This window comes from Diplotaxodon limnothrissa, linkage group LG15 (assembly GCF_057381915.1).
Source record: "Diplotaxodon limnothrissa isolate DT_005_m linkage group LG15, D_limnothrissa_male_GT1.1, whole genome shotgun sequence".
Lineage (NCBI taxonomy): Eukaryota > Metazoa > Chordata > Actinopteri > Cichliformes > Cichlidae > Diplotaxodon > Diplotaxodon limnothrissa.
In genome coordinates this window covers 35,697,838-35,842,016 of record NC_140610.1, presented here as the reverse complement: position 1 = coordinate 35,842,016, position 144,179 = coordinate 35,697,838, and the positions used below count along the sequence as shown (strand labels likewise).

The window sequence follows — 144,179 nt, the reverse complement described above, 5'->3', positions numbered from 1 at the left end:
GAAAGAGCGCATCACCACCAAGCTCAAGTCTATTTCAGAAGTGTTTGCGGTTGATGATCTGTCTTATGGTCACACCACTGTGGTAAAACACCACATTCGGCTGAACGATGACACGCCGTTTAAGGAACGGTCGAGGCCCATCCACCCAAGTGACAGAGAAGCTGTCAAGCAACACCTCAAAGAACTGCTTAATGCAGGGGTTATTAGGGAGTCAGAGAGCCCCTACGCATCTCCAATAGTAGTTGTGCGTAAAAAGGATGGTTCAATCAGGTTGTGTGTTGATTACCGCAAGTTGAACGCACGGACCATTAGGGATGCTTATGCCCTCCCAAACATTGAGGAGACCTTCACGGCCCTTAGTGGTGCCAAGTGGTTCTCGGTCATGGACCTCAAATCAGGCTATTATCAGGTTGAGATGGCTGAGGAAGATAAAGCTAAAACTGCTTTTGTCTGTCCTCTTGGGTTTTACGAGTTTAATCGCTTGCCTCAGGGCGTTACAAATGCCCCAAGTACGTTTCAACGACTGATGGAGAAGTGTGTTGGGGATTTGAACTTGAGTGAGGTACTTGTGTTTTTGGATGATCTGATTGTGTTTTCAGACACCCTGGAGGAACATGAGGTGAGACTCATGAGGGTGCTGAACCGGTTGAGGGACTTTGGGTTGAAGCTGTCCCCAGAAAAATGTCATTTCTTTAGGCCCTCGGTGAAGTACCTTGGCCATGTGGTTGATGCCCAAGGAGTTCACACAGATCCTGATAAGATCTCAGCTTTGAAAACATGGCCTCGTCCTACAAACAAGAGAGAGTTAAAATGTTTCCTAGGCTTTGCCGGTTATTACCGGAGATTTATTGATGGATACTCAAAGATCGCAAAGCCTTTAAATAGTCTCACAGCTGGTTACTACTCACCCAAAAAGAGGGGTAAAGTGTATCTTGGAGAACATTTCAGACAACCATCAAACATTAACTTACCTTTTGGAGAGGAGTGGACACCTGAATGTGAAAATGCGTTTAAGACTTTGATTGAGAGACTGACATCGGCACCTGTCCTTGCTTTTGCCAACCCACAGCTACCATATGTCCTGCACACTGATGCCAGTCGTGAAGGCTTGGGTGCAGCGCTCTACCAAGAGCAGGACGGGAAGCTGAGAGCTGTGGCTTATGCAAGCAGGGGACTTTCCAAAAGTGAGAGAAACTATCCCACTCACAAGCTTGAATTTCTAGCTTTGAAGTGGGCAGTTTGTGAGAAGTTTAACAGCTACCTTTATGGCGCTAACTTCACCATTGTGACGGATAACAATCCTCTCACGTATGTACTGACATCTGCAAAGTTAGATGCTGCTGGTCATCGCTGGTTAGCTGCGCTGTCTACTTATCAGTTCACCGTTAAGTACAGGGCCGGTCATGCCAATCGCGATGCAGATGGGCTGTCCCGACGACCACAAGCTCCTCCTTTTGAAGATGAGGATTTCATCAAAGAAAGGGAGAGAGTTGATGACATGAAAAACCGTCTTCTAGAGGTGAGCAACGAGATGAGTCACGAGGTGGTATCTGCCTTATGTCAACGCCATCTTGTGGTGTCAAAGATCGAGCACTGTTCAAATCTAGAACAACCCTTGGCTGTAGAGTCTCTTGCTGTTGATCCCTCAACAGTTGCGGATGTATTTGGAGAAGACACATTACCATCTATGACAAGCTCTGACTGGTATAAAGCTCAGAGGGATGACCCGGTTGTCTCACGTGTCATTACCTTCGTTGAAAGAGCTCAAAAGCCCAGCTTCAGAGAAAAAAACCTTGAAGCTCCTGATGTTAGGCTCCTTCTCAAGGAGTGGAGAAGACTCGAAATGAGAGATGGAGTATTGTACAGGAAATGGACAAATAGAGACAACACTGTATGGCAGTTAGTCCTACCTGAACAGTTCAGAGGGAAAGCGTTGCGTGGAGTGCATGATGAAGTTGGTCATCTTGGTTTTGAACGAGCACTGCATCTTGCCCGTTCCAGATTCTATTGGCCAATGATGACAAAGTCTGTAGAAGAGAAGTGCAGACAGTGTCCACGCTGTGTCAGGAGGAAAGCAGTGCCTCAGAAGGCAGCGCCTCTTGAAAATATTATAGCAACTTACCCGCTTGAACTCGTCTGTATGGACTATTTGTCAGTTGAGCCAGACAACAGAGACACCCGGAACATATTAGTTATCACTGACCATTTTACAAAGTTTGCTGTGGCAGTGCCAACTAAAGATCAGAAGTCCAGGACCATTGCAAAAGCTCTGTGGGAGAACTTCATAGTTCATTATGGGTTTCCCAGTCGTCTACTCAGTGATCAGGGTAGAGACTTTGAATCTCACACAATCAAAGAGCTATGTGCTTTGATAGGAGCAGACAAAATCCGCACTACACCTTATCATCCTCGCGGAAACCCGGTGGAAAGGTTTAACCGGACGCTTCTTGATATGTTGGGTACGTTGGAAGAGGAAGACAAATCTCACTGGAGGGACTTTGTTAAACCTTTAGTTCATGCGTATAACTGCACGAGGAACGACACAACTGGTTTCTCTCCTTATGAACTGATGTTTGGCAGACAACCCCGACTACCCATTGATTTAGTCTTAGGTATCCAACCTGAAAATGTCAACCATAAGTCTCATTCAGAGTATGTGAACAACCTTCGTCAACGTCTGGAGGAGAGCTACACCCTAGCTGCAAAAAACTCCCAGAAGATCGGAGAAAGGAATAAAGTTAGGTTTGACAAGAGGATTAGAGTGGCCGAGCTCTGTGCAGGTGACAGGGTTTTGGTTAGAAACATGAGTGTCAGAGGTAAACACAAAATCTCAGACAGGTGGGAACAGAAAGTACATGTTGTGGTTAAACGAATCAATGATGGCCCTGTCTATGTTGTGGAACCCGAGTTGGGAGACGGACCAAAACGCACCTTACACAGGGATCTCCTTCTACCGTGTGGGTTCTTACCTGTGGAAGAAATAGCAGGGAGCAGATCTCATGGGTCCTCTAAAGGGAAGAAACTGAGAAACAAAGCCGAAAGAGAAGTACAATCTTCTGATGATCCTGATGGTCAGGAAGATGAGGTATACAGTGATGAGGACGAAGTGTGTCCAGCTTTTGCGGTTCCAGAAATAATAACCAGAGGTCCTTTTATCCAGACTGAAAGGCAGGTTATCACACCTCAGCTGTCCACTGGGGATGTGCATTCTAGTTTGCCCCGTGCAGAGCCACAAGACGAGTCACACGCACGAGAAACACCCAGTCATGTTTCTGAACCTGAGCCTTTGTTACACTCAGAAAGCAATGAGGTGACCACATCTCCCATTCCATCTGATGAAGGTCCAGGTTGGGTTGTTATTGACATTCCTGAACAAACAGAACCTGTTGAAATGAATCAAGAAAGCAGCGACACTGCTGAGCAGAGTTCAGAGCCAGAGACAGTAGAGTTGCGGCGTTCTGGGAGAGAGAGACGCCAACCTCGTAAACTAACTTATGATGAGTTAGGTGAGCCTTTAATTTTGGCTCTCAGTTCCTTTTTGTCAGAGTTTCGCAATTGTATTCTCTCAGAGCACTTTCCTTCACACACCTGTTAAGTCAAGTGTGCATGCAGAGACTCATGCACTTTAGAGGGGGAGAGTGTAACCCAGATCATTGGTTGAGTATGGGATTTCTGATTATTTGTGGTCACTGAACGCACCACTGTGCTGTGCGCATAGCCACTCTCTAGTCCAGCTACAGAGTTTTTCCTTCCGTTCGTCCGATGAGGCGCATGCTGCTCTCGTGCCCTCTACGAGCTGGAAATTCGGGAAAAAGTCTTGTAGCAGTTACAAACGTGAAGCGGAGCTGAGTCCGACAGCATTCGCCATTACACGAACTCCTCTGGCTGGTTTGTTTGCCCTTTTGGTGCCCTGGATCCTACTGGATGAACTGCCTTGTGGAAGTCCTCATCTGATGACTCTGCCGAACCGTCCTGGCAAATAGATGGTCGTTGCTGCTTGCTGGATGCTATTATTGGATGCTACACCGTTCCAACAGAGCGGTAGGAACAATTCAAAGGGCCCCAACGATGCGCTTTATTTTTCCCTGAGCTCAGGTGATTTTCTTTTGGCCAAAGGACCTTAAAGGATACATATTTGTTTTTATTTATTTATTTTATTTTTCTTATGACACTGAGTGGAAAGACACTACAAAAAAAAGGGGTTTATTATTTAAAATTGTGTCTAATAAATGTGTTTATGTTAAGTAAGTGTGGTGTCCATTGTGTGCTGGAAGCCTTATTGTTCCTGTGGTGGAGCAGCTACTACCAATCTCCTTTACGAAACTAGCTTCTGACAGGATACAGGTATTTGGGATACATTTGATTTCTTGTAACCTATTTTTAGAGAAACTGTGATTCTGGGTTAAACATCGGGGTGAAATTGATGACACTGACACCTAGTGAACTGCCCAAGGTCAACAGTCCTGATTTCCACGCATTAAAGGTTTGGCGTAAGTACAGATTGCGTTACAAAAGCAAGAGAGACAGAAAGAAGGAAAGGAAGATCTGTGTGAAAATGAGGAAGACGCTCTGAGTGTCTGTGCGGGGGTCACACAGAGAGAGTGAAGGAAGCAGATATGGAGGAAGGAAGGAGATAGAAGTAGAAGGAGGGAACATTCCTTGTGGCTTTGCTGGGGAAGATGAATTATTCAGAAAGTTTAACGCACACAGTTGAAACTACCCCTCGAACTGCTTAATAAATCCTGCCGTTCAAAGTATTATTGACATGTAATAGAGCAGAACTATACCACTACAACAGAATCTTGTCATGATTACATGGAAGAACATCCATGGAAACATTTATGGAGTAGACGGTTTTTTATGTTTGATTTTGTTTGTTTGCTTTTTTTTACACAATGACTATTATTGGAAGTAGGTGAGTGTGTTATATATGATCAGATGTGACGTTACTTTCTTTATGATCGCTCTGAAATCAATGCTGAGTATCTGGGCAGGGTTCTGATCGCCACCGCAAGAGTGTGAAAAGGAAACTGGTGCTCTTCTAAATGTCCTCTCTCATGAGAAAACTGTCCGCGCTGAAGTCTTTAACGTCGGGTTACTCCGTTAAAAAGCTGTTTAGGAGTTACCCATCTGAGCGCATCTGAGGTGCAGGTTACAGTTAGTCTGGAAGTTAAAGTCTTATTTCACACTCACCGCAGCGACCCGCCGTCTTGTCTCGTCTGCCTTTACAGTGAAGTACTGCTCGAACTTGCTCAGGTAACACTACTGCATTTATCCATTTTTATTGCTGCAAATTAGTCACTTACTTTTAGACTTCAAACTCTGCTGCATGCAGAGGTCCGTGCCCTTCCGTCACTGCGACGTCAGCCAGCGGATCACATGGCAGGAAGCGAAGCCGCGAGACGTAAACAAGCTCACTACGCCGGCCACGAGGTCTGTGGCAGGCCAGCTTCACGCCCGGTGCAGCTGAGTGCACCTGGCTGCTGAAGCGCCTTTGTACCTTTTTACTATTCGATTGATCTGGCACGTACACCTGATTCCGTTTGTTTTGTTTATCTGTCATTTATTTAGGTCACTTAAACTTATCGGCGGTGATATGGTTCTGTTTTTTCCTCCACGTTTTTGGTTAAAATTACGTTTTATGGACTGTCAGTCTGCGCTCACCTTGCTAGTACTGGATAAGACTATCTTTTGCATTAACACGTGTTCATAATTCACTTAATACGTGGCATAGATTTATTTAGATTTATGAATATTTAATAATGTGATGGAGTCATTCCTGTGAGATTTTTGGTCCGTATTGACACGAGAGCGTCACACACGGTTGCTGCAGAACTGTCGGCTGCACGATCGAACCCTGTAGATGACTGCGTGGGAAAATCCCTGCAGATCAGCAGTTTCTGAAATACTGGGACCAGCCCATCTGACACCACCAACCATGTTCAAAGTCACTTAAATCACTTCTTTTTTCTTTTTTTTTTTTACCTCATTCTTATGCTTAGTTTGAACTTCTGCAGGTTGTCATGAGCATGTACACATGCTTAAATGTTGCTGCCATGTGATTGGCTAAATAGATATTTGTGGGGTACCTTACAAAGTGGCCAGTGAGTGTATGCTACAGACCATCAGCCATCGTTGTGAATTTGTCTATGTTTGAGTCCGGTATTGAAAAAAAGTGGAAGATTTTACAAGAAAAAGAACAAAGTTTTAAATACTTGTTTGCGTTAAGACTACTAAGTTTGTTTTGCGTTCCTTTTGAGTAATGATTGTGCCCGTTCTCAGAATATTAGAGGAAATTTATTTTCACAAAGTAACTTCATCAGCAGATTTGGATCATTATAACAAAAGATCAAAGTTTAAGAGATGCTCAAATAGTTCTTTCCCTGATATGCCATCTGACCTGATTGCAGTGCTTCTTTCCCTGTACTTATCTCAGCATTAACAATAAAACAAGAGCAGTGCAGTGGTATCTGAGGAATTTTACGAGATCGATCTTTTAGCCAGTCCTAATTTGCCCTGTTTGTTTCCTTGCACGAGTTGCACACATAGTCTTTTTTCACTGAGTGTGTCTTTCTCTCTGGAATTTAAACCTCTCTTTTACTTTCCACTGTCAGCTTGTGCAACTCTTTAGATCCAAAAAAGTTCAGTTACACTCATAAAAGGTCTTGTGCTTTAACCAAACAAGGCTTTCATGTTAATGCCTCACATCTGAGATTCCCACAGCTTGTTTTTGTGTCTCTCTTAAAGGGTTAAAGGGTTTCCTCACAAAATATGAATCATTTACAGTTCTAATACAAACAAAACCGCTTGAGTGGTCACACTTTCATGTAGCCCATTTATATTTTCATTGGCAGGATGTCTTGGTAATGAGGTCCCAGTCACATTCTTATCCAGACGCTCATTTGGTTTAGCCTCAATCGCCAGTCCTCTTAAATAGTCATGGCCTTTTTGGGTAATCCTCACCTTCGAGCCCTGGAGATGTTTCTCTTTATCTTTGGAGTGTGAGTCATGTGTCTGAGGAGCTCTGGCATGTTGGTACATAGCTGAAGACGTAGGTTAAAGGAAGTTGCTGGTGGGGTTTTCCAGATAACTGGCTGGGTAAAAGGTTTACGTAATCTTAACCTGAGGTAGCAACAAGGGACACATTACAGGAAAGTGAAAAACACCACATCAATGTTTTTATTTTCATTAAAACATCACAATTATGTAGTTGGTACACAGCATGTCATCGTCCCGATTTACAAAACACTGACTTATTAAATCATTTTGTTGAAATGGCAGGAAAGCATTCAAGTCACTGCAAAATTGAGTGTAGGATAGCAGATTTGCCACACAGACTCAGTGTGACAGCATTTCATGAAAAAAGTTACTTTGAGCCACAATTAAAATGTCTAGAAATATGACTTTTATCATTTTTGTGCAGGCTAGCTCAGGGATATTAATTATTAAGGCATTTAAAGCAGAAAGGATCCAATTCTATATTTGAATCTGTTTATAAGCATAAGCAAATCTGTTTACATTCATCAAGATTAGCAAGACAAAGTAGAATTGCACGTGTTTTTGTTGGAAATGAGTCCCGAGATTTTCCTGAACCTGGAAACATTTCTGATGTGACTAATGTGAATGGCCTGATATTAATTTTAGAGTGAACATAGAAATAATTAGCGGTACCTGTTTTAGTGCATACAAATACACAAGTATTTTTTCTATCAGTAATAAGAACATGAGCCTATTGTTTAGTGTTTTAACCATAAAGATTCTGTCAGTGGCCCCACAGTTTTTCTGATATTTCCAGTGCATAACACATTTATTAGACTACCTGCTATTAGAAAAACAAAAGAAAAATATTTTTGAACTGTGCCAAAAAGCTCATTTAAAACAAGTTTAAAACACTGAGGATGTCTGTAGGAAGTCAGAAATTAATCAAGCATGACGTTCAAGCAGTAATTGTTCTGTTCAAGAATGCAAGTAAGTAGGTTTTAATCAAAGTTAATTTAATCATAAACTAATGATGCCTTTACTCTTTTTATTCTATTTTTATAACAACAATATTTATATTTTAGCATTAAAAATATGATCTTAATTTAAGAGCACACTGGTGGTTTAACTATTACAGAATCATTAAAAAATGATTTTGGTAAGTACCAGAATTGTTAATTTATAACAGCTATGGCATAAACCTTACACTGGCCGGTGGTCTAAAACATGTGCTCAGCACTGTGACTTTTTGCGTCTGAGCTTTGCTTGCACAGAAGACCTCAGACCCCACAATTCATACATCATATATGCCACTCCAGATAAGATCACATTTGTACACTTGTACATTCCAGTTATGACTTTGTTAAAGCGTTATGTAAAATCGAAATCTGCACTCTTATTAAATCACCAGTGTAATTCTGAGTTGTAGTGCTTACAAGATTATACATGTCACCAGTTTAGCAAGCGTTATGTATGAAGGTTTACCTTTCAGGCTGATTTTCAGATTTTACTATGGAGGAAGCGACAGTTGTAGTTAGCTGATTACACTTAATTAAAACCAAAATGAATGAGGCCAAAATATTTCACTGGCATTGAATAAAGTGCTACGTAAAGCCGAGCCTGATGATGTCAGAGTCGTTCGGCAGGTTGGACCCGTCCCGGGCCTTCGGCGTCCACAAGCGCATTCTGTCATTTCGAGTAGTGGGCGAACGGAGACTCCTCATTCACTTTGCCCTGAGAGTTCACAGAAAACAAACAACCCATTCACAGTTAACCAGCAGTCAGCGTGGTGATAAAGTGCCTGCACTGAATGTCCAGTACCTGCTTTACCATCTGAACTAAAGTGGTTCTTTTACAGTACAATGTGTTCTGTTGTTTTTCTTTTATCCGATTACAGTGATAGGCATTCTTTTCCCCGTTCAGATTAACAATAGGTGAAGTCTTTGCGGTCCCGCTTTAGGCATATTAATGTAATTAACGTTAAGGACTGACAATCAGCTGACGGAGACAAGCCTCTGAAAAAACCGTCTTTTTACCCGTTTTAAATGTTAAATTAGTGAATGTGAGAAGGGATTACCATGTGAAGATGAGGTTGAGAAACTCCTGGGAAGGGAAGCTTAAATGTTTCATACTTATCTTATTCTCTTTTCTCATAATGTCAGGAATAATCAAAAGGAAATTGCTAAGAATGTGTGAAGAAAAAAAGCGTCATGGATGTGGTCATACATGGACATTATCTAGATCATATTATCCGATTTCTACAGGGGATTGTTTGTCATTTATTAACCCTGCAAGTTATCATTAAGTCCCGACCTGCTCATATTGGAGGATCAGTTGTTTTTCAGCTCATGTTGTCGGATATGTAGCTCGTACGGTATAAAGTACACTCCAGCACAATGCCCAGTCATGCAGCAATAAAGATTTACACTCGTAGAACACCTTATAAAGAACACTGGTCCGTACAGCGCTGCAGGTCTTGTTTTGCAGCGGTTACCAGAATAGCAGTATTTTATTCTATTTCACACATATTGGCAGCCTCATTGTGGGTCATCTGAAAAGTCTTTGTGATATTGTCTCTGCACACTAGATACATACATGAACTTGTAAGTGCTCCGTAAGTGTGAGAGAGAAGGTTTGCTTTTCAGAAATCCCATTCTTGATTAGACCCTTGCTGCTGAGATTGAGATATGCCAACAGTTTAAAACTATCTGGCGACGCGCTGATGCGGCTCTAATGATAAGCTTCTCTTGAGAAATAGTCACCACACTTTTCACACACAGACAATCCACTCACACTTCCTGTTCGTGTAAATGAGAAACCACTGTCCTCATTACTAAGGAGACAGGAACAAGAAGAAGACGACATTTAATGCTGGGAAACTTTTACGTGTTACTCATGGTGGGGGGCTGACAGTTAACATCCCCGTGAAGCAAAATCCTGGAACGTGTTGGCCTTGCTCCAAATCCATGTTACGGGCAAATCCATGTTTTCTACGTGTTAACCAGCACCTGCCTCCCCCTGCTGGGATGAGTAACCTACAGCAGGCAGAGCCTCATACTAAAACTCATGAATTATATTCTTGAAACAATATTCAAGAAGTTTGTCATTTTGTGTGTTTCAGTGCTGATTTTTAAGATGTATACCAGACCTACAGTAAGATTAAGATTAGGATTCACCCTCTGGAACTGTGAATATCTGTCACGTTTTCTATCTCACCATCGGCATATCTTCGAGCCTCTCAAAATTGGATCTCGGCGATCGGATACATTTCACTGTGAGTACCACGAGAACGAGGGCGAGGACGATACAGAAGATGCAAATGATAGCGACTAGGCCGGGGTTTGACGCCAGGTCATCTTTTTCCCAGTCGGGTGAAAAACCTGAGGGGGAGACAAACAGAGAAACGATGAGATAAACAAATGCAATATTTGCTGGACACAGCTGAAATTATACTAATGTAAGAAGAAATCATATTTGCTTTGCACAAGTCACACCATTGGTTTTATGCCTCATTTATTAATTGACTTAAACAAACAACTGCCCAGGGGAATTTATTTGTCATGACAAATAAATTCCCCTGGGCAGTTGTTTGTCACTTATGGATATAGTTGTTTTTCTCATCACAATGCTTATCCAGTTTATCACAAGCCAGTATTCTTTGTGTTATTGTTCTTTTCAATAGATGCAGCCTTCCAAAAACTTATGATCATGATAACAGAGCTGATCAGAGAAGTCAGGGACCTCCGTGAGAAGTTCAGAGCCTTCCGTTAATCCTGCAGCACTGACCCTGTTCATGCTAGGGTATTGCCTCTGGATTAGCCATTTAACAACATAGACGAAATGAACTGCAATGACCGGAGGCAAATAAAGCAATGGTAAGTTCTTAAAGTTTGCTGATTTCTGCCTTGTGACTTTCATATTAATCAGCCTGGTAGTTTAGATGCTTTCTCCCTGCTGAAGACAATAGACAATAGGTTATTCATATTTAAGCTCTAATTTGGCTTTTTTTTTTTCTTCTTTTTGTGTTTGTTTGTGTCCTAGATGGTCTGACTCAGCGGGTGGGGGTAAACGCTGTTTCTGAGTTTGCCTTCGCCCAAGCAGTGCAGAAATGTCTCCGCTACCCTTCAGAAAACATGGGTGGTGCAGGATGCCTGATATCCAGTTTGATCCCAGAGTAAACTAAAAAAAATAAGTGACCTGTATCCAATACATGTAACAAAGAAACTTTTTCAAAAATATAATAAATTACTTTGTAATTGATACAGAGATGTCTGTCATTTTTATTACATAATGCCAGATGCTTCATTTTATAGGGATATTATTATGGACATGACAAATTGTAAGACAATGTCCAGTATTTTATGGGTTTCCTATTTGGGGATCATATACAATTGTCTTTTTTGCAGGTTTAAGTATTGCTGGTAATTTGCAGCGGTTTTTTATTAATACAAATACCTTTTAAGTACTGATTTTTAATCATGACTTTATTGTTTCAATAGTAACCAAGGGTGCAAAAGTGATGGAAAATCAACATCAGAGTTCAACAGTGATTCAATATCAGAATCTGAGATTGTTTCAACATTAACAGTGTTTGAAAATTTGACGTTGAATCAATGTCAGCGTTCAACATTGATTCAATATCAAAACATGACGTTGTTTCAATATTAGAAAAGGGTGCAAAAGTGACATTGGGTCAACGTCAGATTTCAACGTTGATTCAATAGAAGCACCTGATATTGAAACAATGTTTAGTCAATGTCTCCTTGCTATCTGGGTCTTGTCATCAAAATTTCATTGAAACCTGAGAAGAAATCCACCATAACATGCAAATGAATTTAATCTGTGCACGCAAAAGCATTTTGTTTGTTTTAGGTCATAAAGTATGGCACTGCTATGTATAAATTTGTCCATCTGTATTGTTTCTCACTGTCCTTGAACCCCCAAAAGTGCATTAATTTCTTTTAAAATGGCAAAAAAAGAGCGGACTGGATGTTTTTTGACCTGTGTCGGTTGTGTTCACAGTGGTGGTTGCAGTGATGTTTGGTGATGCTGATGCAGATGGGAGCGTTGTTTCAGTTGGCAAAGCTGTCTCATTTGATGTCTGGTTGTTTGCTGTGGTTTGAGGAGGTGGGCTGGGGGTGGTGTCGTCTGTCTGCTGCGTTTTTGGTGAAGCCGAAGTGATGATGGTCGTGGACTGCACTGTCGTTTCAGCTGTAGTTAGATGTGTTGTCGTTTCAGCTGTAGTTGGATGTGTTGTCGTTTCAGCTGTAGTTGGATGTGTTGTCGTTTCAGCTGTAGTTGGATGTGTTGTCGTTTCAGCTGTAGTTGGATGTGTTGTCGTTTCAGCTGTGGTTGGATGTGTTGTTCTTTCAGTGGTAGTCTGGAGTATTGTTGTTTGTGAGTATGGTTTGTTAGTGGTTGTTTGTGCAGTGGATGAGCTGGAGGAAGTGGTGGTTTCTGCAGAGCAGCAAACAGCACATAAATATAAGATGCTGCATTCACACCTTATTGAGATAATGATCAAGTGGTTTGTTGGCATCTTAAAGGTGCCAACAAACCACAAAGAAAGTTTTATTTACATTTTTTCCATACTTGCACTGGATGTTTTTAATGCATGAGAGCACTAATGCAGACAAGCATGGCTTAATGCTGTGCACTAACCCTAGCCCTTCCTATTGACAGAGCATGGTGTTGTTGTAATCATCAAAAAGTTCTGACACAAAATAATTGCTTTGTATGATTTTTTTCTATAACCAACTTTTAGATCATTGAATATCCCAGAGTTTGAATAGCAAAATACATATCTGATGTCTGACACAGACTAACAGAACGTTGCTGGTACTTAAATTTTTGGTAAACTCTATAATAAGGATATATTTCAGCTGCATTTTACTCAAAATTATTGCTGAAAAATCGTTTTATTGAGTGCAAAATATAGTACAAAAATAAATCCCAGGTGATTCTGAAGTGGTCATGTAGGCTCTTATTTCACATTTGATTCGTTTTAATCAAGTAACCCTACCTTAACCTAAATATAAGCTTTATTATCACAGATTAGAAATTTTGAATGCTACACCTTTAAATTCACTATTCTGGAGTTTTGCCACTATTACTTAAGTCACATGTAATTAACATGATAGTAATGATGCATTACGCAAAGCTCACTTTCATCATGGAACTCTGTAAGTTTCATCTTCTAGTCACCGCCCACACCCACTCACACCACGTTTATCATAAAATCATGTTAAGGAAGCTACGTATGTTAGATTCACATCCCTGAGACAATAACAATCTATATGTGCATCATCTTTGTGGCCTCGGACTGTTTATGAAGACGGTTTTAGATTTCTTTACGGAGCCGTGTGGGATTGAAGTTTGGCAGGTGTTTGAGTGTAGGCACTTTAGGGTTCAGGTTGGGGTCCTCATCAACACTGTAGCTGCTCTACCTGTTACTGTTTTACCCCTAAAATCCGCTTTGTGTACAAAGAAAACACACCGGAAAACCTTCAAACTATGACGAAGCTGAGATTTTAAGTGGTAAATACATGAGCGTTTAGGAGCTTTAAATCACATAACTGTACTTGTACAGTTATGCGATGTGGGCAAAGATCCAGAGGAGCTTAAGGTAAGAATGCTGTGACAACTTTCTGAGGCAAGAAACGACTTTAAACTTGACAAAAGAACAAAAACAAAGTAAATTTCAGAAAACTACGACATGCTGCAAGTGTCTAAAAGCAGATTGTGTTGGCGCATAGCAGTGGGTCAGGTAATATTAAAGCAATTGCAACGTGTGTTCAGTAAAGTGTTTGCCACAGGAGGCTCGACTTCAGCTCACTATCACTGATTAAATATTAGCCCCAGTCTACACCCAGGTGTGAACTTCCCCTTATGTTTTACAGATACACGCTTTACTTATGATATGAATTTTGTAGTAATGAACAGCAACAGAATGAATACAAATGTGTCTGTGACAACACACGGTTGCTTCTTATTACACTTAAAACAAGAGCCAGTGCCGCGCTGCCACAGGCAAACCGGCCGACTGTCTCTCACTGCACGAAGCTTCCTGTTTGCATAAATTTGCACTTCTACAAGACTTCAGCCTAACGTTCAAACATATAGAACACAAAATTTTGAGAAGTGAAAACTTGTTGAAAAATGCTGACTTACCACTGATGACTGTCGCTGTTAACAGGGACACCAGCAGAGTGAGGTGCATCGTTGCGGGCATGTTGAGAGGGGAAGTGGCTGGCAGTCATATCAGTGACATTCACAGACAAACGCACATGCACACACATGCGGTAACTACATCCTTGACAGCAGGATGTGCTCCAAACACGGGCTGTTGCATATCAAGCATTAAACCCTTCACACTATCAGTCAATATTTAAACAAGGTTGTGTGTGTTTGCTTTTGCTTCTATTCCTGCTGCAGGCAGCTGCAGATTAGTTTTTACTTCTAAAATAGATTTTAAACATGAAAGTTGTCTCATGCTGCCAGCTGCAATGACCTATGCTATCCCAGGTCTTTTACTCTGCACTGTGCAGGCTGCTTATGCTGCAGCACAGAGCTGGACACTTTATTTTTGATGAAACAAGAAAATCATTTTGTCCACTGCACGTTTGACACTTTTGTTGAATCAGGTGCAGTGGAGCTTATTTCTGCCTCGCATGTTATTCTTTTTAAGTTGAGTCTTCAACTTTACTTTCTTTCATTTTTATGCTGTTTTAAGGTTTTTGATATTGTGTACATCACTGAAACTTTATACATACAGACCAGTCGTTGTGTAAATTTGACTTCTTGGCATCCATCCTTCCCCTGAGACCATTTCTGATGAGGCCTCAGTGAACAGTAGTGAACAGTAGCTGAAGGGTCAGGTGTGTCTCTCAGGTCACGTTTCGGGTCTTTTCTGGATGTTTTCATTTTTCAAAACGACGTGACTTTCAGACATCGTTCATCTGCTGTAGATATTCAGTTGTCTCTTTGTTTTTCTTAGGTCACACTGCCATCCAGAGGTTCCCAGCTTAGAGCTCTTTAGGAACCTCCATGCTGGCACAACACAACACGCGGTGTTATCGTTGGCATATTTCAGACTCGGCCAAATAAATGGGAACAAATTATGCATTGTTGTGATGGGCTGCTAGCAACAACATGCCCTGCTAATGTTTCCTCTGAAAATGGTACAGAACAAGGACTGGAGTGAAAATGAGTAAAAAGGCAGTCAATGTCCAAAGGAAACAACTGAAAGAGATCTAGGGAACTATTGCTTAAAGCCACTTTAAAAATCCAAGAAAGTCTGGTTATTGTGAAGGAGAATATTTGAAAATGAGGGGTGGCTCAAGAATTTTGCACAGTATTAAAGAATACATTTATATAAATGTCATTCATATGAGAATAACTGTAACATTGTCCCTAATATCTCCTGTTAAAACACTAACACAGTGATGGTAATAGCCTCCTCCATTATAAGGAGGGCAAATATAACCATATTTACTTTTGGGTTATAAAAATAAGGGGGGGGGGGGGGGGGGGGCGCTTTATCCCATTTAATTCTCAATTGCTTCAATATTGATAACATGTTGTAACATAATGTGTCCAAACTAAAGTATATGGATAATTAGGATAGAACCACAAAAGTGCCAAAAGAAAGGTTTTTTTTTTATTTGATTTGAATTTATGTGAAAATAAATTCTTCAGCATTCAGAAATCTTAGACTTCTGATACATGGCTTCTCAGTTCTTTTACACAGGTAGTACACCAATGATGCATTTTATGTGGAGAACTCTGGGAAAATATTTCATATAATAAATACATTATACGAACGCAGCAGCAGCACCGAAGATGGTGTCGCTCCCCACCCTCACAGTGTTTATGCTAACACCATTTATACTGGTTTTTCTCCCCCCATCATCACATAAACTAAATCATCACTGGACCAGCCAAAGCTAAAAAATAAAAATCATCAATAAATTAAACTGGTAGAAATATACAGTCAGTTTTACAGTAACTAGTGAAAAACTACTGCACAGTTAAAAATTACTTATTTTCAACGGTTATTCTATGTGATATGACAAAATACAAATAGATCCATAATCATGCTTCATTTGACCTCAGAGGGTCAAGTTAAATGGAGTGATTGACATTAAAACAAACGCAGCACTGGATGATATATTAAGGCAATGTTCAAAGACGCGGTTTGCTGCTGAAGCAGTTATGTAGTAGAGCTCTCTCACATCAATATTGATTGTTTTTTTTGTTTTTTTAATAAAGCATATTAAAAAAAATAAAGTAAAAGCATTACTAGAATCAGATTTAAAATTTGGGTCCAATGACTTTTGGGACTTTTTAAACCTTCCCCTTAACAGCCGCTCAATTCACTCTGACAGTAAATGCTGTACCTGAGGGCAGTGAAACAGCTTCTCATCCATGCGCACATCATTCACACATAAACAGACACATTTAAACTCTTTGGGAGTTAAGAAGAAGTGTACCAGCACTTTAACTTCAAACTTCCCAGAGACGCATCAGTTTAAATCTGAGTGACCAACACAGGAACACACACTGTTGCATGAACACAACAGTCCGACAGCAGTTCCAAAGGGAGGAAGAGTATAAATGCATAAAAACAGCAACACGTATCATCTCTACTGAGCTTCTTTAAGCCTTCTCCTCCAACGGTTTGGACTGTGGCAGCACTTCCTTCTGTACATCCGCAACGTTGCTGTCTAATGCCAGCTCAGCATGGGGGTCGTCTTTCTGTCAAGACAATACAAATCAGTGGATGCATTGACATGATCAACATCACTTCACTTTTGTACATAAGTGATTAGAAAAGTCAGAGATGCAATGAACCTCATGGGCAGCGCTGGTGAGTAAGAGTCCCAATATACCGTATTAATCCTTTTGAGCTCATACTGAGCCTTTGTAGAGCCCCTCAGTTCACCCACTGTCAGCCTCCTGCTTAAAGCAGCTTTCCTCCGACTGGCTGCCTGTATACTGGAACCTATGGTTCAGCAGGGATGGCGTTGGCAGTACAGGGATGGCCTGTCTATCTGCAGGGAGCTCTGCTGTATGATGGAGGCAGCATACAAAGTATGTGGTGCAACCCATCTGTAGATCATTCCCTCTTGTGCTGTTGTTGGTCAACCAGCCGTGGAGAGAGAGTTCATTTGACATTCAAAGAGCTGAAGTGAAACTGTTACAAACAATGAATAGTGTCCACTGTAGCTGCCTGCGCTTTCCATGCTGCTTTTCTTAATCTTTGAAATTTTCTTCATACACAGCAAAATCTCCAGTGTTAAATTAACACTGGAGAGTGTCTATATGGGTCCACACCTCTGAGTGTTAAATACAACACCGTTGAGTGTTAAATTAACACTTTTGACAGTGTTATATGTTTGGAAAATAACTCAAAATGTTAGAAATATTCCAGTGTTAGAAAATCAGCACTGCTCAGTGTTAGCCATTGTTAATCTTCAAAACTGACTAGGTTACTTTTAAACATATAACACTGTCAAAAGTGTTAATTTAACACTCAACAGTGTTGTATTTAACACTCAGAGGTGTGGACCCATATAGACACTCTCCAGTGTTAATTTAACACTGGAGATTTTGCTGTGTAGTTCTTCCATTTCTGGTGAACTCCACTGTCACACTCTTCCCTATTTCCGCCCACTTGTCAGTCAATCAGCATAGAGCAGAAACATACCATCTGCTTCCAGTGACACACAGTTTCAGCTCCATTCGCCATCCCAGAGGAAATGTGTATGCAGACAGAACACACACAGCTGGGAGGAGCTGCACACAGCACCGTACAGCTGTTAATTGGTAAAATAAGAGGTAACAAAACCAAAAACTTCCTGTGTGGTTGACTTACTCTGTGTTTGAGGTAAGAGAGGTAGGTGTCCCACCCTAAGGTGACAAAGTTGATGTACACGACGCGGAACTTGGGCGAGAGAAAGTAGAAGTTGATCATCTGAGCAGCGGGCCAAACACAGCAGTCTACCTGTCAGCAAGAACAACACACATAAGATAAACAAGCAGGTACTAATTACTCAGAGAAACAGACAAGAGGGGGGAAGTGTGCTCCGTCTGCTCAGCAGGTTACCAGCTGAGACTGGGAGGTTTTATCTGCTCTGCTGGGTTGGGTTTTTTTTTTTTTTTAACCTTCTGAGTAACAACAACAACCTCAAGATTTAAGACAGAAGAGCACAGAGCTAAATTACTACATGTAACTTATAGTCGTAACTCGTAAAGTTCCTCTGTTTGCCGTGTAGAGCACAGTTATATTTTATATTACTTAATGTTCAGCTACAGTTTAAACGCTAAATTCTCATCTTCTGTTAAAGACAAAGAAGAATTTCAGTTGGGATGAATGAAGAACAATTAATGTTCAACCTCCAGGTTTACTTACCTTGTAAAATTCCCAGAACTTGCCTCTAAACTCTGCCCATCCTTCGGATAAACTGCGCCCCTCCATGAGATCCATACCTGTGATAAACAGTTTTCTGTCAGACATGCGTCAACGCCACACTTTATTAAAACCACCCTCAGATAAGCGCTCTTATAAACATGAACTGCTAAATTTGAGCCTACTCGAAACAGATACCCTTTGAACCCCATATATGTCTTATACGCGGGGGTTTTCCTTACCCACATCTTTATGCGCAACCTTTGCCTCTGTACATGATCTCTCAAGTGTGCGCGTCACTGACAAACTGTTCATGTGCTCACACCCTGAACAACGTGTGAGAAGCAGGACTTAGTACCAGTAAAATCCTTCTCACCTAAAAAATACCACACGCCCAGGGTCGGGGAAGCAACCAGCTGGTCCACCACAACCTTCTTGACCAAGGTTTTGAGAGCTTTGCCCGCGTACACTCTGTCCAGCCAGACGTACCAGTAGTGCAGGAGAGGACCCATGGAGCAGCCCACGGCAAACATGCGAGCTTTGAAGCCAAACAGAGAACAGCCGTGCATGAAATAAATCATGATAGCCCAACATGAGATTATTACAAAATAGTAGGAGTTCCTTTTTATTTTGTAAGAATTGTTTTTTAAAAAGTGTTTAAGCATAATCCTGTTGGCAGAATCTTTACTGCTGACAACTACATTTGTTTTTGCATATGTTCTTTGGCATGCTCTCCTCTGTATCCCCAAATCAAATGATAATTCTAACAACAATGCAGATGCTTTTGTCCAAAATTACTTGAGTTCATTATATTTTTATTTTAGAAACTGTACAGATCTGGAGCTCTCCTGCATATCAGCCAAAATAAGAAAATGGTGTATGACATTAAATGCATAAAACTCTGTGTCACCTGTTCGGCTCCAGTCTCTGATTTTGCCAGGATCCCTGTGTTTCTCCCGAGTCTGCTGTAGGATGTCTCCCAGAGACAGCATCACCCCTCCACTCATGATATTGGTGACCAGCAGGTAGCGGCCTTGGAAGAACGGCCTCCAGGAGAACCGTATCCGGACCAGAAACTCTTTACCCGCACGGGGAAGCATGATGTTCAGACAGGAGAAAGTACAGTCATCTGTGGAGAAGAAGGAAAAAGACAAACATTTAGGGTTCATGCACGGAAAGCCAGCGGATAGGTAGATTCATTGTACTAAACAAATTGTAATAAAAGGAGTAAAACAAATGACACAACTTGATCTTCCAACACAGGGAGAGAGGAAATATAATGCTAGCTGACACGTGGAGGCATGTTTGTTCACCTGTGAGTGTAAATGCACGTGCCTGTGTAAATTACCAGTCAAATACTAAAATATCGTGAGATTTAGCGAGAACACTACTTGGTCCCTATTATTTGTTGATTTTGCGCCGCACTGTTTTCTCACTTAAAACCTAAAAGCAATTTTATGTGCACAACGTATATTATATATACACAAACTGCGAACCTCTGTGAGAAGAATACCACATATGTAGTTTAAACACCACTACAGACTTTATTAATCTCCGAAAGTGCTGAAAAAGCTGTAAAGCTCCGAGTTCAAAGTTCAACTATCCAGCTGCTGCTCGTTAGCTAGTTTCTGGTCTAACAGCTCAGAGACGAACACTTTATGTTTTCTGTTTAAAACAATCCAGTCCCGGTCGGCACTGACGTTTACATGAAATTTTACATTCGGTTTTACAATGATACCAGTGAACGCGACATGCAACAGAGAGACAGATGAGGCGAACCTGAGCCGGTATGTGCGTTTCCGCGTAGATGATGCGTTTCCCTGACTTAACAACGCAACATTAATAAACACACTAATCCACCAGCAATGAAGAGCGAAACGACGATAAAAACCTTACAGGAAAAAGAAGTTTTTTTCTTGTATCCGCAGACTGCATCCACGACCTGACGTGCTCTTGGACGGGTGAGCAAATGACTGATTAGCGCAGTGATGTGATGGCGACACCTGCTGGTCGGGAGGAACAACGAAAACTCGTTGTACAAAGAACACCCACCACCCACGTTCTTGGACACCCCACATTTCTTTATATTTTGCTTCCAAGAAGCCAGACTCTCGTGTAATTTTTTTAAAGTGGTTGTGAGTAAACGTTTTCCAGACTTCATGATAGTCTTTAAAAGCTTTTCTTGGATATTGGCCGTGTTTTCACCCATTTTGAGTCTAGTCCTTGTTCCTGACCATTTTGAGAGGGATGCTGTTTGTTTGTTAAGCCAGTTAACACTGACATATAAATCACTGAGGCATAGAAGTTACTAGATTCTATATCTATCTATCTATACATACATACATACATACATACATACATACATACATATACATATACATATATATGTATAGATAGATAGATAGATAGATAGATAGATAGATAGATAGATATACTGTATTTCTATTTAAGATTGCACATGTTTAAAATTCCAAAATAAATCAATTTTCCGTAAAGCAACTGCCCTGACACATGCCTTACAATTTACAGACAACAGTGGAAAAGCCTATACAGAAACAACAGTAGTATTTTATGTTTTTGTTTATTGAAAATGCTTTTAACTTTCCACATATTTTACATCTTGTGAAAAAATAGTTTAAGCACCACAATAAAAAAAACAAATGTGTTGTTAATATTCACACTTTGCAAAGCCATAGAGAACGGGAACCTTCTGGCCCTTATGTCTGACTCCACTGCTTTAGATAGCTTATATTTTATTATATGGTCTGATAGTGTTAGTAAAACACTTTATCAGCCTCTCCTTTACAACATACTACTGTTGCCCAGGCCGAATAAGCTGTGAAGAGTAAAACGTGTCTCTCAAGCTGCTCCCAGTTCTAAACAGCAGTGAATGGTTCTTGCATCACCTTATTCAAATGTCTGTGAGCCTCCACACAGGACAATGGCCCCATTAAGTAAAGACACAACACCAACAAAGCCTTTTATTACACCATTATGCAAACATTTAAATCGCTATAATTCAACACTTGCAGGTGCAAACAGTAGCGATAAAAAACACATTAATATTTCACTCAGTCGTTACCAAGGATAGGACACTGTTTGAGTTCTCCAATTATGTTTATATAAATAAAGAAAAATTGTGAAATGAAAGCCATATTTTGATCGCTGATGTAAACTACTTATTACTATTGTATTATTATATTACTATTATATAGACTACATGCTATATATATGATATTACTATTATATAGATTACATACAATAGCAAATAGATAAGTAAAGTGCAGGTTTTTTTTATAAAGCATTTTTCACAGACAAGCAGTCAGTTGACAACAAAATACAGTAAAATAAATGAGAACATTAGGTGTTAGGTTTAGATGAGGACGTGTAGCTTGTTGGGAAAAAACTGATTTGATGGTTGTGTCTAAATACAAAAACATGAAAATTACATACAATACATGAAGCATTGAAACTTGACGATTAACCGCATTTTCACTTTGCTGAAAATCGTTTATGCAGTTGTTGCACAGCTGTCACTTAAAAGACGCGTTTGTCCGCTCAGGAACACTTGCAGTGTGTTTGTGGAATTTAATAAGGAAGAAAATAACAGCAACATAAGTGCATTAATACATGCTCATAAAAAGACACTGACCATAACACTGAATCGACTTTACAGCTGACCATGTTTCAGGCAGCAGGTCATCTCTAAACAGAATGTGGATACAAGCTGTTACTCCTCTCCAGCAAACAGGTTTTCCCAGTAAAATGATGTCACCTGCTGACATAGTAACAGCACAGCAGAAACTGTGGCAGAAGAAACTGACAGCCGCAAGAATACTAACACGGTGCCTACAACTGTATTTTCTCTTGCCTTGGACACAGATAAAGGGCTGTTGGGACTAAAACACAATTAGGTGACTATGTGGCATGCTATATGTACATATGCCTATTTTCATGACTAAAGGAAAGCAACATTTCTATTTTTTTTATCCTTATTATCCTTTTAAAAATGTTATTGTGTCTCATTTCAGCTCACTGGCTCATAAATGTAAACAGTTAAACACTAAGATAAAGAACGTTGCTCTTTCTGTGGATACTAAGCATAATTAACAAGTTAAAAAACAAAACAAAAAATAATACTGAATGGCAATTGTTTAATTCCAGTGACATCATCATCACGCGCAATTTTCTACTAAATGTAGGCTATTCTTTAATAATCAGTGACATGCTTTCAGTATAAAAGATCCAGCTGTGCTTAAAATCAGTTTCTTGTTACTTTATAAAATCCGCTCTGCAGCGCTTACAGCTGCCTTATGAAACAGGCGTTGTACCTTACAACGCATCCGTATGAAACGTATATGAGTGTGATGGTTTTGCAGTGCATTATGGGACCGGTGTCTTTTATTGGGTGGGAATGGACTCAGTGGTTACTGCTGACCCCGTAATCAATAATTCAGCCTCTCCGGCAGCTTTCATCAATAATAAAAGACCGCTTCAGTGTTTGAGGTGGAATATTTCAGGACGCTGATTACGGATCCGGATTCGTTAGACAGGACGTCAATCCTTCTCGTACCCCTAAACCACGCCCATTTGTCATTCATTTATGTCGCCTTCACAACCCGAGTTACAAAACGACTGGAACTCGTTCTTTCCCTTTTCAAAATAAAAGCCAAGCTCAAAGACGTTGTTTATTCAAAAAGACCCTAGATATCCGTTATTTATTTACCAATCGCTGGGATAACAACTGCGTGTATGAAACAGTTTTTTCAACCGATGGACGCAGTTAAATGAGATAAGTTGGTTTTTGAGGCATGTCACTCGACTAAATAGTAAGTAACTGTTTTCATAATCACGTGAGATATAGGAATAAAAAAAAAAAAGTACGATTTTAAAACCAGCGCTGTGGCTTCTCATTTCTGTCAATTAATTTCGTTGTTTCATTATTATTTTCCTGCATCCTGACCTTTACTACTACAAATACACGTACCTCATAACGCATACACACTTATGTAACAGTCTTAATGCAGAAAGCTGAGGTATTTGCCTGTGTAAAGGGTCTGAGTACTTTCCAACCCTGTTTAAAAAGTTCACCGGGTACCAGGTCTTGCAAAGGAAGAAAAGCATGTCGGTTCTGATGTAGGATTGTGCGTTTTTTCTCTTCACATTACAAAGAATTGTCCATGTTGTTGTAAATTTTGATCTTTACAAACACTTCTGTATATATATATATATATATATATATATATATATATATATATATATATATATATATATAGTAAAAAAAATACAGTCGGATCAGTTACTCAGTCAATCAGAATCGTCTTTATCTTTCAAGCACTTTGTACCGTTTAAACCAATCTGCTTTTATTTTGAAAAAGCCAACAGGATGTTGTGTCGCGCAACCATTCCGACTTGACAGTGAGTGGTGGTGTTTCTGCGGGTGCTGGACGTGGAGGATAGCAGCCAGATAGAAATAAAGGTGGGTTTTCTTTCTTTATTAATTTTGGAGTTAATGGAGATAAAATCGTACGTTAAATTTAGCGCATTTAGTGTCTCAGCTGCAGTTTATTTTAATCATCCAGCAGCATATTTCAGATGACAGAAGCCTTGACGTGAGATGCCTGCCTTAACAGCTGTTTCCATTGTGAAAACCATAAACCGGCTTCAGAATAACCCGTAAAAACAGGCTGATTGTTGTTATCTGTGTGGATGGATGAGGGCTGCTGCTGCTGCTGCTGTCCTGGATCTCTGGCTTGACTCACGGCCTGTCCTGCGGGAAAAGGCGTTTCACACTGTCCGATGGGTTAAATGAAGAAAACAGGTTTGAATGGATCTGAGGCAGGATCAGTGGAATACATTACAAACACACGTAGAGCACACTGCACGAGAGTAAACATATGAAACATGTGGGGGGGTTTAAACCTTTTTTTAATAGGTTACACATTTAATAGGTTAATATTCAAATAAGCATCATGACATAACTAAAGGTCGGCACAGAGAATCATTCAACAATCCGAATACCAGGATTACAGGAGTATTTAATCCGTGAAACGCGGCAGCCATATGGAGGACTGTTGTGTTCCAATGCTGAGGTAAAACACTGAGTCAGATCTCTGGGAGTAAGTACTGAATGATATGTTCATTCATTCACAAGAAAAAAAACAGACTAAATCATAAATATCGTTTTTATATATTTTAATTATGTGCAGCTAATGAAGGATATGGATGAAAGCACATATGAAACACATATGAAAAATGCATAGAGTTTCATCTGGTTTAGCTGCTGTTTCAAATCTTATACAGGAGCCTACTGAAAACTGTGCAGTGCAGTTGCATTGTGTCAGCCTATCAGCCTGCATTTTGGCTTTTAAGCTTAATCAATAAGTATAATACAATAAGACCGCAAGCATGTTCTTAGGCTTTTTTTAAAGAGTCTCAAAGTGAGCTCACAGCCTGCAGACCACATCTGAATGTCCTCGCTGACGGTAAACTTACTGGCTGAAGGCAGAAGTGACGCATCTGCTGCTTCACATGGCAAAACACACACTAATGTTGCCTGGGAGAGATGCCACTGATATGCAGGGTGGATGCCTTTTTTATTATATTTCAGTCAGTTTGTCAGCAGTAGTCTGAGATGTGCCTGTCTGAACACATGTGCAGAAAAACAGACTTAAAGATTGGATTTCTTGAGCTAATCTGTGATTATGATGCTTTAAACTATGATTATAGATGCTTTTGAACATTACACACACCCACATAAACACAATGTCTGAGAACAAAAGCTCTACATAAGCAGAGTACAGCTCAGCAGATTTAGGGGGGCGAGACTATTTTAATGACTGTAACAAGCTCTCAAAGATGTATCCAAATACAGCATCTTTCAGCATGAAGTGGGAAGAAGCATTTTCAATCAACATTATAAATTAAGCAATGCACTTGTGTACAAACACACATGACTACTTTTTAATGTCCCGGATTCACCTGCAGACTCTAGCCTCAAAGAGCATCTCTCACATCCTGGCTGCTCTCATTGCTGCTTTCTGTTTTCTGTGCACGGGGGGTTGGGGTGGGGTGGAGAATGAAGTGATGATATTTTTAGCTTCCCCTCCTCTCATCTGCATCTCCACGCTTCCTAGAGAAAGGAGGCACGTGATTGGAGGAAAAAGGGGGGAGAAATGCTGTCTCAGGAAAACTAGGAGAGCCACAGCAGCAGAGTAACGCCACTGCTGTCCAGTTTCAGTAGGTTGTTAGTTATTGTTTCACACGTAAGGCTGGTTAGTAGCTGTAAATGTTGCATCACATTGGTTTTAGTAAACATCAGTGTTTCTAGGCTGAGAAACACTGACAAGACACTTGATTTTTCTTTAACTTCCACTGCATCAAAAGCACCGCACAGAAAGACGGCGGTGCAGGAGGAAAGATGCAGACAGCAGCGTTTTGCTAAAGAGGTCAGAGGTGAAAAGGCTGCTGACTTCACTTTTAAATGGTGATCATCCAGCCAGATCACGCAGATTTGAGTTAAACAAGCCTCTTGGCCAGTGTGAACCGAGTCAGTGAAAGAAAAGAGTTCTGCTGCAGCATCCACACACCCATCGCACTGCATTCAGTCTAGTGCTGGATAAACACTGGAGCCATTTAATGCTTCTGCTCCTAGTTGTGAGTCTGGGGTGAAGATTATGGGTAAAAGTAGTAATGCTACATTAAAACAAGATCTTCTTTTATCAGTCAGTTTATAGATTTGACTTGATTTGACTATTGGGTCTATACGGAGTTGATTATGTGACTGTTTGTTGGATTCACAGCAATGTGTCCGTTTATAAATGCGTCATGCATTGTAATCTGAAAAGTAAGTAATGGAGAAATGTAGCTAAGTCATTAAGTGCAGCACTTGAGTAAATGTAATTCATTATTTTCCATCACTGTCTGTTTGTTCTAATAAAGGAAGGAAGGAAGGAGTTGCATTAGCTTGCCGTATTGCAGATATGGGGATCTCACCACTTTCATCAGGTTAAAGAGGAAGGTGGCATTGACCCCTCGATTAAGAAGTATTGATGGTGCCTTTTCAGGGTAATGTACTAGGACAAGAAGGAGAAGGATGCTGCAAGGTGGGGACTGCAGAGCAGGAGAGCAGATAAGAGTTTGATTTGAAGATTTGTTAAACATCGTCCCCACTATTGAAGTACCAGTCCAAACACAAAATGATCCAAATAACTGATTTATGAAGGAAAGCACCGTGAACCCTTAAACGAGACAATATTTTTACCCACCTGAGAAAATGTCCTCAATGAAAAAAGGTCAAAACCTTTAGCTTCATGGAGAAGTGACACGTATCCACTTCCTCGTCCTCATCTGCACAGCAGACGAAGATTGGAAAAACTCCAACAAAAACTGACATTTATGCTTCTGCCAAAGCCACAAATCAGAAACTGAATGGCATCCTTACAAGAACAATCACTCTGTGACACTCACAAAAATGTTCTAAACAAATGCAGCTTGATTCAGTTTGATGGAACAGAAATAAAACAAAGCAGGCGGCTATCAGTCAGAGCAGTGACACGTGGCTTCTTCATTGAGCGCTTGACAACCTTTGAAAAATGGAAGCCGTTTTTATAACAGATAGAACCTGTCCTGGTACAGGGACCTGCAGGGAGGACGACTTTTTTATTCTGTAAAAATCACAGACGCTCTAAGTTTCTGATTTAGTTATTTGTAATATAATCGACTGGGGATGTTAGGTTCACATAACCGTCCTCTGATGTTGTTAAGAGATGTGAAAAACCTCTGAGTGAGTCATCTCAGTAACCATCTTAAAGCAAGAATGTGTTTAGGTGATCTGGGATCAGCTGTGGATTAGCTGTCCGTCTGCACTAAGCCAGCCAATCCTGATTAGATGAACCTGACTGGCTGGCTGCAGGAGCACTTAGCTCCTGCAGGGACATCAATCTCCTTTAGGTGGCAGGTTTAGAGGGGGAGCTCAGTGATGTCATTGTCCAGCAGTGAAACCTATAACTGTCCTGATTGGATTAGTGTGGGAAAAAAATGGAAAAGACTTTGCCTGTGGCGTTAAGGTGTAACTATTGACAAAGTGCTATTGAGCAAAACAGAAAGACTCAGAAAACCAAGCTTCCCAGAGCTGTGACTTATAAAGATAGCTTATCCTCTTCCTTTATATCACAGTTTTCTTAGTGACTCATCCTGATCTTACATGTATATATATATACAAACAGAGACTTGAGCAGCCAATCTAATATTAAAACCAGAAGTCGCTGCGATAACAGATTTGGTTATTATTAGCCATCTCTGCCTGATAAAGCGTGCTTCCCTTCCTCCATCTTCCCTGCACTCTCCGCGATGGAAGGAGTTATCTTTGAACTCTGAAATCTTTTTTTCCTCCTGGCGTTTAGTCTCATCTCCTTTTTATTCGAGACCGAATGCCATTGCTACTTTTCGGATTGTGAGGGAAGATTTGGAAATTTCAGAGCCACTTTGATGGGACCCTAAATGTGCAAATGTACTGACCGTGTGGATCGGCATGCTATTGTAGTTTTCCATCAAAAACACACTGTGTGAAGCCTTGACTTAGACTCAGATATTATTATATCCTACTTGATGCCATTTAGCTTCAAATTTCTGTTGATAATTATATATATGTCTATATTATTTAACAGATGATGCAGATGATGACTGTCATGTTAGACTGGATTGATCCCTGTGGGGAAATAGGGATGTGAGTCAGCATAATCAGCAGCTCAAAGAACATGCTCAAAAATTCAATATGAAATATTATTATACCAGGAAAAAAAAGGAAAGGGAACAGGAAGAGGGAAGGGATGCATGCGCTTAACAGATGTTGTCACCATCTTTCATCTCAATAACCTACATAAAGGTCAAAGTGAAGTTTGATTATTATTTATAGCTTTGTTTTTTTTAATCAAAAGTGGCAGAAAAAAAGTTCCCGGTTCTCCAGCGTCTCCTATTTCTTTTAGTTTTCAGGCTGTTGCTGGATTGTTGGTCAAGACATGGATGACACTCTGGGCTGTAGAAGATATTGATTTCCTAAACAGGCGCAACAGATAATTGATGGTTCAGTATTAGGAGAAACTACAGCTGCAATAACAACAGGGGTCCCGGCATGGGCTTGTGAACCTTCAAGGGTTGAAATCCAAATATCCAGGCAGCTCTTACAGTGCACATACACCTGACTTGCTTGGAAGTTTGCTAGCAAAGCCAAAAGAAAGCAGCGGCATTCTGGAAGCTGAAAGGAATTTGCATAATGAGAATTTGTTAATTACTTTGAGATTAAACACAAAGGCCTCTCTCTATAAGCTTCTGTATCGAATTAGTGAAGGTTAAACCAACTCTCTTCTCTGCAGCTAATCTCAGAGACGCAGAGGAAAAGCAGCAGAAAAGAAGCAAAAAGCCTGCAGTAGTGTTTGGCAAGACCTACACTTCCAGCATTGGTTGGTCATTTTTAAACTCCTGGAATCCTTGCTGTGAATACTGGAAACAACAACACCGCAAAAGAATCAATAAGAATTTAGGAGCCCAGATTTTATGAAAAGGTTCTAAAACAGGTTGCGAATCACAGCACTAGGATAAATGCAGCAAATGTTCCAGAGGGGGTTAAAAGAAATATGAGCGAATGTGGGTTTTCACAGTACAGAAAGTAGAAGGAGATATAGTAATGCATCTAAACTGACTCCAAGACCTGGATTCGAATGTTTTTAAGAGCAAAACTTTGTGTAATTGCCTGACGTGCTGTCACTGTAACACTGCTGACTCGGCTCGGAGAAGCTCATCGATAACGAACACGTGGGCAGAAATATCTGCAGAGCTGAGCAGACCCTGTCGTGCAGCGGTAACAAGAGCAGATACATTTTTAATAAGGCTCGCCAAAGAGGAAATCAAACACCAAACCCTGACTGTGATCAAGTGCCATCTCACCTCCGGCTGGTTCACCGGAGCTTAGCCTAAAGATAACTGTTAAGTTATAGGTGTCAAATCTTAGACTCTTCCAACCTGACGCTGATATCATACAGCTCTGATCGGATGTGTCGGTAAGCATGCTAGTAGCAAGCTTTTCTTTTTTTTGAGATAAAAAAATATATATACATGTAAAATGTAATGTTTTAAACCAGGAAGTCAATCAGTTTAGTTGGGGATGGTTAGTGTCAGTGCCAAATCATAATAAATACCATCTACTGTACCATAGTAAGAGTAAGATGAAATATATGCTGGATTGTAAAGACAAAAACTACCAAAAAAAGTCCACTTGTTGTCTCCGGGGAGTAAAAACTCAGGAATCAGGAAGAAAACCTCACACAGGTCCAGGATGGGGTCTTAATGCAAACTAGGCCACATAACAAAAAAGATCAAAGTAGTGACATATGGGCCAATCCTGAGGCGGAGCTTTGACTTAAGCCTGCAAATAATACCCAGTTTCCTCAAGAGCTAAGCAGAATTGCGTGCATAGCAAACAATATGAGCATGCAATTGTATGACAGATAAATAAATTAGATTTTTGGGGCTTTTGTCGCTCAGAGAAATTCACCGACACCACTCCGTAGAATGAAGTGCTGTTAGTTGTAGGTGTGTCTTCATTTAAATACTTTTGCAAGGAATTCTGAGATGGAAGCGTCTCCTGTTGTTTAGGTTGGACCTCCGTTTGTCAGGAAGGGACAGGAAAAGCAACACTAAACCAAACTGATTGCAGATCAGTTAATCCAACACGCTGTTCATCCTCTTCAGCTGCACGTTTACTTTTTATTTTCTAATGTTTGTGTAGATTATGCTCATCACACTCAGTGAGTCACACTGCAGTGCCTTTGCTGTGACTGAAACTCCAACTATTGACCGTCAGCTGAGTGGGGTAGAGTTGAGCGGTATATGGTACAACTGCGCAGCATCAATCTCACCTGAAGTCAGTTGATCCCAGATTGAGTGAACAGGGTTGATTAAGCTGTAATAGTGATGATATCAGTGAACCCTAAACTACTTATTAGCTGTGAGCTTTTACAGAATAGAGTCCAAATGAAGAAATAGCTCTGAGTTCAATGTGCTTATGTGTCTATTTCAGTTTGAAAACAAACCTTTTTACGCAATTTTAAGGGGCAAAAATCAGTTTGACAAGTGAACTGAAGTGTTTACCTCTTTTGCTCCATATTCTTTGCAGTTTGTTTATTCAGTTAAATTGTCACCTTGTCTTTCCTGACTGCCATCTTTGTGTTTGTTTGTTTGGTGGCTTTTTGCCTTTTGTCTGATGTTCAGTAAGTGGGACTTTCATCGGATGATGGGCTTGTCAGTTGTTTGGAAAAGAAAAATATTCACTTTATTATGTTTTTGTGACTGTTTCTGGATATAGTCAGTCTGGATAAGATTTCTGGAGAAGTCTGACCATTTTGGCATTTTTTAAAGTTGTCTTGAGCTACAGGGCTTCAGGCTTTCTGAAGGTCTGTCTTTGGACACTGGCTGCTTTTTCACAGATTTTCAGTCCAGTCCTTGTACCTGACCAATTTCCAGTGAGTGTCTGGATCCTGGACTCATGCATATTAATATAAATACAAGCAAATGAAAACAATTGCATGCAGAGGTAAATAAAAAGAATGTAGAACTGATAAATATTGCACATTAAAAACACAGTCTATATGTTAGAGTTTTTTGAGTTCATTGTTCAGTATGGTTATGGTTGTAGGGTAAAAACATGGAGAAGGATCAGGAGAAAGGTAAAACACGGTGGAGGTTCTGTTATGGTTTGGGGCTGTTTCAGCCAGTACTGATTTTTCACTATGATAGTCAACCTAGAAATGCAGTAAAAGCAAACATGAATAGAGAAAACACACACAATGGAACCGCGTCAGTCATGGATTGGCCTTCCCAGAGCCCAGATCTCAACATTTTGTTGAGGCCAAAATCCAAAGTAGAGCTTTGAATGTCTTCAAAAAGCCCGGAGAACTATTACTGAAGACTATTTAAGGAAATTAAAAGAAAGCTGACTAAGTTTGTGAAAATGTACAAAATCTTTTTTGCCATATGTTCTATATTTTCATGTGTTTCAATAAATCTCTGCACCCATTTCCTGTATCCCCAGCAAAATAGAAAGAAATGGTTGGCTGCTTCATGGTTTTGCACAATACTGTATGTTTTTAAAAGAAACCTTTAATATCTAAAGTAGTATTTTCAAAATATATACTGTAAGGTAAAAGTTTAGATTTCTTTACTTGTTACTCAGTAAGTCTAAGTTAATCCTGCACATCCATAATTCTTATTGATTAGGTTCGGCTCTTTTGAAGAGTATGCATGTCTTATTTTTGCACACTCTTGAAGTATTCACAGATCCTCCGAGCTGTGAGGAACTGTTGACGTCACAGGCAGAACAGAAGCCATCAACTAAAAAGATACTGGCAGCCATGTGGCTGCTGCATTTTCCGATGCTCTCAATTTAGCAACCTGACTAAATCCTATTTACATGAAACAGCTTTATGAATGTTTATGAATGTTTTCTGTGATCCTCTGTGCAGCGTTCTCACAGTAGGTTTATCACATCTCGACCCACCTGCTTAGCGCTCGTTTGCATAACAGAATGTGCTGAGGAAGGGTCGGGGCTTCTCCATTATTTAACAAGCATCTCTGTGTTCCTGCGTGTAAGCCGATAGGCCCGAGCTGTGAGGACTGAGCACTTGTTTTCTTTGTTCTTTATTCTGTCTGAGTTCTAGTGTTCCGCTGCAGCCGAGTCGAGATAACAGTCTAAATATAGAGGCGGGTGAAGGGACTGAGTCCTGTGGGCTACAGTCATCGTGCTCTGAAGTGTCACTCACTCTGTTTTCTAAATCCTTTTAGGTCTCGTAGGTTTGAATCTTTGTAGTCCTGGACAGCGAATGCAGTAACGTAACGGCAGTGTAAGTTTCAGTGAAGCTGCTGTTGTTCTTTGGCTGACTGTTAGAGCAGATCTGCAGCCCAATTTAAAACACAGCAGTAGTTTGACCTTGCTGAATAAATATGTAGAACTAGCTAATGCAGTGCATAAGATTCATAAAAAGGTTCAATGTATAATAAGGAACTTTGAGGAAATTTTGGATTTTAAAGTAAGTGCTAGTCTTATATTTTTATGAGATTGTGTTCCTCAAAAGAAATATGGTCTCATTAATAACTGCATGTTACACCTTTAGATGGGTTTGAACCTAACACCTTATACTGGAAACCAAGAGAGTGGAGGTGTCTACAGTTCCTTAGGTTAGGCGCTAACTTAAACTGTGAGCTAACTATGATAGTAACCAGAATCATAGTTAGACCCCAATCTAAGGACTAGAGTAGGTTATTTTCTTAATTAGGAATATCTGTGTCTAAACCCAACTAAACTTTGAGTGAAAAAGGAGGCAAACAGTGAATCAAAGTCTAAAAGTTGTCAGACACATCTGTCCCTGCATCCTTCGCCTGTCTGCATCCTAATGTGGACTTTTTTTTAATGCCTCTGTTAGTCATTTAAAAGAAGCTCGCACGGGCTCTTTCAGACAAAAGGAACAAAGGACCATTATGACTACATTTTTTTCATCCATCGTTTAAAGTAAAACACGGTATTTCAGTATTAGCAAATGCACCATACCAGATCCTATATTGGCTTTACAATGAAGTCAGGATGCTGAACAAGACTCGTTACAAGTGAGCTCGGTGCTCACTCGAGCTCACACCCTGCTACAGCTTTCCAAGAAATTAATTAAATCTGAAGTTTATCCCTTTGAACGTAAAGGTTTCATGCTGTACATAGTTCATGGTTAACATAGACGTAGAGTCCCCCAGAAATCTGTTTGAGGAAAATGGCTAACCATTCAATTCAATTCAATTCAATTTTATTTATATAGCGCCAAATCACAACAAAAGTCGCCTCAAGGCGCTTCATAGATACAGAGAAAACCCAACAATCATATGACCCCCTATGAGCAAGCACTTTGGCGACAGTGGGAAGGAAAAACTCCCTTTTAACAGGAAGAAACCTCCGGCAGAACCATGCTCAGGGAGGGGCGGGGCCATCTGCTGCGACCGGTTGGGGTGAGAGAAGGAAGACAGGATAAAAGACATGCTGTGGAAGAGAGACAGAGGTTAATAACAGATATGATTCAATGCAGAGAGGTCTATTAATGCATAGTGAGTGAGAAAGGTGACTGGAAAGGAAAAACTCAATGCATCATGGGAATCCCCCGGCAGCCTACGTCTAATGCAGCATAACTAAGGGAGGATTCAGGGTCACCTGGTCCAGCCCTAACTATATGCTTTAGCAAAAAGGAAAGTTTTAAGCCTAATCTTAAAAGTAGAGATAGTGTCTGTCTCCCGAATCCAAACTGGAAGCTGGTTCCACAGAAGAGGGCCTGAAAACTGAAGGCTCTCCCTCCCATTCTACTTTTAAATACTCTAGGAACAACAAGTAGGCCTGCAGAGCGAGAGCGAAGTGCTCTAACAGGGTGATATGGTACTACAAGGTCATTAAGATAAGATGGGGCCCGATTATTTATGACCTTGTATGTGAGGAGCAGGATTTTGAATTCAATTCTGGATTTAACAGGAAGCCAATGAACAGAAGCCAAAACAGGAGAAATATGCTCTCTCTTTCTAGTCCCTGTCAGGACTCTTGCTGCAGCATTTTGGATTAGCTGAAGGCTTTTCAGTGAGTTTTTTGGACATCCTGATAATAATGAATTACAGTCGTCCAGCCTGGAAGTAATAAATGCATGAACTAGTTTTTCAGCGTCACTCTGAGACAGGATATTTCTAATTTTAGAGATGTTGCGCAAATGGAAGAACGCAGTCTTACATATTTGTTTAATATGTGCGTTGAAGGACATGTCCTGGTCAAAAATGACTCCAAGGTTCCTCAGCGTTACTGGAGGCCAAGGTAATGCCATCCAGAGTAAGAATCTGGTTAGATACCATATTTATAAGCTTTTCAGGGCCGAGTACAATAACCTCAGTTTTATCTGAATTAAGAAGCAGAAAGTTAGCGGCCATCCAGGTCTTTATGTCTTTAAGACATTCCTGCAGTTTAACTAATTGGTGTGTGTTATCTGGCTTCATGGACAGATAGAGCTGGGTGTCATCTGCATAGCAGTGAAAATGTATTCTATGTCTTCTAATGATGCTGCCTAAGGGAAGCATGTATAATGTAAACAGAATTGGTCCTAGCACTGAACCCTGTGGAACTCCATAATTAACCTCAGTGTGTGAAGAAGACTCTCCATTTACATGTACAAATTGGAGTCTATTAGATAGATATGATACAAACCACTGCAGTGCAGTACCTGTAATACCTACAGCATGTTCTAATCGCTCTAATAGGATATTATGGACAACAGTATTGAACGCTGCACTAAGGTCTAGCAGGACAAGCACAGAGATGAGTACACTGTCAGAGGATATAAGAAGATCATTTCATTCTTGTGCAGTGTGCTGTCATATGCTTACTCCTTAATGGTGTTGCTGTTGGTGTAAATGTTAGGCTGGATTTTTAATAGAGTGTAACTTTGATCAAACATGTTTTACATAAATAATTAAAATAGAAAATTGTGGACGGGACTGGCTTTAAACTACATGGCTAGCTAGTGGGTACAAAACTCTATGCTAGCATGAAGTTCATCCTCATATACCTCCATCCACCGATGAGAATATTGCAATATGTGGTTGTGATTAATGCCCATGAAGCAAATGTGCATTGTGTAAAGCATACCAGTTAATCACTATCCTCTGTTATGCTGAGTCTAACAGATGCTGACAACGTCGTTTGTCTTAACATGCATTAAACGTACGATCTCTTCTGTGTTAAACAGCTCCTCTGCTGTTGTTTCAGCAGCCTCTTCTGTGTGTGTTTAATGAAATCGATGCTCATTAATTTAGCGTAATGTCCTGGCTGACAGTAGAAGCTGCTAATGCGTCTTAATGAATGCCTGCATTTTTATTTACTAGTCTGTGTATCTTTCGGACCCAGAATGTAGCATTTAGAGCCTTCGCTAATTGGCAGTGCCCATCCTTGTTCTTATTGTCACTGTGGTTCTTTGCACTTTGTACTGTGCAGATGGATGCCCCACAGTTTGGGGGTCCATCTGCCATCACCAAGAAGGATGGCCACCCCGTTCCACATCTTACATGCAACTATTTTTAACGTGTCATATATGGTTTTCTTATTAAAATGCTGGTAAAGGGAGAAATTCAAACTGGGGCTTTTGAGGTTTTGCCAGCAGCCCATTATCCTTTGGAAATAATAACTCTTTGGCATTTTTGCTTGAAACATTATTAAAGTCATTAAAGCTGATTAATTCCTTGTTAATTACCTAATCGCTGCATTTTCCTACTTCAAAGACGATACGCATTGTTTTCCCTAAAGCTTTATCAGATCTTCTACGCTGGTTTTCTAGTAACCCCAAGAAAATCTTATATTGGGTATTATCCTGACTGCTGATATCCATCTTCTATTTTCATATCTACACCTACTTCATATCAATTTGTGCTCTTTCTTGTTCTGTTGCTCATGATTTGTGCACCATATCTGAACAGTGTGAATCTCTCTTACTCAGAAAGCTCAGTTTGTCACTCTACAGAGTATTTTAGAAATGGAAGAAACAGAAAAATGTCATTTCTATTTCAGAGAACATTTACTGTGATCTTACAGTGAGGCCACTGCAGGAGTTTGGTTAAAGACTTTCTCTGTTGTCTTTGTCCACAGATGGCTTCAGCAACAGCAACCTACGGGCAGAAGGAGTCCTCTGACCAAAACTTTGATTATATGTTCAAGATCCTCATCATCGGCAACAGCAGCGTTGGAAAAACCTCCTTCTTGTTCCGCTACGCCGACGACTCCTTCACGCCGGCCTTTGTCAGCACAGTTGGCATCGACTTTAAGGTGAAGACTATCTACAGGAATGACAAGAGGATTAAATTACAGATCTGGGTAAGATGACAAGAAAAGAAAAAAAGTGCTATGAACCAAAAAGTATACCTACTTTGCTTACTAGTATCTGGTTAGTTTATATTATACTGGTTGACAGGTGTAAAGAAAAAACTGAGGTTCACACATACACACTTATGAGGGAAAACAAGACAACAGACACAGGGAGACAATATATATGCACCCAGATAACATGGGGAGACGTAAGTGATGAGACCCCAGCTAAAGCCAGGAGGAAGTTAAACCTAACATAAGACACAGTGAGCAACTTCTGTCAAAATAAAACAGGAAGTAACTAAACATGGAATCGTTAGCAGAGAGGAATTTTCACTTCATTTTAATTCAAACAGTCACAAACAGTCACCTCGAGGCCCTTTATATTGTAAGGTAAAGAAAGTACAATGATACACAGAAAGTCCCAACAATCAGATGTTCGCTTAACAGCAAGCGCTTGGCGACAGTGGGAAGGAAAAACTCCCTTTTAGCAGGAAGAAATCTCCTATAGGACAAGGCTCATGGAGGAGCAGCCATCATGGGGATGAAGCCATAGAGAAGGCTAGATTAACGGAACTCAGAACATAAACAGTACTAAATACTGACAGAAGCCAGATAACAAAGGTAACAAGAACTAAAGACTATATCAAGTTTTTTTAAAGATATAAAATATCTCTAAAAACAAACAAGGATTCAGAGCCCAGACACACCAAAGCCCAGGATGATGACAGATAATTTCTTTTACGTTGTTTTCAAAGTCTGCCCATAATTAGTACGACTATATGAATTTTTGAAAGTCAATGCATCTGGTTTGCTTTTGGTATTTGGTATATTTGGTGGTGTTGATTTGATCACTTCCTTGAGTTATTTCAAACTAGGACACACAGATGCTGTCCAATGAGAGGTTAACTTAGCAACACCAAGGAAATGCACCTGAAGTGTGTGTGTTTGTGGTGAGGAATGAGCTAATGCAAGAAGCACTGCACTTCATCACACGTTTCACACACATTTGTTGGTCAAAGCATTTATGCTTCCTTTTCTCCGCTTAGCTTTTCTGCACAGCAAATGCCCAGATGGGCTTACAGACAAGCATGAAATGTTTCCTCTGCACTGACATGTGAAATACATAAACAGGGTGTGTGGATGTGAGAAATAAAGCTGGGTTTCAGTTCCTTGTAAGTCTTTTTTTTCTCCATTCTCCAACTATTTTTGAAAGCAAGTGCAATGCCACAAATACCTTCCAGGAAGGATCGTCCTGCACGCACACACTTTTCAGACCATTTCGCCCCTGTCTATGACGTCAGGATTTTAACCTTGCCTTTAAAAATATTGTCATTGTCAGATTAAGGAATGTAGATATTCATGTTTTCCAATGGATTCTCATAATTGAGCAAATAAAAAAAAAAAACAGGAGTTGTAAGACCCTGCCCCGTGGTGCTGTTTTATTATGCAAAGTCAGATTCCAGTGAACACACAGATTTGCACACACCGGTGCCTTCGCTGCAGCCTGCACGTGCAGATGAACACCAACAGAGCAGAATACATTAGACGGTTACGGTGACACGTCCCCGGGAGCAAACAATAAGGTGTTTCCTCAGATGTGCGTTTGCTTCTACGGGCGCGAGGGTTAAAGACAGCTGAAGCTCTAAACTGCTCTAAACTCTTTGGTTTGAGCTGCAGGAAACTGGTGTTTAGGTGCCATGCTGTAGACAATTACATCATTTCCACCTTCACACCAAAGTTCTGCAGCAACCAGAGCTGTGATGGTGAGCAGAGCATTGAATTTGTGTGGCTGTGCACACGTGGATCTGTTTTGTGTGTAAGGCTGCCTCTGTTGTCAGCCTTTCCCAGGTCTTGCCTCTGGTAAGAAAGATACAATCGGCCAATCGGAGAAGAATAAACCTAAGACTGGGTGATGCTCTCCCCTCCCCCATTACTACACATCTCAGAAGATGCCCCCCTCCCTTTCGTTTCTGTCTCACGCACACAGACACACACACACGCACACACACTTCCTCCCCCACTGCTCAGCTAGCAGAGTAAAAATGAAAATGTTGGCATGAGCGCACAGTGCGTATATTTGTGCCACAGTGTGCAGTTATTCCAGTGTATGTTGATTTGTGCAGACCCGTGACATATACTTAGATGTCATACATGTTGTTTAAATGGCCACGTTTGAGAACGCGTCACGTTGCAGATAAAACTGAAGGCCTGAGAGGCCGTGTGGAGCTGCTTTCACAGCGCTCATGACAGCTGCAGTCCAAAGTAAAGACTTCTGGTATAGGCTACATTATCTCTTGCCAGTTGGAAAGATTATCATTTTATATTCCGTGGTAAGCCCTTAACTCTAAATTTGATGCTTAGCTCAAATATGAATAGTCCAGTGTTCATTATATAACACCACTCAGTGCTACCTACACTGACATTTTAGGTATAGAGCTGATGCACTTATCCAGAACAACTTGCAGCACACACTTAGTGGGTGAGCAAAAATAGGGTGCAAGCTGCAGTTGCAGAACATTATACAGTAACCATCAGTTTGGAAAGCATAGATCAAAGCGACAGCTCTCTGAAAATGCAATTTTCTAGTGACCCAAGTGTGATAATGTATGACTGAGTGAATAGATATATTCATGTCACGCACACACACACACACACATGTACTCATCAGTTTTTTGTGCACATGATGCTTTTTTTGTGTGTATTTATCTGGTTATCAGGACTTTTATTAAAAATGTGTTCTTGAAATTGAATTTTTCAACAGATTATTGAAAGGTAGGCATTTAGTTTATAGGAGCGTGTGTGATAAAATGTACCTATAGCAGTAATGATTTAGCTAAAAGTACGAGTTCTTTTGACACAATTTCAGCTTTTTCCATAGCTGATTGTTGAGATTATCTTTGTCTTTCCTTCAAGTAAACCCTTAAAATGACTTAATAAGGATTATAAGGGTTTACTTAAAAGATTAATTCACTTTTTTCTTTCACTCTCTAATTAAATCTTAGCTGAGAAGTCTGACACTACTATCATATCTTTAGCTGAAGCTTCAGGTAGCAGCTGGTTAGCTTAGCATAGTGAGAAAAAACAGATGAAAACAGCTAGCTCTGCTCTGTTTGAAGGTAACTGTTGCAGGTTTGACAGCTCTTTTTGGATTGGCTGAGGCTCAGGAAGAAAGGTTGGTGGTTTGAGCCCTGTCATCTCCAGTCAGCATGCCAAATGTCCTTTGGCCAAATGTCCAAACTCCACTCTTCGATGCATCCATCAGAGTATGATTGTGTGTTAATGTTAGAAAGAAAACACTTAAATCGGAAAAAGCTCACCTGTTAGCATGATTTAAGTTATTCTATCTACAAACTTATAAAACCTTTGAGATATGATTTATATCTGTGCTAAGTTATCAGCTACAGCTAGCAAACGTAACATAGGTAACACATGTACCTGAATATCAGTACTAACTAACAGACAGGTGTAAGGACTCAAAGCAGACTCTACAGGCTGTTCAACAAACAGCTCATGTTTAATAGTGTAAGAAACAACAATTCAAGATAGAATAGAAAAAAATCCAAATTTGTCAAATACATAGGGAGGAACAACAGGAAGATAAACAGTCATCACAACAAAGACAAGCTGAAGCCATTAAATACACAGGTGGAATAATCAGAGACAAAGGAAGTACAACTAAATACAAGGAAGAAAAGACAAACCAAAACAGGAAGTAACATAAGAACCACTTAGAAACTTGACAATGAGACACAGGAGGCAGGAAAACCAAAGTCTAAGAAATTTACGTATGTGACAATACAGCGTTAACTATAGCTACAAAGAAAACTGGATCTGAAAACTAAAAGAGATTGTAGGCAAAGCTAACAATACAATCATAAAGAAACCAAATATATACTTTGTTAAATAGAACACAAAACCCAAAGAACACTGTAAATATGAGAAATCAATAAGTAAGTACAAAAACTCAGGGTCCATGACACTGTGCCACATGTTATTTGTCAGATAATTAAAAATGTCCATAAGGAACAATACTACAAACACAGTTTGGTCATTTTTACTGGGAGTGGCGCCTGGCAGATAGTGACCAGCTACAGCCTGCAGTGACAGCCCGAAATTTAAGCCTTAGGTTGAACTTCTGGTTGAGCCATAAAAAATGTGCCCATAGTACAACTGTTACCCAGAGAGAAACTACCCATAAAGGCCAAAGCCGACAGGGGGAAAGAAAAACTCCTATTTAGCAGGAAGAAATCTCCTGTAGAACCAGACTCATGGTCAATAGGCCAAATATGTCTTCATTTAAGTGTGTAATGGTTAAGCTCACAGAGGGAACTTTTAATTTTTGGGTTGAGTCAGTGTTTAGTTAGTGAAGTTGTAACCTGACCAAATACAGCATTTGTCTGGCTAATAACCCTTCACCATAACCCAACAGGCAAGAGAGAGGCATTGGTCACCTTAACTGACTCTTGGCAAGAAACTAAATAAGCACATTTCCCAAAATGCCATATGTGTGCTTGCAGAAGAAAAAAAACCCACACACATCTCTGATTGTGTGCACTGGCTGTATGACTATCCAAATGGTTTTGAATGCCAGTGTCAAACAAAGAGTTCATCCTGTGAAGTGTAAACCAGCATGAGACTTTTTTTTAATCTCTGCACCGACAGCTGAGGGATGCTGTTGGAACAGAAGCCGCTCAGCTTACAAGGTGAGGCAGGGTGTTGGCTAGCTGTAACACTGTGCTTTAATTCCCTGAGCAATAATCAGGGTAATGCTTGTATTACCTGCAAAAGTGACTGATTACATTAAATTAAACCTTTAAAACACAGTTATGTACTTGCCCGATGTGTCAAAGCTGTAAGTAAAGATAGGTTTTCTAATACTTTCTGCTCTGAATCGTCAGCACCTTTCCAACAGCAGTGAGGGCTGTAGATAAACTCCCCAATTACACCAACACACACGGAGCTGCTGTTTGCTTTTTCTACTGCTTTTTCTACTTGTACTCACAGTGCTGTGGGAGCGCACTGTGACATTAAAACACACACCTGAGCGATACACTGTGTCACATTGTCAGCAGGATTCTGGCACTGCTTATTCAGCAATATAGATGATGTAATTGTATTGCATGTTATCAGCTTTTCATTACCTGATTTAAACTGCTGTGTGAAGTATGAGGAAATATAATTCACATTTCTGCTCCTGGGTAACCAAATTGTTTCTTTAATTCTTCTTTTTTCAGCTGCCACAGTGGATCCTCTGTCTCCATTGTACCCTATCTATCGTACCCTGCCATCTTCTTCAGTCACACCAACCTTCTGCATGTCCTCCTTTATTACATCCCTAAATTTCCTCTGTAGCGTTCCTCTTTTTTCTCCTGTCTAGCAGCTCCGTCTTTAACACCGATTGCCCAATATGTCCACTATCTGTCCTCTCCACATGTCTAAAACCAATCTTAATCTCCAGACTCTCTTTGTTTGAGCCACTCTGCAGTAACATGATAAAAACAATCACTGTAATTAAATTGCTCTTTTCTTTCCTCAGGACACGGCTGGCCAGGAACGTTACCGCACCATTACCACAGCTTACTACCGAGGAGCCATGGGCTTCATTCTCATGTATGACATTACCAATGAGGATTCCTTCAACGCTGTCCAGGACTGGTATGTCATTGGCTGGGGTAGTGCTGATGATAAGGGGGACTACAACATATAAGCAAGTAGGATAAACACCACTAAAAAAATTATTATTTGGATGCTGTATCCTGTGTAAAACAGTGCTGTTATGTTCTTTTTAAGTTTCTGTTTGGTGCTTTTTAGGCACCAAAAATCACCCTCTATCGCTCTTTTTCTGGTGAGACAAAGAGTTGTGCGGATGATGAATGAAACTGCATCTAGAGATTTAGTATCTCTCTAGAAATAGATGCAGGGATACAGGGGGATAGAAGAACAGAGCCACTGATCCGGTTCAGGTTTCTGTCTATTTTAATAGACCACAGTATGAGCTTTCTGTCTCTGCAGAGTAATGAGATGCGATCGTGATATCTTTTCCTTTTTGTTGTGCTATATAACCTGACCAGCACATCACAGAGGACCATTCCATTTATTTTCCACCTACTCGGTCATACCTTGTTGTTGATATTGCCTGTGTTTATGGGCAATTCAGTCTTTAAGTTTCAGTACGGACTTACAGTAAAATCAAATAAATCACACTGATCCTTTGATTTTTATTGTGTGCGTGCACAATTTGAGAGTTTTTAGATTCAGATTCATTTTTTTACCTCTTCAATCAGTGCGATCCTGAATTTTGGGGGAAAAAAACCCTTTAATGTTGCATTCAGACGTCCCAGCCTTTGACTTTCCTCTCTGACCCCGCCCTCAGGTCGACTCAGATTAAGACGTACTCATGGGACAATGCCCAGGTGCTGCTGGTAGGAAACAAGTGTGACATGGAGGATGAGCGAGTGGTGAACTCAGAGAGAGGTCGTCAGCTGTCCGAACACCTCGGTGAGTTCATGCTGAACACACACACGCACAAAATTCAACCTTGCGAGTTTACAAGATATGTAACTTTTTATATTCAAATGGCTCTTTTGCAGACTAATAGTGCTTGTGATGTTTTAGGAACATGAGTGGAGTCTTCTCTGAGGCTGGTACCGCCTGATAAGCCAGGAAGGAGTTTGCAGTTTGCACTTTATCTGCCCCTTTGGGTTCAAACCTATCGGCCAGCTGTTGCTTTTCTGTGCAGAGTTTGCATGTTACTCCCTGTTCCCGTGTTGGTTTTCTCTGGCTGTTCTGGCTTCCTCCCGCAGTCCAAAGGCAAATACGCTAGGTCAAATTGTTGTAAAAGGTTATCTGTCTCTGTGTGTTAACTTTGTGAGTCACTGGAATGATCTGCAACCGCACCACCAAATGTAATCTGCCCGGCAGATAGCAAGGTGTATCCCTTGTTGACTGACAGACCGAACACAGCTCGGCGACCTCTCTCATGCTCTGTTTCTCCTCCAGGTTTCGAGTTCTTCGAGGCCAGTGCCAAGGACAACATCAATGTGAAGCAGACCTTTGAGCGCCTGGTCGACATCATCTGTGAAAAGATGTCTGAGAGTCTGGACGCCGGCGATCCCGCTGTCACAGGGGCCAAACAGGGGCCCCAGCTGACAGAGCAGCCCGCTCCTCCTCACCAGGACTGTGCATGTTAAAGCTGACTCCTTTCCAAAACCCTTTTCCACTGTCTTTCTCCTTGTCCTCCTTTCAGCTGGACCCCAGGTCCTTGGGTCTGTACTTCATCACCCGTTTCACTCCTTTTCCTGCTCGTCTCTGTAGGAAGATTGGCTAAAGGTCACAAGAATCAAGCTGAAAAGTGTCTGAAAAGTGTCTGAATTGGTGTTTTTACTGTGGTTGCTCCTGGTTTCTCTGCACAAATGAGCTAAAAGGTCATTCAAAAAGTGCAGGTGCTGGTATGATGCCAAAGCACCTTAAATCAAGCTGCAGTTTCAGACTCTTTGCAGCCTGGTTCTTGAAGCTTTTCAACCCGTCCTATGTTGTTTCCCTGATCCTCGGTGTGGTTTTACAAGAAGGATTTGACGGCGTAACGTACACCCTCAGAGTGCCATTAAAATCCTTCCCATGTTTACAGTTCTTTGTTTCATGTCAGTTGAATATCTTGGAAAAGATGCCAGCCTTGGATTTGGTGACCAAGAGGGCCACACTGCTCAGTTCGGTAGGAGTGGTGATCCAGCTGAGATCTGCTCGGTATCAATGTAATGCATTTCATATATGTCATTAAATGTCTCTTTTGTTGTCTCACCAAGTTTCAGAACAGATAGCAAGCGTTCTGTCTTTCCGTTGTTCATCTGACTATTTCGCCTTTTTTCATTTTTTACATTTCTTTTTGTACTTTGGCGCCCCCCTTTTTTTCCCCTACAGCAAAACACTTAGGGGGGTGAGAGGGATGCGAACAAATTATAACTAAGTGAAAAAATAGCAAAAAATGAAGAGACACATTTTATTTAATTATATTTATTTCAAATGTACATATAAATGTTGTGCAATATATATATCTATATACATAACATCTACAGGTATGCATTTCTGGATAGGTATAAAGACGGTACGAAGCTCTGTGAGGACAGTATCTGGTATAAAAGGCCTGTTTGTTTGGAGGTTGTGTCGAAGCGTGTCTCCTGCGAGCCGCTGAATTTCACTCTTGTTTATGTCTCGTGCTACTTTCAGAAATAATGCACCATCATAAATCGAAACTTTCTGCTAAATTACTAACAAGTCTAAATCCGTCTGGTGTGGTTTTCACTGCTGTGACACGTAGCATCGTTGCGTAAGTTCTATTTTAGAGGAAGGAGATGCATTTCTTTTTCAGAATAGTCTTAAAGCCATTTAGGTTCTCAGTGTTTGTATAATAGAAAAGGTTTTAATGTGTCTTTGTCTTTGTCACTGGAAGATAAAGGGAAAAATAGGAGGCTGTCTAAAAAGCATCTTTGTGCGACACAGTTGAAAGTATTTTCCATCAGGTGGAAAAAATTCTGCAGATACCTTTTTTTGTAAAATACTGAAGTTGAGGTCATGTAACAGCTAAAACCTTCAGACTTCAGGCTTTCATCTCTTTGATTGCTGTCCTCAAATATAAAGACACTGAAACATTTCATCAATCTTTGAAGGACAAGAGCGATGTTACTTCTTTGATATTCCAGGGTATTTTGCTTTCTGTTGGTAGCTTGCCTGCAGGCAGTGAAAGAAACATCAGGATAGATTAGGATGATTCCCAAAACGGCCAGATTGGAGTTTGTTGTGGTTACTTGGCAGATCTACTGATCTTTGACCTCTAGGTGAGTACAGTATGCTGGCTTGCTTTCAAAATCATTCAACAACTACAGTCCTGAGCTTCTGTCTTGCTGGTTGAGACTTACAGAGAGTAGAGATCATGCTGACACATGGTACAGCACCGTAGCGAGATTCAAGACAGGAAAAACATGTATGGCAACATGTGTGGGGTGTAATCCGTATATATGTGTTTGATTGCATTATTCTGAAAGAGAACTCGTTTCTTTTCTGGACGGAGACAGCGTATCAAATAACATGTTGACTCCTCGTGTTTATCTGCTTAATAAAAAAACACTACGCGATTAATACCACTAACACCTCAGTATTACGGATAAATGTGGGCTCTTGTGTGGGCGTCGGTTTATTTGTGTGTTTGCGTTTGATCTCAGTCTTCAGGTAAATTATGGACCGCACTGTTTAAATACGAAGCAAGCGTAAAGCAGCTGAAGGCTCGAGCCAATGCAGGAGTTAAATATTCAGTACTGGGAAAGTATTTGCACTTTGGTTTTATTACAGTTTTAACGGTTAAAACTGGCTTACTGGGTATTCCTTCTTTATACTTCACCAAAGATTGCTTAAGAAGCAGCTCGCTGTTTTTGCTGTGGGGTGCCAGGTCGAGGAGTGTAACCAATTTTAAACGTTTAAACAAGTAATAAAACAAGTTCCTCACAGGGAAATATTGTGAGTCCTGTTCATATCAAAAGGATTTCATATCAAAAGGATTTCATATCAGCGTTAACCCATATTGATGAATGGGATGACATCTATGGACTGAAAGGGCAAAGCGCTACTGGATGAAAATCAGTAATGAATGACTTTGTAAAGCTCGTGTCTCATGTTTGGCAGGAACTTCAATACTATAAAAAACTGAGTCTCCATTCAGAGTGGTGTTATTAGAACAGGAAGTGATTTGGCCAGTAAATATGACTATAAACTGCGGAGATGATTTTGATCCTGCATACATTTTACTTCTTACTGGTTGTGACTGTTTCCTTTCTGGTAAAATCCAAAACTTTGAACTGTTCTCCTTTCTAATATGTCTTCCTCTCCATATAAACCCTGTCTGTAAATACTCTACCTTTGAGTCATATGTGTGGATTGTGTTGTATTGACTCAGGCTTGCATTGAAAAAAGAAGAAGAAAAAAAAAGACCTGAAATCCCCCAAAGAGCCATGTTGTACTGTACCCTGCATTCATTTCTAGGCCTGCTTGTGAATGAATGTGTCACTCAGCTACGAAGCAATACAAACTACAGTATGTACACAAAAACAAACGCCATCCAGCTTGGTAGAGGTTGCCGACTGTAGAGCTTCTACTAGCACGCAGAAATAACATGTGACTTGATTTGGTCTTGTATCACTGCCTCTTCAGTTCCCTCTCAGCCATTTAAAGTGAGAGAATATGCTGTGGATGTTTTTATCTGTACTTTGTGGTAAAACAATAATTAAAAAAAAGTTGCTAACATTCAGTTTACTGTGGTTTTTGAAGTGTTTCTGCCCTCAGTGAATGCTTTTACCTGGCGCTTCTTCAACATCCAGTGAGGTTTTTACTCTGAACTTAAGATTCAGATTAGTTTAAAATAATAACATATGACAGACGCTTGAGTCACCAGGATTTAGCATGAAATTGTCATTTTGGTGGCAAATATCTGGCTGCTAGTAGCTTCAACATCCTCAGGATGTCACTCTTTCACTTTTCATTTTTGAAAGAAATTTGAAGAAAATCTCAGAAACTAGTCAGTGTCCGTCAAAGACCCAGAGACAGAGAGAAGGGCATTTAAATTTTAAACAACTCACCTGCCACTTTATTAGGTACATTTGTTCAATTGTTTGGTAACATATATGTGCAATCATCCAGTCACATAGAACCAACTCAATGCATTTTAGGCATACAGTTCAAACCAGACATCTGAACGGGGAGGAAAGGTAATATAAGTCACTGTAAATGCAGCTGATAGGCGGGCCTGATGTATTTCAGAGACTGTTGAGCTGTTGAGATTTTGCCATGCAGCCTTCTTTTGGAGAATGGTCTCCAAAAGAGCAGCAGTTCTCTTATCAAAAAGCCTTAATGATAACTGAGATGAGAGGGCGTCAGCAATTAAAATGATTACATCTTAAACAACCAAGGTATGCAGAGGAGCATCTCTGAGTGCACAACACACTGAGTCCTGAAGCAGATGGGCTACAGCATCAGAAGATCGCAGTTCAGTCAGCTAGAAACATTAAACTGAAGCTATAATTCACCCAGGCTCACAAAAACTGGACAGCAGAAGATTACAAAAAATGTTCTCTGGTCTACTGAGACTCAGTTTCTGCTGCAAGATTGAGAGGATTATACTGATGGCTCATTTAAACACCACAGCCTACCTGAGCATTGTTTCTGACCATCTATCCCCTTATCACCACAGTGAACTCATCTTCTGATGGCTGCTTTTAGCAGGATAACACATCGTGTCACAAAGGTCAAATCATCTTAAGCTGCTTTCTTGAACACTACAGAACATGGCCTCATAACAGTCACTGGAAGCATCTGTGGGCGTGGGAGATTCTTATAATTTCAGAATAAAATATTGGTACAAATATCTACAAAACAGCTGGTTGAGTTCTGCTCGGAGTTGACAACATCCAAATAAGTGATTCAGGCAGCTGTCATGATTTGGAGCTATCAAAATAAAACTGAATTAAACTGAACTGAATAGATGTGCTGGATGAATCTCGTCCACTGCCACGAAGGTCAGAAACATTTTGTCCTAAAATGCTCTTGTTTCATTTGTAATTGCACAAATAACCAGCAGAGGGGGAAATCCTCCAGCCTGATGCTTTTATACAGAAATCTAAACAACAGATGAAATTATACTGCCAAAATGTGTTAATGCAACACTGAATCACTAATTCTGAACAGCAAGATAAAATTACACTCCTTAAAGGGATCATTTCCATAAAGTGGCAGAGAAAAAAAATAACAGGTAAACAACAGGTAGTTTCACAATCATTCGAAAACTAATCTTAATGTAACTGCCCTTCATGAAACTGACCATGAAGCCTGACCTGTTTAACACCTTATTTACTGTAGACTACATGTGACCTTCATTACGTGCAGGTAAAAAACCCCCCAATAAAAAACAGCGAGGCTGGCTAAAATATGGAGGAAACAGTGTTTATTGCCCAGCAGCATTTATTTCAAACACAACCGCATAAAGCCGAATAACTGTAGGCTAGAGGTGATCGCAACAGTCAGCGCGAACAGAAAGATTACACTCTTCTTCACATTTAAAACAAGAACACATTTGCAGTAAAGACTCGGTAGAGTATTAAAAAAAGAAAGAAAGAAAGAGAAATACACAAGTGTGCAGGTTACAGATAATAAACACTGATTAATTCCTCATGTGAACCCAGCAGCGAGCGACATTCGAGTTTGTCAGCAACATGCAAATTGTTCCCTACAGAAATCCACAGCATGTAGGCTATAAGTGTAGATCAGATCTCATGTATCAAATATGGGTGTGGTTGGCGTTTTCCCTTCTTCTTTTTACAACCAAATCCCTCATATTTTAAGAATATCAGAATCATAAATGTGTATATTATCGTAGAAACACTGTCTGTCTGTTTGGTCCAGCTGACGACTGCATATAAGCAGTCAGTAAACACGTATACGCGACTCTTTCTCCCATTAGGAAAGCCCATGGCATCATTTCATTGAAAATACTGGCAGTTTAAAGCTGCCTTGTTCAATAGTAAACATACATAGAATTAGTTATGTAGAATATATTAGAGGCAAATGCCCTTCATTTCGGCACCAAAATAAATACACCAATTTGACTTAAAAATCAAATACATCATATTGATTTGTTCTATCCGCCAAGTGGGGGCGAGTTTGAACAAATGGTCGAGGAACGCAAACACAGTTTGACTTGCTGCTGGCTGGTATCCGCGCTGAGGTCCATGTGTTGATGTATTTTGTGCCAGGTGTGTTTTACGTTTGATCAATCATAAAAGTTCAGTTTTCTTTTCGATTTTTTTTTTTGTTAAACAGACGAACATGAATGTACAGTTTTGGCCAACGTGGCCTGGCATTCATCCCCTGCGCGTAACGGCACACATCTGGGCTACGAGACACACGGAAACCCCAACATTAACAAAGTCCAAGGAGCTTATAAGCTGGTCAGTGGCCCAACAGCAGGTTAGTCCCTCCGACTAGTGCACTTGAACCTCGTGTGGCAGCAGCTGGCAACCGCTGTTCACATGGGTGAGCACCTTCTGCTTCAGCTGGGCCACTTGCTCCCTCAGCAGGCTAGCTGTCGAGGCCAGGTCGGTGTTTTGGGTTTTCAGCGATTTGACCTTGTCCTCCAGCCTGGAGATGCGCTCCAGTTTGCGCCTCCGACACTTGGAGGCTGCGATTCGGTTCCTGAGCCTCTTCCTCTCGGCTTTGATGCGCTCCTGAGAGTCCATGTCGATCGGAGACAGCGGCGGGCTCTCTCCGAAGCTCTGAACGTCGGGGACCGTCTGAGGCTCCTCCTTCAGCGGCTGGACCCGAGACAGCTCTGGCTGCGGCGGGGCTGCCCCTAAATGATGTGACGGAGGAGGCGGGAAAGGGACCGTGTCCGTGGTGTAGTTGACAGTGGTTCCCAGCGGCCCACTGCCGTAACTGTTCAGGTTCGTGTACACCGGTAGATCCGGCTGCACGGTGACTGGGGCGATGTTAGCCCCGAGATCCAGGGTGCTGCTGGGCGGCGCGCCTCCGTTCAGCTGGTTCTGCTTGTGTAAATCCTCCAGCGCCTTCACGAAGCCCTCGGCGAACTCCTGCTCGTCCGTCACCGTCTTCGGGTAGAGGAACTGGGAGCTGGTCGGAGTCGTGGTGACCATTCCGTTGGACTGGATGATTAGCCTTTCCAGCTCTGGAGAGGCCAGCTTGAGCAGCCCAAGGTCCGGGGAGCTGAGGATGCTCTCAGCGTCGCGGAGGTGCGGTTTCAGGTCTGCGTCGTCCGCCAAGCTCAAGTTAATATCCTTCTTCATCATTATTTCCGTGGGTACAATGACAAGTGGCGCTGCTCGACACTCCCTCAGAACTGTGTCCTGCCCATAACCTCACAGAGACGAACCGCGCCGGGAATGATCTGCTCTTAAAATGAATACAACACTTGCAACACTTGTGTGAACACCCCGTGTCGCTCTTCTCCTCTCCTACAGGATCTGAATACACGCCCGCGCGCACCGCCCCGAGCTTTTCTAGCCTGGCACGTTCCATTATGTCACGCCGGAGCGCGCGTATTGGGTAGAAATTACGTTTTCCAGTCTTATATTTGAATAAAAGGACGGGCCGAGCAGAGGATGCAGACAGAGGTCTCACTCAGCGTTGGTTTCAATAGTTTCTCTCCCACCCTGGTTATTTAGTCTCCACTTTGATTTATGAGTCATCCAGTTTAAATCGAGCATTACGCACACCTAAAAGCAGATCACTAACAAAAGTGGCTCAGAAATGTGTGCCGTGGACAGACTGAGTCACCCTGTTAAAAGTGAAGTAGTTTGTAATTACAGTTAGATCGATAAGATAAAGGCACACTCTTTTATAGTTGTGCACTTGTCCACCACCACAGTGGATTATTAAATCAAATGATCAATATAAGACTGAAGAGCAGACTTTCAGCTCTAACTTGAGGGATTAAAAAATCTTACTTTAACTGCATTTTATAGCTTTTTGTTGATTGTAATTTTAGATATGACGACCAAAGTCAGAAAAGTCTGGATGAGGCTTAAAAACAAATAAACTAACAAACTATTTGGTTTATTATTGTCAAAAAGGAATGCACTGACCAACCTGGCTTTATATATATATATATGTGTGTGTGTGTGTGTGTGTGTGTGTGTGTGTGTGTGTGTGTGTGTGTGTGTGTGTGTGTGTGTGTGTGTGTGTGTGTGTGTGTGTGTGTGTGTATATGTATATATATAAATAAACCAGCGGTTGTAACGAACAGGAAGGCCAGATCAAACCAAACTTTTTAGACAAAGAGCCTGCACAGTTCTATAAACATGACAGATGAAACCAGAGTTAAGTTGGACAAAAATGATGGGAAGAGAAAAGAAACAGCTCATGATCAGGGGAGTAACACATTATCTGTCAAACACTGGGGACATAGTATTAAGGATATCAAATGGTTAATGCCTCAAAGCATACTGCAAGAGCAACCCAAGAGTTGCTCAAGGAAAAGAAATGAGATATTCTTCGATGGCCAAGTCAGTCACCTGATCACAACCCAACATGCTTTTCAGTTATTAAATACAAAACTGAAAGTACAAAAACCCACAACCAATCAGCAAAAAAGTGGCTGCAATGAAGGCCTGACAGAGCACCTCAAGGGAGGACAGAATTTTTATCCAAGCACTGAAAACAATCCTTATATTTAAAATCATGTTAAGTTGTTGAATGAATGGTGAGCCTGTGATAACGAGGGACCTGTGTGTAAAAATGGCTTTAATTCCAAAACAGTATTTTTTTTGTAAAACTTCTCAAACAGCTGAAAGTCTACAAACTGTAAACGTTGATTGATTTGTCTTTTTTTGTTGTTTTCTGTTTTTTAACTCAGTCTTCAAGAGAAACAGTAGAATATGTTAAGCCTTATATAATATTCCAGATTTTCTGTATGCTGTTAAACATGTAGTGCTTTTACTCTCATTCTACCACAAACTCCAGTCACAGCGAGGGACAAAGTCAACTTATGTGATTAAACATGTGAACCATGAGTTTGTTGGGGTTTTACAGAAACCCTGCTGTCCACAAGTGATCATGCCACATTATTTTTTAACACTTGGATTAAATGTTATTGCAATTGTTGCTGTTTATTGCTGTAGAAAGGAAGCTGGACAGGCCTTTAAACCACTCACTGAGAAAAGGGGTTTAGTGGGTTTTCCCAAAACACAGCAACAGTGGCAATAACAGAGTGCACGTCATTCCTCTTGCATGTGAAACGAAGTCAACAAAAACACAACATGTACCATGGTAAATAACAAATATTGTAACTTGACGATAGCTGCACTTCAAGCTTAATATGATTTAAACTTTAATCAAATGTAAAACAAACCCAGTAATGATTAAAGATCGTGTTGTACCAGGTTCATTTTCTATCAAATATATTTTTAAAAAATGATAACAGCAACACTGCACATTAAAATGGAAATGTCCCTTTGCACAATTCTGGATACAAGTTGTGGTGACCCATTGGTGAATCTGTGTGCTCAGACTTAATACTTTTCTCAGAAAAGAGCGTTCACTTCTGTTTTGTGCTCTCAGTCAGCGATTTTAGGACATATCAATTAGGGGAAGTTGAATCTGAAACTGGTTCAATTTCAACATTTCCTCTGGTCAGTGAACAGTTTCCCGCTTTTGGTTTTGGTCTCGCATTTTGCTCATTTCTTCTCTACTTTGGAGTTTCCATTTTCTGACACACATTCCCCAATTTTCTTTTTTTTTTCATTTGTAAAGATATTTTTAAAGTCAGACAGTTTTTAAACATCTCCATAAAATCAATGTTGTATACAGCAACAACACTTCAAACAACAGTGCTGCCACTTCAACAGCAACTGAAAACGACGCAATAAATTAGTTTGAGTAATCATGGCTTGAAGAAGCCTGTATTGTTTGCCCTCCTTTTCATGTGGTAGATGTGATTATTTCTGCTTTGTACATAAAAACACGGAGGGGTGGCTGAACCGACCATGATTTAGTCAGCTGATGAAGAAACCCTGGTTTCACTCATCGGCAGTTGTCTGGCTTTTAAAGGGTTACAGAAAGTGGGTATGTGCGTCACCGGTAGGCCCCATCCATCACTGCAACGCTCTGTGCGGGTGGATCACATGATGGACTCTGTGATGTCAGATCTCTTAACTTGGCGGAAATGGAGGTGGGGGGGAGTAAACCAACAGAGGAGAGATATTTTTGTGTATGAAAGAAGTGAGTGGGGGTGTTGAGACTGGAGGCTCTAGCTGGGAAAGGATGTACCTCTCTCTCTCTAGCTTGCTCTCTCTTTCACACACACACACACACACACACACACACACACACACACACACACACACACACACACACACACACACACACACACTTGTTTTCATATCTCAGTGAGGACAAAAATGAATGCCTAACCCTCACTCTCAGCCTAGGAGTAACCCTGACAATAAAACCACATTTTGAGTCTCGAAAATGCCTTCAAACCCATGGGGATGGGCATCAGTGTGTTTAGCTATTCTCTGGTGAACAATGGGCTTGGACGTCAGTTCCTTAATCATTAATATGCAAATCCTCATGACCATAAATCAACAACCCCTGATCAAAGCTCACTGATCAAAAACCACTGATCAATGGCCATGAGTACCATTCACAGAGAGTTGGGGAATGGCTGCAATCACAGGATTGTAAGATGGTGAAAGATGTACCCTTAGGCCCCCTCCTCAATTCAGAGATGGTCTTTCCCTTTTCATGTAAATGGCCTCCTTGATTCCCTGCTCAAACCGGCATTCCTCCCTGTCCAGGATGTGTACATCCTCATCCTTGAAAGAGTGTCCACTGGCCTGTAGGTGTAAATAGACTGTGGAGTCCTGGCCTGAAGAGGTAGCTCTTCTGTGTTGTGCCAGCCGCTTCGCCAGAGGTTGTTTGGTTTCCCTGATGTATAAATCATGGCAATCCTCCTGGCACTGAACTGCATACACTATATTACTCTGTTTGTGTCGGGGGATCCGATCCTTGGGGCGGCATTGTGCGCAATAATTACTAAAATCTCACCTGTATTATAGGAGGAGCACCGTCTGTCCTCAAGTTGTCCTGGACATACGGATTGGCGTCGGCTACCTGGTTTGATAAAACTGGTTTAATAATTGTTGAGCTCAAAGTCACTTGGTTTCTCCTGCTGAAAACAGTACGTCCAGATAAGGAGCATCGACTTTCTGCCATGTGGAAGTCAGTAGGTAAGAAATTGATCTGAAAAAAATTAAAAATTAGAAAAAAAAAAAATATATAGTGTCGACTAAACCATAAACGAGTAGATAAATACATGCAGGATCCAGGATCCAATCTCATATTGATTTACACACTAACCGCATTCTGATACAGATTCCTCACATCTCATTGGAAAGTATTCCAGTAAACAGAACTTGGCTAAGAGCCTTTTTACTGTAATACATGCTTGTCATGTGATTTCTGAATGCTCTGGAGTGTTTCAGCATGAGTCAACAAAGACGCTGTGGAGCAAACTCAGGTCTCCAAGAATAATTTTCAAGGCTGCATGTTAAGGCAAACCACTATTAGCAGTCAGGAATGCTTGGTATTATTTATTGTAATGATTCCTCTGTGCTCCAAAGAGCTCATTGGTGCATTGAGCAAAATTGATGTGTGGTTTGCACTTTAAATATTAAATGTGAATAAAGGAGTAGAGTAGCATGGATATGAGCCCTTTGAAGGTCTTACAAGAAATCTGTGTTGACCTCCTGTTTTCAACAACTCCTTCATTTAAGTGCTGTAAAGTTTGAATAAATGAAAACATATGTGATTCTGCTGGAAAAACTTAACTGAAATGTTATTAAACGATGCACACGTTTGTATTTGTAGTTGCTCGTGCTGATCTCTGTAAGTGAGACACTGCCTGCGTTGCATCGTTGCATGTGACACTGTGGGCATCTGTGTTCAAAAATAAAACAGATGTTTTAAAAAAAACATATCTCAGATCTCATTTCCTTTTGTAGCACTTATCTTTCATGCGTAATCATTCTGGTTTCATAGAAATATACTGTACTAGTATCTGTGGTACTGTGACAGCATTTGCCTTCCTCCTACATAAATGTCAGAATTGGCAGGCATTTTAATTTCCAGCAACCATCAAATATACCGTTCCCCTTCATACGGCAGTGAGCCAGGCATGTGGAGGTGAACAGTTAGCAGGATTCAAGCTTATCACATACGCTTTGTTTCATTTTTTTAAATCATAGATTTGAAGCATTTTACACTTAAACAGAAACAAAGGTTCAGTGTGTTGGGAAGCGGTTAGCACTAATGCATAACAACACCAAGGTTCCTGGTATAAACCTCCAGATTAACTAGAACTTTTCTGTGTGGAGTTTGCATGTTTTCACAGTACCCGTGTTAGTTTCCTCCCCCAGTCCAATAATCTGTTACGTATGCAATATAAACATCACGTTTTCCCCTACAAACACGGCGATAAGCTCCAGCGCTCCATGACCCAAAGTTAGAGAAGTGGTTAAGAATTGTATATTGACTTTTTTCTGTTCCCTACTGAAGTGCCTGGGATTTTAAATGTGATTAAAAGCATCTTAAAGATTCGCTTCCAGTATTTCCTGAAATAAACTCATCTATTTAGTGTCTAATTAGTATTCATTCAGCATTAGATGGAGTTCAGTAACAATCCTTAATAATACAGACACGCATGCAAGTTCCACTAAGCTGCTCCTCTGAACCTACTGACGTAGTTTCAAAGTGTAGGTGAAGTTCCACACTCACGGGGGATGTAGGAACTGTGTGCGTGCGTCTGTAACGCTGCTCGGCATAAAACACACCGGCATCCACAAAAACACGCTCTGACAATTTCAAGCAGGTAACCACAAAACCTCACGGGCCCACACCTTTTCATAGTTATGCATTAGGTGATGAAGAAAAAGGTAGCATTTGATATTTGATTATTATTATTTTCCACTACATGCTACTGTTTTCCACTGGATGTTTTTTCTGCTATGAGGGAACAAAACATTTAACCCCAAAACCAGTCATATTTTTCAGTTCTTATTGGGTTCAACCTTTTAGTTTAATGGTCCAATCTGATACCTATTACATTATGTTTCTGGTACAGCATTACTGTTTTTCTCGATGATGCTTCCCTTAGTAGCGGTAAGGTGTTCACAAAGAGTCTCAGTGATCTCAGACAGAGATTTCCATCCATTTTCCAGATCAGCTTTGAAACTGAAAAATGTAAATTGCATTCTGTGAAAAAAATAATCTAAGGCTGAGGCTTTTAATCAAAACTTTTATGCTGAATGTCAGCCCAAAGACATTTAGCGCTTTCTAAAAATAACAGCCACAGGTTTTGCTCCACACGTCTTTATCGTGATTGCCTTTAAAGATCATTAAAGCCTCGAGAACAACAGTAGGACGATAACAGGTTGTCTCTCACGTGTGAACAGAAACTCAACTGCTCAGTGGTAGTGGCTCAGTGGTTGATACTGCCACCTCACAACAAGAAAGCATTGGGTTTGAGAATCGGTCCAGATGGTTTCTGTGTTTCGGCATCTCATGTGGGTTTCCTTCACAATCCACAGACATGCAGGTCAGGTGATATGACTACTTTAAGTCGCCCACAGGCTGGCACATATAGGTTCACATCACAGTGCATCACGAAAGTAGTTACATCCTCCCACTCTCTGCCAGAATCAGCCTACAATAAATTTCCCGGTCCATGTTCTTCTTTTGTCAATAAACTCAACCTGAAGTGACGATTTGCTGTGTGTTTTGCTTTTTTTTTTTTTTTTTTAAATCTGTTGATTCAGTATGTCACTCCTCAATATACACAGCTTCTTAAAAATAATGCCTATTATTTCCAATATGTAGCCTATCTATGCCTTTAGTTATCTTTACAGACAGTATAACCGGCCCGATCCATTTAGCATAGGCCTTTCATAAGAGTCTATTGTAGCAGTTTAGCAAACCCCCCAAGGCCCACCATCCATCCTCCAGTTGGCTAACTGTTATTCATTGAAACTGATAATATATTACGAGTTATTTGCTGTGATGCTATAGGGCTGCAGGCTTGCCTTGGCACATTTCTGTTCAATCATAACGTGGTATTAGCATGACAATAGCTTTAATCAATCAGTTTTCTCTCATTACTGTACGGCAGCTCTGCCAGACATGATAACAACCTGTAGTGGGAGTGGACTGCTGTTCATCAGGTGTGACAACATCATGACATTTAGGGGGTGTTGTTTCAACTCTTGGATTTTAAAGTCAAGTTCTCAGCAATAAATGAGAGCGATAACAGTAAAGCTTCCCTCTGGCAGAAGTTGCATGTTTTTTCTGTTTATATTAATTATATCTTAGTTTCATGTTGTTTGTGGTTTTGACAAATTTTCCTTTTAGTATTGTGATAAAACGGTCTGGAATTGACTTGATCAGAGGAGCTGACTTGAGGTCCCTGATATTTGTTGCAAACAGTAAATTTGATTTAACTTTAACTCAAATATCTAAAAATGCAGAAAAGCAAATCCTCAAAAATTTTATCAGTGATATTTTCGTTCACTTGTATGTATTTATTTCTGTTATTGAAGGTCACGTTTTTATGCTCAGATGTTTGGCAGGATTCAGTGAGTGAATCTAATCAGCATCATTACAAATATTAAGTAATGTCAACTGTACCCTCATACACACAATAATAACATGGACTGAACCACCACTCACAACCACTAGCACTTTATATAGCCTCTGTAGAAATTATCCACATATCTCACTTATCTTAACTGCACTACTGTATAATTCTGTGTAATTAATTAATTCATTCTACAACTGTTTATAACCTGCATAGTTCCCATGTCTGTATAGCTGTATATCTCATATTTCTGTATAGTTTTTCATATTTGTATCCTGTTCATAGCCTGTACACACTTATAGTTATAGCATATTGATAACATACCTTCATACCGTGTACATTATAACATACCATTATAGACCCATTTCTGTAATATACTTACATATCTATATTATTGCTAATATATATTGTAATATATCTATATCATGCCTAAAGTACTTCTGGATGGATGGAAACTGCATTTCGTTGCCTTGTACCTGTGACATGTGCAATGACAATAAAGTTGAATTCAATTCTATTCTATTCTAATGTCTGCTATTACGTATGTCTAACATACTGGATGACTGTAAACTTACTATCTTCATGGAGACTTTGGTATACTTTAATTTTTTTTTCTTCACAAAAACAACGTCAGACAGGAAAATGGCATGTATAGATCCAAAATCAGATTTAAAAAAACTAAAGTGAATGTGAACCTTAGGTTTAATATTTTAATTTCCATTTTATAAAAGTTTCTTCCGAAGTAGTGTGAACATTCTCGAGCATCTGCCACCTCTCTCTCTTTCAGTCCCACATTATTAAAATGTGTAACTAAAAAAATTAGTCAAAAACAGCAGCTGTACATTTTGCTTTTAACATTTTGTGACAAACTGCACAGAAGCAGCTTCTGTGCTGGGTGATGTTTGTTAGGCTGTTTATTTACTGCATTTATGCTCACTCCCTTTAAGTAGTTCGCTAAGTACTACAACAACCACAAATTTACATCTGCACTGTGAACAAATCACAGGGATGAGAAGTGCAAAGGAATGTGGTGAAGTCAGCTATGAGCAGTGTTGGGTAAGTTACTTTAAATTAGTAACTTAGTTACATTACTAGTTACTTCTATCAAAAGTAACTCAGTTACTTCAAGTTACTCGTTACTTTCAAAGTAATTAGTTACTAGGCAAAGTAACTTTGGATTTACTCTGAATTCTCTTGTTAATGTGTTGCTTCCCTAACTGGATACCCAGCAAGATTGCCAGTCTTCGAGCTTGCTTACACGTTAGCACTATCCTGCCACAAGTGCACTGTGCCACCTACCAACAGAAAGGAAAAAATAATGTGCATATTTCCACAAGAGAAATCCCACGCCTGGACCGTCGTCGACTGCCGGCATGATTCTAGCCTACGTCACAGCATCATGTGCGCTTTTTACATCCAACACAAAAACTGCAGTTGTGGTGCTTTCGATTGTACTCAGAACTCGGAAATTCTGCCTTTCGAGTAGGAAGATGTAGGTAACACCAGACTGCCAATAAGCTTGTGTCTTTTTTTTTCATTGTAGCTGAAGTGCAGTTCCTTTTCAGCTCAATACAAAACGCGTAATATTTTCTCTGAGACGATTCCGTTTTTTACAGCACAGCTGGCAACTCTAATAACTAACCTTATGAACAAAATAAAGTTCAATATCAGTAACATCATAGCACCCGCCCAGCAGTATAGAAAGTCCGTCATGCTAGCTAGTAGACAGTACGAGTTATTGTAACTGACTGTAAAAAGTCAGCACAACGAAAATAAACTCCACCTAAACTTGGTTTATATCTGACCCAGATAGACTGCAGGTCATAACATCTTACCTGAAGTTCAGTTCACCTGACACTCGGACCGGTGGCCGCCTTGGCTCTCTCCTCCTCCCCACCATCGGCCCACTGAATCCAGCTATGGCTGCATATGTGTTAAGCAGTAATTTCTTTTTATAGAGGGCTAGCAAAACAACCGTTTTCGAGGGCATTGCCATATTGGAATCCCGACTTCTCTGACGAGGCTAACCAGAATGCGTTTACTTGAGGGTCTGTGTTCCGATTCCTGAGGTAGGTCGAACGAAACACACAAAGTAACGAATAATGACCCTATTGAAATCCCAGTAACGATTAACGCGTTCCTGATTTTGGCATAATAACTAGTTACCGTGCTCGTTATCACAATAATAACGTAGTTACTGTAACGCGTTAGTCCCTACACTGGCTATGAGATTCCATTATTTTCTTGTTATTGAGCAAGTAGATTTCAGTAATAATGAAAACAACACCAGACAGGAGCATATTATGAAATAAAGCCCCGATCAAAAGTTTAAGACCGCTTTTTGCATGGCTGGATCTTAACAAGGTTCCAAGTAGAGCTTCAACATGCAATAAGAAGAACTGTGAGTAAGACAAAACATTTTTTTGAGCATGCAGTTTATTGAAAGCAACGCTTAAACTAAAACAGGCTGTTTTACAGCTGATCAAAAGTTTAGGACCACACCTCCAAAAAACCCCATAAATCCCCAAAATATAAATCAAAGTTCCAAACATGAACTCAATAATGAGCAGCGCCACCATTATTGTTGATCACTTCAAAAATAGGTTTCCATGAGGTGAGTTTGAACTTTTCCCTAAGTGGTGAAGATGCCTGCACGAAGGGCATCTACTGTCTGGACTGTTGTCCATTTTTGTATACTTCCCTTGCCATCCATCTCCAAAGGTTCTCAATTGGATTTAAACAGGGGAACACGCAGGATGGTCCTAAAGAGTGATGTTATTCTCCTGGAAGAAGTTCCTTGTCCTGCAGGTATTGTGTACTGCAGTATTGTCCTGTTGAAAAACCCAGTCGGTACCACAAAGATGAGGCCCCTCAGTCATGAGTGATGCTCTCTGCAACATCTGGACATATCCAGCGGCCGTTTGACGCCCATGCACCTCCTGAAGCTCCATTGTTCCAATGAAGGAAAAAACACCCCAGACCATTATGGCCCCCGCATAGAAAACATCCCAGGTGGGATCTGCTTGCCATGCCCGTAACGTTGGAAACCATCAGGACCATCATGGTTAAAGTTTTTCTCATCAGAGAATAAAACTTTCTTCCACCTTTCAATGTCCCAAGTTTGGTGCTCTCTTGCAAAGTCCAAATGGTCAGTTCTGTGGCGTTCAAGGACACGAGGCCTTTGCAGACGTTTTTTGTTTTTGAAGCTCTTCAGTCTCAGATGCCGTCGGATGGTTATGGAGTTAATGCTTATGCATTTCAACAACCCAACCATGTTCAAGGAAAAGTTGTATTTTTTTTGCCTTTGCCATCAGAACATCATGACAGTGTGACTACCTGACAGAAGATGACAATGAATTCACATTTTTTGCACAGATTTGGCCTTTTAAAGGCATGTGGTACTAAACTCAGGACTGTAAATCATTCAGTAGTAATTTGTACAAAACCTACCTATCAGATTTAACAATTTATTAACTGGAGTTACTTGAATGCTGTGCCAGATCTTTCCAGCTGACTTTGACCCCTGTATGTGTAAATATGTATATTTATCAGAAGGGAAAGAACCATTGAAAGAGGAACATAACTGCTCTGATCTGTGGGGCATACAGCACTAGGTTATTAAAGTTTATCCTACAGATGCTTACAATTTGTTTATTTCTTGTATTTTAATTCTAAACATGTACACAGGATAGCTTTTACCTGACCAGCATGTGCAGTATGGATGATCGTGGCTGTGGCAGATGCTTCAGGCCCATCCAAAAATGTCACAACAGTATAGGACACTGATAGCACAGTAGGTAGAGTGGAAGCCCTGTAATCAGAAGGTTGGGGGTTCAAATCCACTGAATAGTCACCTTGAGGTACCCCGGGCACTAGATTGGTGACTGCCTACTGCTTCCCTGTGTGAAAGGGGTAAATCCAGTAAGGCATTTCCCCATGGGGATCAACAAAGTATACATTATTACAGTGCCCCCTCAGATTTTTCTGGTGTACTTTTACAAATATCAATTCAATTTAAGTCACGCAACTTAATAATTAAAATATTAAATAGCCAAAACGATACTGTAGGAACAGCCAAGCATGTATTAATTATTCAGTTAATAATAGCTTACCGATTATACCAACATGACTGATTTTAGTGCACAGTGGACTTTAGTGGGAAGTTAGCTACTGAAAAAGGTCATCATTAGCTCATGAGGCAGACTTAAAAGCATTTCACTTGAAATTTGCAAAACAAATTTGCTATAATTATTTCGTACATTTGAATACCGGTTCTCTTGGTTTCCCATGAGCTTCTTTACACTTGGATTTTTTTGTGTAGGCTGTAGAGATAGTAGCATTGATTTGGCTTGGGTGGGTTGACCTTATCTAAATTTAGTAACCAACATTTGTTAGCAACCCACTGATGTAGGTAGGTAGTTAGCTATAAAACGTAAATAAATAAAGAAAGACTTTACACGGGCCTATGCTGGTTTAAACTTATCATTTTGAAGGAGTTAAAGGAATCATCTAAAAATACTGATGAAGTCCTTACATGTGGATTGCCTTTGAAGCAGTGTAGATCTTGTCCAGACCAAGACCAGGTTATCACAGAAAGACCACAGCAGGCGAGCAGGATCAAAGGACACAATTACAATACACAAATAAATTAGACAGTCTGAGGTGATACATATTCTCTGTACTGATACACACCAAAGATACACACATTAATACTTTCCATTTTCCTTTTCTGTTATTTGTAGATTTGACATCACCTTAATTTAAAATATTCTGTAACATATTTTTTATCATCCAATACCTGCTCATTGTTTTCTTCTTAAATTTGCCAGCATAGCATAACGATAACTAAATTATGCTGTGAGTATATAACAGTATAAGCTAGTATAGTATAGTATATTCTTCAGTTTAAGCAGTGCTTAGCTTTTCAACTATTAAACCACACAGGAGAAAATGGAGCAAACACAGACTCATTATTTTGTAGTAAAATCAAAGGAACTCTGCATAAACATGATGCTAGGGTTCCTCTTTCAGGTGTTCGCCTACTTTGGAAACTATTGCTCATAAAAGCGTTACTTGTCATTTGCGAAGAATGTCAGGGTGTGTCTTTTATAACAAGAATCATGTCTATACCATAATCAGAGCGACCACAATTGATAACATTTGCCAGTTACTGTTGTTGGGAGACTAAACAAATAAAAGTGTTAAATGATTAACTTCGCCCTGGGTTTAGGGTGTGCACACTAGCTATTGTTGCTACATAAGATAAACAGAAAGATGCGGTATGTGGCTGTGTCAGGGACCAAGCAGTAAAGCATAAAGGACACAGGTGGTTTTAATTCAAAAAAGGGGTTTTATTGACCCAAAAATATGAAAATATATTTAACAAAGCCAAAATTTAAACAGGCAGAACAATAAAAGAGGTCAACTCAATAGACTAAACTCAAGATAATAATTAACAATACAAAATACAAAACAATTAAACAAACATGAAACACCCCCCAGGCAATGAAGCATGTGGTGCTATCCAATTAGGCTGTCAGTGGTACTTCAGGTCTCCCAGCCCTTTGCCACACCTTTTGCCAGACAGGAGGAGAAGCCAACCCCCAGGTAACTCAAACAAAGAAAGATGTATTAATATAACATAAAACAGAACTTTGACCTTGCAAGGTTAATATGTGTGCACGCCATATAAACATTGGAAGGTGTGATGGAAAAATAAACACATTTAATAAAGAAAAAATATTGAACAATAAGTAGAATATTTTAAAGTAGTGACTGTAAATTAAACTAAGGTGAATCAACTGGTGGTGAGGTGTGGAGCTTACCATGTGTGGCATGCCATCACAGGCTGCTTTGACTTTTTTCATTTTTGCATCCATCATGTCCTTGATTTGTGGTATTTTTGTAACATTTTCTAATCCCACTCACCTTTATCTCCTCACATCATTATTTCAGTTCTTCCACTAAAACTAACCGCATAAACTGCCTCCTGGTTTCAAAATGACTTCTAGGTTTCCTTCACAGTTATCCTTCCTATCACAACAAATAGGAAGTTATTAAGCTAAAGTGACCTTGAGCAAAACAGAAGATTGGAGCTCTACTGACCCCTGATTTTCATCACATCTCAGTCTCATAGATAAAGAACAGATATTCGAACAAGATCACTCAAAACCTTCACAGGTACTGTCACCTCAGCTCAAGGGGAAAACTGTGCCTTGAAAGGAACAGCTTTTCTGAGAGATGAATGGAGCGAGAGAGAGAGCGTGGGGAGAGATGTTTCCTGGCAGGCTGGGATTAGATGCACTTCCATAAATATGCTGGGCAGCTTGGTATACTTTGTGCCCACTGGTAAAAATAGGCCTTCTTCCCAAGGGAAGTGATGACGTTTGCAGCCTGCCTGCATCACCAGCCACGAGTCGGCTTCATCTTCATACTGGAACAGCACAGACACATTTGTGGGGGGGAGGGAGCATCAGTGATCACCATGGCAACACATGCAGAGTGACGCAGGTAAAGGCAATAGAAAGGAAAAGAGGTAGTGATTGGCTAGCAACTGCTGTGGTGTGTTTATGTGTGTATGTGTGGGTGGTAAAGAAGAGGAGGAGGACTCAGTAGCCCAGAATTGAGATTAGCATACACACACACACACACACACACACACACACTCAGTGTCCAAGTCTGTTAGCACGGTCAACAATTCAGCCTAGGAATGAGATGATGTGATTTAGCACGCTGCTTGAGCAGTGACTTCAGAGGCAGAGGAAAATTGTGTTATTTGCCTCCCTCACAAACACCATCCTGGATATTATGCATGCATACATTTAGGAAGAAATATTCCCCACACTCTGATTAAATGCTCTCAAACTATGCAGATGTTCTATTTCAGTCCTCCTAAATTACACCTTGTTGGCAATATGGTTAGTTTTACAAAGCTTTGTGTCACATTCTTTACTGTCCTTTCTTGTAGAATAGCCTCATTTTTGTCATTTTCATTACAGTCTAATATAAATATGCTTTTAATGTTAATGTGTTAGACATATAACTGAATTTACAAATTATCAACACTGTTGCCAAAAAGCTGAACATTGTGACATTTGCAGTGATGTGTCATTTTTGTTTTTATATTCTTAGCATTTAATATAACGAAGAAGGTAACAAGTCACTCCAGAATACTCTGCAGTAGTTTGGTACTGTGTTGGAAAAGAGTTTTAGCTTGCAAATAAAAAATGAAATGTTGAAATGTTTGAAAATGAGGTAAGTGATCATTTCTGGGGGGTTTTTTGTTTTGTTTTGTTTAGCTGAAATTGCAGTTCTTAATCAGCTGCAGTTAGTATGTATGTATATTCAACTATTTGTGCAATGTAACTTTAACTTCTCATGACTCCTGAATATGAACGCTTTTATGTTTTACATAGTTGAGGGGGATTTTAGATTGATCAATACTGTCACCTAATGGCCACAGTTGAAAATATCTGCAGATAGTTGGAGATTTTTTTTTTTAAATGCATGAAACAAAACCATTACTGTAATTGATGTCCATCTAATTTCAGTAGTAAACACAAAAAAGTATTATTTCCAAAGATAGATTTGTTATAGACATTGAAGCTATTTTCCTGAAATGAATATGGATGTAAGAACGTTCTCTTTTCGTGCTATCAAGTATAATCATTTTCTGCTAGTATGTGAGGGAAAATATTTTTGTGTTTTAAACAAAAACAAGTTGAGATGATGTTAGTTTTTGTTATGTCGAAATTCAGGGCTATTCAAGTCTGGCCTAAGTCTTATGTCTGAAAGACTGCAGCAGTCCTGCAGTTGGTTTAATGTCTTACTGAATTATTGCTTACATCAAATTGCTTGTCAATCTTAATACAAATTCAGCGCAGCCATGACTGAACACATGTGTTATAGTATACAGGTAAGTATGAGTGTAATTCTCTGGAAGACAGAAACAGGCAATTCTCAACTAGTAGAGTCATAGATAACTATAAAAACAATCACAATAACGTCACCTTATCAGCACAAGAGGTCACTACACACCATAAATTTGCTTCCATAGCACATGCCTTACAAGTTTGCTAAAAGTAAGGCTCAAACACAATCCTACCAACATAGCATCAGGAGTACTATAAATAATCTATTCATTATTTATAATAGTATAACAGTTATGACAACAGCAATAACATAACAACATTATGCTACTTATCCTGACAAAGAAAGAAAAGTAAAGCACAATTCAATCACAAGAAATTGCGTTACAGCTGCAGCACTCTAACACTGCTCCATTCAAACTGATTTCACTGTGTCTATTTCCCGCTTTGCCTCTCCAAACCATGAAGACACCAGGCAGAAGCTGCTGTAAGACGCAGTAACAGCAGAGGGAGATATTTCATTTCAATTCAACTAAACTAAAAACTTAAAACTTTTTAGGATGTAATCCAGTATACATAAAGTGTAGCGCTATTTGATTTGATATATTTCATTAAAAAAAAAACCTGACAGCTGATCAATTACTCCAGATTAATCAGTATCGTCACCTAGCCACCTAATACCCACAACTGAAAATGTCTGCATGTGTTGTTGCTTTAATTCTTAATATTGACTGAAATAATCTTCAATTATTTTACAGGTGACAATGAATTAGCAGTTATGTTAATGAAAGATTAATAGTTTAGGAACAAGAACTGAACAATATCCTGCCTTCTAAAGTGTTTTGTTAGGGTTTAAGGCATGCAATTGCAGCATGCCTGGACAAGGCTGTTGTGGAAAACAACCAACCGTTTACTGTAAAGGAAAATGAAAGTAAATATGTGACTGAGTAAAGGACAAACACACATAGCAGTTCAAATATTCAAAGCCAGCTATGTAAGGAAGAAGCACAAACGAGGTAGGTTATATACCAATCATCTTTACTAACAATAATAGTCCATTAGGCTGCTTTTAAGATTCGAGTATGTAATATTAAATATTAGGTTACTCATAATCTTTAATAGCATTAAACTTAACATTACACTACTAACTGAAACATAATGTATTCCCTTTCATCCTGTCCTGTATTCTAGTTGACAAATAAACAGGAATATGTTATTAATAAATTTATATAAATCAGTCATGTTAACTGTTACAGTGCTTCTACACACAAAATGTTGGATGACTTTAATTCATATGTAAAATATAAAAAAATACAAATGTAAATAAACAAGATAAATAGCTAATGAATTTGATGGAACACAGTGTAAAAAAGAATTCTGCAAGTACATTTTCTGTTTTTTTTTCTTATGTTGACAGACTTTCCATAAATAGTAAAATAGAAAATTCTGTAGCTTTACAGTATATTCTCTGTACTATTTAGGATATTTGCACATTTAACAATATCCAGAGTACCTTTAAGGCAGAATCACTGCTGTAGTTGTTTTGGCTCAGCCAAACAGTTAAGGTGTGTCTGTGAAGGTTCTCAGTCATCCAGGTCATCGTAGTCAAAGGAACTTGCAAAGAAAAGCGTCTGGACTTCTTTAAGTTGCTTGAAGACGTTTCACCTCTCATCCGAGAAGCTTCTTCAGTTCTAAGGTCAAATGGTGGAGAGTCCCAGATATAAACCTAGTGGGAGTGACCCCCCACAGAGGGACAAAAGGACCCCCTGATGATCCTCTAATCGCCTGAGCCAAGGTGGGAAACTGGGCGTGGGTCCCAATCAGCCAGAGTTTCGGGTGTGTTCATTGTGAAACCTGGCCCCACCTTGTCATGCGAATTCCTGAGGTCAGATGGCCCAGGATGTGAGTGGGCGTTAAGGCGTCTGGGAAGGGATCTCAAAACTGGATTATAGATGGCAGAGAGTTGGTGTCGTAAACCCCCGCCTCTGTTCAAAGATGGTCGCTCACAGTGGACATAGATGGCTTCTTTCACTCCTCTTTCAAACCATCTGTCCTCTCTGTCCAAAATGTGAACATTGGCATCCTCGAAAGAGTGTCCTTTATCCTTAAGATGCAGATGGACTGCTGAGTCTTGTCCTGTGGAGGTGGCTCTTCTGTGTTGTGCCATGCGCTTGTGAAGTGGCTGTTTGGTCTCTCCAATGTAGAGGTCTGAGCATTCCTCGCTGCACTGTACAGCATACACCACATTGTTAAGTCTGTGTTTTGGCGTTTTGTCTTTCGGGTGAACCAGTTTTTGTCTGAGCGTGTTGCTGGGTCTGAAATGCACTGGGATGTCATGCTTGGAGAAAACTCTCCTGAGTTTTTCTGATACACCGGCTACATAGGGGATGACAATGTTGTTGCGTCTGTCCTTCTTATCCTCCCTCGCTGGTGTCTGGTCTTCTTTTCTGTGCCTCTTTGCTGACTTTAAGAACGCCCATTTAGGATAGCCGCACGTTTTGAGTGCTTCCTTTACATGTGTGTGTTCCTTCTTTTTTCCTTCAGGCTTAGAGGGAAAATGTTCTGCCCGGTGGTGTAGGGTCCTAATTACTCCAAGTTTGTGTTCCAAAGGGTGATGGGAGTCAAATGGTAAATGGTAAATGGCCTGTATTTATATAGCGCTTTTCTAGTCCCTAAGGACCCCAAAGCGCTTTACATATCCAGTCATCCACCCATTCACACACACATTCACACACTGGTGATGGTAAGCTACATTGTAGCCACAGCCACCCTGGGGCGCACTGACAGAGGCGAGGCTGCCGGACACTGGCGCCACCAGGCCCTCTGAGTCAAAGAGGAGGTACTGGTCCGTGTGTGTGGGCTTCCGGTAAACTTCGATGTTGAGTTTGCCGTTCTCTTCAATGTGCACAGTGCAGTCCAGGAAAGGCAAACAGTCGTCCTTTGTGTCTTCCCTGGTGAACTTGATGTTTTTATCCACAGCGTTAATGTGCGTAGTGAAGGATTCCACTTCTCGTGTCTTGATTTTGACCCAGGTGTCGTCCACATATCTGTACCAGTGGCTGGGTACTCTTCCTTTGAAAGAGCCTAGAGCCTTCCTTTCCACTTCCTCCATGTAAAGGTTGGCTACAATAGGTGACACGGGGGAGCCCATGGCACAGCCATGTTTTTGTCTGTAAAAGCCTTCGTTGTATTTGAAGTATGTGGTGGTGAGGCAGAGGTCTAACAGTGTGCAAATCTGATCGGGTGTGAAGTTGGTCCTGTCCTTCAAGGAGCTGTCTTCTTGTAGTCGTTTTCTTACAGTCTCCACGGCCTCCGTGGTGGGTATGCAAGTGAAGAGAGAGACTACATCAAAGGACACCATGGTTTCATCTGGATCCAGGGTAAGTTTCTGGACCTTGTCGGTGAAGTCGGTGGAGTTCTTGATGTGGTGTGGGGTGTTCCCCACTAGAGGAGCAAGGATGGTAGCAAGGTGTTTAGCAATGTTATAAGTGGCTGAGTTTATGCTACTGACTATGGGTCTGAGTGGGACAGCTTCCTTGTGGATTTTAGGAAGTCCATAGATGCAGGGTATGGCATCCCCTGGGTAAAGGCGGTGATATGTAAGGCGGTCAATAATTTTGTCCTTTTCAAAGTCTTGAAGGCAAGCTATAACTTTCTTTTTGTAGCTGCTTGTGGGGTCTCGCTTTAGGGCTTCGTAGGTATTGTTGTCACTGAGGAGAGTAGTGATCTTTGTATGGTAATCTGTAGTGTTTAGGACCACGGTGCATCTTCCCTTATCAGCTGGTAAAACAGTGATGTTGTGGTCTTTGCTCAGGGAAGCGACGGCCTTCTTTTCCTGTATTGTGAGGTTGGATGGAGGGACTTTGGCAAGAAGAAGCTTCTCGGATGAGAGGTGAAACGTCTTCAAGCAACTTAAAGAAGTCCAGACGCTTTTCTCTGCAAGCTCCTTTGACTAGTTAAGGTGTGGTTTACACCCATGTCTGTCCACTTATGATATACTTTACATATGCAGTCCTTTATTGCCTCACCTTTGATTAGTGATGTCATGTATTTAATATATATTCTTAGTGCTTATTTGCTTAGTGTCCTTTCACCCAGTTAAGAAAAAGTAAACAGTCCTACAGCCGACACAAGTGGCCTTGAAGGGTATAGCTCAAAGAGTCAAAACACAGTCTCATTATCAAGGAGAGGAATTTGTTGTTTTCAGCCAGCCTCGGCCTTGGGAGCCTTCCAGCAAGATCATTTCCATATAGCTTTCAATAAGGACAATCGGGCTCTCTCGAACCCAGGCTTGTTCTTGAGAAAAGGGTGTCAATTGAGGGACCAGTTGATCATATCCACATGCTTTAGGTTTTAGAGAACAAGACTGAGCGACTCTCTGAGGGTTAAAGTTAGATTAGACTAGATGAGGACATGAAAACCCAAGCAGGAAAGATAAGATGAGGGAGTGGGAGAAAAGATACAACTGCCTCCATTAATACTACTGTATTAAAGGTGATAATGTATCAGAAGCTATTTTGATGATAAATTAATAATTCAAAGACAGCACGGTGGCATGGTGGTGAGCACTGTTGCCTAACAGCAAGAAGGTCCTAAGATCTGCTGCTTTTCTATAAGAGTAAAGGCATTTTTTCCAAAGACAAACACAGTCCCGCTGTGTTTGATGCTGTTTTTGAACATTTTAGCTTGAAACACAGCTAACATAAGGTGTAGGATAATTTGAAGATGAGGGAGTTGGCTATCCCTGCTCTATAAGCAGGTATGGTCAGTTCCAGTATTGTCACCTAATGACCACAACTGAGGATGTCTGTATGAGTTGGTGCCTCAATTTTCTATTAAGAGCGCTAAAAACCCCCATTGAATTCCATCCCATTTTTTATGTTACTACTTTATTCCAGGTGACAATAAATTAGCAGTTAAAATGATGAAATTAATATTTCACTAACAAGGACGATACTCCTTTTTCCCAGCTCCTCGAATGTGAATGTTAGCTGCTGTTTGCTGTGTGTGAGTAAATATAATAGGTTTTCTCAGTAGGTAGGGTGGAAAAAGCCAAAGCAGTCAAACCTGTTACTTCAACTGTGACAGCTTAACTTTATAGAATCAGTCATTACTTTGGCTATACAGTGTTAACGATGTAAGGAGAAGAGCAAAAATGCTAGGTTATCCAATCATTATTCTTACAGGCTATAGTGCATTAGGTTATGTGCAAGATTCAAGTGTTGTTTCTGTAATATTAAAGGAGGTTAGCCATAGTCAAAGGTGTTTTTGTAGTTATATTTTATGATAATATAATTTATAATCTAACTTTACTCTTCCTAGTAAATTTGAGTGGGTCTCCAGTATATCTGGTAATGTGTTATAATTAACAGAGTAATATAAAATTACTTGAAATTAATCTTTTTGTTTGTTTGGGGGTTTTTTTGTTTTGTTTATTTTATTTACAGTGTTACTACACACATAACGCAGGATAACCTAAATGATTTGGTAGAAATTTGCATAACATCAGAATATAACTATAAATAAAAACTAATTTGCAAATAATCTTTCTTTGGGAAAAGTCTGGAAAAACTTTTGTGTACACAAAAGGGAAGTAAAAGTTTTAATGCAGACGTACAGTGGGGCAAAAAAGTATTTAGTCAGCCACCGATTGTGCAAGTTCCCCCACTTAAAATGATGACAGAGGTCAGTAATTTGCACCAGAGGTACACTTCAACTGTGAGAGACAGAATGTGAAAAAAAAATCCATGAATCCACATGGTAGGATTTGTAAAGAATTTATTCATAAATTAGGGTGGAAAATAAGTATTTGGTCACCTCAAACATGGAAAATCTCTGGCTCTCACAGACCTGTAACGTCTTCTGTAAGAAGCTTTTCTGTCCCCCACTCGTTACCTGTATGAATGGCACCTGTTTGAACTCATCATCTGTATAAAAGACACCTGTCCACAGCCTCAAACAGTCAGACTCCAAACTCCGCCATGGCCAAGACCAAAGAGCTTTCGAAGGACACCAGGAAAAGTATTGTAGACCTGCACCAGACTGGGAAGAGTGAATCTACAATAGGCAAGCAGCTTGGTGTGAAAAAATCAACTGTGGGAGCAATCATCAGAAAATGGAAGACATACAAGACCACTGATAATCTCCCTCGATCTGGGGCTCCACGCAAGATCTCATCCCGTGGGGTCAAAATGATCATGAGAACGGTGAGCAAAGATCCCAGAACCACACGGGGGGACCTGGTGAATGACCTGCAGAGAGCTGGGACCAAAGTAACAAAGGTCACCATCAGTAACACACTACAACGGCAGGGAATCAAATCCCGCAGTGCCAGACGTGTTCCGCTGCTGAAGCCAGTGCATGTCCAGGCCCGTCTGAAGTTTGCCAGAGAGCACATCGATGATACAGCAGAGGATTGGGAGAATGTCATGTGGTCAGATGAAACCAAAGTAGAACTTTTTGGTATAAACTCAACTCGTCGTGTTTGGAGGAAGAAGAATACTGAGTTGCATCCCAAGAACACCATACCTACTGTGAAGCATGGGGGTGGAAACATCATGCTATGGGGCTGTTTTTCTGCCAAGGGGACAGGACGACTGATCCGTGTTAAGGACAGAATGAATGGGGCCATGTATCGTGAGATTTTGAGCCAAAACCTCCTTCCATCAGTGAGAACTTTGAAGATGAAACGAGGCTGGGTCTTCCAACATGACAATGATCTAAAACACACCGCCCGGGCAACAAAGGAGTGGCTCCGTAAGAAGCATTTGAAAGTCCTGGAGTGGCCTAGCCAGTCTCCAGACCTCAACCCCATAGAAAATCTGTGGCGGGAGTTGAAAGTCCGTGTTGCTCGGCGACAGCCCCAAAACATCACTGCTCTCGAGAAGATCTGCATGGAGGAATGGGCCAAAATACCAGCTACTGTGTGTGCAAACCTGGTAAAGACCTATAGTAAACGTTTGACCTCTGTTATTGCCAACAAAGGTTATGTTACAAAGTATTGAGTTGTATTTTTGTTATTGACCAAATACTTATTTTCCACCCTGATTTACGAATAAATTCTTTACAAATCCTACCATGTGGATTCATGGATTTTTCTTTCACATTCTGTCTCTCACAGTTGAAGTGTACCTCTGGTGCAAATTACTGACCTCTGTCATCATTTTAGGTGGGGGAACTTGTGCAATTGGTGGCTGACTAAATACTTTTTTGCCCCACTGTACCTGTTACTGTACTGTTTGTGAACCCAGTTATTTAGATAACATCAGCTGTTGACGAATCTGCTAGGTTTGCAAAGTGTTATTGTCGTCTGGTCACATTCTTTACAACAGGTTTCTTCAGGTTTCACTCCCTCTATAGCAGCATTAGGGAACAGCCAGTACAAACACCACTTTTAACCATGACCTCAGTAATAAATGCATATTCTGTGGTATTCATTTCATTTCTGTAATCCCCTATATTTTCTGTATATAAGATTTAGATTGGTATTATATGGTTGGTTTATACACCTTTGTTTGTGTGTGTGTGTGTGTGTGCGCGTGTGTGTGTGTGTGTGTGTGTGTGTTTACTTTAAACACACAGGAACGAAAAAAATACCTTTTGTTGTATTTCTTCTTTCTTCTTCCCCTAACTTTTCAGCTTTTGTCTTTTACACTCTATATATACTAGATATACAGATAGATATTTTAAGACAGGGTTGGAATTGTAATCTGGCATACCGTGATGCACTGGCTGTACAAGCACTGGTGGCAGCCCATTCATTCAGTTTCATTTCATTACATATCATTTTCATGACAGTGTATTGCCCAATCAAATCTCTTAATGTAACCATACTTTTGCTGTGCACTCATGTGGCTTGTAGAAAAAAGGTTTACTGATCACACAATGGAAAAAGGGGTAAACCTGAAAGAAAACAATAATAAGAAACTAATGACAGATCTCCATTCCCACTGGTCTGCCAGCTTGCTCCACCAGCTGTCTGCTGACCAGGAAGGTGAGGTTTACTCCCAGCATAACATTTTCAAAACCACTGGCTTTCGCCACTCAGTGGAAGTTAATCATGGAATATAATTAACTGAGATGATACCTAACTGGTTTGTTTCAGTGTTTACCTAAGCAAATTTGTTTGGCTAAGACTGAAGTTAGGTATATCACTGGATACTTTTATTTAACTTTGTTTTTGAACTTATCTCACTGGAGTGCTGTCAGTATATTCGAAATAATTATTTAATTATTGTATGTTGCATGTGGGGCTCCTGATGCTCAGATTAAATGGTTGTTGTTGTTGTTGTTTTTTTAACTTTTATTCAGCTCTATTCTAAACACCAGCTGTCTGTAAGTTTTGTCAGTCTACTTGAATAAAAATTTAAATCATTCTAACATCTGACCTGTTTGTTTTTGTTCAATAAGCAGAACAAGCTGTGGATACATGTAGAATGTAAGCACAGAGACAAGCAACACCTAATGAAAAAACAAAACAGATACCACATGCCTCCTTAGCAAGCTGTGTTGTCAGGTTTCCTAACTATATTTCTTCCCACAGTTTGCCATATTTTTTCTTGACAAGCTGACATTGTTAAGTTTATTTTTAATCAGGTGTGTCCTGAACAAAAACAGGCTTTTAGGTAAGTTAAACAGGCTGATCAGTTATGTGAATTATGAAGTGTAGACTTGAGGACCCTCAGTCTTCTTGACTTCAAAATCACCACTTCAGAAAAAATGCTTAGGAGCTCTGATTTCTTCAACTACAATAAAACTTGCGTTCAGTGCTGCAACATTTTGTACTAAAGCTCTGGCTATCATAGTCTGCTGAGATTGCAAACTATATTTTAATTCTTGGGCCTTCTGTTTATTTTCTTGATGCCTAAGATTAGCATACTTGGATCTATGCTTGTAAAACTAAAGGTTTCAAAGTGCTGGCATGAACTGTATTCCCCAAGCACCAGCATGGGCTCATAGCAAAGAAGACATACCAGCATGTTTCCCTGTAGCACAAACAAGCATTTGCATTTGCTCTGTCTTAAATTACTTTTCCAATGCATCAACATTTTGGTGTTGCTGATATTCCTTTTTCTTTTTTAAACTCAATGACTTGACTGAAAACTATAGAAGCTATTGTTTCTGCCACTGGGGGAAAAAAAAAAAAAAAAAAAAAAAAAATTCCTGATTGGGAGAGAGCCAATTTCAGGTTAGTATCTCAAAAGTTATTTGACTTATTTTCTCAGACGTTTGAGTTAGTAAGTTGACATTTTGAGATACTAAAATCAAAGCGTTGAGACACTGACCTGAAATTTTGGCTTCTGGGTGGCAAGATTTTCTCCTTTGTCTTTTTTTTTTCTTTCTTCAAATTCAGAGGTGGAAACAAGCTTCCACAGAAAACCGCTCTAAAACGCACTGCTGTTGAAATACTGCCATCGGGAGGCAGATGTTGTCATTACGTAGGATGCAAAAGATTCATTGTGGGACATGTAGTTTTGCACACAAACTATGGTCATTTTATTGCTTTTAACTTCCTGTGGGCCACATGAAATAATTTGGCAGGTGGGATTCACCTTGTATTTGGGTGGGTTGTAAGGTGTAGAATATCTGAAGAGGAGTGAGTTGGCAATTCCTGTGTTATTAGCAGGCAGCACTTAGACACTTAGGCACGCTGTTAACTTACATGGACCCCTACAAACTTTTTGTTACTACACTGAATGTGTCAAACAATAAAGCTACGTTTTCTTCTTGCTATGCATATTATTTTAATAATGCATATGGTGTTGTTTAAATAACTTTAACTTAAGTCTAACTCTACTCCTGTTGACTGGGTTTGTTTTTATTTATTTATTTTTATTTTTTTGTCATATCTGATAAAAATATTACCCCAAAAATATTTTGGGGGTATGACTGAAAAAAGTGTCAAGACAGATCTTTTGAGTCTGTGTGATTATTTATCTGTCGATTGCATGATTTGAAAAACAGCCACACCTTTCACTGTAAATGAAAATGAAAGTAAATATGGGAACGGTTAAGCTATATTCTTTAGCACCAATGCTCACACAGAGCTGACTGCTGACAATGTAAGGAAGAAGAACAAACACGGTAGGACATCTAACAACTATCCTTACAGATAATAATAATGCACTGGGACATGCCCGAGGTTCAAGTATTGTGTCTGTAATACTAAATATTATCAGATGTGTTTTATTCATCTTTTATTACAATATAAATTGGTAATCTGTAACAGCATTTGACCTAACTGTATACTTCCTTCTTAACTTCTGCATATCCCTAATCACCATGTCCTGTATTGTAATTTAAAGATAAAAAGACAAACATTATGAATCTAAATAAGTATTTTTAACTGTTAAATGCTACTACATAATACAAGATGGCCTAAATTAATTTCATAAAATAAAACACTGTACAAGATTTTTTTGCAGCTATATTTTTTTTATAAAGCAATTTCTAATTTCTTTTGCAAAGAGAAAAGGATCAAGCTTTGAGTATAAGAAAGGCAAGTTAAAATTATGAATCAGCCCCACCATTACTGTAAATGAAAGTGAAAATAACTCTGTGACCCCAGTAAGCTATATAAAGTCTATTGTTGATAACAAAACACATTTCTTACTACTCAGGCTTTTACAATAGTACTCAAAAGTACACCTTCGACTATGACTTCAACAAATAATATGTAACACATTTCCAATGCTTTCACTAAAACCTGAACGTTATAAGATTTGCAAATGTATTGACTGTTTAAATAAATATACACACTCACATCTTCTATTATCACATTAAATATGTCAAAATATAGAAATGCATTATTTTCAATAATGTGTGCAGTGTAGCAGTATTTAAAGTCTGACATTAAAATCATGTCACTGTAAATTGTTGACAGACAACAACGTTAACACAGATTCAATGTTTTAAATTCCTCAACACTGCCGCCTATTTAACTTATTATAACATACAGAAGATAAGATGATATCAATCAGTTTGGTAAAACAGTTTTTGAAAGAGCTTGAATTATACGTACGATGCTCAAGGGCATTACAATGTTTCTGTCATTTATAATGTTATTTTTTTCAGGCAATCATGTTTTGCACCGAATGTGGAACTCAAGTGGACAGGACATTTAAATTCTGCCCTGAATGTGGCAACAAGTTATTTCTTTTGTCTCAAAAAAAGGCTCAAGGTAAGTTTCCTGTTGTAATAGTACAACTTATATTAACCCTAGTTCAAGGAGTTCATTTGCAACCATAAAACAGTACGGTAGGTGGATGTTTAACTAGAATGAAAATGACACAGTGTTCTGATAATCGTCTGAAACACAAGTATCGTCATTTCCATTGGTCTTCCCCCAAAGGGAGGGTGTATGTAATCAGTTTTGTTTGTTTGTCTGTTTGTTAACAGTATACCGTCCACAGTTTTCATTATTTAAAATTTGGTGAGAACTTCATAATACCCCCAATTTTTTATGGATTGTCTTCCAACTTCACAGCAATATACTAGGTCTTAAAGAACCTAGGTTGGCCAAGCATTTGATCTTAACTTTCCTTGTTGTCAAAATTGACTCTGAAAAAAAAATCAAGAAACCATATCAAGTAATATATCATACGATAGGGCATGGAGAGCTGTACAAGACACTTTTATTTTTCAGTACAACACCCTATGACATCCCAATGATGCCAGAAAGTTTCACAAAATAACACACCACAGGAATACATCTTAAAATCTTAAAAAGTTTTACAGCTTATACAAGCCAAAGATATCAGTCCAATTTGCTCGATTCAGTTAATCACTGGGTAAAGATAACAAATTATAGCATTTGAAAATGTAATGCTTCGTGGTCATAGGTCAAAGGTCATGGTCATATGAATAAGGAAAAAAACTGGATCATCTCCAATGCCATGTTCACTCTGAATAGATATATATAAAACTTACATAAAATTAATTGTTAAACAGATGGTGCCACATCGACACATATAATTTCAACCACAGCCAAGGAGAAAAGCCAAAAGGAGGATCAAGACCAGGCTCCAAAAGAAGATAAAGGTATAAAGGAAAACACCACCCAAATACAGGTAAAAAAAAAAATACTGTTTTACACCAAGATTATCCAGAGCAGTAAACACCCTATTAAAAATACAAGAAAATCCTTTTGCAAACCTTCCAAGTTTAGCTTTGACTGGTGTTTGTACTTTGAGCACAAGAACCCAGGTTTGCTCCTATTTAAGGGTTTTCTGAATTTTATAATTGTAATTGGTGGTGTTTCTTTTTCCCTCTGCCATGGTTATTTTATTGTACCAAGATCTAATTGGATTAACTCTAATTACTGTACAGTCATTCCAGAGTTATAAGTTTGACTTTTGTTTGAATTTCTTTTGAGTTATGTACTTGTAGGCATTTTTTGATTGGTTTTATTTTGACTCAGTATTACGTTTAGTCTTTTAGGATCCTTAATCCTTAGTTTTTGCTACTTTCTGTTAGTGTTTAGAATTTACATGTTATTCTTGCCTTCCCTAGTGTTCCCCTGTATTGTGTTAAGTGTGTGTTTCTTGCTTCTGTGTTTAGTTCTATGTTACTTCCTGTATTACTTTGCAAGTTCTTGTCTCTTGTGTCCTGCTTTGAGCTTTATTCGTCTACGCTGATTACTTTCAGCTGTGTCTTATTACCCCTGTGTCCTCTCTTCCCCTGATTAAATTGTTTGTGTCTTTGTACCCTGTATTTGACTGTTTGCTTTGTTTTGTCACACAACACAGCATGTGCTTATTTCCACCTGTTCTTTTTTAACGTTGTAACATGAAAAGCCACATTAAAGACCTGCTTTTTGTTAACTTCAAATGTGTCTCTGCTGTTTGCATTAGCCTCCCATCTCTCTACCCTTTTATAGCACAGTAATACAAAAAGTGTTTAATTTCTGCTTCTAGAAATTATCAATTTGAAATGGTATTTCCTTAACTAACTGTGTAGTTTTTTTCAGGGACAGTTGGCTACTGATGATTCTGAGCTGGACAGCAAAGGTGCTGCATCATCACATAGCAATGCAGACCCAGCCACAGTGGAAAATGAGAGTGCATCTTCATCTCTTCACCAGACACAGTTTGACAGTGAACTAGCAGCTTGTGAGGAGAAACAGAAGCAAAATGCTGTGGCTGCTGAAATTAACTCTGACTCATGCAGTGGGGCAACACCTGAAACAAACCTGTCTGTTCCTAAAACAACACCCTCCGCTACATCTGCCCACAGCAAAATAGCAGCACATCAAACAAGGGATTCATCAGATATAGACAAAGATCACACCCCGGATCCATATCAAATTCCTTCTGACAAGCAAAGTGATGTTCATTCTGGACCCTTGTCTAACTCCAAAGATTCCCCAATAACCAAAGAAGCTGAGTCTACTGTCCCTGAATCATCTGAGGACATATTAAAAGAAGCCAAGGCAGCAACACAGCCTGCCCCACACCAAGATGCAAACAAGACAACATCTCATGAGATTCAAAATCTCTCTCGGAAGTCAGCTGATACTAAAAACTCCATGAACACAGATCAAAATACGTTCACAAAACAGGCTGACAGGAAAAAAGACCAAGTAGGAGTTGAGACGTGTTATTCAGATGATCAAAATACCACAAATTCAGAGAAGTCTTCAAGACCCAGCCCAGTAACAAAGGACACCAGCAAAGACACTGAGGTATTATGAAGTCAAATACAGAGTTTTAACCTAAAACCGAATTTTATACAGAAATGCAAAACCATAGTATGAGGAGAAAATATTGAATTTTATAACAAAACAAATCATTTATTAAGGAATATATTTATCTAGCAATAGTTAAACAGGAAACCACAGATTTTTCTTTCTGGAAGTAAAACATTGTTTTGTCTGCTTGTTTCAACTTCAACTGCAGTAAAAAAAAAAAAAAAGTCTCAAAAATACAAGAACCAGTTTCTCCGGACCTTCAAGTTCAGCTTCCACAATGTCCTGTTTGTCTTGTTCAGACAGTGGACTAACTTACTGGTTCCCTTTAGTTATGAGTTTGCAAAGACAAACATCATGTTTGAACTAAAAAGTGGCACAACTCTGTGTGTATTAGAGATAACATGTTATTAGGATTAATTACAAAAACAGTGTAGGCTCTGCTTCCAGAGAAACCCTATCTCAATAAATACTTAAAAATTTTAATAGGTATTTAGTGAACTAACTCTGTAGCTATTCTTTAGGTACAATTGGCTGCTGCTGAATCACAGCCAGACAGAGAGCATTCTACAACACCAGACAACATTGCAACCCAAGTTGAAGCAGAAAATGGAAGCAGATCCACATCCCTTCTGCAGACACAGCTAGAAAGTAAATTAGCTGCTTTCCCTCAAGGTATAGAGTCTTGTAATAAGAAAGAGGGACATCTTGCTGTGACTGCTGAAAGTGACTCTGAATTACGCAGTAAGGCAACACCTGAAACAAACCTATCTGTTTCCACAACGCCGGTAACAAAGGACACCACCAAAAACACTGAGGTATTCAGAAGTGAAATACAGAGTTTTAACTGACAAACTGAATTTTATTCAGAAATGTAAAATCATAGTATGAAGAGAAAATATTCAATTTTATAACAACAAAAATTATATAAAAATCATAGCCCAGTAACAAAGGACATCATCAAAGCAGTGAGGTATTATGAAGTCAAATACAGAGTTTTAATTGACAAACTGAATTTAATACAAAAATGCAAAATTATAACATGAGGACAAAGATTTTTAAATTGTAACATTTATGAAATGTTTTTTTCCAATCTGAAACCAATTTAAGTAATATTAATTACTTATCAATTTTCATAAGTAGAAGGACTTAAGGAGTTTTATTTTTATTTTATTCATACATTAAGAAATAATTATTGTTGGGGGGTTTTTAACTTTTTTTTTTTTTTTTACATTTATAAGGCTACTTCCACTAACTCAAATAAGGACACAGGTGCATATCTGGCAAAAGAACAGCAACCAGGCAAAAAATATGTAGTTGGCTCTAGGCCACCAACTTCATCCTGCCCTCCCCATCATAGTGATGTCCAAGTGGGCCATCAGAGACCACAAAAGTAAGTAACAGGATGTAGAATATACATATTTGAGTTAATATTTTTAACCATGAAATTATTTACTTGCTTCTTTCCTTTTATTCCAGTTCATCAGTCAGTGAAGGAATATCTATATATTTTCACGTTGTCGTTTCTAATGACTTTCATTTGGATCCAGAGAAAGACGTTGTTGTGTTAAAATCTGCAGCACTGTTAGGAAACTGGGATGCTTACATCGAAATGTTCCCCAGGTATTTTGTTTGTTTATTTGTTTTTTCCACAACTGTTGCAAACCAATAGTTTTATATATTCTCCACCGGAAACCAACGAGAGTGAATTTAGATGTGATCAAATATTCCTATTTTTGCCAGTATAGAAACTATATTAGCTTTTATCGAATTATTACATTATTTGTCATCTGTATGTCCCATCTCTAACAATAACTTTCTGTTTAATAGGTCTCGTGGAGATAAGGGATATCTTGTTGAAAGACATGTTAAAATTCCCAAGGAAAAACTTCATGAGCGTATACCCTACAAATATGCAGTTTACAAGCACAGTAAAAAGGAGTTCATTTATGAGGCCATCTACCAGGAAGAGAAAAATGACTTCATCAACAGATGCCTGTCAATCAAACAAGAACTTTTAACAAGAGAAGGTGAATTCATCTTATTAATACAGATTTAGCAAATATTAGATTTAATTACTTTATTTAATAAATGGAAAAAACAGAGAAAAACAAAAAACCCTCTTCCACCTTAATCCAGTGCTAATCTCCAAGTAAGGATGGAGGCAACCTTTGGTCTACTTGGTCAAACAGCAGACATTTTCACTGGAGAGATGTTTATACTATTTTTACTCTGTGAGAGTATGGTTTTATTGTAACGAACCCTCCTCTGCAGTCAGTTGTTGACACCAGAACCACAATTTGCACATATTCTCTCCTCTGATACCACAATAGTTGAACTTTTGAAATACCTCAGTAAAGTATTTCTTGATAGTTTGCTAACTATTCATATGTACAATTTTCATTAGATTGAGAATTTGGTGAATTTTAGTACTGAAAGCGCTTTATCTACATGCCTCATTCACCCATTGACACCCATTCATACAGGCACCTTTTTTCTAAATTTAAGAGCTTTGTGTCTAACATTCACACATATTAACACTCTGAACACTTCGGGGAGCAACTTGGAGTTCAGTGTCTTGCCCAAGGATATTTAGGCATGCTGACTGAAGGTGGGAGAAGCCAGGGACTGAACCATCTTAGTAGATGACCTGCTTTACCGCGTACTCCCTATTTTTTAAGCAGGAGCAAAAATAACTTCAGTGATCCTTTATTCGTTGTTTCATTAATTTTTCATTCACAAAAAAACAGCTCACCACAGTGACTTCATTGGTGTCACTGGAACACAGCTGTAGCAGCAAATGTACATCCTCAAATTAAAAGCCTGAGACCCAACCTTTCTGATAGCAACAGCGAAACAAGAAAGTAAGAATCACAAAAAAATCTGAAAATAAGTGTAATATGTTTTACATTGTCATGGACCACCAGATCTAACTTGTGATTCAATCAGTGAATGAAAATCAGGTTAGGACCGATTTTATCATGTAGGACTGTGGCTTATTCTCTCTATCAACTTAGATCTAAACCTGTCATGCAACTTGCTGTGGCAGGCAGTAGGGTTGTGCAATATGACGAAATATATCAGATGATGAAATTAAAACATCTATTGTTTCATATCATACGCTATCGTTTGTTTTGTGGTGTCACAAAATACACTGTTTACAGCAATAAATTTGTTCTCTTCTACCACCTACGCAAGAATCATGTGAAAGAGTATGGAGAGAGTTTACGGATGGCAAGCAAAAAAGAGCCGTCAAGTGCTCAAAATAAACCTTAGACCTACAGTGGGGCAAAAAAGTGTTTAGTCAGCCACCGATTGTGCAAGTTCCCCCACTTAAAATGATGACAGAGGTCAGTAATTTGCACCAGAGGTACACTTCAACTGTGAGAGACAGAATGTGAAAAAAAAAATCCATGAATCCACATGGTAGGATTTGTAAAGAATTTATTCGTAAATTAGGGTGGAAAATAAGTATTTGGTCACCTCAAACAAGGAAAATCTCTGGCTCTCACAGACCTGTAACGTCTTCTGTAAGAAGCTTTTCTGTCCCCCACTCGTTACCTGTATGAATGGCACCTGTTTGAACTCATCATCTGTATAAAAGACACCTGTCCACAGCCTCAAACAGTCAGACTCCAAACTCCGCCATGGCCAAGACCAAAGAGCTTTCGAAGGACACCAGGAAAAGTATTGTAGACCTGCACCAGACTGGGAAGAGTGAATCTACAATAGGCAAGCAGCTTGGTGTGAAAAAATCAACTGTGGGAGCAATCATCAGAAAATGGAAGACATACAAGACCACTGATAATCTCCCTCGATCTGGGGCTCCACGCAAGATCTCATCCCGTGGGGTCAAAATGATCATGAGAACGGTGAGCAAAGATCCCAGAACCACACGGGGGGACCTGGTGAATGACCTGCAGAGAGCTGGGACCAAAGTAACAAAGGTCACCATCAGTAACACACTACAACGGCAGGGAATCAAATCCCGCAGTGCCAGACGTGTTCCGCTGCTGAAGCCAGTGCATGTCCAGGCCCGTCTGAAGTTTGCCAGAGAGCACATGGATGACACAGCAGAGGATTGGGGGAATGTCATGTGGTCAGATGAAACCAAAGTAGAACCTTTTGGTATAAACTCAACTCGTCGTGTTTGGAGGAAGAAGAATACTGAGTTGCATCCCAAGAACACCATACCTACTGTGAAGCATGGGGGTGGAAACATCATGCTATGGGGCTGTTTTTCTGCCAAGGGGACAGGACGACTGATCCGTGTTAAGGACAGAATGAATGGGGCCATGTATCGTGAGATTTTGAGCCAAAACCTCCTTCCATCAGTGAGAACTTTGAAGATGAAACGAGGCTGGGTCTTCCAACATGACAATGATCCAAAACACACCGCCCGGGCAACAAAGGAGTGGCTCCGTAAGAAGCATTTGAAAGTCCTGGAGTGGCCTAGCCAGTCTCCAGACCTCAACCCCATAGAAAATCTGTGGCGGGAGTTGAAAGTCCGTGTTGCTCGGCGACAGCCCCAAAACATCACTGCTCTCGAGAAGATCTGCATGGAGGAATGGGCCAAAATACCAGCTACTGTGTGTGCAAACCTGGTAAAGACCTATAGTAAACGTTTGCCCGTTGTTATTGCCAACAAAGGTTATGTTACAAAGTATTGAGTTGTATTTTTGTTATTGACCAAATACTTATTTTCCACCCTGATTTACGAATAAATTCTTTACAAATCCTACCATGTGGGTTCATGGATTTTTTTTTCACATTCTGTCTCTCACAGTTGAAGTGTACCTCTGGTGCAAATTACTGACCTCTGTCATCATTTTAGGTGGGGGAACTTGCACAATCGGTGGCTGACTAAATACTTTTTTGCCCCACTGTAAATGTTAGAACAGGCTTTTTCCCACAGCACACCATGTAATAAATACTCCCAAAGAAAATGGCAGCCGTTACAACTTAAAAATATATAGTTTCATGCATGGGTCAAAACACTCGACTCCAGGTACACAACGCCCAGCTGGAAACACTTCACACAAGTCAAGTCAAGAAGAGTCACAGAATTTACAGAAAATGCACTATTTTGTGATATGTATCGCTGTTGGGATGAGAAATGTCTTATATCAAGATATGAGATTTTGGTCATATCGCACAGCCCTAGCAGGCAGGAAGAGGACCCAAATGCAGGACTAACGAACACAAAGAAGTAAACTAAAAGGGGCAGCTTTTATTAGGCTGTGACAAAACTCAAATACCAGAAATAAGAAAACATAGCCTAAAATGGAAAACTAACAACAAAACACTGGGAAACTAGAAACCTGGGACCTAGAAGCTCGGACCTGGAAAATATGACGGAACACACAACACATGGGACAACACGACAACAGGCAGAGGAAAACACAGGGCTTAAATACACCAAGGATAACAAGGGAATGAAACACATGAGGGAAACGTAGCTGAGACTAATCTGACAAAACAAGACAGGGAGGATGCAAAACTGAATACAGTAAACATAGGACGAGGGACTGTCGAAGTAAAACAGGAAACATGAGACCAACAAAGAGACATGGTCTTGACCAATGACTGTAGAAAGTCATTGGTCTTGACACTGAGACAAGTAGACGTGACTGACTGGGGACACAGGAGATGCACGAACATAGAGACAAGAGAGACTAGACATAAACGCGGAATACAGGGGAGGCACAATAACAGAAACCTAGGGACTAGAAACTAAAGAAAGTATATAAAGTTCTGTGGTTATTAAAATTCAATATGCACAAGCCTAAATGTTCTAATCTTATATGCCCCCAAAAGTATGAATGGACCAACTGAATAATACATTTAACCATTACTAAACTTGGCATATTTTGTGCTTCAAAGGTGAATGGCATCAATATGATGATATGATCCATCCCAAATTAAACACTGCCTGGTACTGGAATACTGCAAAAAAAACTGTGATGGAAGGGAGAGACCAAGCTGGCTGGGAGATGTTAAAAATAATCTTTGATCTTCTCACAACCTGGAATGAACAAAATGTAGAAAACTTCTTTCTCCTGCTGCAACAGTTCATTCATACATACACTTATCCTCTACTTCATGATGGTATGGAAAAACAGTGGGGATTACCATATGGCTCAGAACAGGTAAATGACGTGTTTTATGTTGTGTTTTATGTTTTATGTTTCAACATATTACATCCATAATCCAACAGTATAAGATAAAGTACTGAATGTTTTCCAATGTTCCCATGTTTTCTGATATTCACCCTTTGCCTTTTCCAGATTAAATACCTTCTAAAAAAGTTTCTAGAGGAAATTATTGGTCTTAGGGCCAGAAAGAAAAGTGAAACAGTACAATCCTTGCTACCAAATCTCCATGCAGGGATTATTGGTTTGCTGGTCTGCAACATGCATCTGAAGGACAGCATGAGAGATAAACTTTCCATTCTATGCCGTCTTCTTTGCCTGCCTGAATTGGCGCAGGGCCAGTTTGCCACTTTCTGGGAAAACTTTGCAAATCCTTTGACAGATAAAAAAAGGTAATTAGTGTGTGGTTTATTTTTAAGCATAAACATTGTGACAATGATTGTGTTTTTACAAAGATAATATGGGAGACAAGAACAAACCAGTTTAAAGTCTAAATTTACTAAAACATTATAAAATGTGTTTGTTTATATACAATAGTTACAAAGCCGCAATTTATCCGTTATCGTCAATTTCCCTACGGGGACTAACACATACACATTACATTATTACAATCTGATCAACCTGATTGGACCTGATTGGACTGGTGCAACAAACAATCTGGGTTTTCCAGTGTAGTGCTCCTGTTAAAATATCTGGAAAAATGAATGTCTCCTGTCCTGTATTATGTGAATTTTTTGCTGGTCTTGTATGTTTGCTGATTTCGCTGCATATACAGAGTTGCAGATGCACTGGAGAACCTTTGCCACACTGCTATAAACCACCATATTGAGAAGTGGGTCTTGGTCATCCCTCTGATTCATCTACTGAGAGGAGAAAGCAAACCATTTGAGCCAGTTTCCCCAGTCTTGAATCCACAATCTGAATCTTGGAGAGGCTTGAGGGGAATCAAAGTACCCAGCTACGCACAGTAAGTGCTTATCCCCCATAAAGATGTTAAAATGTAATTAAATTTGTCTGGTCCCATTTTTTCTGCTCTGACCCTAACCCCTTTAACTAGAAATTGGATTGAGATCATGAAAGAACATGCATACCTGGCAGCCATTGATCGTCTTCTTGTGCACTCTTGGATGTGTCTCATACGGGTGGATGACCTAATGAGCTTCATGTCCAGTGTGAGAGTTGAACTACTAGACATTCTTCATTATTTGCAGTTCAACATCAAATCTGGCATAACTCAACCCATGTACAAGGTAAATATTCTTAAAACAGTTATTTTGTTTTTATAATAACAGAGTAATAAATAGCAAAGTGAAATTAAAATTAATATTAATATCAAGTTTTACTTATATTTAATATTATAGAACTAAGTAATACTTGGCTGTATAAAATTAAATTGTTGTCACGTCATGTAGCTTCCCTCAGTTCTATAGAAATAAATTATTAATTAATAATACTATTTAATTAATTATTATTAATTAATCAATTTTAAATTAATAGCATTTTATAATTAGTTAATATTATTAATTATTATTTTGACTGTGGCTGTTTTTAATATGAAAAAAAAAAATTCTAGTTTTTGTGAGGGGGTTTATGTCTGCTATGTGACAAGAGACTGAGTGTTGTGTTCAAAACTCCCCCAAGCCAGACAAAATACATAGATAACATAAATAATTAAAAATAAAATGAAACAAAAAAAATTCTAAACCCAAGTAGCAACTCCAAAAATGAAAGTCAACACTGACTTTTGATTTAATACAGGGTTATAATCCTCCTCTGCCAAGTTCTCACTGTAATCCATTTCGCAAATGAATGTTTTATTATGCAGATTTATTGGTTAAATTTATTTATAGCACTCAACTATTCTGATATGCAAAGACCTGTGACTGGCTAAAGTGCCTTGTCTCGTGATATATAGGGAGTGCAGAATTATTAGGCAAGTTGTATTTTTGAGGAATAATTTTATTATTGAACAACAACCATGTTCTCAATGAACCCAAAAAACTCATTAATATCAAAGCTGAATGTTTTTGGAAGTAGTTTTTAGTTTGTTTTTAGTTTTAGCTATTTTAGGGGGATATCTGTGTGTGCAGGTGACTATTACTGTGCATAATTATTAGGCAACTTAACAAAAAACAAATATATACCCATTTCAATTATTTATTTTTACCAGTGAAACCAATATAACATCTCCACATTCACAAATATACATTTCTGACATTCAAAAACAAAACAAAAACAAATCAGCAACCAATATAGCCACCTTTCTTTGCAAGGACACTCAAAAGCCTGCCATCCATGGATTCTGTCAGTATTTTGATCTGTTCACCATCAACATTGCGTGCAGCAGCAACCACAGCCTCCCAGACACTGTTCAGAGAGGTGTACTGTTTTCCCTCCTTGTAAACCTCACATTTGATGATGGACCACAGGTTCTCAATGGGGTTCAGATCAGGTGAACAAGGTGGCCATGTCATTAGTTTTTCTTCTTTTATACCCTTTCTTGCCAGCCACGCTGTGGAGTACTTGGACGCGTTGATGGAGCATTGTCCTGCATGAAAATCATGTTTTTCTTGAAGGATGCAGACTTCTTCCTGTACCACTGCTTGAAGAAGGTGTCTTCCAGAAACTGGCAGTAGGACTGGGAGTGAGCTTGACTCCATCCTCAACCAGAAAAGGCCCCACAAGCTCATCTTTGATGATACCAGCCCAAACCAGTACTCCACCTCCACCTTGCTGGCGTCTGAGTCGGACTGGAGCTCTCTGCCCTTTACCAATCCAGCCACGGGCCCATCCATTTGGCCCATCAAGACTTACTCTCATTTCATCAGTCCATAAAACCTTAGAAAAATCAGTCTTGAGATATTTCTTGGCCCAGTCTTGACGTTTCAGCTTGTGTGTCTTGTTCAGTGGTGGTCGTCTTTCAGCCTTTCTTACCTTGGCCATGTCTCTGAGTATTGCACACCTTGTGCTTTTGGGCACTCCAGTGATGTTGCAGCTCTGAAATATGGCCAAACTGGTGGGAAGTGGCATCTTGGCAGCTGCACGCTTGACTTTTCTCAGTTCATGGGCAGTTATTTTGTGCCTTGGTTTTTCCACACGCTTCTTGCGACCCTGTTGACTATTTTGAATGAAACGCTTGATTGTTCGATGATCACGCTTCAGAAGATTTGCAATTTTGAGACTGCTGCATCCCTCTGCAAGATATCTCACTATTTTTGACTTTTCTGAGCCTGTCAAGTCCTTCTTTTGACCCATTTTGCCAAAGGAAAGGACGTTGCCTAATAATTATGCACACCTGATATAGGGTGTTGATGTCATTAGACCACACCCCTTCTCATTACAGAGATGCACATCATCTAATATGCTTAATTGGTAGTAGGCTTTCGAGCCTATACAGCTTGGAGTAAGACAACATGCATGAAGAGGATGATGTGGACAAAATACTCATTTGCCTAATAATTCTGCACTCCCTGTATTTCAGAATAGGAGCAGGAGCTGAAGTCTCTAGATTTTATATCCAGTGGCATGTGTGTTGTTGCCTTTAACAGCTATGTGTCTTCACATTCAGTTAATATCTTCTATGATTCTGATTACAGGTTCTGAAAAATTTGACATCCCATGTCATCAAAAGAGAAAGTCGCCAAAATAACAGGTACAATAAAAAGCCTCTGTCTTTCATTATAACCCAGTATCTCTGAAGAAGGATCAATATTGATTTTCAGCGTCAGTGCTGATAGCAGTCTTTCCTCAAACAATAATGTAATGTTTTCTTCTCCTAGTTTCGATGACAAAAATGGAGAGTGTTGCCTGAAAACTGCAGTAATGCTTCTTGGCTCTGTCTGTAATTTCACAAAAGGTCCAAATGACTCTGACCTTCCTCTCCACTTCCTTGAACTAGTCTGTCTGATAGCCAAGGTCTACGGCCACAATGATTCCCAGGTCAGAGCTGCTTGTTAGTCAGTTGGACTACCGTATGAGCAAAATGTCTTTATGTTTCTTTTAGCTAAACCTCAAAATTCAAAGAATACTTCAATTCTAATGCTTAAATACAAATGTAGATTTATCACATTGACAGCGTTTAGTTTATTTTATTTCATAAAGAAATTTACAACTGTTACAGACAAAAGAACGAATTCAGGAAGAGTCATTTTGGGAGACATTAGAAACAATGAGGAAGTGGCGAAGAAATACTTTCAGTAATAAACTGCTCAATGAATGGAATCATTTGCCGTTTTCTGTACCCAATGAAATAAAGGTAAGTAGAAATTGAGTAATCTTGTTCTCTGTTATGGTGTCATAAAAATAATTTATGACTTTTCTGCTCAGCACAGTAGCCACTTTATAGTGAACTTAGATATAGCTCATCTTACAAAACAAAAACGAGGGAATCAATGTACACTAACAGTCAAAGGTTTGGACACACCTTCTCATTTAATGGTTTGTCTTAATTTTTACTACTTTCTACATTGTAGATACAAACTGAAGACATCAAAGATATGAAGCAAGATATGTGGACTTATGTAGCAAAGAAAAAGAAGATAAATAAATCTAAATATGTTTTATATTTTACATTCCTCAAAGTAGCCACCCTTTGTTTTGTTGACAGCACTGCAAAGCCTCTGCCTTCTCTCAGTGAGCTTCATGATGTAGTCCTGAAATGGTTTCACTTCAAAGGTGTGCCTTGTCAGGGTTTGTTTGTGGAATTTGTTGCCTTCTTAATGGGGTTGGGACCATCAGTTGTGTTGTGCAGAAGTGAGGTTGGTAAACAGCTGACAGCCCTATTAGATAACTCTTAGAATTCACATTATGGCAAGAACCAACCAGCTAAGTAAAGAGAAATGACAGTCCATCATTACTTTAGCAACAGAAGGTCAGTCAGTCTGGAAAATTGCTCAAACTTTGAATGTGTCCCCAAGTGCAGTTGAAACAACCGTCAAAAATGGAACTGGCTTGCATGAGGACCACCCCAGGAAAGGAAGACCAAGACTCATCTCTGCTGCTGAGGATAAATTCATCACCAGCCTCAGAAATCGCACCTCAGATTAAAACCCAGATGAATGCTACACAGAGTTGGTGTAGGGGGTGCTTTGCTGGCACCACTGTTGGGGATTTATTGAAAACTGAAGGCACACTGAACCAGCATGGCTACCACAGCATTCTCCATCCCATCCGGTTTGGTTTAGTTGGACCATCATTTATTTTTCAACAGGACAATGACCTCAAACACACCTCTAGGCCATGACCAAGAAGGAGGATGATGGAGTGCTGCACCGTGGCCTGGCCTCCACAGTCACCTGACCTAAACCCAATCGAGATGATTTGGGATGAGAGTGAAGAGTGAAGGCAAAAGGGCCAAAAGGACCAACAAGTGCTCAGGATCTCTGGGAACTCTTTCAAGACTGTTGGAAAACCATTTCAAGTGACGACCTCATGAAGCTCAGAGAGAGAGAATGCTAAGAGTGTGCAATGCAATCAAAGCAAAGAGTGGCTATTTTGAAAAACCTAAAATATTAAACATGTTTTGAGTTATTTCACTTTTTTTGTTTACTACATAATTCCACATGTGTTCATTCATAGTCTTGTTGCCTTCAGTAAGAATCTACAATGTAAATAGTCATGAAAATCAAGAAGAAACATAAAAGGAGAAGGTCTTGATTCATGCTCAATCATCCAGGGAAGTAAATCTGCAAAAGTTGATTTTATTCATCTGGACGTTTTCAGTGGGAGAAATGTTTCGTCACTCATCCAAGTGACTTCTTCAGTCTCAGCTGACTGCAGGTTTCCCCAATCTTATAAACAGTACATTTGCATAATGACTGAAACCTGCACCACTGAAAGAAAAATGGGATGGGAGGTCAGTTGCTTGATCATTAATATGTAAATTCTCTGGATATTAATGATGAGTGACGAAACATTTCTCCCACTGAAAACACTACGTCCAGATGAACAAAATGAACTTTTGGGGATTAAAGGAGAAGATGTGTTGAAAAATATGACCGGTAGTTTATATATACCTTGTGGCCTCATCTTTGCCCATCTCAAAACATCTTCATAGTTGGGGACCAAAGCAAGTGAACAATAGTCTCATTTTGCTTTTAATTGCTTTTGTTTTGCTTCATTTTTGTTTTTAATTAAATGTGTACCACATTTATTTTCTGTGAAGTAAAGCACATTAATACAATATTTTTTTTCTACAAGAATAGCATGTGTGATAGGTGCATTAAAGTACGGATCAAGTGTGGACTTGATCCTTATTTAGGCTTACAGTCTGCTCTAAGCCATTGTTTTACACATATAAAAAGAGCCTGACATATCTACAACTATGAATTTGTTTTTGAAAAAAGAGAACTAAAATCAAACGAATTTCATGAAAAAAATTTTTTACCTCGCCTCTCCTTTTTCAGAATCATTTCAAGTCATTTATCATTTTAAATATAGCAACAAACAAACAATAAACAAACAGTAAATACAGTAAAAAAAAACAAACAGTAAATACTAGGACCAGTTGTTACTGTCAAGCATCTAAGTCTAATGCCACTGCAATTGGTGGTGGTGGTATCAGACAATCTTCTGTGAAATTTGAGCAGTTTAAGTCTTTTGTTTCCTGGACTGTAATTTCAGAGTTTCACATTTTCATACTTTTTTTTATCAAGCACAAGTTAACATGCCTATTAGTGGACACTGCAATAATCTATTAAAATGCACATCTTTTTTGTAGGTATGGAGCAATATCCTGACAGTATCTTTTAGTCGTGAGGAACACACTAAAAACTGGAGAAGTACATTCATGAAGGATTTTGAAGGCAAACTGAAAAAAGTAAGAATGAATTTTTATTTGAGTTGTCATCATTGCATGTGCACCTGAAAAACATATTGATGATATGTGCTTGTGTGCTAGGAAAATTATGTAAATCAAATTGGAATATACTGTACCACAATGGAAAAGGCGAGCAATACATGTCCATCATTATGCAGCACAATGGAGAAATGTGCACTGGAGGCAGTTGCACGTATTTGCCAGGTATGATTTCAAAAAATTTTGAAAAATGCTTATTAATTTCACATGATATTATTGTACATTCAATGGAAATTGAGAGGGGGGGGGGTTAATAGAAAAAGTTATAAATTCATATTAACACACACACACATTAACCTATTCCCTTTTTTCTGCTTAGGATAAATCTGGTGAAGGGGTGTTGAATCTTTTGAAAAGACATAATATCACAAAGTTTCTGAAGCTCATGTCTGTTGTTGTGGTGGAGTCATGGCCCAAAGTCAATGGAGAGTACATTCAAGGCGAAGACTCAATATTTGAGTATCTTATGAACTGGCCCATGGCCAAAACTATCTTCCAGTTGGCAGGTAAACTTTAAAATTGAAAAAAAAATGTACTACTACTCTTTATTAATGTCTAGATTATTGTTACTCTCTAGCATAATATTAATTGCACATTTCTGTGTAGTGCCCATTTCATGTTTATATTATATTTTACATAAATATGTGAACGTAAATGCCAGGCTGTGGGTTTGTAAGGCTGGATGTGTTATTTGTGTAGTATATCTATTTAACAAATTTTAGAAAATAAATGTAGAAAGCCATAAACAGACTTTCATTTTATTTTATCTAAAAAGTCAGTAAAATGTGTTTGGGTTTTTGTACTCTTGTTTTCCAGGTGCTAGAGAGGGACTGGTTGAATCATTTTCAGATGAAGCACAAACCATGATAGCTTTGGGGGCTTCAGCATTCAAATCTGTATCAGAAAAGTTCCTCAATGGAGACATTCAGTTTAAAGCTCTACTTCACATTTTCCAGAGAAAACGTGAATTTCTTGATTTGCTGAAGACAGGTGAATACGAATATCTATCTACTTCTGCCAGTTCTGCTTAGCATTCCTCTTTCTTTTCTTCACTCTTTTGTCTACTTCCCATTACTTCAGATTGTTTCTGTGCACTACTCTTTTCCTCTGAAGGGTTTTTGTTGTTTTGTGTTTGATTTGTTTTATTATTATTAATATTATTATTATTTCACCTTCTACAACACATCCCAAAGTATGAAATGAAAGTTATCTAGACATTTGAATTTAGTAACACAATTTGCAATTTTAAAAATGACGTTACATGAATAAACTCTCTACAGTTACATTGCAGTTTCACATAAAATGTAAAGCGTGTTATTGCTCCCAGTACCACGAACAAATTAATAACAGCCAATGTTCTTTAAAATCAGCAGAAGTTTGAATGGTCTATTTGATAAAATCTAGGTAAACAAAGATATTTGCATATTTACTGAATAAATGGTTTCTAATCTGTTTAATTCACAACCCAGGAATACAAAGAGGTGTGTGTGTGTGTGTGTGTGTGTGTGTGTGTGTGTGTGTGTGTGTGTGTGTGTGTGTGTGTGTGTGTGTGTGTGTGTGTGTGTGTGTCAGGAAATGTACAAGTAAAATGATAACAAAATTTCAGTTGTGTTATGTATTATGGAGCATTACCTTATTTATCTATATTTCTGGTCATCAAAGTGTTTATGCTTCTCCAGATGGTCTATGTGATGATGGTCGCTGCAAAGATGAGCAAAACATGAAAACATTACTAAGACTGAGGGAAGAAGAAGCAGCGGCAGTGAATACTGAAAAGGAGCGGGTCAAAAGTCTTCTGCAAATGTGCCAGGACGTTCCAGAGCATGTGAAAGGTGGGTGGTGCTAGCAAACTGAGAAAAAAAGAAGCTTGCAAACTAAATTCCAAAAATGTTGAGATGCCCTGTAAAATGTAAATAAAATCAAAGAACAAAACCTATATTTTGTTTACAGTAGATATAAAACATATCAAATGTTTACACTGAGAAAGTGTACAATATTAGGAAAAATATTAGCTTATTTTTAATTTGATGGCAGCAACACATCTCAAAAATTTGGGAAATTGTGCACCATCTGGTCTTCTTTTAACTGTAAATGTCTGGGAACTAAGAAGACCAGCGGCTGGACTTTTGGGAGAGGAATGTTATTAAATTTTTGTCTTACATAGTATTCTAACTGCTCAGCAGTCTTCTTTGCTGTAGCTTTTGTTTCATGATGCTTCGACGGTTTGCAGTTGGTGAAAAGGTCCCAGCATTTTCAGAACTTAATTTTTACTATTATATTTTTATATCATTATACTCTTTTTATTTAATTGTTACAACTATCATCTCAGAGTAAAAGGTTCACAGTTTAAACCTCCCTGTTCAGTGGAAGCTTTTCTGTATGACTCTGTGGGTTTTCTCTGAGTACTCCTGCACATCAGGTGCTGTTAAGGTGGTGATGGAGCTTTTGGCCCTGTTCTAGATAAGACTGCAGAAAAAAAAAAGGTCTGATATCTCCTCAATGATAGAGATTTATTTTTTTTTAAAAAGAATACCTCTGGGACAAATTTACCAATGGTCTACATGAACATAAAGCATTTTTTTCGTGTTATAAAGTTATTCTCAGGATTTTCCAAGGAGGCATAATGTCAGTTTTGCAATGAAAGGTGTGGGCACAGGTTCTTTTATGCCTGGAATAGAATTTAGCTTTTCAAAAGCCAAACGTTTTGAAGAACATTTAAATAAAACATGCTAACATGATTTACAAAAGAATGATTTTATTGCGTCGGATACGGCAGTGACAGTTTCCAATCGAATGTTTTATTTTGCTTGTTCATATTACTGGGAGAGGGTATGTGAGCATGCATTTGGCCTGGGATGGTTCAAGGGTGTCAATGTGGTGCCAGAGCTTCTGCTGTGTCCTGAAACTCTTTTCTAAGACCTCACCCTGAATGTTTATAGAACCAATTCATTGTTTTGGGTAAGAAGAACATATCTTAGTAGTTTTTCATTAGAAGTGTGGACATTCATTTTTTTAACACTGTAAAAATAAATAGATCCATATAGGAGCCTCTGGAAGGACCGAATTCAGGAGGAATTCTATTGATCTTAAAAGGCTGTTGCTACTTCATATTGAAAGAGTGAATAATGAACTCTTTGGGTCTAGAAATAATTAAACTAGGAAAGGACTGGGAAAATAATTTTTGGTGTTATATTTTCACAGTAATTTTTATGCTTACATCTTTTCCACATCTAATCCACAGTTGATTTCAATGGATTGGACAAAAAGCTTGATCAGAACACAGATACAATGAAACTGAATGAATTTATGAAGGTCCGCACTCTCGATGGACTGATCTCTCCTACATCCGTAAATGTCACTTATTTCAATCTGTGTGATACAACCTGCCAAATGGCTTCAGAACTGAATGCCATCAAAGACAGCATGATCTTCAGAACATGCTGGAAAAACCAAGTGGAGGAGCTATCAAGAGACCAATCGGATACAGATAACACTGATAGAAATGAAGAAATCTATACCCTTGACCAGGTCTACAACAAAATATTTCAGAGCTGCTACAACAATTACAAAAAGCTTTATGATAGTCTAAAGAGTGGAGAACTTCTATTGGAAGAAATTGACAACATCTTTGAAGGCTATAAAGGAAAGTGTGAAAACTTGAAAAAGGACTTAGATATCATGTGCAGAGTAGACACATCTGATAACAGAACATGGATCAAAGAAAGGGTTAACCAAATTCAGCAATACCAGGATGTTCATCTAGCAGTTGAATCTTCCAAAATCATTGAGGACATCAAAAGCATGCTATGTCCAGAAGGGGACTTCAGTGTACTGGAGAGGTTGCTGCAAATGGTATGTTTAAAATTACTTAATATTATTAAAAACAAGGTAATTGAAATAAACTCTAGCCCTTACCTGCAAAATATTCACATTTGACTTACTTTTGACTCCTTTGATGGATGAATCCAGTCATGTTCAGCTGAAGAAAATATATTCTTGATATATATTATATAATTGAGTTATTAAGATAAATTATCATCCATTAGTGATCATGTTGAACAACAGACACTGTTAAAAATCATTTTGATCTTGTTCTCAGATGTAAAATATTCTAAAAGAATGACAGACATGAAATGTGTGTGATCTAAACAACCATCATAAAACATTTATTTGGGGGTATAAATACTCTTCTATAAAATACATTTTTGTGGGATTTAATATCATTGTATATTTTTCAGAATGACTCCAGCTTCAAGAAAAACAACCTGAACTGCATTGATGATGCTTTCATAAATGCAAAAAATATTCTTAAAGGCATTACAGACAGTCGCAAGGAATGTCTTCAAAAATTCCTCCAGAGTAAAGATTTTATCCAGTGGATTAAAAAAGAACTTAAAGGTATAAAATATTCTTTTTTTTTATCATTAACAATTAAATATAGGATTTCATAACAACTAAAGAATACTTGTAACTGCAGATATCAATGAGCTGAAAGTTTTTGTTGACCTGGCATCAATCTCTGCTGGAGAAAATGACATGGATGTCGATCGAGTGGCCTGCTTTCATGATGCTGTCCTTGGTTTCTCGTCCATGCTGTATGACCTGAAGCAGGATTCTGATTTTCAGAAATTCAATGAGTCACTTGCAAAATTGTGGAAGGCACTTGATAATGACAAAGATATACCCAAGAAGCTGGTAAGACCTTCCTTTATGAAATATAACTAACATCACTGCTATAAATGGATAGAAGTACTAACATTAAGAATATGTCCTGATTTATCACTGAAGCTGTTAAAAAATTAAAAACCTTGCTTCTTTTAAATATCATAGGGTATTTAAAAGATATTTCTTAATATAGATATTACTGATACTAATCTATATTAACAATATAATCAGTAGTCTGAGGTTGGATTTAGTTAAGGAACGGTCTGACTACTGTGGATGAATTTTGCTATATGGGCTGTGAAGGTTCTCAGTCATCCAGGTCATCATGGTCTAAGGAACTTGGAAAGAAAAGCATCTGGACTTCTTTAAGTTGCTTGAAGACATGTCACCGCTCATCCAAGACGCTTCTTCAGTTCTAAGGTCAATTGGTGGAGAGTCCCAGATTTAGCTCCTAGGGGAGTGTCCTTCAAGAGGGACATAGACCCCTATCCTTGAAAGAGTGACCTTTGTCCTTTAGATGTAGACAGAAAGCCAAGTCTTGTCCTGTGGAGGTGGCTCTTCAATGTTGTGCTGTGCGTTTATGACGTGGTTGTTTGGTCACTCCAATGTAGAGGTCTGAGCATTCCTCATTACACTGTACAGCATACACTACATTATTAAGTTTGTGTTGAGGAGTTTTGTCTTTGAGATGAACCTGTTTTTTTTTTTTTCTGAGTTTGTGGCTGGGTCTGAAGTACACTGGGATGTCATGCTTGGAAAAGACTCCCCTGAGTTTTTCTGATAAACCAGCTGCATAGGGGATGACAACATTGTTGCTTTGTCTTTCTGATCTTCCCTAGATTGTGTCTGACCTTCTTTTCTGTGCATCTTTGCTGACTTGATGAGTCAGCAAAGATCACATGTTTTAAGGGCTTCCTTTACTAATAATAATGATAATGTATACTTTATTGATCCCCTTGGGGAAATTATTCTCTCTGCATTTAACCCATTCACTCAGTAAAGCAGTGGGCAGCTGCAAATCAGGCGCCCGGAGAGCAGTGTGTAGGGACGGTACCTTGCTCAGGGGTACCTCAGGGTAGCTGTTCAGTGGATTTGAACCCCCGACCTTCCGATTATGGGCCGGAACTACTGAGCTATCCCTGCCATGTGTGTGTTGGAGGGCTTAGAGGGAACATTTTATGCCCGGTGTTGTAAGGTCCTGATTACTCCAAGTTTGTGTTCCAGAAGGTGGTGGGAGTCAAAGAGGAGGTGCTGGTCCAATGACATCTAGGTCAAAATCGAAACCCAAGAAGTAGAATCCTTTAATGCTCACATCAATGCTGTAGATAAAAACATAAAGCTCACCAGGGAAGACACAAAGGCTAACTGTTTGCCATTCCTGGACTGTGCTGTGCGCATTGAAGGGAATGGAAACCGTTGAACGTTGAAGTTGAGGTTTCCATCGGACCAGCACCTCCTCTTTGACTCCCACTACCCTCTGGAACACAAACTTGGAGTAATCAGGACCCTACAACACCAGGCAGAAAATGTTCCCTCTAATCCCTGAAGGGTAAAGGAAGGAACACACACATTAAGGAAGCTCTTAAAACATGTGATTATCCTAATTGGGCTCTCATCAAGTCAGCATAGAAAAGAAGATCAGACACCAACTAGGGAAGATCAGAAAGACAAACGCAACAATGTTGTCATCCTCTATGTAGCCGGTTTATCAGAAAAACTCAGGAGAGTCTTCTCCAAGCAGGACATATCAGTGTACTTCAGACCAGCTCACAAACAGAAACTGGTTCAGATGGTTTGGAAGAGCACTGATAGAAGCCATCTATGTCCACTATGAACAACCATCTTTGAACAGAGGCGGTGGTTTACGACACCAACTGTCTGCTCTCTATGATACAGTTTTGAGATCCCTTCCCAGATGCCTTAATGCCCACTCACATCCTTGGCCTTGTGACGTACAGAAATCACATGATAGGGTGGGGCTACGTTGCACAGTGGGTTCACCCAAAACCTTGGCTGATTGTGACCCACACCCATTTTCACATCTTGGCTTGTGTGATTAGGTAGAGGATCAAACGGGGGTCCATTGTCCCTCTTGGGGGGATACTCCCATAGGGCTCAAATCTCAGGCTCTTCGCCAAGTGACCTTAGAACTGAAGAAGCTTCTCAGATAAGATGTGAAACGTCTTCAAGCAACTTAAAGAAGTCCAGACACTTTTCTTTCCGAGCTCCTTAGACTTTTCTATATGGGCTTAATATTACAGATTTGTAATATTAAAAGATTTGTTGATCAAATATGGTAGATCTTTACAAAGTTGATGCAATATCCATGATTTATTGCTTTATAAATTTTTTAGATGTGAAATAAATGAACTTAGTAAGTACATTTATTTATTTATTTATTTATAGAGTGACTTTCAAAAAATCAAAAGGCATCTCTCTGTAAATAAAACCAACAGTGCAAAAAAACATTAGACCAGGAATAAAATGACACCAAAAAAGTGAAAAAACCATAGCCTGACTGTCAATTTAAAAGGATACATTTTTAGCTGCTTTTTGAAAGAGTCCACTGAATTTACAGATTGCAAAGTGGATTGTGGAAAACACGGAATTCTCTCCTCAATCTTAAAAAAAGATTATTCCTTTTTAAAATGCTTGTGAGTAAAGTAGCGGGACCAGACGGTTTATGTGCTGAGTTTTATAGAGAATCCCGAGAAATGTTAGCTGGCCCGTTGTTGAACATGTACAATGACTTCTTTAAAAAGGGTCTCTTGCCCAATTCTTTAAGCCAATATATCCCTTATACTTAAAAAAGGTAAGCTATCTGAAGATTGTGCCTCCTACAGGCCAATCTCTTTGTTGAATGTGGATCTGAAAATCCTCTCCAAGATATTAGAAAAACATCTAGAACTTTTACTCCCCTTGCTAATTAAAAAGGACCAAAGGGGTTTCATTAAAGGGCACAACTCATATAATAACATGCGTATGTTGTTGAATATGATCCAGTTCTTCCAACAAAAGTCTCTACTTGGTTTGGTGATCTTCCTTGATGCCCAGAAGGCATTTGTCAGTGTTGAATGGTCTCACCTGTTTTTTACACACTGGTTTCAGTGGAAATGTTATAAACTGGATTAAGTTACTTTATAACAATCCCTGCTCTGCAGTTCTCACAAACTGGGGTGCGGTCCTCCAACTTCCAGATACTGAAGGGAACTAGACAAGGCTGTCCCCTCTCCCCTTTGCTCCTTGCCTTGACCATAGAGGCAGATGCAGTACGAGCTCAAGTAGACATACTCAGGCAGACATACATGGTGTATCCATAGGACAAAGACAGCATAAGATTACTTTGTATGCTGATGATGTACTTGTTGTGTTGACTCGGCTGGAAACATCAATCCCCTCTGTGGTTGAAACTGTTAATAAATTTAGCAAGATCTCAGGCTATAAAATTAATTTCAATAAATCAGAGATGATGCTATTGGACAGTCTGAGACAAAGACCACGGGTCCCTTCTGCATTTCCCTTCACTTGGTCCTGACAGGGCTTTACGTATCTGGGAATTAGGGTCACACCTGCTTTTAACCAGATAAATAAAAGTAATTTTACGCCCCTATTTGAGCAGTTCAATTTAGATTTGGAGAGATGGAAGTCCTTACCTCTATCCTGGCTCGGTCATATCGCTCTTCTGAAAATAAACATTCTACACAGGCTACTTTACCCAATACAGATGGTTCCAACCCTTATCCCACCAAAAACTATTCAAACTCTAAATGGCTGGTTTACCTCCTTTGTTTGGGCAGGGAGGAAACTTTGTCTTAAAATATCCACGTTATGTCTTCCATCCTCAAAGCGGGCCTTGATTTAGTATCAGCTAAGTATCAGCTGAGCACCCATATGCGTATAGCTGCCGATTGGGTACAACAGCCTGCTCCTGTCTGGTTGGATATCGAGAGCTCTTTGTCCAACTTCCCTTTGAAAAATTTGCTTTTTGTGGGAAAACCTAAGACCTTAAGGATGTTCTGTTCTGGATCTACTGTTAGAGCTTGGCAAATGGTTCAAAACCTAGAAGGAAAGTCTCACTTAACATCTCTTTTCACCCCCTTATCCGACTATCCTCTCTTTCTGCCTGGGACCACTAACCCTGGCTTTCGGAACTGGGCTACGAATGTTTTTTTTCTCCTTCTTCTGACTTAATGCCCAGGTCGAAGCTTATGTAAATACAACATTCATAGGTACGACTTCTTTAGATATTTACAAGTGAGGGACCATATCCAAAGGGCTACAACAATGCGTAATAATCAAACCCTCTCTAACTGTGAAAAGCCAAAACCTTATTTCAGCCAAACCTCAGAACTTTTATAAAGAAAATTATGGCCTGTTAACAGAGTTTGGGGTCATGGACACAACTTATTTGAAGAGGACTTGGGAAAAGGAATTGCATATTGAGATTAGTGACGAGCATCTGTAATAAAGTAAAGGCAAGCCAAATTAAAATTCTACACATAGCTCACATATCACCTTCTCAACACCATAAATACAATTCAGACCTTTCTCCGCTGTGCCCTAAAAGTAAAATAGAGGTGGGCAACCTCACGCACTGTCTATGGTCCTGCCAGAAAATACAATTTTGGTTTGTCATAAAGCATGAACTGGATAAGATCTTCACCACTGACACTGAATGCAATCCATTCTGTATGCTACTCGGAGTGGCGAATGACCAAATCAGGGGGAAGTTTGGAAAGCAGTTCTATGGGCTGTTAACTTTCTGTGCAAGGAAATGTGTCCTTTTGAACTGGATCACGAACACGACCCCATCTAAGACTCAGTGGCACCGGACTGTACTGGAGTATGTGTCACTAGATTTCCTAAGATGCAAGTTACATAGTAAGGACAAGAAGTTTCATAAAATATGGGACCCATTTGTGGCGTGTGCCGGCTTGGATATTTCTGCTATTTTCTCACGGTCCCTGGTATAATACAAGCATGTCACTGCTATTTTACATATGAGCAGTGTTGGTTCAAGTTACTTGAAAAAAGTAATCAGTAACTAATTACCGATTACTTCCCCAAAAAAGTAATCCAGTTACTTTACTGATTACTTATTTTCAAAAGTAATTAATTACTTAGTTACTTAGTTACTTTTTAAAAACACGATCTACAACCTGAATAGGTGATGAAGCGATAGATCTTTCAGCCCAATTCTACTTTTTCTGCATAATCCATCATACAAAATGTAATCAAATGGAAAAGTCTCTTTTTAAAACTTGTTTATTAGTTTTAACCTTTTAACTTTATGCATCAAGCAAAAATGTAATTATCAGTGTTGGGTAAGTTACTTTAAAATAGTAACTTAGTTACATTACTAGTTACTTCTCTCAAAAGTAACTCTGTTACTTCAAGTTACTCGTTACTTTCAAACTAACTAGTTACTAGGGAAAGTAACTTTGGTTTTACTCAGAATTCTCTTGTTAATGTGTTTCTTCCATAACTTTGCCAGTCTTCTAGCTTGCTTACTTGCCACAAGTGCACTGTGCCACCTACCAATAGAAAGGAAAAGATAATGTGCATATTTCCATGAGAGAAATCCCACGCCTGGACCGTCATTGACTGCTGCCATGATTCTAGCCTACGTCACGGCGTCATGTGCGCCTTTTACATCCAACACAAAAACTGCAGTCGTGGTGCTTTCGATTGTACTCAGAACTCGGAAATTCTGCCTTCTGAATAGGAAGATGTAGGCAACACCAGACTGCAGATGAGCTGCATACAGAGCTGGACTGGGACAGAAAATCGTCCCGGGAATTTTGACTAGAGACCGGCCCACCATTATAGGAAAAATTATAAAGCCTTTGAATGAAAACAAACGCTGTTGTGACAGTGATGAACACTGTTTTGATGGTATATATGCATCAATCTATCAATCATTTGTTGTAAGATTCAGATAATTATTTTTTAAAAGCTAGACATTTTAAATGAGAATAAGAAAGAAAAATATTTCTTTGTGCCCCCCTCTCCCTGTTAATGTCCTACCTGCCCCCCTGGCAACACTTTGCTAGACCCGCCCCTGCACAGTTACCAGCTGTCAGTTACCTAAAAAAGGATCCTGGGGTTATTTGTCTCTCAGAAACAGTTCATAACTTCCCTTCAACTCATTCATGTCACCTAAAAGGTAAACCTGTTTCTCCATCACCTGTTCAGCTCAGGTGTGAAATGTATAGTTTTCAGGGTTTTTATCGGTTTTCAGCGTTATTTTGTTATCGTTTTTCCTGGGTCTTTTCATGTGTGTTATGAATAAATCTTCTTTTTTTTGGTACCGGTACTAGTTTTATTTTGTTGTATTTATCCGCGACACCTTAAAGGCCGGTCCATGAAAATATTGTCGGGCATAAACCGGTCCGTGGCGCAAAAAAGGTTGGGGACCGCTGGCGTAGGCGGAGGTTTGCCCTGGTGCAGGTGTGCCACAGCGGTCAGTTGAAGAATCCACGAGTTTCTCTGTGAATTTCCCATTACGTGGTAGCGCACTCCCGGTGCTTGCTTGGAAGTTTAGGGGGTTTTTTGCTGTAAAAAGAAGTTTTCTTCCCACACACAACGGACACTAATGTTTTTGTCACTTTTTATGGAATCAAACTCAAAGTAAGGTCAGTACTTCCACGCTTTAAACGCTGCACGCTCATACTCTCTCCCGCACTCGATATATGATCCATTGTTGATCTGCACACAGCTGTTGCCACGAACGTCGCAAAAAAATCACGGTTTTAGTAACGCAGTAATGCAGCGTTCCTACGGGAAAGTAACGGTAATCTAATTACCGTTTTTGCAAGAGTAATTCCTTACTTTACTCGTTACCTGAAAAAAGTAATCTGGGCAGTAACGCGTTACATCTGATGGGCAATAACGCGTTACTTGTAACGCGTTCCTGCCCATCTCTGCATATGAGTATTGCTAATTGTGTCTCAACATCAAAGTGTCTTAATTTTCTATTTATTTATTTGTATCCTTGAGCTGAGTTGTTTGTTTTGTCTGTTTTGTTTTGGTTTGGGTTTGTTTTGTTTTGTTTTATGGTGGTGTTATTGTAAAGATTAAAACTCAATAAATGCCTTTAAGGAAAAAATGCTTATGAGCAGGACCACCAGGATCTATAAGAACTTTCTAAACTTTATACTAAAGTAGTTCCTAAGGCAGTAAGTTTGTAAGTTGTGTATAAATTCAATATTAACCACTGGACATAACAAACAAATAAAATATAAACTAAAACTGCTGTTGAATAAAAATGAAGAAGGAACTTAAAATATTCAACAGAAAAACAACCACATTTTGGACTACGCTCCAGGTTTGCCAAATATATTTTAATGTGGCACAATAACACTCTTATTACCTAACTGATTCTGAATGCCAAAGTGGCTACAATACTACTCATCCTCACCTTCATCAGGAGTGGGAGCAGTCAAATAGCAAATCTAAATAATGTAGATTACACAAATTTAAAGTTGTGTCTATTAAGGAATTATTTTGGGAAGGAAGCCTTCTCAATAAAAGGATTTATTTGGAAGTCAGTATACAGCAAAATAATTACTAAACCACTGCCACAAACCAAGTATATAAAAAGAAAAACTACAGTCTGTGATATGCTCGGGTTATCTCTTTTGATTTACCATGTCCGTAGTCTGGAACACATATTTCCAATTAACTCATCTTCAATTATTTTATTGGACATTTATAAAAACATTTAGTCCACCTAGAAATACATAAATTGTTTTGTTTGATGTCTCATTTCAGCGGGATACTTCACGCCACCTGGACTGGTTAACAACTGTTAGAGAAAGCCATGGATCTGTTGAATTTTCATCTCTGTCTCTGGCTACATCCATCAATGAAAGGGGAATATATTTTATCAAGGCACAAAACCAGAAAAAGGTACACAAATGAATTACATGTCAGTGTTTTATAATTTCAAAATAAATAAAAAATAGTTTTACAATAAAACATTGTAAAACTTTTTCTTGTAGTAGTTAGTGTCACCTTTTATGTGAATTTCTTTGTAATTTTATTTGAGTATTATGTATATAAATTCTAAAAAACAAACATATTTGAACAATAAATTTTTTAGATAAGTTCCCCTTTAAGCTGATTTTCCTGTTAACCTTTCACTGTACTAATGTGCGTATGTGCATGGAATCATAGTTTCTCGGTCGAAGGACAAACACACTTCTACAGTAATCATTTTTTATTTTTCCCTTTTTAGATTACTTTAGAGAATTCACTGACCTTGCAAATTGAGGATGGACATGCAAACATGACATATACCTATGAGGACCTGAAAGAACTGCAAAATAAACTTATGCTTATGTCTGGAAAAAAGCAACAAAATCAGAGCGAAGTGGAGCGCTTCACTGAGGTATGATTTTGTTATCATTTGCTACATTGATGTTTTAACAATAGCTTATATTTTTATGTCACCTGTAATCTAATTTCTTCTTCATATTCAGGTGTTTGAAAACATCCAAAGATTTGCCAAAGCATTCGTAGACCTTCACACTGCAGGGAACCCACTTTTCAGGTGTTGGGAAGCTAAGATTTTTTGTAAAACTCAGAGTGACCCATGTATCATTATGGAAATTAGGTTTTGCAAGACCCTGTGTGGCTTCCAAGTAAATGGAAACTTAGTTGAACAGCTTACGGCTCTATCCAAGAAGATGGAGATGTTTCTTGATGACTGGCAAAACCTCATGGACACACAGAGATTTAACCACTACTACTTAAACTACTTCACAGCAGAACAAATATTCTACTTGTGCAGTGTTCTGATTCCAACAAACATGAATGCAGAACTCGAAGACAAAGCGCTGATGATGCTTTCTTTTATCAAAGCAAACTGCACAACATCAGATGTCCGGAGTATTTGGAGAAGGTTTTATAACCAATATGGCAAAAGGGATAATGAACACAGTGAGCCATCGTCACCCAGTGTTAGTCATTTTGCACATGACAGTGACTCAGCAGATGAAGCAGACAAGGCTCTTGGATTGAAAGAGTTGGAGGAGTTGTGGGATGGCTACATGAAAAACAAGGAAATATTTTTCCATGACTTACTAGACATTAGGAGTTTAGGACGTCTCTTGCAGTTGATGACAGAAAACCGAAATCAGAATGAGTTGGAAGATGAACCGGTACTCTCAGAGACGAAAGACCATTCACTCAGAAGGGAGTTTCCAAAAGGCCTAAAGTCAAAACAACCTAATCTCATAATCTGCCAACATGATGAGATCCTGACTTCAAGTATCTGCTTGTACATGACCAGTGACTTTGAGCCATTGCCAACTTATGATGAAGTGTTTTTGTGTACCCCTTCAACATCTTATGAACAAGTAGAGCTTTTCCTGAGAAGATGCCTCACATCAGGTGACACTGGCCAGAAGATTTACACAATGCTGTGGGCAGACCAGCTTTCCTATGATGTTAGCTGTGCAATGGAAAAGTGTTTTCAGAAACTGCATTCCCATAAAAAGGATTATAGGCTAGTGATCTTTTGCAGCTCTGATAGAGAGCACACTTATATCCCTACTGCCTTCAGTCAGTACAAAACAGACTTTGTGCCACAAGAGCCACTGGAAAAGATCCAGCAGTACTTGTCCCTTCATTACATCGTTACCTCAGATTACAAGAACGCCATGTTCAAAGGTGGCCATTCTCTGGGTATTGTTGCTTCCAGTCGTGCAGGAGTTGGTGAGTTTTAAATGTGACTTTCTCTCCGTCAATCCATTATGTAAAATAATTGTTAAGATGGGACATCAATAAAACCTTAAAAAATACATCTCTTTTTACGTTTATGCATAAATTTGCTCTAAAAGCTTTAATCCAGACTTTAATAAGGTTTTATTCATGCATTTTGCAATATCATCTACTATAGATAAAGACAATATGTAGTTCCTTTATCACATATTTTTTAGGGAACCCCATGTAATTTTGTTAAAGTGGTACACTCCTTTAAAATCCATCTTAAAGCATGTTTGTTGTAATTTAATAACATAGTTATTTACACAGCATACAGCAACTTTCAGATTTCAGTTATTTTACTTTAAAATGTCCAGTAATGCTTAGCAGTTACTTTAATACTGACAACAAGTGCAAATATCTTTGAAATACGTTTTACAATAAATATTATAAGTTTGCCGTATTTATATAGAAAACAGGGTACTGAATTGTATCTTGCGTTGTGTGAAAAATACAATTATTGACATGATTTCTGTCAACCAGTTAATAGATTGTTATTCTACCATTTTAGGCAAGTCACTGTATGTCCAAAGACTGTATGAAAAGCTAAAGAAATGTGCCACACAAGGAATGCCATTTAAGAAGTGCATCAGACTAACTGAACATGAGGTTGATGATAACAAGATTCTTCAGTTTTTGTATGACACACCACAACAAAATGATATTAAGGTGTTTCACTTTGATGTCACATCTTCGGTAAGTCATTTTTAAGTAGCCATAGTAAAAGTGCTATTATTTATGAAATTATTCAATTTAAATCTAAATTTTGATTCTTTGAGAATCCCTTAGCTAGTCATAAATTGCTTTATCTAGTAATACCGATTTTTTTTTTCTCATACGTTGTTTATAGGTGCAAAAAGGCCTGAATGAGCTGATATTCAAGCTATTCTTTTTGCGGTACCTGATGGATTCAGATGGACAGATGTGGCACTGCAGCCAGAACCACTTATATATCATTGAATTACTAGAAACCACAAATGATCAGAACAGATGTGCCACCAGATCAGTGAGTGGAGATTTTACTGCTTGTACAGTTTATATACAGATAATTGCTGAACTTGCGATTTGCAGCTTGTAGGAGAAGATGATATTAAGATTGAGAATAGACCTGAATGTTCTAAACATAATTATATATTTATATACTTTTAGGGACGAAAGGAAAACTTTGCATTCTTGGATGTTTTCCCAAAGGTGTTTTGCCGTCCACCAAAAGAGGTTATGACTTTGGAAATGCAGAAAGAGCAAAATCCAGACATGGACTGTGATGACCCCCTCATGGATGATGAATGTTTCAGGAGTGAAGCTTATCAAAGACCATACCAGTACCTCACACGTTTTCACAACAATGACAGTCTTGACAACTTTACTTACCGAGGCATTGAAGGGACTCATGCAAAGTGTCTTCAGATACTCTTAATCAATTGTGGTATAATCGATCCATCATGGGCAGAGCTGCGTAACTTTGTCTGGTTTCTTAATCTTCAGTTGAAAGACTGTGAGAATTCAGTTTTCTGCAAATTTGAGTTGGTTGGAGACACTCTTTGTGGGTTCAAAAACTTTGTGGTTGAGTTCATGATCTTGATGTCCAAAGACTTTGCAACACCATCACTATGCATCACTGACCAGAGCCCAGGGAAGCAACACATTGACATCAGTGAACTAAAAGAAAAAGATTTAGCTCCATTCCTCATTAGAAAAAGGTGGGAATCAGAGCCACATCCATACATCTTTTTTAATGATGACCACACATCCATGACATTCATTGGATTTCACCTTAGGCCCAATGGCCAGAAAGGGGTTGATGCAGTAAATCCTTTGACAGAAGAAGTGATAAAGAAGAACATCATGACGCAACAGCTGTACAATGGCTTAGAACATCAGAGAGTTCCTTTCAATGCAGACTTTGATCAGCTTCCTAGAGCTGACAAGATTGAGCATCTGTGCAGTGTTCTTGGCGTCAAGTGGCCAACAGATCCCGATGTAACATATGAACTGACCACCGACAATATCCTCAAAATGATGGCAATTCATATGAGATTCAGGTGTGGCATTCCTGTTATCATAATGGGGGAGACAGGATGCGGTAAAACAAGGCTGATAAAATTTATGTGTGAACTAAGAAGATGTGGAGCACCAGCAGAAAACATGAAACTGGTCAAAGTTCATGGAGGAACTACGTCAGAAATGATTTATGAGAAAGTGAAGGAAGCTGAAACTCTTGCAAGGACCAATAAAGAGAATCATGATCTTGACTCAGTACTTTTCTTTGATGAGGCAAACACCACAGAAGCCATCAGTAGCATCAAGGAGATCCTTTGTGATAATTCAGTGCAGGGACAAGAGTTTTGCTCTAATACAGGCTTACAGATAATTGCAGCCTGCAACCCTTACAGAAAACATACAGACCAGATGATTGAGCGGCTGGAAGCATCAGGACTGGGCTACCGGGTTCGGGCTGAGGAGACTGAAGACAGACTTGGCTCCATCCCTCTCCGCCAGCTTGTGTATCGTGTTCATGTGTTACCACCCAGCATGATACCTCTTGTTTGGGATTTTGGACAGCTCAATGACACAACAGAGCAAATGTACATTGAACAAATAGTACAAAGACAGGTGAAGGCCACCGCGATTGACGTGAGCAATATCCCAACAATAATTAAAGTGTTATCGTCATCGCAAAAGTTCATGAGGGATAGGAAAGATGAATGTAGCTTCGTCAGTCTGAGAGATGTTGAACGTTGCATGCAAGTATTTCTGTGGTTTTACAACAATCACCCAATGTTTGCTGAAGCTCTAAAAGCCTTTTTACAGCAGCAATCACACAGACAAAAAATACTACCTGCTAGTGACAGAGTAATCTGGTCACTCTTGATGGCTACTGGAGTGTGCTATCAGTCCTGTTTGGAGAGCAAAAACAAATATCTGAAAACTATCAGCCAAATTCTTCCTGAGTATAAACCACAGAGAATAATGCAGGAAATTCAACTCATGCAGGACCTCCTGCTCAATGGTGTACCCATGGCTGAGACAATAGCCAGAAATGAGGCTTTGAAAGAGAACTTTTTCATGATGGTGGTCTGCATTGAGCTGAGAATTCCCCTTTTTATTGTTGGAAAACCAGGAAGCTCCAAATCACTATCTAAAACTCTAGTTGCGGACGCAATGCAGGGTCCTACATCACATTCTGACCTCTACAAAAAGCTCAAGCAAATACATCTGGTGTCTTTCCAGTGTAGCCCTCATTCAACTCCTGAAGGAATCATCAATACATTCAAGCAATGTGCCCGCTTTCAAGAAAGCAAAAACCTGGATGAATATATTTCAGTAGTTGTTCTTGATGAGATTGGATTGGCTGAGGATTCCCCGAAAATGCCACTGAAAGCACTGCACCCATTACTGGAAGAGGGTTGTGTTGATGATGAGCCAAAACCTCATAAAAGGGTTGGGTTCATTGGAATTTCCAACTGGGCACTGGATCCTGCCAAGATGAATCGTGGAATTTTTGTGTCCCGTGGAGATTTAAATAAACAAGAGCTCATCAAAAGTGCCACAGGAATCTGCTCCTCTGATCAACATGTTCTTGAAAAGATTAATCGTCTCTTTGAGCCATTTGCAAAAGCATATATGACAATATGCAAGAAAGGCAAAGGATTTTTTGGTCTGCGAGATTTCTACAGTCTGATAAAAATGTTATTTTCAATTACCAAAACGTCTAATAAGCGTCCTACTGCAGATCAGATCACCGGAGCAGTCCTGCGAAACTTTAGCGGAAAAGATGATGTTGATGTAATTGACACATTCAGCAGAGAAGTCGGAACTGACTTTTCTAATACTAATATCACAACTATTGATATGGTTGAGCAAAGCATCTGTCCAGCTTCCAAAATGGAGGAAAGTCGTTACCTTTTAGTACTCACAAAAAACTTTGCTGCTCTTCAGATTCTCCAAAAGATATTCTGCTCTCATCAAATTCGCCCAGAGATAATCTTTGGGTCAAGTTTCCCAAAGGATCAGGAATACACACAGATTTGCAGGAACATAAACCGTGTCAAAGTGTGCATGGAGACAGGACAGACAGTTGTGCTTCTCAACCTTCAAAATCTGTATGAAAGTCTGTACGATGCTCTAAATCAGTACTATGTGACCCTCGGAGGTCAAAATTATGTTGATCTTGGATTAGGAACACATCGTGTGAAATGCAGAGTTCACCAAAACTTCAGGCTCATCGTCATTGAAGAGAAGGAAGTGGTTTATGAGCAGTTTCCAATACCACTCATTAACAGGTTGGAGAAACACTACCTTGACATCAACACTGTCCTCACAGAGGAACAGAAGATCATTGCCAGACAACTGGAGGAATGGGTTAATGATTTTGTCTCCTTAAGTAGTTACTCCTCAGAAAAGGAGTATGATCCAAGTGATGTGTTCATCGGCTACCACTCAGACACTTGTTCCTCTGTGGTCATGCAAGTAACAGAGCGTGAGAGTACTAAGACTGATGCTCAGGTCACTCTGAACCAAGCCAAAGACATTCTGCTCAACTGTGCCACTCTGGACTCAGTGGTTCGTTTGGAAAAATCCAAACTGCCTGATGAGGAACGAGAGCATTTAATGCAAGAGTTTGTTAAAGAAGCAATGCACAGTTCACTGGGAGACTACATTGTGTATCACACCCAGCAGCCTGAACAGTCACACTTCTTATTCACTGAGGTAATTTTTTTTGTTTGCTTTCAAATATTACACAGCAACCGAATAACTTTGTAACTTGTTTAAACCAAGTATTGATAATCTGTCTTGAATTCTAGGCCCGTTGAAACTGCTATAATTTTTAGTTCAAAAGAAGGAATATTAAGTGTCATTATGGGCATATGTTGGGTGTTGATGTCAGGTTGATGTCAGGACTCTTTATTTGCACTGAGAGTAAGTTTTTAAAGAAAAATATGTTCTTCATATTACAACTAGTTTTTACTTAATATACTCTTAATTTCTCACACTATTTCTGCTAACGGTTTTTCAAGTTTGCTTTTTCATTCTTTCATATTATCATGGAAAGTAGAAGCACTAGTTAAGATTTTTTTAAGGCTTCAGTATAATTCTTATTTGGTTTTGTTAAAAGACAGTTAGAATTTCACGTGGCTAACTAAATGTGAGGAAAACCTGATACTGTGTATAAACAATACCAAATAGTTTGTGGAATGCTTTATTAATTACATATAATGACACATGAAGGAGACATGAAAATACACAAAATGTGGCTTGTCTTTTTTTGTCATTTTGTCATTCTTGGTTCTTTTCTATTCTCAAGGTTACAACCTTTTCCAGGCTGCTCACTGCAACAGACACTCAACAGCTGCAGAACCAGATACAGCTGGATGCTGTACAGCTGCTATCACTCCAGCAGTTTGATACTGAGTACTCTTTCCTCAAGAAAATCAGGTATGCATTCATAATATAAATAAATAAATCATCTGCTGGTGTTCATTTTAATTAAACTGATCACCTGTCTTTTTTTTTACACCCTTGTGCTTTTATATCTTGTGATCTTTCTTATTATAATCAATTAAAATTAATGGTGTCTATTAGGGGTGCAACGATACATAACATTCAAGGTTCGGTTCGGTTCGATACTTTGGTGTCACGGTTTGATATTTTTTCGATACAAGAAAATGTTCATGCTTTTTTAATTTGTCATTTATTAAAATTAGAAATATATATTTTAACTCAAACGTACAGTTTTTAAATTTAATGTTGCTGAAACAACAAAGGGATAAAATAATAAATATATCTGATCGAGAAATACTCATCTTTGGAAAAGAGAGTTTATTAAAGAGAAATGGCTTTTTCAAAAAATAAAAGCTATACTATACGCTTCTTCTGGGCTATATTCTCAGCAACATGTTAAACATATCAGGTCCCCATAAGGAGAATCATGTGCTAACGGCTGTCTAAATGACTCGGGTAAAAGTTTGTAGCATGCGTGCTTGTTGTTTTTGTCTGCTTCCACTTGCCTTTGCACTAGGATGATGTTGGAGTAAATGTGCAGTCATATTCGTTGTGTTCCCACTAGTGCTGTCAGCGTTAATCTCTTTGAAATGACGTTAAAGCCACAACACGGCAAATCTCCGTTAACGAGCTACCACGGATCGCCCCGTGCGTGGGGCTGGACGGCGTCAACGAGCTAACTGTGCTAACGCAGTAGTTCCCACCCAACCGGTCGCAGCAGATGGCCGCCCCTCCCTGAGCCTGGTTCTGCCGGAGGTTTCTTCCTGTTAAAAGGGAGTTTTTCCTTCCCACTGTCGCCAAAGTGCTTGCTCATAGGGGGTCATATGATTGTTGGGTTTTTCTCTGTATCTATGAAGTGCCTTGAGGCGACTTTTGTTGTGATTTGGCGCTATATAAATAAAATTGAATTGAATTGAATTGAATGTAATTGAGCATTGCGTGGCGCATCCGACATACTGTTTTACTTTTGTCCGTGACGCGCTTAACTTCAGGGTCATACTTCACATGAAGACCAAAATAGTTCCAAAGGCCACATCTGAATGAGGGTGGGGGAGGTTCAATTTCCCATGTTGCAAGGAGAGCTTAACTTCTGTCTTGCTAGCTTGCGCTGCACTCAGTGGATCTGCGCTCGACAGTGCAGCCTAGGCGGAGTAGTCGAACGCAGATCCACTGAGCTCTCAACACAGACAGCATCGTCAGAAGAAAAGTTGATCAAATAAATTAAAAAATTTGTATTGTTCGATACATATGTGTAGCAAACCGAAAGCACTGTATCAAACAGTTCAATATCGATACGAGTATTGTTGCACCCCTAGTGTCTATTATAGTGAGTAGATGTATGGATCCACATACCACTTAGTTATTGTTGTGTTTATTCAAATATATGTTTTAATATATGTCTCAATACTAGGGAATTTCTGGGCTCAACACTTGCAGACAAAGTGCTTATTATCCAAGCGGAGTATGATGAAGGCTCCCACAGAAGGAATATTCTTTCTTCAGCCAAGTGAGCAGGAAGATCATCCGATAATGACTTTTATTTAATTTGCTAACATTAGTGCAAAATTTCTAATTTTCTCTTTTACTTTCTTGTTTGAATTTCAAAGATATTCATGCTTCAATGAAATAAACAAGTATGACACTACTGATGACATGAAGACGTTTGTGTACTTTGTCATCAAGCTACCTCGAATGGAGGGTGGGACGACCTATGTTGGTTTTCAAGGCGGTTAGTCCTGCCACACACAGACACACACACACACAGACAAACAAAGGTTTTATTTCATGTCAGCAAATTTGTGATGTTTTAATGTTAATATATATTTTAATAAACATGTTTCATGTTTAATGTGTTATGTAACACATTAAACGTCAACATCAAAAAATTGAGTGTTCACAGAGGACAACAGTTAACTGTGTCTTTCTTATTCATACCTTTTCAGGTCCTTGGAGATCTGTTCACATCGATGATCTCAGAAGATCAAAAGAGTTTGTTTCAGATGTTCTTTCTTTGAAAAACCAACGCATCAGTGATCTTTTTGAAGATCCACCTGAGGGTAAATCACCAATTTTTTTTTTCCTGTGGAATATTTTGTATACTACTACTAATAATAATAATAATAATAATAATAATAATAATAATAATTCTTTTTTTCCAAGCCATGGAGACAGAAGATTACACCGGTGTACCACAAATAGCTGAATCCACTGTAAGTGTTATTTACCACATTTAAACCTTGATAGAATATCGGTATTTCCACACGACCAAAGGACAGTTTATTCATCTCTGAGAAGGTTTAATATTTATTACCACTTTCCCTCTTTTACATTTATTGTCTTCTTTTTTCAGTACTTTTAATCAGTGGTACCAGGCTTATTCAGTGTAACTACTAAACATATTTGTCAGTGCTGAAATAGATAAAATCAAATCCAATCCAATATCCAGTGATGATATTTAAAATATTACAATGATATCAATATGGGAAAAAAAATTGAATTTTTTTTTTAATGTTTTTTTGAATTCAAACAGCTGCATCTGTCAGAAAATCTTTGATTCTGAGTTATGTAAGACAGTCTCACTGGTTGACTAATATATCCCACCCACTTGACAGTTACTCTTCTGAGAATGCTGTGATAGCAGTAAGCAGTGGTTTAAATGTTGTGTGTGTTAATCATTACTATTCATTTTCTTATTAATAATAATTCACAATTATTTTGTAATAATTTTTTTCAGGTTTTGGAAGATGTATTTGATACTACAGATCTGGTGAGAAGTTGTGTGCAGAGTGCAGTGAGCATGCTGAGAGATGAAGTGGACAGTGGAGAATTTAGCACCAAGAGGGTTGAAAATCTGCTCACTCTTCTGGATGGAAATTATACTCAAGGTAGAAAATAATGATGTAAATGTAACAAAACAAATTTCCCACGTGTGGGACTAATAAGGGTTATCTTATCTTATCTTATCTTAACACCCGTCCCACATTCTATTGAGAGGGGTCCTGGGTTCCTCTTGTTACTTACTACTGATACTCCCTTTTTGATGCTTGTGACATGAAATGTGCAATAAAATAGACTATATGGAAATGAACCACAGACAAGCAGGTCAATTATAAATTCAACTCCACTTTAGTAATGATTAGCTCCAATAACACAAAAGGTAAGGTATCTAATATCAACTGTAACCAAATAATTAAATAATATGGTGGGCCCACACACACTCTCACCAACACACACACCTTAACTGCAACAGTCTTTCTGTATTAACAAACACCTTGTTGCAGGCCTGAGTCGTGGCTCGGGTGCGTTGGGACCTAAAACAACATGGCCGCTTCACTTGTTGCCAAGCACTAAAATAAAAGCACGTGCAAACAACAGTACTCATGGCTCCAGGCAGTTCAAGGGGCTAGTCGGGGAAACTGGGTCAAGGCCACCAGCAAGGCACAGCAGCAGCACTCACAGTTGCTGTATTCACATATTCTCACGTTAACACATAAGAAAAACAGAAGGGACCTCTCTGGCCTGCCAGCAAAGACCTCTGTGTCCTCCTACTGAATTAAATAACCCTGCTAAATGCCGATTTGCATACTGTTACATACTCTGTCAGCAATATTAACATTTGCTAAATACATGAGTACAGAGCAGGACATGAGCTAAGCAAACATACTAGGCTAAGTTAGCGGCTAATCGCAGCTAACAGTCAGCCCGTTTTACATGGCAACTTAAGACACAAGTTTCAAACAAAACTCACAGATTCATATTTACCTCGCAGTAGGGTCAGTGTTATGGACAGCTACAATGAAACTGCAGCCAAAATGCATTTTGATGAAAAAATGTGATGACATAAATTCATTTTGTTTTCAAGGAGTGTTTGCAGAAATTGTGAGGAAGCGTCTTCACTCACTGTTAAAGGATTATGAGGTCAACATCCCCAATCCAAAAAGCTGGGTCCTGAATGAGGCATCTAATGTCATTTCTCTTCAAGAAGGAGGGACATTTCTGTAAGTTTCTGTAACATTTGCCTCATGCCATACCTTTTTTTTTTTTTGCCGGGGGGGGGGGGGTGTATTTCATTAAATCACTTATTCATCATTTATTGAAATACATTTTATGTCAAATGTAAAATACGCAACTCCAAACAAGACACAACAGTTACTTGTCTCACCTGTAACCCTGGGTTGATATCAGCAGATGTCAGGCTGATTTTATGAAAGTTGCATGAATATTTCTTTCAGACACACACTGTGGAGGAAAATCCAAGCGGTTGTCACTCCACTTCTGGCCTACTTGGTCTCAATCATTGACCGAGACTGCAATATGGACCTTCTCTTGGATGATGAAGAAGATATCAGGAATCTCTGGCTTGAAATTTTTGGGAACAAAGAGATGCTCAGTGTGCCGTATGTGAGGGTGGAAAACAAGTAGGTATCTTTTGGTTATGGTATTTGCTCATATCAGATTGGACCCCTTTGCCTTCAGAACTGCCTAATTCTTGTGCATATTGATATGATAGCATCACACAGTTGATGAAAATTTGTTGGTTGCACATCTCTGATGTCAATCTCCCACATCTATTGGATTGAAATTTGGTAACTGTGGAGGTCATTTGAGTGCAGAGAATTCTTTCTCATGCTCAAGAAACCAGTTTGTGATGATTTGATCTTTGTGACATAGTGCAAAGCAGCCATCAGATGGGTACACTGTCATCACAAAGGAATGAACATTGTCACCTGTAATACGTAGGCTATGGTCTTTAAATTACATGTAGTTGGTACTAAGGGGCCCATGGTTTGGCCAAAGGATATCTCCCACACCATTACACCAGCAGCAGCTGGAACTATTGATACAAAGTAGGATGGATCCATAAGGGTGCAATAGAAGAATTTGACACTCTCCAGCTTTGGCAAGTTCATACAAATGGTAGCCTCACTTTCTTGTTCTTAGCTAACAGGAATTGTATCCAGTGTTGTCTTCTGCAGCTTTAGAAGCCCACCTGCTTTAAGATTTGATGTGTTTGTGTTCAGAGATGCAACCCTAGCAATGATTATGTTTTAAAATACCAATTGATGATCAGGTTGTTTTGTCTAAATGCACTGAGTTACTGTCTTTGGCTGATTAGAAAGTTAATGAGCAGCTGAACAATTGTAACTAATTAAGTAGCTGGTCAGTGTATTCAGTGCAAATTGTGTGACTTTGGGGTTTTGTAAGGGACAGTCTTTTTAAATGATCAGTGGTAAAATTACTCTTGTCAAAGTGGTTAATTTTCTGGCACATCATCTATTTAAAAATAGCATTTGTAAAAAAAAATTTAATCTTGGCCCTCTTACTTTTACAGAGTATTAATGGTACAAAGCCACATCACAGGTGGCCACACCATGTGCTGCCGCATGCCATTCAGTTGGTGGATCAAAGACTTCCTAGATGGGCTCATGATGCAAGCAAGACAATCAAAACATCAAAGTAAATATGCCTTGAAGTTGTGCTTTAATTGTTAGTTTAAACCTTTTTTTAAATTGAATCCTAATATATTAATGGAACTATTACCTTTTTAAATTTTTCTTACAGAGCATTCGTTTGGGGATTTCCATGATTTGTTCTTGAAAACTCCACTTGGCACTTACATGGCAAAAAATGTGAATGAAAAATTGAAAAAAGAATTTTTCAAAAAGTACCTGCAGGATTTTGTTTCCATGACCATGAAAGTGGCATCAGATGAAAAATTAGAGGTGAGATGAATGAAGGAAAATGCACAATAACTGTCTCCATTAGTACAATGTGACTTTTCATTTCCTCAAATATACGGTAGGCTTGCTTCATGTTTTCTTGAAAATGCTTATGTTCGATTAATGTTACCTTTGGTTTGAGGTAAATCCCACTACCCAACAACATAAAATCCAATAAGAAGAAAAAAATCACTGCGCAAACTTTTCTCAGTTGTCACAACCGTCCAGTTTACTACACTCTAATATAGTGGAGCAATTAGGAGTAGCTAAATCTTTTCATCAAAGTACTGGTAAAAACGAATCATTAAAGGTAACTTTAAAGGTTCAAATATAAGTTTGCTGGAATGAGTGTGGAAGTATTATAATGCATAGCAACAATGTGGAGCAGATCAAAGCAATGCTTTGTTAATTACACTTTGTATTTGATGCTTTACATGGCTCAGAGTGGGACATAATCATTCGGAATTTTTTCAATCAAAATAATACATTAAATGTAATGCCAGTTTAAGTTGCTAATATTCCAAACAAATATTGTGTCAGTAATCTACTTGGGCCTTTACTCCTCAGCTACTTTGTCAGGCCATGGCCAGCTGTGTTGACGAAATACAGAGACAAAAACGAGATGATGAGCTTTCTCTACCGCTCATCCACATTGCCTATCATTTTTGCCAAAGCCGTCTTCAGAACCTTTCACGGATGATTTCTCTACACACTGAAATGGTTTCACCTTTGCAAAGAAACCAGCAAATTAGACGTTGTCCTGAAATGGTAAGTGTATTTCTTCATTCCTGGTGCTCTGAGAATTTATTTATAAAATTGCCTTTAGGGTGTGGATATTTTTAACAATCATAGAACTATTCAAAGGATATTATAAATATTAGAAAACTGCTTAATCACTTACAAACTGTTTTGTTCTGCTGTAGGTTTTGGATGTCTATGCAGCCACGGCATGTGTTGAAAGCTTGGAACCTTGTAATTTAGAGAGTGATATCCGCTGCCAGCATTGGCTGAGGAAGGTGAAGAAAGTGCAGGCTTCACTGGAATTGATTTGCTCTCAAAATAATCTTCAACAATATGGTGAGCACTGCAAGAAAGTACTCCGTGACGTCAGGTAAGATACTGATGCAGTGAAAGTAGAATTTTGTTGCCCAGTTCTCTCTAGTGTTGACTGAAAGAAACTGCGAAAGATTTTTGTAGTTATTTATTGTTATGACTTAAAGTTATGGGGATTTTTTAATGCAGTATATTCTTATTTTAGCAAAGATGTAGCACACCTATTTAAACATAAGATCTGGGACATTAAAGTGTCAACTTATGCTTCCCCCCATTGCTAACCAACATGTTTAGTAAATCCTAGCACAGGTGTAAAATGCTGACTTTGATAGTGCTGTAGGGGTGGGTGATATAGCCCTAAAGTTATGTCAAAACATTATAAGAAATATAATAATGATATTTCTGATGATATAGAAACAAAAAACTGAACTTTTTTTTTGTGTGATTGCAGCTTGCGGGCAGCAACATGTATTAGTGCAAACAAAATAAAGGGCATTGTCCTCTTTTCCAATGAGCTGCTGTCAATGATGGCACAATCTCATTTTAAGTGTGAATATATTGCCAGTATAAATGACCCAGTATAAGTCAAATGTAAGCACAAAAGTAGCCTATGTAATATCTTCCTGGAAATTCTAAGTATGTAATAACCACTAGTACTAGTTGAACACTAACTGTAACTCAACTCAACTGTGTAATTCTACAATGCTGCACAGTATCATCACATAATAAAACTGAAAATTATTTTCTATTTGGGACATTGTATGTTGGGTCAAGCTTTTCAGCCAACTTCTTGTCCTGCTTTACCACTATGTGACCACAGCATAAGTTTCCATCCACCGCTGGCTCTTCCTGATAATTAGCAAGTGTAGCTTGTTGAGTCAGTTGTTTACATTTGGGTGGCACATCAACAGCTACTAGTGTCTCCTTCTTCATAGTCTTCCATATTTTGTACTCTGCTTTGTTATTGGTCATTTAAGTAGCTCCATGTTTTTTACTCAATTGTCTTTAGAGGCTGGCACGGAGCTCAGTCGTGCCTAAGCTTATCTTGTTGTTTGAAGCATAAATATTTTATATCACATAAAAATGACCAGGATGATATGACACAGCTCATATCATTAGTCTATCATTAGTATATATATATATATATATATATATATATATACATACATATATAATCAAGAACATACTAACTTTGATCATGGTCTGTAATATTTTGCAGTCATGGTTGGAAGCGCATCTACATCCTCTCGTTGTTTGTGGAACATTTGATGCTGGGTTTCCAAAATGAAGACAATCAGCTCAGGACACTGGTCCTGAACCACATTAAAACCCTTAGTAGAGTAAGTGTGTTTGTGTATATGTGTGTGTTTGTTTTTAGTTTATGTTTTGTTTTGTTTTAAATCAAAGGTCACAGTCACACCTAGTCAAATAACTAATCATTATTCAGCGCAAATTGTTTGATTTAGGTTTAATTTACAAAATGAAAAGACCTCTGTATTCTCCAATACATCAGCAATTTCGCCTACGCAAGATGATGGAGGCACTCTTTTTGTCTGTAACCTGTCCATATTGCACAGAAGTCTGTTTTAATGAGACAAAGCACCTTAGTTGGGCATAAGATTTTTTTGTTCTTCTGTCTTAAATAAATTAATATAATGATTATAATTACTGTGTTCTTTATTATTTTAACCTATGTTTAAGGCTGTGGAGACAAACTCGGATGTAAAGTCTACACAGGCTTTTGAAGCAGTAGTTGAAGTCCTGAAGTCCTGTAAACAGGGGGCAACTAATCAGATTTTCAGGTAAAGCCTTGTCTTGCTTTAAGCTGGCCTTTAAATGAATTTATATGAAATATGGAAGAATTTAAAGGTAATTTGATTGATGTTGGTTGCATTTTCCTGAAGGTTTGGAGGTGAATGTGGGGTGTGCATGAGAGAGCCTCTAGAACCAGTGGGGCTGCCATGCTATCACATCTACTGCTTAACGTGTATCAAGGAAAGCCTTGATGCAGGACAGGCGTTCTGTCCCACCTGCCGCCAACAATTACCAGATGACTTCCAGCCACATGTTTCTGAAGACACAAGGTGAGATTGTTTATTTGTGTAAATAGCTGATAACGCATGTGTAAACATTCACAGGAATTGGCTGTTTTTCACATTCATAACTATACAGCTGCTTTATATTACAACCTTCTCAGAAATACCTTAAACAGCTTTAAACTTAAAGAGTATTTGCAAAGTTTTTCAATCTTAAGGCTTCAGCAAAGGTTCAATCCAGAGTGCTGACATGATACGTGTTACAGGCTTATCCTACTAGAGTATTTGAAGGAATTACCTAAATGATAATAAGTAGATATGCAAAACATCACACAGGTGGAACCTACTACTGTCTGTATGCGTCAGGGTAACAAGATCGGCTCCTTTTGCACCTTCCCTGGTTCAACTGTTATGGCAGGATTGCCATATTTGCCTTTATGAAATATAGTTACAGGCTGCCACTTATAATCGATGTGTCACCCATTCATTCTACAACATTTTCAAATATAGAAGACGTACAGTGGCTTGTTGCTTAGCACTTTTGCCTCACAGCAACATGGTCATGGGGTCAAACCTGGGTAAGGTTGTTCTTTGTTGAGGTTGCATATTTGACCTGTGCTTGTGAAGGTTTTCTCTGGGAGCTCAGGTTTCTTCTGCCTTGAAAATAAAAGCTAAGTTAATGCTATGTCATCCCAGGACACTCTTGCAAAAGAGAGTCTCAATCTCAAGAGTTTCACTTTATAATTAAAAATATTGTTTTGTAGTGTGCATAAAACACAGTATCAGTAAGCACATTGAGATCCTGAGAGAGAATCAGTTCTGGGGAATCAGGTTACAAAGCTTAACGTTTGGCATAGTGCATATACATTATGCTTAATTTACATTTTGTATCTCTCCAGAGCATCTATCAAGAAAAATGCAGGATTCAGGCAACGTTGCAACAGTTTCTTTATTGATCTGCTCTCTACTATGTGCTTCAAGGACAATACACCTCCAGATGGAGGTGTCATCGCACACCTTTTTTCCTACCTGATGACGGAGACAGGTACCACTTTGGGGGTTTTTCACCTTCTTCTCTAAAGAATCTGGAATCCAGGGATAATTTCTCATGTGATCACTACAACCATAAATAATATAAATCATTTTCTTCCAGATTTCAAAAATTACAAAAAAGTGATCAAAATCTGCTAGAATAAATTACTATTGGTCTTTTTTAATGTTAACTTTAGATTATTTTCCAAACAGATCAGAAAGAGATTCACACCAAAGCTTTATCACCTTTTGACGAGTCTCCAGATAAAAACCCAGTTGTGCGATCTGTAATTCTCAAACTGCTACTGAAATTCAGGTAGGCATCCTACTGTAAATATGTCACTGTACAATTACTCTTAGTCTGAATTAACATAGATGTTTCAATGTTTTGAGCAGTGTTGAAAAGTTTCTCAGCATTGGGAATTTTGCATGTTTAGTGATAAAATGTGTGAAAAGACTTGAACTTGTTTACCTTACCCCCTATGATTGACCTAACTGTGTTTCAGCTTTGAAGAGGTCATGAAATATTTGCAGCAGCATTTGTCATCTGTTGAAGAAAGCAGATTTGTTGATGATGTGGATAAAACAGAGCTCTATGCCTTATACATCAACTGTTTGGAGGTAAAACTAGAAAGAAAACCTTTGGAAATTGCATTTAATAGTGTTACATTACACAAATAAACTGATGAGAAGAAGGTTTCTCCTTTTTAGGAATAAAAAAGGATTTATAAAGACTTTTTATTTTATTTTTCTAAAGCAAGTGGTAACTAAAGAATAACCACAACCTTTTAGGGAGCATGTATTATTCTCCAAAAACAAAAGTCTCTAAAAGGACATCTGAAATTCTGTTTTCTACTGTTTGGTCTTTTTTTTACTTATAGTTGTGAACATGAACGTGAAACCCACTAACATAATGTAAATATTCTCCTTCTGGAATGAAACTTAAACTAGTGATCAGCAGAAGGAGGAGTCCTCTGTGCTGGATTTAATGTAAATGTAAAAGTAGTTTCAGTATACAGGAGTTGTTTATGTATTCTCAAACATATGTAGTTATCCAGCTATATCTGAACAGGGCACAGTTTGAATACCAGCAGTATGACAAAGTCCTTGGTTTTTTTGCTTGTTGCTGATAGACGTCAGATGAAGTGACAGTTAACTGGTGATATTTGCAGGACTCCATCTGGGAGAAAATGCCTCAGGAGGGCAACAAAGCTGCAGAGTTACAGTGTTTCATTAATGAAACACAGTTCCTGCAGTCCTTTTTGGCTGAAGTCACTTCTGCTCCAGCAACAGTCTCTATTCAACACCTCCAGCATATTGCCCGACTGCGTGTGACCCTCATCATGGCTTCCCAGCTCATCAGTGATAGACTGTCAGGTGAGATATAACTTCACTACTGCATTGCGCTACTATAGTTTCCAGTGCTTAGGAACTAAAACAACCAGTCTGTCATTGTTGCAGGCAACCATGTCCCAGATGGAGCAGAAGATTTTCTAAACATGGTGATAAAGCTCTGTGAGGACAGTGGGAATAACTGGTACCGTGTTTACCTCATCCGCAAGCTCAGCGAATCACAGGGTGTTGAGTACGTTCAAACAATGGTGAAACAACCTGAGTTCTTCTGGCTTTTCCCTGAAGAGATACATCAGCAGGTACTTCAACAGTCATGAGTTATTTTACTGGCAAAAATATGAGTCAAAAAATAAATTCATGTACTTTTCTCCAGAGTATGAAATTACATCAAAAGTTATTTCATAGCACTTTATTATATAAGGTAAAGACCATACAACATTTTAGACAGAAGTGTAAGCCGTAGTATCAGGTGAATGATAAGAGGTAGAAACGTTTATACTGGGTTGTTGTTGGGAGGGGGATGGAAAAATACTAAAGGACAGTCATTGGAGTAATGGCGGGGCTGTGTCTCAATATGTGTACTTGTGTGTTCCTCCGTTCTCGTGAACTTGTGATATGTCATCTGTCGGAGACCAAGTACTGTTCCAATTCAAAGTACGCATCAAGCTGAGAACGATAAAAATTTCCAGATGTGCTCTCGCTCCTTCCGTTTTATCGAGCATGCATTGGTTATGACTTGTGTGGACTTGGTACAGCCAAATATCCCAGAATGCGTTTCATCCAAAACTCAAACACTAAAAACTTTTAAATACTACTCTTTCTGCATCACAAAATAAACTTTTAAGTTATTTTCAGGAGAGAATGTAGCTCTGTAAACTTCAAATATCTGCTTGATTTATCAAAACATCACATATTTGCAAAAGTGCTCTGACATTTTCTGAGACGTTTGTTACACACCAGCTTGATAGCAGACCGGGAGGTCAAGGTTAGAGATGGCACGATACCACTTTTTTATGTCCGATACCAATACCGATATTATAAATTTGGATATCGGCCGATACCGTAATGAATCCGATATAGTGTGTTTTTTAATCAATAAAACTGTTGTTGTTTTTTAAATATCTTGCTGCCTTTTGTATAAGTTCATACTCAAGTTTTAAAAAAAAAAAAACACTAAAGCTATTCTGTTACACCTGTATGCAAAAAATACACTACACCCAAAATATTTCATGGTTCAGCAATACTGATCAATCTAACAAACATAAACCTACTCCATCCTCCCTATTCTGGTATTTTAAAGAGTAAGCAACTTAACTAATAGGGTTATAAACTCCCAGCAAAAAAAAAAAAATAGGGAACCACCCCCCACCTCATAATGCTTAATCGACGTAATCAACTTTAATTTGATGCAGTGTGAAAAGAAATGCACAGAAATAAATTATTTTTCAAGAATAATTAAATAGATTCAACATCTTTCTTCAACTGAATTACAGACTGCACAGATGGTACCTTCCCAAAGGAAAAAGTACTACAGCTTACTAGGGTATATTAGACTTAATAGTTACTATATACAGTAATGGACTTCTATACATTTTATATCAAATTAAAACTTTGGGTATAAGATTCAGATAATTATTTATTAAAAGCTACACATTTTAAATGAGAATAAGAAAGAAAAGTATGTCTTTGTGCCCCCTTTTTCCTGTTAATGCCCTATCGGCCCCCCTGGCTAAACTTTGCTAGATCCGCCCCTGCACAGTTACCAGCTATCAGCTGCATAGAAAAAGATCCTGGTGTTGAAAGTAATATTAAATAAATTCTAACAACAGATTATCAAGCTTAAACGTGCTGCTGTTGTTCAGCCGCTGGTTTCCTCTTTCAGGCGAAGTGGGCGATAAACAAACAAGAGAGACGGACTCGCGACAGAAAAGCCAATCAGCTGATCATTAAGCAGTTTCAATTGAAGTAGCAGCAGGAGAGGGAGGGAGAGAGAAGAGGCAGTCGCTCCATATATCGGTTGTTAAGTTTAACGCGGGAATGCTTTACAAACATTCAGAGATGAACTTACACACTTGCTTTACTTCTCTCTGGTATAACTTTCTCGGAGATGAGATGCCCGTTTGGTAGCGAGGCTACAAATGCTCAACCAGACCACCACAGGCAGTGGCGGCCCTAGCCTGTTTGGCGCCCTGGGCGAACACTCCCCCCCCCCCACACACACACACACACACACAGAACATACACTCAACAAAAATATAAACGCAACACCTTTGTTACTGCTCCCATTCCCCATGGGATGGACGTAGAGACCTAAAATTCATTCCAGATACACAATATAACCATCCCTCCCAAACAGTGGTCACAAATCAGTCCAAATGTGTGGTAGTGGGCACATCTGCCATATTGAGATAATCCATCCCACCTCACAGGTGTGCCACATCAGGATGCTGATCTGACATCATGAGTAGTGCACAGGTGTACCTCAGACTGCCCACAACAAAAGGCCACCCTGGAATGTGCAGTTTTGTCTCACAGCAAAATGCCACAGATGCCACAAGCAATGAGGGAGCGTGCAATTAGCATGCTGACAGCAGGAATGTCAACCAGATCTGTCGCCCGTGCATTGAATGTTCATTTCTCAACCATAAGCCGTCTCCACAGGCGTTTCAGAGAATATGGCAGCACATCCAACCGGCCTCACAACCGCAGACCTCGTGTAACCACACCAGCCCAGGACCTCCACATCCAGCAGGTTCACCTCCAAGATCGTCTGAGACCAGCCACCCAGACAGCTGCTGGAACAATTGGTTTGCACAACCAAACAATTTCTGCACAAACTGTCAGAAACCGTCTCAGGGACGCTCAACTGCATGCCCGTCGTCCTCATCGGGGTCTTGACCTGACTCCAGCTCGTCGCCGTAACAGACTTGTGTGGGCAAATGCTCACATTCGATGGCGTCTGGCACGTTGGAGAGGTGTGCGCTTCACGGATGAATCATGGTTCACATTGTTCAGGGCAGATGGCAGCTGAGAATGTCCCAGTTCTTGCATGGCCAGCATACTCACCGGACATGTCACCCATTGAGCATGTTCGGGATGTGCTTGACCGGCGTATACGACAGCGTGTACCAGTTCCCACGAATATCCAACAACCTCGCACAGCCATTGAAGTGGAGTGGACCAACATTCCACAGGCCACAATTGACAATCTGATAGACTCCATGCGACGATGTGTTGCACTGCATGAGGCAAATGGTGGTCACACCAGATACTGACCGGTTCTGGGTCCCCAGACCCCCAATAGCGCAAAAAACTGCACATTCCAGGGTGGCCTTTTGTTGTGGGCAGTCTGAGGTACACCTGTGCACTACTCATGATGTCAGATCAGCATCCTGATGTGGCACACCTGTGAGGTGGGATGGATTATCTCAATATAGCAGATGTGCCCACTACCACACATTTGGACTGATTTGTGACCACTGTTTGGGAGGGATGGTTATATTGTGTATCTGGAATGAATTTTAGGTCTCTACGTCCATCCCATGGGGAATGGGAGCAGTAACAAAGGTGTTGCGTTTATATTTTTGTTGAGTGTATTAAAGATTGTACATCAACCCTTTTGATTGTAGCTTTTTATTTACAAACACTGAAACAAACCATGGTGTACAACTTATGCCAGTTATCTAACTAATTCATAGTCACCAGAATAACTCAGGTCTAATTTATGTACTTAAACACATTTGCTTTGTAATTTCATTCACAGTGTCAAAAGAATGAAGATGGAGGCCTGATGGACCAGTATCTTGTGTATGGAGAGGAGTACAAGGCTGTGAGAGATGCAGTTGCCAAGGCACTAGTAGACGGCAACATCGAGCAGATAGAAGAAGTCTGTGAGGTATTTCTGTCCTGTAATAAATATATTACGGACACTCCTTCATGTTTCATCTACCTATTACTGTTATATTGTTTTGATGAAACCGTGGGTGGGTAGTTTATTGAAACATTTCTCATTATTCATAGAGCACTGCAAGTGATGTTGTACAGTATCACTGCTAAGACCGTAAATGCTTAGTTGTATAGTTATTGTACTCACCATAGTGCTGTACTCTATATGCCCATTTTTACTTTTATCTTTATTTATACTTGTGATTTTTATTATTGTTTTTATTTGAAATACACTAGAAATGTATGGCTACACGAAGGAATCGGACAGTGTTCCTCCTGCTGGCTCTTTTCCGAGAGGTCACAACTCTGTACAGATCTGAAAACAGGGGTCTTCATCCTACTCCCAAGGTATGAACAGTGGCAAAATTAGAATCTGGATAATAATAATATCCAATAATTAATAATTTTAAGAAACAGCTCTACTCTACGCTCTATCCCAATGTCTTAATTCCTAATCCTAGCTCTAAATCTGAGTCCAGCCACCTTGCAGAGGAAAGTAATTTAGTCATTTGCAGTGTTGGGCAAGTTGGGCAATTATACTCACTAGTTACTTATTCAAAAAAGTAACTGAGTTAGTAAGTGAGTTACAAGATTCTAACAGTAATTAATTACTAGGAAAAGTAACTATTGCGTTACTTTAAAAAAAAAATGTTTAACCCTCTGGGGTCCAGGATATAATTGGCATATTTTTGACTACTTTAGATTTTCCCTTCTACATTTCACCTTTAAAAACTATTTAATTTGCCTTGTTTGGTATCATCCTTTTCAGCACAACCTCATGTGTCTGAATTTACAGTTATGTTTTCATTTTGACATGCTATATTAGCAAAACTGATCTAAAATCAGACAAAAACGTAAAAATCAGAGTAGAAAAAGTTATAGTTTTTACTGTAACAACCACAAACATGTTTTTCATAACTTTAAATGCAAATATAAATTGTAAATTTTAAAATCATATGCACAAGTTTTGCAAACAACAAAGTTATTTACAGCCATTTACCTTTTACCCTTTTTTAACTAACCATTTCAAACTATTTACATAACAATCAGGTGTTCTGAATTCAATAAGATGCCACACAAATTATTTGTGCCACTCCAAAAAATAATTTCTGTCCACTATAAAGGAGAACATCACAGCCTGATACCTGCAGGTCTGACAGCAGCAGGTGTATCACTCCTGTTTTCTACCTGGAGACATCGTTTACACTGTAATCTGCCTTTGGTGACTTTTTGGCAGCACCTGTAACATTCAGCAGTCGCCTCATTGTTCTGACCCACAACACAAAATTATCCACTACACTACACAAGACAACACATTAACTACACACTCCAAACACGCTAAACGTCACAAATGTCTCACATCTCAAAACTCGCTCTCTCTCATTTCCGCTCTCTTTCTTTCTGTCTCTCTCTTTCTCACCGTCACTCCTAAAACTTCCCCCTCTTGCTAAACAACCAAATGTCATGTTGCCATATCATTTTTTGATTGGTTGACATTGTACATTTTTCCACCAACACGAAAGGGCTGTTTTTTGTTTTATTTTTTGGTCATATGTAGAGAGTGCTTGCTAGCACTGCCCTTACACAGTAAACGTGATGAAAGTATTCAAGAAAACAACTCTTATATATTGTTTATCATGACTCTGGTTTTACGTGGCCTATCAACACAATTTAAAAACTGGTATATATCACCTTGTTGCTTTGTCATCTTGAAGTGATCATGTGATTGGTTTACTAGGACTACTTTATTCTTCCTCAGCCAAACAGCAGCACTCATGTGATTGTTTTGCCCCCTTAGCTCCACCGTTACATATAACGCCGTTATTCCCATCACTGGTCATTTGTACTCGTGACCCTGTTCTTTTGGTCACTCCCAAGATTTCATGACCGTAGGTGAGTGCTGGAATGCAGATAACTGATAAATTACATCTTGGTTCTCTCTTCTCTATAACAGTCTGGTACAGTGCATTACTGCTGAGGCTACACCAATCTGCCGGTCCAAGTTGCACTCCACCTTAACATCACTCATGAATAAAATCCCAAATCCCATTGGTAAACATGAGTAAACCCTCACTAGGTTTTGGATAAAGTGTACACTCACAAACCTGCATTTGAAACATTGGCTACCATAGCAGTATAGTATTGCAACATGGCATTTGTGTCTTCTAACTAAAATAGGAACATAAAAAGTACCATCATTGCCAGACCTGGCCCACATCTGGTTGACATGCACTGTTACCTCCCCACAATGAAGGTCTAGGGGTGTGTATGGGGACTGGTAACAAATGAGTCCATAACAGAATGAAAGGAGAACAGACAGAGGTGTTTAGTAAATAAAATAGTTTTTAATTATAGATAATCTTAACATAAAGAGCCGGCAACACCGTTTTACCAATAACACTAGAAAAAGAAAAAGGTTGCAACAACAAAGAACACAACAACCAAACAAACTCCACACCACAAGGAGGCACTTCCAGGGGCCCACAAGCTCACCCTGTCACTAGCAGCAGCTAACTTTACTGCTGCCGAGGCCCACAAGCCCACACTACTCACATGTAGCAGCTACACTGCACACTCCTTCCACAACTCCACACCACAGGCAGGACAATCACACATCTAGACCACAAAGCGGAGACACCAGAGAAAACCACCCTCATACATCCAGTTCAACCCCAGCTTATATAACCTCAGGCAGGTGATTGCTGACTGGGCCCAGGTGGTAAATGAGGCCATGGAGCAGCAGCTGTGACCTGGGGAGAGAGAAGAGCAAGAGAGAGACAGAGGGGTGGAGCAAGAGAGGAAGAGGCAGAGAGAAAACACCACACCCACACAAGGGCAGTTTCAGGAGGCCCAGCTAGGACCGTAACATACACTCTGCCATGACACCAGTCAGTCAGAAGTGCCAGCTTGATGCCAGATCCGGGCCAGACCTGTTTTCTATGAGCCTGGGCCACTTAACCCAAACCACAATCGAGCCAGATATGGCATGCCATCGGATAAACAGTGGTATCAAGCTAAAACACTGGCCTACATCTTGATTTATCATAAAGCGTATTAAAATATTAATTTAAAAAATGCTAAATTAGAGGGCTTGATCTGTGTATGACATGGTTAACTGTCAATATCTACAGCTAGTTAGACTATTATATCACAGATTGCTTTGCTAATGTATTAAGGCAGAGGTTGCCAAAGTGGGGGCGCAGTAAGAATTTAAAAAAAAAGGATGCTCGCACACTACTAGCATATGGACGGATTTTTGACGGGGCTCCCACACAAATGCAAAGCAGAGAATGAAGCATCGCCAAATTTGCTTACAAACCAACTTCCTTCAAAACCAAAGAATAGAAAATATGATGAAACATATCTTGTCTTTGGCTTCGCCTGCACAACAGCGGTGCCAAGGTAGGTCTCCCCAACAGAATTTGTTTCCCCTGCGTCAGGACCACACACTGGGCTGTCCAAATCACGGACAAACAGCATCCCAAATTATTGATTTTTAGTTCACAAACACTTCTTATAATGAAATTTTGGTGATATTAGCTCTTTATATATATATAAAAAAATACAGTGGGATACAAATATCAGGATATCAGGCTTACCCTGCCACAATTTGTTCCCCAGTTCAAATCATGGACAAACAGTATCCCACAGTTGTTTATGTTTTTAAACCCATTTTGCACAGAGAGACATTTATTATTATTAATACTGTTACACAGTAAAAAAAAAAAAAAAGTGTGTTGCTTCTCTTAGATGTTTTCTGTATCCCCAACAGCAATGTAATGGATTTGATGACCTCATTAACGGCTCAAGATACCTGCCCCAAAGAGAAGTAAGAAACTTTGCGTCAGCATTGATTTATAACAGACTGGGAGCTCTTACCATCCAACCTGGTAATACCATTGAGGAAAACACTGTTATCGAGCTGATCATCCATCTAGCAGCTGTGCTGCTCACAGGGAGTCACCCTCTGCTGATGCCACTGAAAAACATTGGCCTGTCACCTGAAAATATGCAGGTAAACAGTGTGATTGTATATAAAAGATTGATTTAGCCACATGGTTTTACCCATTAGTTTGTGGAATCACATTTCAAACCCTTGATTTTAGTTTTATTTCCAGAAATGACTAGGTTTGGATAAGATAGTGGTATGCTAATGTGCCTTTGAGCTATGTAATATGGAGTCAGGTTTATCTACAAAAAGTAAACAGTTTTGGGAATTGTTATTTCAAAATAGTGCTCAAGGATGGACAGTGACCAACACATTTAAAATCTTTTTTTTTATATTAACCATTAAATCATCACAACTCCCACATATTAGATATTTTTCCCATTGCAGATACTCTGAGATAATGTCATAGTTAAGGCAGATGTTAAAACGAAGCAGATGAAAGTGAAGCTAGTCTTTACTGGCTCCAGGAATACAACTCAGCAAACACAATAACACTCAAAAATAGAAGAAGGATACATCTGTGCTGCTTACTCTCTGCAATGGATAACTTCAGCAAGATAAGATTAATGTTACCTTTATGGCATTTATTAGATTTTCACTTAATTTAACCTACAGAGGGCTTTTATACCCACAATGCCTGATGACATGTTAGCTGTTGCCCAGGCAGCCATACAACAACAAGAAACACACTATCAGGGCCAGCTCACTTGGTATGGTAAGTATTATTCCTTTCATATATGCAAGTAAATTCATTTTTAATGATCTGTTCTTGTAACTGGGTATTCTGACAATTTGACAACCTTTCAAATTGAGGAGAGGATTTCCTCTCCTCACCAGGAAATATTTGGATGACCTATATTTCAGTCATCATGCTAAACCTTAAATGATTTGAAAGACATTATGAAAAAGAGATATGGCACCCAAAACAACCCTGAATTGAAATCTTTGGTAGAATTCTGCTCCACCAAAGGGTTAATGGCCTGTATTTGTATAGCGCTTTACTAGTCCCTAAGGACCCCAAAGCGCTTTACACATTCAGTCATCCACCCATTCACACACTGGTGATGGCAAGCTACATTGTAGCCACAGCCACCCTGGGACGCACTGACAGAGGCGAGGCTGCCGGACACTGGCGCCACCAGGCTCTCTGACCACCACCAGTAGGCAACGGGTGAAGTGTCTTGCCCAAGGACACAACAACCGAGACTGTCCAAGCCGGGGCTCGAACCGGCAACCTTCCGATTACAAGGCAAACTCCAAACTCTTGAGCCACAATCGACCAATAGCACTTCCAGGGGACACAAAGCTTTTAAAAAGCTTCATTATGGGGCAAATTCACTAGAGATTTAGTTTTTAAGATTTAGCTGGTCATTTTTGCTGACCATTGAATAAAAGTTAATATAGATTGGTCAGATGTTTTACCAAGATGGCAGACTTGGTTCAGGAGTAATTTGCATAAACCTGACCATAAATTCACAGATTAATCTATATTATGTCTTTTTCACAGTCTGTCCAAATAATCACCCATGCTGTGTTGATATGGTAAGCCATTTTTTTGCTGTTCCAGTTAATATATTCTTCACAATTATTACAGACTCGATGTTTTATAATTATACTGTATGTTTAATCTTGCACTGCAGTGCGGCCGGCCCATGGAGAGAGGCCGATGTCTGGAGTGTGGCGCAGACGTTGGAGGGGAACATCACATAGCCTTGCCTGGATTCACACAAGTTCCATTGCACGAGTGAGTGTCAGTAATTGTAAAGCAAAATACTGCATTAAATAAATCTCTTTACTGATAAAGTAAAACTTTGTAGAAAAAAATTGCTATATAATTTGTGCTGTCTATTAAAACAATACTGGAATATTAAAAAGAAATTATTCTGGTATTTCGCACGAGGGAACCATCAAAAATGCAGATAAACTGATTTTGTACAAAACTTTCTCTTGTATAAAATATGAACGACAGAAATCATTCAAGTTTGGGGTTTTTTATTGGTAAATCTGTTAAAAGAAGCACATTTGTTATTCTAGTGGGTTGTTTTTTTTAAAATCAACATTATCCTTTATTTTGTGAAGTAAAATAAACTAAATTCCCATTGTCAATTTTTTAAACTTATAAGTTTTCATTTTTGTGCATTTAAAAAGTTTAACAATGAGACTGCACCGTGAACAGAAAATTCTGACGAGACGATTCCGACCAGTAGTTTGATATCATTGAATTGCTCTGTCACGGCGATGTCTTTTGAGAATGGACCAAAAAGCAGACACTGAGAAAGGAATCTTTAAACAAAAGCGAGACTTTATTTGGGCTGATGAAAGGAGAAAACACAAAAGCTAAGGCAAAACAGGTATGACAACTAAACTGGAAAACTAACTATAAAAACTATGAAGACTGTGAGAACTATGATGTGGAATAAACAGATGACCTGACAATGAACAAAGGAAAACAGAGGACTTAAATGCACACAGGAGGTGATGAGGGGAAGTGGAAACACATGGGGAAACAGCCAACTAGAATAAACATAATGACGCCACAGGGGAAATGACACTAAACACAATGACAAAGACACAAAGACTGTTTCAAAATAAACCAGGAAACACTGAGAAAATAACAATAATCAAAAAATAAAAATAAAACACACAAAACACTGGGTCACAGACCCAGTACCATTACATACTCTGTGTATTCATTGTGTTGGAAAGGTTTAGTTTAAAAAAAAAACTGTAAAGAATGAGTTCAGATTTTTTTTCATGGATACTGCAGAAAAACTGGTTAGTATTCACAACCAGTATGTATTAAAAAGAGGCTGTCACATAGTGATATCAAATTTTCCACAAAGAAAGAGTAACACATATCTTCAAAGACAAAATGTCAGTCAGAATACTTTTTTTGTTTGTTGTATACAATACAGTTTTTTTTTTCTTTAATTTCTTTGTTAGCTGTGTTTGCTGGTTTTTCTTCCACAGATTATTTCTTTTGAGATTGTAGATGCTGCGTGTGTAATATAAGAAGCAGAGTTCAGTTTGTTTTAGAACGGCAGCAGTTTGGTCTGTTTTTGTTAGAGTGGGTTTATTTGTCTTGTTATGGCTGTACTTCAAGTATACTCTTAAAAACAATACATATTTTATGCATAGTATAACCTTGTGAACTAATTGTCAAAATTAAATTTTCTAAAAGCAGCACAAGGGTAATATTATATTAACTTTCACATGTGTGCTTGCGCTTCTAAAGGTCACCTGTTTTGCACTGGGGGGAGACCTACTCTACTTTTTACTCATGCAAATCTGTTGTTTTAGGGATCAAACACGTCCCGGTCACATTCTGGGAGACCCTCAACGGAGAAACAACCCAGATGCCTTAGATACCAAAAACATGTCTCTGACTCCCTTTACTCTGGTCCGGCTAGTTACACATCTCGCCATGATGCTGGGAGCCTCAGAGAAACCTCAGGTGAGCTCTAATTTAGAGGCTCTTAACCATCATAAATAAAGTATCTAAAGCTATTTTGTACAGTAGCTGTAATATTTAAGCAGCTTTTGGTGACTTGGTGAGACTAGCATTGTTTTAGGTTGTGTGTAGTTCACTGATTAATATTCTGCAAAATAGTTCAACTCAATGAACGATGTTGCTGTCTTGCATGTAGTATGATGCTATTATCCACTGTTTTTTTTTTCAGGTTGTCCAACAGATAATCCAGCCACCTGTGGAGGATGTCAGTTTGTTTCTCAGGCTGCACATAATAAAGGATCTTGAACAGCTGTCACAGGCACTGGGAAAAGGAGCTGACGACACTGTAACATCTGTTCACTTGGTGCTCAGATCACTTCAAGAACTACCACATGCCAGTAACTGTAAGGAAGCCATTTGTTAAAGGACATACATGGCAGGACAAAAGACTGTGAAAAGAAACTTAATAATAATTTGAATAAAGCAGACCTCCATAGACAGGAATTGTTCGTGAGGATTAAATGTCAACAAATATGGAAACTGGTATTTGACTGTTTAACCAATGGCTATGTAAATGTTTTTTTTTAGCTACTATTGACCCTCACCTTACATCCAAAGAATCCAGAAACACCTGGGAGACTACTGTGGCTACAGATATTATGACACCAAAGTTGAAGGTAATTCTTTAAAATCACTATTTACATGTTTTGACTTTTTTCATTTTATAACTGATATTTTTTCAGTCTTATTTGTACATAACTGCCTTTGCCAATATTTTGTGTCCAGGATCTTGACCAACTCCTACAAGAGGCAAAGGGAACCATTAGAAATGACTCCCGTGTATCTTCCAACTTCATCATAAGGACGATCCACGGTGAGGACTTTTGCTTCCTCACCTCACTGCAACAGGGCTCTGAGGTCGACAGCTCAGCAGTGTGGAGCTGCAGGGAGAGGCTGTCGCTGCTCAGCCTCACACACATTATGGAGACTAATGATCAAAAGGAGGAGCTCCCCCTGCTCTGGAGGTTCCTGCAGAAGGTGTGTGTCTCACAGATGTAACGCTTTCACAAAATTATTTGGAATTCACTGCTCTTGTGCATTTCAAACAATCCTGAAATTTTCCTTTTGTGCAACCTTTATGTAACACCCGCCCCACGTTCTATTGAGAGGGGTCTTTACTACTGATACTCCCATTTTGATGTTTGTGACATGAATTGTGCAATAAAATAGACTATATGGAAATAAACCAGACACAAGCAGGTCAATTATAAAATACTTCTAAAAAACAAAAGAAAATAAGTAACATTAATAAAGTTGTCGAGCAATGGTTAGGTATCTAATATCAACTGTAACCAAATGATTAAATAATATGGTGGGCCCACACACACTCCTTAACTGCAACAGTCTTTCTGTGTTAACAAACACCTCATTGCAGGCCTGAGTCGTGGCTCGGGTGCATTGGGACCTAAAACAACTTGGCCGCTTCACTTGTTGCCAAGCAGTAAAATAAAAAGCACGTGCAAACAATAGTACTCACACCTCCAGGCAGTTCAAGGGGATAGCGGGGGAAACTGGGTCAAGGCCACTAGCAGGGCGCGGCAGCAGCACTCGCAGTTACCGTATCCACGTGTTCCCACGTTAATACATAAGCACAACAAAAGGGACCTCTCTGGCATGCCAGCAAGAGCTCTGTCTCCTCCTACCAAATCAAATAACCCAGCTAAATGCTGATTTACATACTATTACATACTGCAATATTACCATTTGCTAAATATATGAGTAAATATATGAGTTTCAAACACAACTCACAGATTCATATTTACCTCACAGTAGGGTACTACAGCTTTCACACTGATCGTCAACCTGAAAATAAAAGTTTGTCACCTTCCCATGAACTCTGCGTCCACATGACACTGTTCCTCATCTCTCCTCTCTCTTTCCGCGGAGTGAACACGGCTTCCCACTTACTCCAACCCACTCTACCTGAGACTACTTCAGGATTGGCCCGGAACTGTAGTACATACCAATACCATTACAGAAAATAATGACATACACCTCAAAATGCAAATAAGAACGCTGTGCATCTAATTAACACACATTTGTATTCATTCTTAAACACACATAACATTTACATTCAACCATCAAAATAAATGAACTATTTATATAGCCAGGGCTACATTTAGACTAAATGTCAAATTTGTCCTTATATATTATGACTTTTGATTTTTCTGTAGTTGAGCTCTTTCACTGCTTTGATTTCTTTTTTCCAATTTGAATCCCATTATTCATAATAATGTTGTTTCTAAAACTATTTTAGAAATATTATTGATTATTACTATTATTTCCTGTGTGCACTAAAAGTTTTACTTATAGAGGGTCACCAGTATCTAACACTGATAGAAAGGTGGGGTCAGTTCTGGGCAGTTCACAATCCAATCACAGGGCTGACATGTAGCTTGACTTCAGACTACAAGCCCAAATTGGCATATAAAGACATGCAATCATTTGTGCCTGCTGCTAATTTGGAATTACAGATTAGCCAAACCTGTGAAATCTATAGATTTGATTAAACTACAGTATTACTTTGCAACATGTATTATCCTGACATTCTATATATAAAATCATAATAAATTACTCTTTAAAGTTTCAATAAGTGGGTCAATATTCTCAGTAACAGAATTAGAAATGACCAAAGATGTGATAGCCATTTATCTAAACTTCTTTTTACAGGAAAGAGAATTTCGACATATCAAATTCCTCCCAGAAATCCTAATGCTGCAGAAACGTTTGGTGAGAAAGTACCAGAATGCAACTGAAGAGATCGCGGGTTCCATCAGAGAATTTATTGATCAGCAAACAGGTACAGAGATTAGATGGACTTAAACTTGAACAATTGACTGTTGTACTAATTTGTATTCATTTGGAAATCAAAAACAAAATCTATCACCAAAGTTAATATTTGCTGCAGGGACAACTGACATATTTTTTTCTCTCTTTTTCATTTCATGTCATAAAAATGTAGTCACTGTTTCTTTGCCTTTTGTCTTTTTTTTAAGTTTTTAGTCACTGTTTCTAAATTATTTGTTCCAGACATGAGCCCATGGTATCAAAAACACATTGAGACCTTCCTGAAAACATGGAATGAGCTAAGAGTCTCTGTGACCGGCAGTAAGTAAAGCACTAACCTGCTCTTTGTCTCACCTTCACATTCAATCTGTTTATGTTATTACATATTTTCTTGTCTCTCCTTAAACTATTTTGTTCTGTGCATTGTGTTGAAATTAAAAAGATAAATAAATGAATAACGTGTCTTCAATTTAACTTAAAAGAACAGTGCAGTTCTTGATTGATTTCAGTTGCCCTGTGAGAACATACATTTACAGTGTACTCTACATGACAATAGTCATCATTTTGTCTGCTACAGTCGAGTACAATAATTGATGTTTTTGTGTATATACCACATAAGTCAAAGTAATGGAAAAAGCTGTATTACAAATAAGGAATTATTTATCTGTCCTTTCAAAACTATAGATGAAATAAAAATTCCAGAAGAATTTTGCAGCAGGGATTTGGACCTGGACAGTGACCTCAGGTACCTCCTGCCCCGTCGGCAGGGTCCAGGCCTGTGTGCCACAGGGCTGGTCAGCTATCTGGTGACTCTCCACAATGAGTTGGTGAATGCAGTGGACCATCACACACGAGAGGACAACAGGTACTTTATTCTGTACCTGTTGTACCATTTATTCTGCATTTTATTTCTACCTATCTATTTTCTACCTGAAGTTCAAGTGAAACGTCAATAGTCTTAAGTTAGGTGAGTCAAATGAGTATCATTCACAGGTGTTAGTATTAAAAATCCTTCCTTTCGCCTTGGAGCTTGACATAGAAACACAGAGCCACATAACCAATTACTGAGTCGATGCTATTGATATATTATATATTGTAAATATAATACAGTTAAGTTTTGCTCAACAAACATTTTTCTTCATTCTAGACCAACATTTATTCAAAATTATTTGGAAAAGAAATGTTGGAAGATTAAAGTTCATATCTACATTGTGATGTCTGCAGTGACTACACAGTGAGTCTGTTGGAGCTAATGGAGCAGCATGTGATCAGCTATGATGTGGAGAAGGACCTGTTTCCTCTGGTTTTGTCCAACTGCCAGTACAGCTTGGAACGTGGCCACGAGACAATATCTGAGTATGACCTGCCCAGGATCCAACAGCAGATCCTCACCCGCTTTCTGCAGGGAAAACCTCTCATTACCCGCGCAGTGAGTCCCCACAGCCTGGTTTGGTTAAAACATGTGTCCCACACCTTAAATGACCCAAATTCCTAACTACTGTACGATCTGGTGTTGACTGGATTGTGCATTACCTTCAGGGATCTTTCAAGCTCAGAATGAATCTTTGAAGGTGGTCATGCAACACCCTTAGTGTATATTTATTTGTTTTTATTTTTTGCATGATTCAACATACTGAAATCTAAAAAGCACAAATGAGAAGGAAGTTCACTTTCTGTTAAACTTCTGTCATAACAGATGGCAGGGAGCAAGCTGAAGCTGAACTAAAAACAATACAAACACAAGCAAGACTAAGCTATTATTGTTTATTCCAAATTTTTATCACAGGAATTGCTACAGCATGTAGATGTGGGTGTAAAGACCTCTGTGCAGCACATTGTTAAACAAACAAATAGTGTAATCAAATGTGTAGACCACTTCACTACAGAGATTTTATTTATTGTGCTGGTTAACTTCATCATTTGAGTTCTCATATTGTATCTGTTCTGTGTGGTCATACTTATTTTGCAGTAATATCTATGTGTTTATATTGATTCACCACTTTTGAAATCCAAGCTCAAAACCATTCTGTTTAAAACTGCTTTTTTGTGATCCCTAAACCAAACCCCTTCACTAAACCCCCTGTTTTTCATTAAGGGAATTCCCACGTTGGTCAACACGCAAGAGAGAGACTATGAAACCATTTTCAAAACTGTTCATGGAAAAGTGCCACAGGTACAGTACTGCGTTAGCAAGTTATCACTACACTTTGATGTACTTTACAACCCTACATGATTATAGCTGTCTATGTGTAAAACCCAAAATACATATTTAAGGTACAAAATTTCCAGGTTAAACAACAAATTTATTTTCACTTGGTTTGTGCTGAGTCAATAACTAACAGTACCAGTTAACAGCAAAAGCACTGACACATGATATGTGGACTTTAGATAGTAATGGATTATTACAGTTATACCAGATTAAATTCTTGTTTTTCACCAAATCACAGATTTATTTCAGGCCTAATAGTTACAGCAAATAAAGCAATACTCCTGACATTCATCCAGCTGTATTTGACTTAAAAGTACTACTCAAGCTTTACATTTGATATTTATGTACATGTGCATGCACACAGCAATAAAGGGATTTACATAACTTGTGTCTTTGAGGTTCGCTAATATTTTTGTTTCTCTATCAGAGTGTTCTGACATCTATGGCACAGAATACTGTGTCCAGACAGCTGGACTCCTACAGCGAGGTGTGCGAGGCGCTCAAGATTGTGGAGCTGCTTCTGGGTTTCCTCTCAATGACGGGTGGTGATCCCACAATGAAACTGGTCACTTACCTTCAGGAAATACTAAAGATGGACCAAAGCATTGATCATCACATACTGAAGGTCATTACATGTACACTCTTTCACTCTGATCCTCACATGTCAAACATCAATATTAATAATAAGACAAAAACCAGATAGAACAAACTGTTTATAAGTTGTTGAGGGGTTTTCACTTTTTTGCAGGCTTTTAGCAAATGTGAACTGCAGCAATGTGTTTGTCTGTGGCAAGTCCTGTCCTCTCTCAACTCTGAAAAAATGCTGCAACTCAAAAGAGTAAGTTTGATTTTTGCTGTATTTTTTTTTTCAGATTCAAAATTGCCAGATTAAACATCATATGCTTATTTTTCACTAAGCATAGATAAATTGTAAGTTTTGAAGCTTAGCTTCAGTGTTAGATTAAATGAATGTGGCTTGTACTAAAAAAATCACTAAATGGTCAGTATGACCATTAACCATATATGCCAATCCATCTACCATATACATACAAAATGCATGACTGCATGTCTTGTTAAAAAGGAGCCCTTTTCGGGGTATCCAGCCGAGTACCAGGTGCCACTGACTGAGAAAAACAAGACTGAGCTGAAAGGATTCATGTCCAGAGGAAATGTGGACCAGTGGCTGCTTGAGATGCATGAGTTCCTCTTGTTGCGCCTGGGCCGCCTACGGGCAACTGAGGACTACAATCCATCATGGAGGTAAACCTGTTGTATAGTACCAAATTTTTGTTTGGTAATGCCATGGTTGTTTTTGGCCCTGATTTAGCAGGTGTGAAGAACGATTTGCATCCTAAGCCTCACAGTCACTGCAGATGATCCTGTGTAGCCAAAATATGGATATATAAGAGTGATCTCAGAGATGCAAAGATATGCATAAAGTTATAGATTAGTCAGAATGAAACAAAAGATTTTCATCTAAGTATTAAAAACTTAAAATTATTTATATTTAAAACTGTGTTAGTTTGTCTAATTAATTTTCAATTAAGTCTCTGAAAATGTGTGACTGTGTATAAAAATGACTGTAATTCCTAAACAGTTAAAAAAAAATCTGCACTTCCATCAAGTCTTAAATTTTCCATTTAAAATCAACTGCAATGGCGTACAGAGGCAAAGCTATCTTAAAAAGGTCTTTGTCCAATTACTTTTGAGTTTTTATGCATATTTTATTCCACATCACTATAGTGCCCCATCGTTTGGCCTTGTCTATACCAAAAGTGTGTCTTTATTATAATATGTTTTTAGTTTTCCTGCTAAGTAAAAAATTATTTGCTCCAATGTAAAGTTATCTATTAAATGAATATATTCTTTCTTTTGACAGTCTGAAGGAGGCGGTCAGTGCCTACATGGATCGTAAAGAAGTAGAAGTCCCTACTTACGTGGAGGAAAACCTCTCTGAAAAGGTGAAGCTGTCTCAGATAATTGAGACCTGGAAATACACCATCACAGCCAAACAGGAGTTGATGAATGAGTGATCAACTGAATGAGTGCATAGAGAGATATTAGTTATCTAAAGAAGTAAACAAAGGTATTTTTTCTGCATTTATTGATGTAATAATCATAGGACGTGTTGTGCTGTTAATTTGTTTTTGGAATTATTTTACAAATTCAATTCAACAACCAAAAACTATATTTACATTTTAATATTTTATTTTTCATTTTATTTTACTTCTCTTGCGAATGGTTTGAATTTTAAAAAGAAGAGTAATATTATCATGCTGCAAGGAGTGAATAATATTTCTCCATTTAATAAGAAATTAAAGCAATAGGTGATTGATACGCATAGAAAAAAGCAAAATCGTGTAATCCAATGTAAATGTGCGTGGTTCGTTCATAAATATGCAAGGGAATGGTATACTGAGCATTTTCTACTTTTTCATTCATATAAAATTTTTCTTATATTTTTTAATTCTCTAAGTTTTTATTTGCATTTGTGTAAAAGTTGAGATTTGCTAATTTTTTATGTTTTTTTTTTTTTCATTTAATAGCTTGAGTTATCAGATTTCTATGACGTGTGTTGAACCGCCTCGAGGCGACTTTTGTTGTGATTTGGCGCTATATAAATAAAATTGAATTAAATCGAATTGAATTGAACCAGAGATCTTAGTTTATCATTTAACTTTAAGTCATACTACTTTTTTGAACTCTTTTATTTGTTTATGGTCTTGTTGATGTTTGTCTTGATTCGTTTATAATAAAGATTAGAAATTACCTTTAACCTCTGTGAATACAATGAAACAGCAAAGCAGAATAAACTCAAGCACATCCTCAGTGAGCTGCTCATGTATTCACTGTGAGAGTATATACAGTATGACTGCTTTGATATATTTTATATATCATTTTTACATGATTATGTTTTTGTTTTAAGGTGAAATCTTTTAGGGTGAAGTAACAACAGGATAGATTGATAAACTAGTACGAAAACTGCACATTTTCCATTTTTTCTTACATGTTAAAAAATTATAAATGTTCATTTGCATAAAAGTGACTTGAATACGTTCATTTAAACAAAACATTTGATTTGCAGTAATGAGATCATTTCTATTTATCTGTGGCGGAAAGTTTTTTTGTTTTGTTTTTTTATTTTTGTGTGTTAAGCAACTTCATCAAACATGAAGTATGTAAGGAGATAAACTGGATGAGTTTATCATTTTTATTTTTTGTCTTTATAAACCAACAGGTTTTACTCTTCTATGTTTGTATTATTTTTTTTAATTTTTCATTCCTTTACTGAGAAAATTGATGATGATTCACTGTTTTTATGGTTTGTTTTAGCATTATTCTTGCATTTATTTTACAGCTAAAGAACAAATTATGATTTAAACATAAACTAGTAAAGAAATTAAAGATTGATAGTTTTATTTTTACATTTTACTAACAGTGTCAAATACTTTTTGTTTGCATCAATATAAAAAGTCAATATTTTACATTTTATCTGTTTTCTCTAATACTTGGATTTGAAAATTTAAAAATAACACTGAGGCTCAACAAAAACAATGATACACAGCAAGGCAGATAAAACAAGTGCATTATTTCTTCGATATGAGCCACCTGCTCATGTGTTGCATTTTGTCAATCTAAAAAAGTTACTAAGAGTTATTTAGAAAATTCAGAAATGCATTGTTGAATTTGACAATCATATAGTGTGAAACTTTGTTGATTTACCCTTTATGTCGAAGGATTATGTACACATTTCTTCTTTTTTTTCTGCTTTCTTTTTTTTTATCAAGTATATTTTTACTATTGACCAGCACTCAGAGACAAAATTGTATTTTTTCTTACATATATCAAGTATCCTGTATTGATTATTTGTTGTGTATCTGCTAAAAGATTAAAGTACATTGGAAAATGTTTCCTCTGATATAGTCAATGAAGTAGTTGTAACACACATGTGACCTAAAATGTATTATTTCTGCCATAGTTACACATTTTCAGTCACTTATTGAAAATTAACCCCCTCTGAAAAAAAATATCTGTTCAGCTTTAGGAGACTGTCTGACTTAGATTATCTGGTTATTTTATGATTCATTGTGAGTAAATCAATAGTGTTTTTAAAAATGTTAATACAATAACATATTTATGTTTTATGGTTGTTTACAGTGCATTGAAAAAAATTCATACCCCTTCAACTTTTAAACATTTTGTCACCTTACAGCCACAAACTTCAATGTTTTCGATTGAGATTGTCAGTGACTGACCAACACAAAGTAGCACATAATTGTTATGTGGTACAAAAAGGAGACATGGATGTAGATAAAAGTTGTAGGGTTAGGTTGAGCAAGGAAAGCACTGGTCAGAGGAGTTTCTAAGAGGCCCACGGTCACTCTGGAGGAGCTGGAAAAATCCACAACTCATGTGGGGAGAATCTGTAAGTCGTGTACTCCACAAATCTGGCCTATAAAGAAGAGCGACAAGAAAAAAGCCATTGTTGACAGAAATACATAAAAAGTGCCTTTTGCAGTTTGCCAGGAGACATGAAGGGGACACAGCAACTGTGTGGAAGAAGGTGCTCTGGTCAGATAAGACTAAAGTTGGGCCT

The 144,179-nt window shown here is 39.0% G+C and overlaps 5 protein-coding genes across 6 annotated transcripts; 2 read left to right on the top strand and 3 right to left on the bottom strand.

The window, feature by feature from the left end:
• Window positions 1-8,667: 8,667 nt before the first annotated feature.
• cist1 (colon, intestine and stomach enriched 1) lies at window positions 8,668-14,209 on the bottom strand. The gene is made up of 4 exons (XM_085372024.1): window positions 14,149-14,209; window positions 11,980-12,435; window positions 10,195-10,358; window positions 8,668-8,712 (listed from the first exon to the last, which is right to left on the bottom strand). Exons 1-4 carry the CDS (start codon window positions 14,207-14,209, stop codon window positions 8,668-8,670), a joined length of 726 nt encoding a protein of 241 aa, XP_085228150.1.
• A 1,849-nt stretch (window positions 14,210-16,058) lies between these two features.
• mpv17l2 (MPV17 mitochondrial inner membrane protein like 2) lies at window positions 16,059-20,339 on the bottom strand. 2 transcript variants are annotated; one of them, XM_085372994.1, is made up of 6 exons: window positions 20,285-20,339; window positions 19,299-19,517; window positions 18,765-18,926; window positions 18,392-18,468; window positions 17,855-17,983; window positions 16,059-16,734 (listed from the first exon to the last, which is right to left on the bottom strand). In XM_085372994.1, the coding sequence occupies exons 2-6, from the start codon at window positions 19,486-19,488 to the stop codon at window positions 16,636-16,638; spliced, it is 657 nt and encodes a 218-aa protein (XP_085229120.1). In that variant the 5' UTR covers window positions 19,489-19,517; window positions 20,285-20,339; the 3' UTR covers window positions 16,059-16,635. The 2 variants fall into 2 exon arrangements, with proteins under 2 accessions (XP_085229120.1, XP_085229119.1); XM_085372993.1 differs by lacking the exon at window positions 16,059-16,734 and having other exon boundaries at window positions 17,652-17,983.
• A 15,753-nt stretch (window positions 20,340-36,092) lies between these two features.
• Window positions 36,093-43,501, top strand: rab3ab (RAB3A, member RAS oncogene family, b). Its single transcript, XM_085373282.1, has 4 exons — window positions 36,093-36,317; window positions 41,848-41,966; window positions 42,685-42,809; window positions 43,311-43,501. Exons 1-4 carry the CDS (start codon window positions 36,093-36,095, stop codon window positions 43,499-43,501), a joined length of 660 nt encoding a protein of 219 aa, XP_085229408.1.
• A 4,804-nt stretch (window positions 43,502-48,305) lies between these two features.
• Window positions 48,306-50,312, bottom strand: LOC146617882 (transcription factor JunD-like). Its single transcript, XM_085371840.1, has one exon. It carries the CDS (start codon window positions 50,150-50,152, stop codon window positions 49,331-49,333), a length of 822 nt encoding a protein of 273 aa, XP_085227966.1. The 5' UTR covers window positions 50,153-50,312; the 3' UTR covers window positions 48,306-49,330.
• Window positions 50,313-76,439: 26,127 nt separating this feature from the next.
• LOC146617881 (E3 ubiquitin-protein ligase rnf213-alpha-like) lies at window positions 76,440-141,663 on the top strand. Its single transcript, XM_085371787.1, has 67 exons — window positions 76,440-76,539; window positions 77,310-77,428; window positions 78,328-79,041; window positions 79,569-79,862; window positions 80,286-80,437; window positions 80,524-80,667; window positions 80,875-81,074; window positions 84,928-85,193; window positions 85,332-85,588; window positions 85,972-86,163; window positions 86,254-86,446; window positions 88,793-88,848; window positions 88,976-89,135; window positions 89,317-89,451; window positions 91,915-92,013; window positions 92,095-92,217; window positions 92,372-92,558; window positions 92,869-93,042; window positions 93,732-93,884; window positions 95,294-95,904; window positions 96,291-96,450; window positions 96,530-96,747; window positions 104,491-104,628; window positions 104,957-105,109; window positions 105,201-106,437; window positions 106,997-107,181; window positions 107,336-107,491; window positions 107,635-111,195; window positions 111,791-111,921; window positions 113,399-113,494; window positions 113,595-113,716; window positions 113,931-114,044; window positions 114,148-114,197; window positions 114,722-114,872; window positions 115,850-115,985; window positions 116,220-116,405; window positions 117,320-117,444; window positions 117,550-117,710; window positions 118,275-118,475; window positions 118,631-118,818; window positions 119,980-120,100; window positions 120,462-120,562; window positions 120,665-120,844; window positions 121,696-121,841; window positions 122,042-122,144; window positions 122,335-122,449; window positions 123,001-123,205; window positions 123,290-123,480; window positions 126,945-127,076; window positions 127,364-127,474; window positions 130,899-131,141; window positions 131,691-131,790; window positions 132,583-132,617; window positions 132,716-132,819; window positions 134,376-134,529; window positions 134,756-134,930; window positions 135,115-135,203; window positions 135,313-135,564; window positions 137,257-137,386; window positions 137,617-137,694; window positions 138,058-138,238; window positions 138,598-138,802; window positions 139,469-139,546; window positions 140,010-140,207; window positions 140,331-140,420; window positions 140,664-140,842; window positions 141,462-141,663. The coding sequence occupies exons 1-67, from the start codon at window positions 76,440-76,442 to the stop codon at window positions 141,613-141,615; spliced, it is 15,648 nt and encodes a 5,215-aa protein (XP_085227913.1). The 3' UTR covers window positions 141,616-141,663.
• Window positions 141,664-144,179: the final 2,516 nt, after the last annotated feature.

Coding starts and splice junctions, on each gene's coding strand:
- mpv17l2 (XM_085372993.1), bottom strand. CDS start 19,488: ATGCTTCCCCGTGCGGGTAAAGAGTTTCTGGTCCGGATACGGTTCTCC. Junction 18,927..19,298: donor CAGAGACTGGAGCCGAACAG/GTGACACAGAGT, acceptor TTGGCTTCAAAG/CTCGCATGTTTGCCGTGGGC. Junction 17,984..18,391: donor AGTTCTGGGAATTTTACAAG/GTAAGTAAACCT, acceptor TCTTGCTGACAG/GTAGACTGCTGTGTTTGGCC.
- cist1 (XM_085372024.1), bottom strand. CDS start 14,209: ATGCCCGCAACGATGCACCTCACTCTGCTGGTGTCCCTGTTAACAGCG. Junction 12,436..14,148: donor AACAGCGACAGTCATCAGTG/GTAAGTCAGCAT, acceptor GCTGCTCTGCAG/AAACCACCACTTCCTCCAGC. Junction 8,713..10,194: donor GGCTCGAAGATATGCCGATG/GTGAGATAGAAA, acceptor GTGAACTCTCAG/GGCAAAGTGAATGAGGAGTC.
- LOC146617882 (XM_085371840.1), bottom strand. CDS start 50,152: ATGATGAAGAAGGATATTAACTTGAGCTTGGCGGACGACGCAGACCTG.
- rab3ab (XM_085373282.1), top strand. CDS start 36,093: ATGGCTTCAGCAACAGCAACCTACGGGCAGAAGGAGTCCTCTGACCAA. Junction 36,318..41,847: donor GGATTAAATTACAGATCTGG/GTAAGATGACAA, acceptor TTCTTTCCTCAG/GACACGGCTGGCCAGGAACG. Junction 42,810..43,310: donor TCAGCTGTCCGAACACCTCG/GTGAGTTCATGC, acceptor TTTCTCCTCCAG/GTTTCGAGTTCTTCGAGGCC.
- LOC146617881 (XM_085371787.1), top strand. CDS start 76,440: ATGTTTTGCACCGAATGTGGAACTCAAGTGGACAGGACATTTAAATTC. Junction 107,492..107,634: donor ACAGATGTGCCACCAGATCA/GTGAGTGGAGAT, acceptor ATATACTTTTAG/GGACGAAAGGAAAACTTTGC. Junction 132,820..134,375: donor ACACAAGTTCCATTGCACGA/GTGAGTGTCAGT, acceptor CTGTTGTTTTAG/GGATCAAACACGTCCCGGTC.